The sequence below is a fragment of the Quercus robur genome, chromosome 6, assembly GCF_932294415.1.
Source record: "Quercus robur chromosome 6, dhQueRobu3.1, whole genome shotgun sequence".
Taxonomy (NCBI): Eukaryota; Viridiplantae; Streptophyta; class Magnoliopsida; order Fagales; family Fagaceae; genus Quercus; species Quercus robur.
Window position 1 is genome coordinate 3,054,881 of NC_065539.1, and position 126,478 is coordinate 3,181,358.

Genomic DNA, 126,478 nt, shown 5'->3' on the forward strand with positions numbered 1-126,478 from the left:
GCCAGAGATACAAGAATGCAAGAATACTTGGGTCAAGTTAGGCGTATACAAACGAAATTTGAATCCTTTGACTTATCACATATCCCCAGAGGTGAAAATACCCATGCAGATTCCTTGGCTACCCTTGCCACTTCCTCGGCACGGAATTTGCCCGAGTGATAATTGTCGAGGATTTATGCATCCCCACCCTAACAAGGAAAGATTTGCTCTAGATCCATCAAGTCAATTTAAGGCCAAGCTGGATGGACCCTATACTGCTATTCCTCGAAAGGGATATATTGCTTGAGGAGAAACCAGAAGCTGAGAAAATACGAAGGAAAGCTCCTCAGTTTTGGTTGTCCGAGGACAAAAAGTTGTATAAACATTCTTTTTCTGGGCTATATCTATTTTGTGTACATCCCGAGACATCAGAGTCACTCCTAGAGGAACTACATGAAGGAATTTGCGGAAGTCACACGGGGGAAAGATCCTTATCTCACCGAGCCATTACTCAAGGATATTGGTGGCCAAATATGCAGAAAGAAACGCAAGAATATATTAGAAAATGTGACCAGTGTCAGAGATTTGCTCCAAATATCCACTAGCTTGGGGGAGTTCTTAACCCTCTTTCCAGCCTTTGGCCCTTTGCTCAATGGGGTTTAGATATTGTAGGTCATTTCCCTAAAGCACTAGGAAACAAAAAGTATCTGCTGGTCGACACGGATTATTTTACTAAGTGGGTTGAAGCTGAACCTTTGGCTACTATCAGAGATGTAGATGTCAAAAGATTTATCTGGAAGAATATCGTTACTCGATTCGGGGTTCCCCATACTCTTACCTCGGATAATGGCCTTCAGTTCGATAGCAAAGCTTTCAGGCAATACTGTTCTGACCTGGGGATAAAGAATAGATATTCCACTCCGGCCTATCCTCAAGGGAATGGGCAAGCTGAAGCTGTCAACAAGGTTATAGTGAATGGACTTAAAAAGAGGTTAGACGAGGTAAAGGGAAAACGGGTGGAGGAATTACCACATGTCCTTTGGATGTATTAAACAATGCCTCGATGGTCAACAAGAAAGACCCATTTCTTAATGACATATGGAGCCGAGGCCGTAATCCCTCTGGAAACAGGTTTCCCAACGTTGAGAATTAATGCATTTACCTCGGACGGTAATGATGGGTTGTTGGAAAAAAGTCTGGACTTGATCGAAGAGCGAAGGGAGAGTGCAATGGTCCAACTAGCTTACTACCAGCATAAGCTTAAGCAAGGTTACGATACCAATGTAAAGCTGAGGCCGTTGGTTGTAGGAGATTTGGTACTGAGGAAAGTTTTGGGAACCACTAAGAATTCAGCTTGGGGAAAATTAGGGCCTAATTGGGAAGGACCGTATTGGATCACTTTAGTGGCAGGAATATGTGCATACTATTTGGAGGATCTAGATGAAAAAACTGTACTCCACCCTTGAAATATAAATAATATAAAAATGTATTATTATTAATAAAAATAGTCCTGTTTAGTTACCCTTAAATTTATTCCGATCATATATCATGTGTTTCCTCATCTATTGAAGTATTAAACAGAAACTAAGTTATGTCAGGTTCCTTGGACCATAAATTTAGTGGAAATTAATACCCTATGACATCTATTAAAGTATTAAACAGAAACTAAGTTATGTCAGGTTCCTCGGAGCACAAACTTAGTGAAAATTAATACCCTATGACATTTATTGAAATATTAAACAGAAACTAAGTTATGTCAGGTTCCTCGGACCATAAACTTAGTGGAAATTAATACCCTATGACATCTATTGAAGCGTTAAATGGGCTCAATAGAAATTAATACACCCTGGTATTATTAAAATGCTAGTTCAACATGAACTTGAGCATTTAAAGGGAGTAAACCCTTAATTCCCATTCTCGAATCACAAGGTTTGTGATAACTTAATAAAGATGTAAACCTCAGTAAGCCTATGAGTATCACTTAAAGCATTTTGAGGTGCCCTGGACTTAACTTTGTTTAATCAAACGTTAGAATGCTTTCTTGAGTTTAAACTTGTTAGAATAGATATAAATATATAAATATATATATATATATATATATTCAAAATATGTCTATGTAGTGTTATGGATTCAATGGTTATCGTCCATTTTAACTACCAATTAAAAGCATGTGTAAACTTTGTTTTTCTCTTGTACAAGCAAAGGACAATCAAGATGAAAACTACTCAAAACCGAAATAACAAAACAGATAAAATAAAAATGAAATAAATAATAACTCAAATGAATTCAAGAGGGTAAAACTGCATATTTCATTAAAATATGTCTAAAAAAAAGGGGGTACAAAATCCCTTACAAAAGTCATAATTATATTACAAAGGAAGGCTCATTTTTTCAACTTAATCTGAAGCTTGGAGGTCTTGTTGGCTGGGTTATCTGCTTCTGTGGTAATTGTTCCTTCCTTATCTTTGGAGACCCCCTCAACGAGCATGATAGTTGAAGCCAGGTCTTGCTGAAAGCCCTGGGAAGTTGCTCCTACTTCTAGAATCACTGTAGCCTTGTCCGAGGGTACTTCTTGGGAAGCACCGAGTTCTTTTGCTGGCCCCTGCTGAATGGGAAGAGGAGGATCTTGAGTCTGTGCTTCTTTAATTGGATCAGCAACTGTAGAAGCCACTTCATCTTGAGCAGAAGGAAGGTCTGAGGCTCGTATGGCGGGAGGGTAAACTACATTTTCAGGTTTCCTCAGCTCAGAAGAAGCCTCAACCCCAGCTCGGTTGAGGGCTTCATCCCAAGTCTGGGCGTAGTAAATACGACACACAGCTAGGACTTTTGCCCTAAGGGTTTCCTCGGTCTCAGCTACTCCAAGGTCGTAACCCTTTTGCTTAGTCTCGTCCCTAACCTTTTCGGCCTCAATCCTTGCCTTCTCAGTTTCAGCCTGATCTTTAAGCCTTTGGGCTTTTTGCAGTTTTTTTTTAGCGCTGCCATCTGTTCCCTAGTAGTAGTCAGTTGATCAGTAGTCTTGTGCAGGCGCTTCCTCTGGTCCTCGGCTTGCCTTTGCACACCATCCAAGGCCGAGTCAGCACTATGGCAAGCATGCTCCTCATCGGCCAGCTTTTTCTTCAGCTCAGCATTGTTATTTTCAGCAATTGTAAGTGTTTGCATAGCTGCTGTTCGTCTTTTTATTTCGTCTTCCAATTGCTAGTAACATGAATTGGTTATTTCTTCTAGCCTGAAAGTGGCTTGGACAGCCTAAAAGAAAAGGGTTAACACCATATCAAATAAAAAGTATATATCTATATATAATAATTATAAGTAAAAAAAAGAAAAGAAAGAGATTAACATTTTACCATGCCTAAATATCTTTTTCAATTGAGGAAGACCTCATTCTTCCTGATATTCTGCAGCTTGGACATATCTTTTGGAAGTAACAGGGCCTCCTCCATGGCCGAAGAAACGTGGCATCCAATGCCCTCGTTGAAGTCCCTGAGTGATGCATCATCCTTCAAGGGCTCACCGCAGAGCATAGGTGTAGGGAGCCAGGCTTGTGACTCTGGAAGCTGAGTGTCCGCCCTCTCCATACCTCATTCTAACACGTGGCTGACCTTTTGCTGCTTCGTAGCTCGCTGGGCCTCGTCCTCATGGGTAGGACGAGATCTTCCAGTTTCAACCACGCCTTTCCCTTTCTGCTCCTTTCCTCTTTGGATCAGCAGGTGTAGGTCTGATAGGCTAAGGTGGGTGAGGAGTAGGAGAAGGAGATTTGGGAAGAGGAGGGGGAATCTGGGACTGTGTGGACTTCCTTGATGCACCTCTTCCGGGTTGTTTTTCTATTAACTCCATCAAACTCTTCTGGGGTTTCCTTTGGACACCAATTTCGTCTAATATGTCCTCGACTGGTGGAGTCTGGTTGAATACTTCAAATTCGTCCGAGGAATCTAGCAAATCTACAACCTTCTCTGGGTTTTCTTCTTCTTCTTCTTCTTTTCTTTCTTCCTCTTCCTTAAGAACGAGCTGGGATGAGGATGCTCCTATTGAAGGAGTGGCCACAAAAAGTGGTTGAGTACGGGGAGTACCTTCAAGAATTGGGACACCCTCTGGAACAACGAACCCTTGGTAGGCAACACTGATATGGTGGAGTCGAGGGTCGCGGGTTTTGATCACGTACTTAGGGGCTTGGAATGCGAGCGAAAGGGGTGTGTACCTAAGAATCAAATGGGCTGCTCGGAGTTGACCGTCAGTTTCGTTCACGTACACCTCGGCTTGCAAGATCATATCTAAGCTCGCTTTGTTAACTAAGCTGAGCTTGGGTTTGGTACCACGCTTATCTGCAAAACCGTTGAATTAGAATAAAGTTTCGTTAGAGACAAGGATGTTGGGAAATAAAAGAGAAATGCAAACCAAAATTCAAAAATTTACGACTATACCCCCACTTGGTTCTCCCTCCTCAATCGGACAGGATAGGCCATCGTGCCATTCCCCAAAAAAGATTAGGAAATCCTCTTTTAAATTTTTGTTTGAAGTGGGGAGGCACTGGATTAGCCTTACTTCGGGATGCCTCGACTTGAGGTAATATCCTTGTCCCTTCAAATGGTGCAGATTGTATACCCAATTCACATCGTGGTGGGTCAAGTTTAAGTTCATTCTCTCGTTTAATTTTCTATACTCCCCAAGACCCTAAACATATTTGGGGCGCACTGTGTGGGAAATAACCTAAAAAATCTAAGGTAATTCCTAGTAATGGTACCCATGGGAATGATCATCCCTCCCTCTATGAAGGCAATCATGGGAATGACCACCTCTTTTGTTTTCCTAATACCGAACCACTCCCCCTGGGCAGCGTACCTCATGCCTACTGTTGGTGGGATCTTATACTTAGTCCTAAAACTTTCCATACCCTCCTCGAACTCAACTAAACATTTGAACTTACCCATTTTCATAAGAGGTTTCGAAGAAAAATTAACAAGTTTAAAGTGAAAGCTAAAAGGGTTTAAGAAGACTTACAGGTTTGAAAAAGGGTACTCGGACAAATTTCTAGTATTTGTAGACACACAGGGAGATGAAAGAGAGAGACAGGTTCAGTGTATGAGCTTTAGGATTGTGTGATTGCTGAAAGTAAGAAAAAGAATTGATTTGAAAAGCTATTTATAGTGGCGCAGAAAATACAAGCGAGAAAGTTCCCACTTGTAAAATGAGAAAAATCTTCCACCTTACGATTTACATCCTACCGTTGAACGTGAGGAACAAGGGTGTCGCTAAAATTTAATGATGGCACGCTCTGGACGCCGAAGCGTTAAGAGCGTGCCTTGAGCAGGTAAAAAGACATATAGGAGGTCAGGAATACAGAATAGGACCATAAACAAGATGGGCTGAGGACGTCAAATTCTTCCTTTCCCCCTGAGGAGTCGAAAAACAAGATTTTGAGGAGTTATTGTGGGGGCCAGTTAATCAGGAGGTACTGTTAAGGCTGTACTAACTAGGCCTATGGCCCAATCTGAGGACATTAGACCATTCGAGGATGTCCAGATAAGATTATATGGAGAACGGAGTAAAGAGAAGAGTAGAGATAATATGAGATAAGTTCAACGAATGTCCGAGGATAAAAGCCATCTCGACAACAAGGGTCTGAGGTCAGTAAGAGTACCATATCATCATGGACTTTCTTCAAAGTTACACCACAACTAAGAGTTGGACATTGGACAAAGGGTCAGAAAGGAGAAGGGTAACAAATATCTTTAAAAAGCTGCTACCTGCGCATTAAATGCCTCCCAATCAACTCTCTGACCACATTAATGTGGAGGTGATACCTGAGCAGTGGTTAAGCAGCCTTACAGCTACTAGTTGATAGTTCTGAGAGGTGTTGGATGTGATAGGAAGGAGTTCTCCGAATCTAACCTACACGTGTGTGGTAGGGATGATACCAAGATTGTAGTATATAGCATGGGAATATGTACTAAAAAAAGAGGATGGGAGAAGAAATCAAGCAACTTTTACGATAAGACTGAGAACTCTTGTAAAACTTTGTTGATCAACAAGACAATATAATATAAGCTCCTCAAGCCACTCCGAGGATAGACTTTCTTATCTTACTTGTATTTAGTAGCCTTAAATTAGCAAATTTTATCGTTTTTCTTATGGAGTAGATCTAGTTCTTCCATCCACGTTCTCTAAATTTATTGTTTGGGCTTCTTGGGTTAAAACCCAATTCTATATTGGGTCCAATCCAATTTCTGTCCTTACAATACTAATAAGAGAAAAATATTTATGGGAAAAGAAAAAAAAAATTTTTGACAGTAATTTTTTTTTATACAAGATATAAATTTTACTCTAACCTAATTTAAGTGTATATGTATGTGAAACTTTTTTCTAGAGACTCAAACTCCGGCCCTTAAATACTCTAAAGACATTCATTAATCGGATCCTAATAGTAATAATTTTAGCTTTTTATTTGTTAAAGCGAGTTGATACTTGTTTACAATGAGTAGAACATTTATTGATTTTTAATGTGTGAATATCGGAACTCAAGGTTACGATAAAACTAATAGATACAGCCTGTTTTATTTATTTATTTATTTATATTGACCATGCAAAGATAAAAATAAAAATAAAATGCTCATAAGGTGGCTTCAAGATAAAATGGTGAACTATCGAGGCCAGCACTCTAAGCGCCTCATAAATATAAAGAATGAAATAAATGCTCTCTTAATGAGCTTTATCTATTAGAGAGTTAGGTCAGCATCGAAGGCAAAAAATTTCTTTAGGGGGCCAAATTAAATATATATAAAAAATTAAATTCAAAAAATATGTTTGTACCATGATATAATATATATTATTTTCTTTTATATATATATATATATATATATTTAACAAAGTATTACATTAAGTATATGCATAACATCAATAAAAATTACAGAACTTTTAACACCTAACCACGAAATTCACATTTATGGTTTCTTCTAAAAGTAAAAAAAAGAAAGTTTGTATCTCTAATTCTCTAAAAAAATAAAAAAAATAAATAGAGAAGATTGATGTCTCCTAAATATTATTTAGTTCAATGAGCTTTTTTTTTTTTTTTTTTTTTTTTTTGAGATAATATATATATCTCAAAAAAAACTTTTAGGATGTCTCCTAAAAATTTATGTAAGTAAATTTTGTTTTCTTAGAGAATTTCAACCTATGGTATCCGCTCTTGATGATAGTTTTTTATCATCAGACTAAAACACCAATTGCTTTTTAGCGTAAGCAGGAATTGAATTCAAAATCTTTTATTCAACAATCAGTTGTGTAACAAACTTTACCAGTTGCGTAATTAAAGTAAACTAAGTACATTAATAGTTTATAAACATTTTTATTTTAATGAAATACATTAAATACACTTTGAATTAATGAGTTATGTATGATATTATATTAATTTTAGGATTAGCTTTTCGTTTAGCTTATTAATTTGATTTGATTAATTTGGTTAGGTACAAATTTTTAAAGACTTGTTCCTTTTTAGGTAAAATTATATATTTGTATTAAGCTTATTCATTAAAACAAAATAAACTAGAGAATATATACACGCTAACCGAAAGGGAGAGAGAAATATACTGGTTATTGACGTAATGCATTTTGCTTTCCTCATCCTTGAGGTGGCCAAGTTGACTTAGCTTCTGTAGCGTTTTCTGCGTGCACATTAATAATCTTCTTAATTAGAGAAACAAACCAAGCAAGCAAACAAAGAGATTTAATCAATGTCTAACGAGAAACTAATCCTATTTAATGTTCAATGAGTTGTACAAGTGGAAAGTCCATCTAGCCCAAAAAGGAAGTTTACCTCAATGTTTTTTTTTTTGTTTTTGTTTTTTTTGTTTTTTTGTTTATTTATTTATTTTTACAAGATAAAATTTCTACTCTAATTTAATCTAAGTGTATATGTGTGTGAAACTCCCTCCTGGAAACTTGATAGACTGTGATAGCAATAAAATTTCCATCGGACGAATTTCATGGCAAACAATTGCAATAAGAATGGGTGATTAGTAACAAAGATAATTTCAAACGAAAATATTTCAAAAATAAATAAAAAATATAAATAATAATAATAACGACAAAAGATATTTTTATTTAATATTAATATGGAGTTCGGGATTTGATCTGCTTGGATCAACCACATCAGCTCTTCTAAAAGATTTCATTTATTTTATACAAAAAAAACCTACTTTTTCTATTTTACACCATCGTTTTTACAAAACATCCACATCAGTCCATCTATTATACACTATATTTTATATAAATAATATTTTTAAGTGTTGAAGAGAGAGAGAGAGAGAGAGAGAGAGAGAGAGAGAGAGAGAGAGTCAGAGGAAGAGAAAATGTGAGGGGAGAGAAATAATACTAAAATAATGTAGCACTTGTGCATTTATGTACAATCTTACACCCACTGATGTGAGTGTTTTTTTGATCAAAATGTGCAGGGCTGGCTCAAGATAGTTTGAGGCCTAAGACGGAAATTTTAAAGGGACCTTTTACATCTAAATACCACTTAAATAATATTTGGTTTTTTTATTATATATATATTTTTTATTTCAAATCTATTATTAATATGACTAATTCACCCAAAGTGAGCTAATAATACTTATTATATAGGTTTTATAAACTAGCATATCACCAATTCAAAAAAAGTTATTCAAACATTTATTTATTATATTGTTTAAGTGACACCGATAATATTATTGTCACATCAGTTTATAAGTTTTTTGTTGTAAAATTTGTATTAACTTTAGCATTTTTTATTCACTTAATGGATGCTAGGTTGCATTTCTATTAATTCATATATATATATATATTTTGGAGAAAATGTTAAACTTACTATAAATTTTATTACAAAAGTTTACAAACTGACGTGGCAATAAGGTGACACTTCAACAAAAGAATAAATAAGTATTAAATTACTTTATGTGATTAGTGCCATATCAATTTATAAGACTTATGTAATACACTACCATAACTCTAATATTTTAGGCTTTAGGAAAAAAAGGTACACCTAACTCACATTTTTTCTTAAAAAAAAAAAAAAAAAAACTTACTGCCCCATATTTAATTTGGGGGCCTTTCCATGTTAGGGGGCCTTAGGCTATAGCCTAAATAGCCTAGGCCTAGGGGCCGGCCTTGAAAATGTGTAAAATAAGTTATTTTTTGTATTTTGCACGACTTTGCAAGAGTTGATGTAGTTGCTTATGTAAGAAATTTGACTTATCGTTAAATAAAATAATGGCCTGTGTATTGTGAAGATAACTAGCGTATAGATATTTTAGTCAAACATAAAAGAATACATTAAAAAATTTACTAGTATTTTATATAATTCTTAGCCAAATTTTGTATGCAATATGTCGGGAATGGGCTCGTGTCGACATATCCTTGATTTCCTTTGTTGATGTATCAGTGTTTGAAACTCTATTTTTGTTATGTTAATGCATCTCCAATTTCATAAATGATAAAAGAACAACCATAAGGTCCATAACAATAACTGTTGTTATTAAATATTTTTTTTCTTTCTTCAAACTATTATATAGTATTTATAACAACTAATTAAGTTGGTAGTGAAATTGCATTAAAAAAAAATTTTGGTAGTGAAATAATGAAACATACAAGTCTTTATGTCATACCGAAATCTCTTATCTTCAAATGAAATAAATAAATAAATAAATAAATAAATAAATAAATAAATAAATAAAATGGAGCATTTAAATAAAGGATTTTTAAAATGAAAGGGAGTTTGTAAAGGCAATTGGTTGAATTAAGCATATCTTTTGGCTACAAAACTTGCTAAGTTGACTAGAAGGAGAGAAGGTCATGAACGCGAGATCCACATCACATAGGACTGAGAGTTCATGAGTATTCTTGAACAGACTGCTTCTACACTTAGAGAATATCACTTGACATTTCGTAGGATTATCTATCTTTTTCATGTGTAACTTAAGGCCTATTACTTTTATGCGTGTTTGTGAGATAGAAAATAATCAAATTGGAGCTTAAAACTCAAAAGAAGATATTCACCAGATCAAGAAGGAGATTAGTAGGGTGGCGAAACAAAAGCCATTCGTTTATGCCTTGCGTGTGTAACAAAAGGAAGGGTCATTTATTTATAAGCCTTTTTGAAAGTTTTTTGTATAAAGGAGACTTGGGGTCTAGTGGAAATGGCATGGGTTGGTCATTGGTGTTGTTACAATTGCCTATGGTCAGCTAGGAAGATGTAACATGATAGCACTCTATATTGCAGATTTGGATTGGGTGTGATACCTACTCAGTGCAATTTATACCTTTCCAGTCTCCACACACAAATATTTTTACTTTTACTCTTTTTTATTATTTATTTATTTATTTAAAGATTTAGATTGAAAGTTGTTTTTTTTTTTCAACTCTCAATCTTAACCTTTGATGTTAGTAATCTCAGTCCCTATACTTCTATGCAGGTCAATTACAAATAATAATTAATGGGTAATTTAGTAATTGAATGTTTGTTCTGTGATTAACTTATTTTATGGTATATCATGATGTTTAATGGCGGCTCTAGGAATTTTATTGAGAGGATTCATTAAGAAATATAAGTTAAAACAAAATTTAATTAAAATAAAACTTGACTAGATCGAGTGACCAACAAAAAAAAAGAAAAAAGAAATGCATAAAGTTTTACAATTTTTTTACGAGTTTTCATATTTTGAATCATTACTGTGGGGCCCGGCCCAAAAATGATGGGCTATTCCAAACTCAGGCCCGTCCGAGAAGCGTTCTGTCCAAAGAGAAGCCTCATATAAAGCGTTACTCAACCCCAATAGCGCCAAGGAAACCTATCCGAGGAGTAACTCCTCCTCGGACATCACGAAGCCCAGACGAGGAACTTTCCCCAGCCATTTCAGCTCATCTTCCCAACATATAAAATGAATTAAATCCAAAATATCTCACGGAAGGCTACCACCGCATTAATTGCGCCCCAACCACCCTCTTGGCCGCATTAATGAGGAAAAGACTCCTGAACAGTACCGCCTTGGCCTCTGCAACTCACAAAGGGACTGATGAGGGCGTCTGATGGGACAGGTGCTCAAGTGGATGCTTGGATGGTCAACAGGTGTAAGGTTGAGATGAAAAGAAGAGAAATATATAATGTAGTGGAGTCCCTCAAAGAAGGGGACGGGAGAGTTGTATCAGGAACAAAAAGAAATAAAATCAGACTTGAGAAAGATCCATTCTGGTATTTTTATTTTCTTTTTGCAAACAATACTGTCCATGCATTAGACCGAACAAGTTCACTGAGGCCAAGTTCTTTGACCCATCCTCTACAAATATTTATTGTGGGTTGCGCTTTGGGCCAAGGCCTAATCAACATAAGTTGGGCCAGGAAAATCATGCAACCACAATTGGCGCCGTCTGTGGGAAGAGCTAAGGCATCAGCTAGTGCAACGGTCGAGCATGGAAGAACTAGATCCACACCAGGAGGATCCTCACCAAGCTAACTCCCAACGGACACGACCCGCCGAGTCCCAGAGGCAAAATAACCCAACCAACCCAGGCAGCAGGGGGAACCGTGAGGGAAGTGTGCATACTATCCGGACGAGCCAGAGTCACACTCAGACAGGAAGTCACGTGTCTCAGAGGCGAAATAGTCACCAGGCCATGCAGCGAGAGATAGATGACTTAAAAAGGAAGTTACGACGTGTACAGCGAAGACGATCTCCCTCTGACTCAGGCGAGTCTTCTAATGCGGAGGACATGAGTTATAGACGAAGGTTAAGGACCCCCCCAAGTGAGACCTTTTCTTACGAAAAGGAACCACGCCCAGTACGGAAGTATGAGAGCCCATCTAGCAAAGGTTCGGGGAGCGACGCCATGAAGAAGGCGTTGGATCAGGTCTCAAGGTCACCCTTCACGAATAGAATCGAAGGGGCTAAGCTGCCAAGGCGCTTCAACCAACCGGTATTCGCCATCTATACCGGCAGAACAGACCCGGTAGAGCACGTGAGTCAGTATAACCAAAAAATGGCGATCTATTCGCAAAACGAAGCCCTAATGTGCATGATCTTCCCATCCAACTTGGGATCGATGGCAATGAGGTGGTTCAACGGCCTGAAGACAAACTCCATAGGCTCCTACAAGCAGCTCACTCAAGCTTTTTGCTCCCGTTTTATTACAAACACTAGAGTCCCTCGACCTCTCAGTTCGCTACTGTCCTTATCCATGCATGAAGGAGAAACCCTGAAAGCATACTCGGATAGGTATTGGGAGGTGTATAATGATTTAGATCACAACCATGATAATGTTACTATCAGCACGTTCAAAAGCGGCCTCCCCACCGAGCATGGCTTAAGGAAATCCCTCACCGGAAAACCCGTTACTGACCTTCAACAGTTAATGGATAGGATCGACAAGTACAAAAGAATAGAGGAAGATCAGCTGCAAGGGAGGGGAAAGGAGAAGGTTATCCACCCCAAAGCAAATGATATCAGGTCGGAACGTCACAATCCTGGTCAGCCGAGGAGAGACTTTCCGCGACAGGCTGGGCAGAGCAACCTGCAAACAGTGAACGCCGTGTTCAAAGAGCCAGTACAGCAGGTACTGGAGAAAGTAAGGGATGAACCCTATTTCAGGTGGCCGGGAAAGATGGCTGGAGATCCTTCCAAGCGTAACCAGAACCTGTACTGCCACTATCATCAGGACCATGGGCATACTATTGAGGACTGCAGGAATCTGTGGAACCACCTAGATCAATTGGTCCGAGAAGGAAAGTTACGCCACCTGCTGCACCCATCAAGCGGCCATCCCGGCCAGGCAGCACAAGAGCCTCGAAGGGACGTGTCTTTAAGACCCCCCACCGGGACGATACATGTCATCCTCGCCGCACCAGGAAGAACCGGGCCACCCATCCCTAGGGTATTAGCTGTTAATCAGCTCCCCTCTGAGGGCAGGCAAAGGGAGCCCAAAAGGCCAAAAAAGGGAAGCTCCTTGATACTGGGATTCTCGGATGAGGATAAGAGAGGAACTATTCAACCTCACGATGATGCCTTGGTGGTCACGTTGCGGATTGGGGGCTTCGATGTAAAAAGGGTGTTAGTAGACTCGGGAAGTGCGGTGGAGATAATGTACCCTGACCTATACAAGGGGCTGAACTTGAAGCCGGAAGATTTGACAGCTTATGACTCCCCCCTTCTCAGCTTTGAGGGGAAGATTGTTACACCAAAGGGGCAAATCCGACTGCCCGTACAGGCTGGGGCGGAGGTGGTGGAGGTGAACTTTATCGTGGTCGACGCTTATTCACCCTACACCGCGATAGTTGCAAGGCCATGGATCCACAGCCTAGAGGCCGTGACCTCCACACTTCACCAAAAAGTAAAATACCCATCCAGAGGACGAGTGGAAGAGATCCGAGGAGATCAGGCCGTGGCCAGGAAGTGTGTGGTGGCCGCCATTTTACATCGGCCTCTGGACGAGTCCTCGGTCCCAAAGAGTTTATAGCAACCAACCTCCTCGGCAGAGCAAGACGAGGGGCTGGCCGAGGAGATAAGGTGTGAAGGTTTAGATAAGGTTGCTGTCAGCAATGACCCGGAGAAGTTCTTTCAGGTCGGCTCTGAATTGCCCTCTCAATAAAAGGAGGAACTGGTCAGATTTCTCAGAGCAAATGTCGACGTATTCGCTTGGGACGCCTACGATGCCCCGGGAGTTGATCCCAGCCTCATCTGTCACCACCTGAACGTCAACCCCTCTTCCACTCCGAGGAAGCAGCCACCCCGACGCCCTTCAAAGGAACACGCTAGTGCCGTAAGAGACGAGGTGGCAAAGTTGAAAAGAGCAGGGGCTATCAAAGAGGTCTTTTATCCCGAATGGTTGGCAAACACAGTGGTGGTAAGGAAGAAGACGGGGAAGTGGAGGGTCTGCGTGGACTTCACGGACCTGAACAAGGCGTGCCCCAAGGACCCATTCCCTCTACCCAAAATCGATCGATTGGTGGATGCAACCGTGGGGCACCCCCGAATGAGCTTCCTGGACGCCTTCCAGGGCTATCATCAGATACCCCTTGCGCTAGAGGACCAAGAGAAAACGGCTTTCATGACGCCCATCGGAAATTATCATTATAAGGTGATGCCATTCGGGCTAAAGAACGCGGGCTCGACCTACCAAAGGATGATGACTCGGATGTTCGAGCCACAACTGGGCAAGATCATTGAGGTGTATATAGACGATATGGTTGTGAAGAGTAAGAGGGTGTCCGAGCACGTGAAAGACCTTGGAACAGTCTTCACTATCTTAAGGGAGCACCGGTTGCGGCTGAATGCCTCCAAATGTTCATTCGGGGTCGGGTCTGGGAAATTCCTAGGGTACATGGTCACCCATAGGGGAATAGAAGTAAGTCCCGACCAAATCAAAGCCATTAACAGTCTACAGACTCCTCGGAACCCGAAGGAGGTGCAGAAGCTCACTGGCATGATTGCGGCATTAAACCGGTTCATATCACGATCGGCGGATCGATGTCGGCCTTTTTACCTCCTGATAAACAAGTGGAAAGAGTTCAAATGGTCGGAGGATTGCGTTCAGGCTTTCCAGCAGCTTAAGGACTACCTGTCCCAACCACCCATCATGTCCAGTCCGGAGGCAGACGAGGTGCTGTTTGCCTACATCGCCGTAGCTGCCCACGCCGAAAGCCTGGTACTGATACGGGATGATAATGGGGTGCAGCGACCGGTGTACTATGTGAGCAAGTCACTGCATGAGGCCGAGGTGCGATACCTACCTTTAGAAAAGGCAATTCTGGCGATAGTGCATGCAACCCGGAAGCTTCCTCATTACTTTCAGGCGCATACGGTCATCGTTCTGACTCAGCTTCCCCTTCGAGCCGTGCTTCGAAGCGCTGACTACACAGGAAGGATCGCCATGTGGAGTCCTCTTTTGGGGGCTTTTAATATTAAATATATGCCCAGACCCTCCGTCAAAGGACAGGTCCTCGCAGACTTGGTAGCGGAGTTTGCTGAGCCCTCTATAGAAACGATGACCGAGAAGAAAGACCTGGGTGGAAAACTGGTTGGCGCAATTTCAGCCGGGGAGACCATGCATTGGAAGGTCTACGTGGATGGCGCGGCCAACCAGAGAGGATCAGGAGTTGGGATAGTTTTAATATCGCCGGACGGCGCTATCATTGAAAAATCATTAAGACTCGGATTCTCGGCTACGAACAATGAAGCCGAATACGAAGCCTTACTTTAGGGAATGGCAATGGTTCAAAGATTGGGTGGAAGAGTAATAGAAGCCTTCTCGGACTCCAGATTAGTGGTCGGACAAGTGATGAGAGAGCTAGAAGCTCGAGATACCAGGATGCAAGAGTATCTGGGACAAGTTAAACGGCTACAGACGAGTTTTGAATCCTTCAGTCTGACGCACATCTCCAGGAGCGTAAACACCCATGCAGACTCACTGGCCACTCTTGCGACGTCCTCGGCACGTAATTTGCCACGAACGATCCTGGTTGAAGATCTAGTCAAGGCCAGTCCCATCAGCGGAAACCCGACCCAAGTCCATCAGATTAGACAGAGCCCCAGTTGGATGGACCCCATAAGGAATTTCCTCCAAGACGATATCCTACCGGAAGAAAAACTAGAAGCCGAGAAGATACGTAGAAATGCTCCTCGTTTTTGGCTATCAGAGGACCGCAAACTTTATCGGCGTTCCTACTCGGGACCGTACCTACTCTGCGTACATCCAGAAGAGTCCGAGTCTCTTCTTGAGGAGTTGCATGAGGGAGTATGTGGAAGTCACACCGGAGGAAGATCGTTGGCGCACAGGGCACTCACCCAAGGATACTGGTGGCCGAACATGCAGAGACAGGTCCAGGAATACGCTAAGAAATGCGATCAGTGCCAAAGATTCGCCCCGAATATCCACCAACCCGGAGGGGTTCTCAACCCACTCTCTAGTCCATGGCCGTTCGCGCAATGGGGTCTTGATATTGTCGGGCCTTTCCCCAAGGCTGCGGGGAACAAGCGATACATAATAGTCGGAACCAATTACTTCACTAAATGGGTGGAGGCTGAACCCTTGGCCAACATCAGGGACGTGGACGCCCAGAAATTTATCTGGAAGAACATTATCACCCGCTTCGGAACTCCGAGAACACTCATTTCCGACAATGGTCTTCAGTGTGACAGCAAGAATTTTAGGGAGTATTGCCGTGAATTCGGGATCATTAATCGATATTCCACCCCTGCATACCCCCAAGGAAATGGGCAAGTCGAGGCCGTGAACAAGGTCATAGTGAACGGATTGAAGAAAAGACTGGATGAGTCAAAGGGGAGATGGGTAGAAGAACTACCGCATGTCTTATGGACCTATCGGACAACGCCGCGGCGTTCAACCGGTGAAACCCCCTTCTCAATGACTTATGGGGCTGAGGCTGTGCTTCCGATCGAGAACAATTTCCCCACGCTGAGATCTAGCTCGTTTACCCCAAGCCATAACGATGAATTGCTCGGAAGAAATCTGGACCTAGCCGAGGAAAGAAGGGAAAAGGCCACGATTCACATGGCCTACTATCACCAGAAGCTGAGACAAGGGTACGATGCTAACGTCAAATTGCGGCCCATGGGTCCAGGTGATCTCGTGATGAGGAAGATTCTTGGCAGCGCAAAGAACCCCTCTTGGGGCAAGTTGGGGCCCAATTGGGAGGGACCATACTGTGTCACATCCGTGGCCGGAATAGGCGCCTACTACCTAGAAGATTTGGATGAAAAAGCTGTACCTCGACTATGGAATGTAAATAACCTCAGGAGGTATTATTATTAATAAGAATGGCTTAGCATACGTTTTCTTTTTTGACTATTTGCCGCTTGCTAGTCTACATTACAACTATTTACAAGTTTTAAACAGAACCTAAGTCCTGCATGGCTCCTCGGACCATAGACTTGGGGGAAATTAATACTTAAGCCAACTATTTATAAGTTTTAAACAGAACCTAAGTCCTGCATGGCTCCTCGGACCACAGACTTTTGGGGAAATTATTACTCATGACAGTTCATAGTTTTAAACAGAATCTAAGTCCTGCATGGCTCCTCGGACCACAGACTTTGGAGAAATTATTACTCATGACAATTCATAGTTTTAAGCAGAACCTAAGTCCTGCCTGGTTCCTCGGACCACAGACTTTTGGGGAAATTATTACTTGTGATAGATTGAGAGATTATTACTTAAAGGAAATCACTTTAATGCGTGCGCGTAGTTTAGTACCATCGCAATCGTAAAATGCGCAGCGCCAAAAACCCATTTTATTTTGACCGATTACCTATATCCACATCGATCGTAAATGTTTAAAGAAGAGTGCTACTAACGCACATCCGTAGTAGGCAAAACGAACATTTTATATCAATATTCCGAGTACATTAGAAAGAGAGGTCCTTACAAAAAAAGGGAAAAGTAGGATAACTCTCATTTAAGAGAAAAATAAAATAAAATAAAATAAAATAAAAAATAAAAACTATTTACAGAGATTGAAAGCCTAAAAGGCTAAGCTTGAGCAGGAGGATCTTCTTTCTGCTCGGGCTGAGGAGGAGGAACCTCGATGGTAGAGTCTGCGGCGGGATCCTCCGCCATATCAGGCACAAGGACGGCATCAGGCACCGCCAGTTCCTGCTCTGAAGCCACTTGAGCATCTTCAGGATTCGCACGGATCTCCCGAGGATAGAAGATGCTCTCGGGCAGTCTTAGTTCCGAATCCGCAGGAACTCCTGCAGCGTCGAGAGCATGCGCCCATGAAATGCCGCAGTACTCCCTGCATACCTCGGGAATCTCCTCAGACAACCTGGCCTTCGTCTCTTCAGCCCCGAGCTGGCGAGCAGCATTCTTCTCGGCCTCTGTAGCCTCTCGGATTAGCTGGGCCTCCTCCTTTACCCGCCTCAGCTCATCCTCTACTTTTTGCAGGGCAATCTTGAGATCCTGCACTGCTTGCCTCTCGGTGACGAGGTTAAGCTGCGTCGTGTACAGATCTTTGCGCTGGTCCTCCGCCTGGGCCTCAGCACTCTTTAAACCAGCCTCTGCACTTTTGCGCCGGTTCTCCAACACCTTGAACTCGTCCGTGAGTTTGAGGTGCTCGTGCTTGAGGGATCCCAAGGCTTTCTCCATCTCCGCCCGAGCCTGGGTCTCAGCCTCAACCCGACTACGGCTATCGCGGCAAAACTCATCAGCCACGAACACCTGCTGAGTAATCTGCGAACGAAACAAGAGTGTTAAAGAAATCTAGCAGGGATAAGTAAATCAATAAAACAGTAAAAGGATTACTTACCAACGCGAGATCCCTTTTTAGGGATAGGAAGAGCTCGTGCTGAGAGAACCGCCTATAGGCCTCCATGTCCCAAGGAAGGAGTAGGGGTTGCTCTAAGGCGTCAGCCACGTACCCTGCTCGGCCTCGGTTATACTCTCGGACCGAAGCGTTGGAAAGGATGGCCACCCCATCCAGTTCCAACTTGGGGTTCCATGCACGAGGGGCAGCGCGCACTTCAGCAACGTTCTCCTCGTCCCGGCTCTCCGAGGAGTTACCCCTTCTACTCCTTGGCGCCCGCGTGGTCTTTTGCTGCTTGGTCGGCTGGGCAATCACCTCACCTTCCTTAGTAGTGTCAACCGGCCTCTTCTTCTTCAGGTCCGGATTAACCTTGAGACCAGGGTCCGAGACGCCCTGAGGGACCACAGGGGGAAGGGTTTTGACCTTTGATGGACTTGGTCCCTTCGATGACTGAACCTTTGACGACTGACCTTTCCCTCGGGAGGACATCAGCTCCTTTAAAGTCTTTCCCTTTCTTGCCATGGGCTCTACCTCTTCGTCTGAAGTATCGTCCGAGCAGATAACGATTGAGGGAATACCAATTGCGGAATGTTGGTCCTGCTCTACTTCGGGATTAGAAAACTCCACCAAGGGGTTTTGCTGAATTTCCTCCTGGAAGTAAAACTTGTCTATCTCTTCCTCAAGGGAAAGACGAGATGATTCAGCCTCTTCTTCAACCAAAACAGCAGCGCCAGACTCGTTTACCGGAGGTAGCTGCTCTGCTAAGTAGGGATTTCTGACACCTGGCAACACAACTGGTGGCAAATCGTGGTCAGCTAGGAATCCGTCCTGGGACACGTCAATTCTAGCCAGCCTCGGACTGCCAGCCCTTATAGCGTGACCGACTGCCTGAAAAGCGCTGCTCAGAGGTTGGTAACCCAGAACCAGATGGGCCGCACGCAACTGTCCGTCCTGGGCGACGTAAATCTCCGATCTAAGGAGATAGTTCAACGCCGGCACGTTCACAAAGTTAATCTGAGGAGCAACGTGACTTTTGTCTGCAAACAAACCAAGAAAAGTGAGGTTAGACCATGAAATTTTCCAATTACAAAGAAAGCAAGAAAAATAACCCCTCAACACTAAATCCTTTCCCCAAAAAGGATCAATCCTAAAAGCGCCGCACCTGGGTTTCCTCCCCGAGTTGGACAATGAATACCGTCGAACCACTCCCCAGAAGCAATGAGGAAGTCATTCTTCACGGTCTTATTGGAAACTGGAAGACAAGAGATCAACCTAACGTCCTCGTTCCGGGATTTAAGATAATTCCCATCATCCCCGAGGCGGTGACATTCGTACAGATAAGCCACATCGTGCCAAGTAAGGCCTAGATTCATCCGCTCGTTTAAGACATCTACACAGCCTAGTATCTTGAACATATTCGGGGCACACTGATACGGCGTCAACCTGTGGTTGAACAGGTATTCCCTTGTGATCCTACGCATGGGAAGTGTCATCCCTCCCTCTATGAAAGCAATCATGGGGATAACGACTTCTCCCACAACTCTATCTGTCAATACTCCTTCCAGAGGACAGTACCGCAGCCTAACCCCAGGGGGAATGTGATATTTAGCCCTAAAGGCCTCCATAGCGGCTGGAGTTTTTACTAATTTTTCGAATCTACCCATCTGAACTGAAAGGGGGAAATGAAAGTAGAGACCACGAAGAAAAGTAAAGTCCGAGGAGGGAATTGAAACGGAGAGAAAAGCGAAATGTACTGGTACCTTCACAAAACGCTCAAGGGGACGCCTGGAAATCTCTCTTGAACGAAACGCTTCACAAAAACGGCTACGGCGGCGTAACGGACGCAAGTGTTCGTATATCTCTGAGATTCGATGGAGTTCTCTGGAGTCTTTTGAGGTTTGTGAAATGCAGATGAAAGAGGGAACTGAACCCCTCTGACGTCTTATATAGCCGGGAGGAGAGAGAAAAAATCATCCCTGCCTAAAAATACGGGAAAAAACGACGGCCGTTCGATCCACGCCAAGCTGTTGGATGTGATAGGAAGGAGTTCTCCGAATCTAACCTACACGTGTGTGGTAGGGATGATACCAAGATTGTAGTATATAGCATGGGAAGATGTACTAAAAAAAGAAGATGTGAGAAGAAATCAAGCAACTTTTACGATAAGACTGAGAACTCTTGTAAAACTTTGTTGATCAACAAGACAATATAATATAAGCTCCTCAAGCCACTCCGATGATAGACTTTCTTATCTTACTTGTGTTAGTAGCCTTAAATTAGCAAATTTTATCGTTTTTCTTATGGAGTAGATCTAGTTCTTCCATCCATGTTCTCTAAATTTATTGTTTGGGCTTCTTGGGCTAAAACCCAATTCTATATTGGGTCCAATCCAATTTCTGTCCTTACAATACTAATAAGAGAAAAATATTTATGGGAAAAGAAAAAAAAAAATTTTGACAGTAATTTTTTTTTATACAAGATATAAATTTTACTCTAACCTAATTTAAGTGTATATGTATGTGAAACTTTTTTCTAGAGACTCGAACTCCGGCACTTAAATACTCTAAAGACATTCATTAATCGGATCCTAATAGTAATAATTTTAGCTTTTTATTTGTTAAAGCGAGTTGATACTTGTTTACAATGAGTAGAACATTTATTGATTTTTAATGTGTGAATATCGGAACTCAAGGTTACGATAAAACTAATAGATACAGCCTGTTTTATTTATTTATTTATTTTTTTGACCATGCAAAGATAAAAATAAAAATAAAATGCTCATAAGGTGGCTTCAAGATAAAATGGTGAACTATCGAGGCCAGCACTCTAAGCGCCTCATAAATATAAAGAATGAAATAAATGCTCTCTTAATGAGCTTTATCTATTAGAGAGTTAGGTCAGCATCGAAGGCAAAAAATTTCTTTAGGGGGCCAAATTAAATATATATAAAAAATTAAATTCAAAAAATATGTTTGTACGATGATATAATATATATTATTTTCTTTTATATATATATATATTTAACAAAGTATTACATTAAGTATATGCATAACATCAATAAAAATTACAGAACTTTTAACACCTAACCACGAAATTCACATTTATGGTTTCTTCTAAAAGTAAAAAAAAGAAAGTTTGTATCTCTAATTCTCTAAAAAAATAAAAAAAATAAATAGAGAAGATTGATGTCTCCTAAATATTATTTAGTTCAATGAGCTTTTTTTTTTTTTGAGATAATATATATATCTCAAAAAAAAACTTTTAGGATGTCTCCTAAAAATTTATGTAAGTAAATTTTGTTTTCTTAGAGAATTTCAACCTATGGTGTCCGCTCTTGATGATAGTTTTTTATCATCAGACTAAGACACCAATTGCTTTTTAGCGTAAGCAGGAATTGAATTCCAAATCTCTTATTCAACAATCAGTTGTGTAACAAACTTTACCAATTGTGTAATTAAAGTAAACTAAGTACATTAATAGTTTATAAACATTTTTATTTTAATGAAATACATTAAATACACTTTGAATTAATGAGTTATGTATGATATTATATTAATTTTAGGATTAGCTTTTCGTTTAGCTTATTAATTTGATTTGATTAATTTGGTTAGGTACAAATTTTTAAAGACTTGTTCCTTTTTAGGTAAAATTATATATTTGTATTAAGCTTATTCATTAAAACAAAATAAACTAGAGAATATATACACGCTAACCGAAAGGGAGAGAGAAATATACTGGTTATTGACGTAATGCATTTTGCTTTCCTCATCCTTGAGGTGGCCAAGTTGACTTAGCTTCTGTAGCGTTTTCTGCGTGCACATTAATAATCTTCTTAATTAGAGAAACAAACCAAGCAAGCAAACAAAGAGATTTAATCAATGTCTAACGAGAAACTAATCCTATTTAATGTTCAATGAGTTGTACAAGTGGAAAGTCCATCTAGCCCAAAAAGGAAGTTTACCTCAATGGTTTTTTTTTTTTTTTTTTTTTTTTTTTTTTTTGTTTATTTATTTATTTTTACAAGATAAAGTTTATACTCTAACTTAATCTAAGTGTATATGTGTGTGAAACTCCCTTCTGGAGACTTGATAGACTGTGATAGCAATAAAATTTCCATCGGACAAATTTCATGGCAAACAATTGCAATAAGAATGGGTGATTAGTAACAAAGATAATTTCAAAAGAAAATATTTCAAAAATAAATAAAAAATATAAATAATAATAATAACGACAAAAGATATTTTTATTTAATATTAATATGGAGTTCGGGATTTGATCTGCTTGGATCAACCACATCAGCTCTTCTAAAAGATTTCATTTATTTTATACAAAAAAACCTACTTTTTCTATTTTACACCATCGTTTTTACAAAACATCCACATCAGTCCATCTATTATACACTATATTTTATATAAATAATATTTTTAAGTGTTGAAGAGAGAGAGAGAGAGAGTCAGAGGAAGAGAAAATGTGAGGGGAGACAAATAATACTAAAATAATGTAGCACTTGTGCATTTATGTACAATCTTACACCCACTGATGTGAGTGTTTTTTTGATCAAAATGTGCAGGGCTGGCTCAAGATAGTTTGAGGCCTAAGACGGAAATTTTAAAGGGGCCTTTTACATCTAAATACCACTTAAATAATATTTGGTTTTTTTTATTATATATATATATTTTATTTCAAATCTATTATTAATATGACTAATTCACCCAAAGTGAGCTAATAATACTTACTATATAGGTTTTATAAACTAGCATATCACCAATTCAAAAAAAGTTATTCAAACATTTATTTATTATATTGTTTAAGTGACACCGATAATATTATTGTCACATCAGTTTATAAGTTTTTTGTTGTAAAATTTGTATTAACTTTAGCATTTTTTATTCACTTAATGGATGTTAGGTTGCATTTCTATTAATTCATATATATATATATATATATATTTTGGAGAAAATGTTAAACTTACTATAAATTTTAGGCAAAAATACTCATACACCCCCTAAACTTTGGACTAGTGGCCAAGACACCCCCTAAACTTTTTTATTGATCAATTTACTCCCCAAACTATACACTCCTGCCAAATTAATACTTCAGTTAGCTTCCCGTTAAAAAACTCACGGAATAGCATGTGAGAATCACGTGAAATTTAAAAATTGACTAATTTACACAAAAGAAAGAAAAGAGAGAGGAGAGACCTAGTTTTGACCGGTGAAGATGAGAGAGAAAGAGGCAGTAGAACCAGAGCCACCGTAAAGCGGTTCCAAGTTCTTCATCCGACGGCTGTCTCGCCGTCCGTAGGCCGTATCTTCAAGCCCTGGTATGTGCGAGTTTCTGTCGAGGTTGGGGTTTATTTACTCTAAGATCCAAATAATCACAAATCCTTTCAAGCAATGAATAGGGTGAGTCCACTTTTTTCTTTATTTTAATCTTTGAAGATGAAATTTTAAGATGTTTTGGCCCATGGAATTTTTGGCTGTGTAAAATTCTTTCCAGTTTCCACTTTTTTTTTTTTTTGGTTTGTTTTTTAGTTTCTTTGATACTCGTGGATTTTTGTGATGATTATGGTTAGATATTGATCAAATGATGTAGATTTAATGAATTTTGTGTTGGGTCTTTAGGATTCCGTGGTCGATTGAGTTCTCAACTTAGGTTCATTATTTGTGCATTCCAATTGTTTGATAAATTGTCCTAATGATTGTGTGATATGTGCTTTCTATTCAATCTGGTGGGGTTGTTGCTAGTAGATGCCGGAGTCTATGCTAATCCTTGTCTCTGACCCAGTTTGGCTTTAAATGACTTTGTTTTGTATTATTAGTCTTGTTGTTAAGTAAGCTAGCAATCTTTGTTAGGTTGTCCTTGAAGGACTGTGAGTTTCAAAGTAGCTTTACGCTGCTAGATGTAATATGTTTGTTCATCAGTAAAATATCTGAATAACCAAAACAATTCTTGTAAACATACTCTTTTGTGCCATTTGGATGAATTATACACAAAAATTTCTAGATAGAAAGTGGTAATAGGTAGTAGAAGAACCTTGTCAAGTGAAATTTCTGATAATATGTTACCAAAAGACTTAATTTGTCCAAATGAAGAACCTTGCCTATGTGTATGGCTAAAGGAATAGAATGTTAAAACTGTGAAAACCACTTAATACACCAGCATACTGGCTTCCCATATATACGCACACACTCAGTAAAACATTAGTTATGTAAGATGGAATGAAGATATGTGAGTAGAGACTATGAAGTTAACCTTGGTATTTTTTACGCCTTTGACAAACGATCAATTGAGATTTGATTAAAAAATCTTATTTGATTATGTAAAACTTTTCAGGTTTGGCAGAAATACACTAGAGGTTTTAGCTATAATTTAAATGCACAATAGGATAATTTAGTACATCTAATACTAAGCTTGCTATATGATTTATTGATGTTTTACATTTTTTTTTCCTTGATTATTTCTTTCAAAAATATTAGAAATGATTCATTGATTATTTCTTTCAAATATTACATTTGTTTTTTTACATTTGTGTTATGTGCAATTGCTTTCTTGTAGATGTCCTGTACAAGTAATGCATTAGGTCAGGAAGGATCATTTGCAAGTGTTGCATTATCATCTCCTCAAGAGAGGAGATCAAGTATTGCAAGCTCCCGCCACAAAAATTGATGGTACAAGAGATCCTCAACTCAAAGTAGTGTTGCAAGTGGAGAGAATGGGTGGTCCACAACATCAAGCAATTTTTTTAGTTTAGAATCATGTTTTTGAAACTTTGGCTAAGTGCTCTAATGATTGTTCATATGCCAATTAGTTTGGCAATGATGTACTAGTGATTTGTGTGAGATGTATTCATGAGCAGATTATGATCCTCATTTTGTTATTAATAAAAAAAAATTTCTGCACCTATGTGCAATTTATACAAATTATAATTCTCGTTTTATCATTAAAGAAACATGTGCACCTATGTGTAATTTATTTTTGTAAATTTGTGTTTTGTTAACATCAATGAAAAAAAAAAAGAACAAAAACAAAAATTGTACATAGTAAATAGCTTCTCAAAAAAAGAAAAACGAAATAGTTTGTGGACAAATGATCACAAACAAGGTCCGCATTGCATATCCTTCAATTCATATGCAAATTTGAGTTAGTTTTATATATATATAAACATAATTATATTACAAACAACTAGTCATTACATATATGAAAACTATTACATATCCTTGCACCTCTCATAATACATTTTAACACTTAATTATCATCACATAATTGTTACATCATTGACATTGAACACTTAACTAAGCAAGATACAATTTTGAGTACACATTGGTTGGCATTTCTCCTCAAGTCCCAGGTCTTTTCCATCTTTCTTTGCAACTCCAATTATTTTAGAGTATATTGAAGTCTTACATTTCCAATCGGATGTCAAGGTTGCAACTTACAACTTGTAACACATTTTTGATCCCTTACATCTGTTTGAGAAAATTAAAAAAGAAATTAGATAAAACTAGATGTGATTCATGTGAAGGCCATAAAGTCATTAGAAATACAATGAGAGAAGTCATTAGCAAGCATTTAGATTTCACTCAATTTTTCATCAGGTCTAACATTTTGATCCTAAAAAAAGGAGAGCCCAATAATTAAACTATTTTTATTTGCCTATTCTTGTTCATAATAACAAATCTAAATATGTGTATAAAATGTTCAATCTATAAACTATGTTTTGAATATTTCCTCAGCCTAGTGAAGCTCATGGAGCCTCAAGCTGCCCTGCCATGTGATATAATCCTAGACTTAATTAAAATGAAGGTCATTAAAACAAGGTACAAGTTGAGTTTGATGTTTATGCCTTTTCTTTCTCACCTGAAACAAATATTGCTAGCTTACATAACAGCGAGACTAATAATACAAAACCAAGTCATTTAAAGCCAAATTGGATTTAAAAAAAAAGGATTAGCATAGACTCCGACATCTACCAGCAACAACCCCACCAGATTGAACAGAAAGCACATATCACATAATCATTGGGACAATTTACCAAACAATTGAAATGCACAAATAATGAACCTAAGTTGAGAACTCAATCAGCCATGGAATCCTAAAGACCCAACACAAAATTCATTAAATCTACATCATTTGATCAATATCTAACCATAATCATCACAAAAATCCACGAGTATCAAAGGAACTAAAAAAAAAAAAAAAAACCAAAAAAAAGTGGAAAGAATTTTACACAGCCAAAAATTCCATGGGCCAAAACATCTAAAAATTTCATTTTCAAAGATAAAAATAAAGAAAAACCTGGACTCACCCTATTCATTGCTTGAAAGGATTTGTGATTATTTGGATCCTGGACTCAACCCCGATAGAAACTTGCACGTACCAGGGCCTGAAGATACGGCCTACGGGGAGCGAGACAACCGCCGGATGAAGAACTCAGCGTCGCTCCACGGTGGCTCTAGTTCTACCGCCTCTTTCTCTCTCTTCTTTGCCGGTTAGACCAAGGTCTTTCCTCTCTTATTTCCATCGTGTGAATTAATTAGTTTTTAAACTTCACATCCTATTCCGTTAGTGTTTTAACGTGGAACTAACTAAAGAATTAATTTGGCAAGTGTGTATAGTTTAAGGAGTAAATTGGCTAATAAAAAAGTTTAGGGGGGTGTTTCAGCCACTGATCCAAAGTTTAGGGGATGTATGGGCATTTTTCCCTAAATTTTATTACAAAAGTTTACAAACTGACGTGGCAATAATGTGACACTTCAACAAAAGAATAAATAAGTATTAAATTACTTTATGTGATTAGTGCCATATCAATTTATAAGACTTATGTAATACACTACCATAACTCTAATATTTTAGGCTTTAGGAAAAAAAGGTACACCTAACTCACATTTTTTCTTAAAAAAAAAAAAAAAATTTACTGCCCCATATTTAATTTGGGGGCCTTTCCATGTTAGGGGCCTTAGGCTATAGCCTAAATAGCCTAGGCCTAGGGGCCGGCCCTGAAAAAGTGTAAAATAAGTCATTTTTTGTATTTTGCACGACTTTGCAAGAGTTGATGTAGTTACTTATGTGAGAAATTTGACTTATCGTTAAATAAAAAAATGGCCCGTGTATTGTGAAGATAACCAGCGTATAGATATTTTAGTCAAACATAAAAGAATACATTAAAAAATTTACTAGTATTTTATATAATTCTTAGCCAAATTTTGTATGCAATATGTTGGGAATGGCCTAGTGTCGACATATCCTTGATTTCCTTTGTTGATGTATCAGTGTTTGTAACTCTATTTTTGTTATGTTAATGCATCTCCAATTTCATAAATGATAAAAGAACAACCATAAGGTCCATAACAATAACTGTTGTTATTAAATATTTTTTTTTCTTTCTTCAAACTATTATATAGTATTTATAACAACTAAGTTGGTAGTGAAATTGCATTAAAAAAAAATTTTGGTAGTGAAATAATGAAACATACAAGTCTTTATGTCATACCGAAATCTCTTATCTTCAAATGAAATAAATAAATAAATAAATAAATAAATAAATAAAATGGAGCATTTAAATAAAGGATTTTTAAAATGAAAGGGAGTTTGTAAAGGCAATTGGTTGAATTAAGCATATCTTTTGGCTACAAAACTTGCTAAGTTGACTAGAAGGAGAGAAGGTTATGAACGCGAGATCCACATCACATAGGACTGAGAGTTCATGAGTATTCTTGAACAGACTGCTTCTACACTTAGAGAATATCACTTGACATTTCGTAGGATTATCTATCTTTTTCATGTGTAACTTAAGGCCTATTACTTTTATGCGTGTTTGTGAGATAGAAAATAATCAAATTGGAGCTTAAAACTCAAAAGAAGATATTCACCAGATCAAGAAGGAGATTAGCAGGGTGGCGAAACAAAAGCCATTGGTTTATGCCTTGCGTGTGTAACAAAAGGAAGGGTCATTTATTTATAAGCCTTTTTGAAAGTTTTTTGTATAAAGGAGACTTGGGGTCTAGTGGAAATGGCATGGGTTGGTCATTGGTGTTGTTACAATTGCCTAGGGTCAGCTAGGAAGATGTAACATGATAGCACGTACTCTATATTGCAGATTTGGATTGGGTGTGATACCTACTCAGTGCAATTTATACCTTTCCAGTCTCCACACACAAATATTTTTACTTTTACTCTTTTTTATTATTTATTTATTTATTTAAAGATTTAGATTGAAAGTTGTTTTTTTTTTCAACTCTCAATCTTAACCTTTGATGTTAGTAATCTCAGTCCCTATACTTCTATGCAGGTCAATTACAAATAATAATTAATGGGTAATTTAGTAATTGAATGTTTGTTCTGTGATTAACTTATTTTATGGTATATCATGATGTTTAATGGCGGCTCTAGGAATTTTATTGAGAGGATTCATTAAGAAATATAAGTTAAAACAAAATTTAATTAAAATAAAACTTGACTAGATCGAGTGACCAACAAAAAAAAAGAAAAAAGAAATGCATAAAGTTTTACAATTTTTTTACGAGTTTTCATATTTTGAATCATTACTGTGGGGCCCGGCCCAAAAATGATGGGCTATTCCAAACTCAGGTCCGTCCGAGAAGCGTCCTGTCCAAAGAGAAGCCTCATATAAAGCGTTACTCAACCCCAATAGCGCCAAGGAAACCTATCCGAGGAGTAACTCCTCCTCGGACATCACGAAACCCAGACGAGGAACTTTCCCCAGCCATTTCAGCTCATCTTCCCAACATATAAAATGAATTAAATCCAAAATATCTCACGGAAGGCTACCACCGCATTAATTGCGCCCCAACCACCCTCTTGGCCGCATTAATGAGGAAAAGACTCCTGAACAGTACCGCCTTGGCCTCTGCAACTCACAAAGGGACTGATAAGGGCGTCTGATGGGACAGGTACTCAAGTGGATGCTTGGATGGTCAACAGGTGTAAGGTTGAGATGAAAAGAAGAGAAATATATAATGTAGTGGAGTCCCTCAAAGAAGGGGACGGGAGAGTTGTATCAGGAACAAAAAGAAATAAAATCAGACTTGAGAAAGATCCATTCTGGTATTTTTATTTTCTTTTTGCAAACAATACTGTCCATGCATTAGACCGAACAAGTTCACTGAGGCCAAGTTCTTTGACCAATCCTCTACAAATATTTATTGTGGGTTGCGCTTTGGGCCAAGGCCTAATCAACATAAGTTGGGCCAGGAAAATCGTGCAACCACAATTATAAACCCTCTGTATTTTTTAAAAATTAAATTATATAAAGTTATATCATGTTTGTACTATATATGCACACATTCGCATACATCACTATTCACACAAAAAAAAAATTATTAAAAAAAATGTTCATAATCAATATTAAACACATTCACACATATAATAAAAATTTATAATAAAATAGACACTTGCAACTCACAAATATTCACTCTTTATTCTTAGAGTTAAAGATAGCAAGATAGTTAGAGAATTAACTGAGATAAGATGAGATTCATGAGAAAGAAATCTATATGATTTGTGCTGCTGTTTGGTTTTAAGATGGGCTGATTTGTGTTGTTTTAGTTTTAGACTAGGTTGGCCTGTGTTATTCTTTAGTTTTGAGTTGGACTTATCTGTGATTAGAGTGTGCAAAATTTAAGTTAGAGTGTTCAAAAATATTTTTTAAAGTAAAGGAAGATAATAAAAAATATTTTTTTTGTATATAATATTTTTATTTTCAAGTCAGGGGTTGAACAACCCTTAATGCCGCCCCTGATGATGTTTGACTAGTTTCAACTTTCAACATTGAGAATTTAGTCCACACTGCCTTCCTTAGTTCCTTGATCTTGTTTTTTTATTTATATTTTTTTAAGGGTAGTTCCTTGATCTTTATGGCCTGTTTGGAAGTTTAGGGAGGGAGAAGAGTAAAGGGGAGTAGAGGGGAGGAGAGTAGTGGAGAGGAGAGTAAAGTGGAATGGTTATCCTCCATCTTGTTTGGATGTTTTTAAAATTAGTAAGAGGAAATAGAGTAATTAGCTATTCCTCTTATTTGGATTTTTTAAAAATTAGGATGGAAATGAGAGGAAATGATTTAAATAGACAAATTTACCCTTATTTGAAAATGGACTTGCAACATTGGTCTATGATTAATTTGTTAGATTAAATAATTATTTAATTAACATTTTCATTCCATCAAATACCACTAATAAAAGTATAAAACTATACACCAAATATATATATATATATATATATAACTACTATTAACTATTATAAAATAATTTTTATTACCTCAAAAAAAAATTATAATAAAAATTAAATTAAATTTTCTTTATTGTATATACCTGTGTTGTGTTGAAGAAGAAAGAGTTTAACCAAAAAAAGAAAAGAAAGAAAGAAAGAAAGAGGTTTTCCCAGCGAAAGCGAACCCCAAGGAGAACTCGTCGGAGCGAGCCATCGTGATGTCAGAGCACGGTGAGTACTCGTCATTGTTGTCGCTTGTTGTGTCGACAGAGACCAGAAAGTTGGAGCAACGCGCTCTCATGGGTGCTACGGGATCGAAGCTCGAGAAAGCTCTCAAAGACCAGTTCCTTGAAGGCGAACGCTACTTCGCTCTCAAAAATTTCGGCAACACTTGCTATTGCAATAGCGTTTTGTAGGTTCAATCCGAATCGTTTTGCTTCTTTTTTAATTTTTGTTTTTTGTTTTGTTTTATTTTTTGTTTTTTGTTTTTGATTTTGTGGTTAGGGTTTCAATTTCTAATGGAATTTGTATTTCATCGTGAGCTTGAATTTTTCTTGTTGGGTTGCCTTATTTGCAAAGTCAGTAACAAAGGTAAATAGTGAGATTCAATTTTTTTTTTTTCATTCACCTCAAATTTTCTAAGGAAACAAACAAAGATTATTTATATAATCTGTTTGTAATTTTGTTAATTTAGAAAGGATAAATTAGAGAATTCATTTGGTCAATAATTTATCTACTCTACTCTCCCTCTAAATCTCTCCAATTTGGGAGAATTAAAAATGAGGGGTTAGAGGTAGTTGAATCCCTCCAAATCCCTCCACCTCATTTCTTAAAAAACTTCCAAATAAAGTAATTGAATTACTCTCCCTCCCTTTACTCTACTCTCCCTCCTTTTTTAAACTCCCAAACAGGTCATTAATCTTATACATATGATTTGGGTAATCTGAACCTCTAGAACTAAGTTGATTTTTCAATAGAAATACTCTTCAATCTCTCACGTTGTCAAGGACATTATCCACTAAGCTACTAAAATTTTTCTAATATTATTATTACTGAAACAACACTCAATACTCAAACCCAAAAAACCAAAAAAAAATTGGATCTCTTTCCCAATAGGTATGGTTAAATTCAATACAGAGAGAGTTCTCAGGAAGACTTTGACTTGTTTGGTGGAGTGGGTCTTACACTCTTACTCAAGATCACTTTGGTAATTAGTTAGTAGGATTTGCATTACTTGTATATTAGTAGTTGTTGTATTATGGGCTATTAGGGATAATTTGTCTTTAGCCTGGGATGCTATCATCGTAACATTACTCTTGAAATTGATTCCTTACTCGTTTTTACATTTCTAATTACTGATTGAAAACCCCTTTTTTGATAATTGGAACCGTAGGAATTTTTTGCTAAATTGGAAGAATTGTAGGGGGAAAAAGAAAAACCGTAGCATTGCCCAAGAATAACAGCACCCATTGGCTTGTAATAATAGCCGTTCGATGAGTCTGATTAAACCAACCCGAACCTGATTCACAAATTTAGGGATTCCCGCCAAAACTAACTGAATCAAAGGGAAAAAAAAATTCAAGAACCTTCTTAACAACCCACGCAACCGCCATGCTTCCCCAGTCCCCACACCACGCGCCTATATCACGCGCGCGTGATGCTCCTGTAACCAATTCCGGTACACTCCGTACTACTCCCCCCCAACTAAGATTCACATATAAATATCTAAATTCCTTCATTCCCTTTCATTTCACAGTTTTTCACTCATTTCTCACTCTCTTGCTTCAGTGAATACTCTCTCTCTCTCTCCCATGGCGACCTCTCTGCGATTTGCAGTGATTCTCATTGCGATCTTGATCCTCACATTCCTCACTTTTCCGAGCGCCACCGCCATTGATGGCCTAGAGCAAATCGTAACTCCTTCAATACCTTCAACTTCACCACCACCACCACCACCACAACCACAACCACAACCACAACCACTATCACCACCAACAACAAGTGGTAACCAAGAACTCCAAGACCACTCGTTTTTCTCACACACAACTCTCCTCCCTCCGATTCTATCTCACCTTGGCTTCCACGAGCTCGCTATCGCCGCGCCATCTCTCGCCGACTCAACCGCCTCCACGGCCTGGACTGGTCCTTCGACTCTCTTCGCTCCCTCCGATTCCTCTCTCCGCTCTTGCGGTTCTTGCTCCATCCCTAACCTCCTTCGCGAACACCTCGTTCCTGGTCTCTTCACCATCGACTATCTCCGAAAGCTCGCTTTCGGTACCAAGATCGAGACCTTGAGTCCCGGCCGTTGCATCACCGTCACTGCCGAGAGATCTAGCAAGATCTCGAACTTCTCCGCCTCCGGCGGAGCGGACAAGGTTTTCATCGGAGGCGTGGAGATCACTCATCCTGATCTCTTCAACAACGGCCTCGTCGTTGTTCATGGACTCCAAGGCTTCGTCTCTCCGCTCTCGCCGTACTCTTGTGACGTCGAGAGGATGACGTCATTGTCGTTCCCGTTTCATTCTGATCGTACGCACCAGAATCAGCCATTGGTTCAACCTGTGATCAGTATCATGCGCTTGATGCTGCGTGACGCTATGCTTAGGCTCCGTAACAACGGGTTTAGCATCTTGGCGCTTGCTATGAGGGTCAAGTACAATGACCTCGTCGGACTCAACAACATGACGGTGTTCGCCATTGATGACGTGTCGATCTTCTCTGGCTCGCATGCGTACACCAGTAACGTACGTTTCCACATCGTGCCGAACCATTTCTTGACGATCTCGGACCTTGAGAAGCTTCCTCTTGGAACGCCGTTGCCGACGCTCGAGCGAGGTCAGTCTCTGTTGATCACCACCGCCGGTGGAGGAGGATTTTCGGCGGCGCCGTTGAGGATCAACTATGTGAGGATTAAGGTTCCCGACGTGATGCGCAACCTCAAGATCGTGGTGCACAGCTTGTACTTGCCGTTCCCGCACCTTCATCCAATGGCTGCTGCGTATGATGAGATCCTCGGAAGAGGACATTACGGTGCGGATCAAGTGGTCTCAGATCGGACGGTGAATGGAGTTTGTGACGCCATGGATGGGCATGGAGGTTGCGCTGAAGTCCCTCTACCTCAAGTCAAGAGTACGGTCGAGATCGAAGATCACCATGGCCTGCGATAAACAGACTGTTTTCCTCAAGATGAGCTTCTTTTTCATGGATGACGTGTCTCTGTGAACTGAGATTTTTTTTTTTTTTTTCGAATGTTCTGTATGTACGTACTGGTTTTAGACGATTCTCAATTCTGCTTGATATGTGTTTTCATTGAATTGGTACGGTTGTGTACTGATAATAAGGCCTGGGAGCCTAGCTACTCTGCTAGTGTATGATTTGATATGATGATCATGTTCCTGTCACTTTTGTCACTGCTTAAAGCTATGTTTTCTTGCTTAATTGTTTGGACATGGACGCCATGTTCATGATGTTTTGGTGGTGCATGGCTTTATTCCTAATCTTGAATTGAATTGTATATCATCCAAGATATGCTTTATCCCTAAATTGAATAGTAAATCCCATGGTCTATGATTTTTTTTTTCCTGAGCAATTGTAGGAAAGGAAAGCATCATAATTTTTTTTAAAATAATTTATTAGGATGACAAGTTATAATTAGAGTAATGTGATTTTTTTCATTAGTTATATACCAATTTAATCATACACTAATCAAAACATATACAATTCCCAATTTCCAAATGAAATTTAACAGTTTTTAGAGTGCCAAAAAAGTGAGAAGCTATGCATAATCCTTCTGCTTTCGCTTTGTCTGTTTAGGGGTCTAATATACATTTAAATGACTGTGTTATATTAATCTAGTAAAAAAAAGAAGAAGAAAAAGTTAAAAACATTGGGCGGGCCGAGGTTGGACATTTTTATTGATGGGTTTAGCTGTTGAGTGTGGGATTTTTTAGTCCAGACTGAGATTGAGCTTATTGCAAAATAAGTATAATTGGTCTTCAAAATGAAGGCCCAAAAAGGTAATTGGTGAGACTCAAGCCCAAAATAAGTCTACGATTTGTAATTGTGATGGTCATTCTTTGTTTTAGTTGGACAGTAGACTATCACTTGATCCCGTAGTCAGACTATAGCTTTTGTCTTGGGCGTAATTTTAATTGTGATAATGTTTTTTGTTTTAGTTAAAAGATAATGTATTTTTTTATGTTATTGATAGTGCTTTGGAGTATTATTTTTTAAGAATCATAGGGCTAGGCTCCAAAAAGCATAGTTTTTTTCTTTTTTCTTTCAAGGAATATATATAATAGAAGAAAAATTGAGAGATAGCGAGAGATACTGCACGTATTAGATTAGGATCTACATGGTAAAACATGGTACAATGAGTGTTCCCTAAATTTGTCAATTTCATAATCCTCTGCTCTGGCCACAGCCCATGATGAATGTAGGCAATTTTCCCACCTTTTCTACCCCTGCTTCAAAGGCCACTCCCATGCCCAAGTAGAAATGAGGCTCTAAATGACAATGAAAAGCCCAAACGCCTGGGTTGTCAGCCTGGAACCTCAAAGCGGTCCATCCAAAGGGAAAAACAGGCACTGTGTTCTTCATCACTGGATTCACCAAATTGAATTTCTTTGTGTCCTCTTTGAGGTCGAACTTGCCAATTCCATTACCCAGGACCCAAAAATCGTGCCCGTGGAGATGCCATGGATGTGTCTCACTATGGCTTATCTTCATGGTGTTTGCATTTTGCATTATAACATCTACTGTTGTATTGAACTTTAGCCTATAAATAGCAGTGCTAGAAGTAGCATTTTTGTTCTTTGCGACGTTGTTAATATCATAATTCAAAGAGTCATACGTATCAGGTGGCGGGGTTTGATCCATCGCATTTGGTAAGTTATATTTGAGTGCGATGAGGAAAGGGGTGTCGGGAGTGTCGAGAGAGACATTGTTTACGGCCCAACGGGTATAGCCATTGATGGTGTTTTGTGTGGTGAGAAACACAAGCGTTCTATCTGAGGTTGGGGGAGGGGTGTGGATGTAACCTTGGCGAGCCTTAAGAGCTTGACTTTGAGCAAACTGGTCTGCCGTATCATTCCAAACAGGACCAGCTGGTGGAACTGTTGGAGGTGATTGCTGTGGTTCATTTGGCTCGTAATTGAAAATGGCTAAGCCAGGTGGGGTATTAGGGTGCCGGCTGATCACATTTGTTGTAGCCCAATAATTTCTTGATGGGTCTCGATCAGCTTTTACAATGACAGAGTATGTCTCTCCAGAGTATATATATAGTTTGTCTACTTCAAATGGCTCAACATTGTACCCGTCTGCTTCAACCACAGTCATTTTATGGCCCTATATGTAGAAAAAGACACGTTATATTAAAGCTCAATTGTTTTAAGTTAAGAAATATTTGAAGTATTACCTCATATCATATGTACTAATAACAATATAAGATCTTTTGTGGCGGTGTCCAAGAAAATTACCTCGATTTGGAAACTAAGGGCTGATAGAGCAGTCAAGCTTGCAATCCTTAGCCGATACGTTTTTCCAGGGATTACAGTTATTACATAAGGAGAGCATTCTGGATTTGTTGTATTACAAATGTTGGTTGGCAGGGTCACACTAGAGCAATTGAATTTTCCTTTTCCTTGAATCAGAAGTGACTGAAAATTGGTCAGAGGGGGTAACCATTAGACAAAGCAAGAGCAATTTTAGTTTGTAATTAATTTTGTTATGCTAGGCGTGTTTTTTCTTTAATTACCTGAGGTTCCCCAACCCACATATAGGGAATGGAGGTCAATCCAGTGGCTTGTGCAGAAGTGCTTTGATGGTACCAATCATTAAGGAGGATGCTCTGGTCAAAATCATAGGCAAAGGGTTCCTCAACTCCATCAGGAAGTGATACCTGGATTGATCCATATAACCCAGCTGTTCTTTGCATTCCATAATGTGCGTGGTACACGTAAGTCCCAGGCTACACACACACACACACACACAAGGGTTCAAGAGCAAATTGTCTAACACGAACGAGAAAGTGTAGCATTAATCAAACACACAATGGAAAAAGAGCTTGTTGCACAGATTTTAGGCCTCCAACACTTACCCTATCAGCCTTGAACTCATAAGTGACTGTGTCTCCAGGCCCTATTGGACATTGAGTCACCCATGCTGTTCCATCGCTCCAAGGTGTTCCTCTCTGTGATGAATTGCACAAATGAGAGTTTAATAATATTGATACAAAGTTTACCTAGAAAAAAAAGTTTATCATTCAAAAGATGGTTCAGTTAGGAAAATGGAAAATGTAAATCTACCTGTCGGATTCCATGCCAATGAATTGCAAAGCTTTCTGTTATTAACTTGTTCTTGACATTAACAATGACCGTATCACCTTGCTCGGCCAAAATCGTAGGTCCTGGACTTAATCCATTGATGGTTATAACCTGCTTCCTAAAGCAATCAGGGGACTTGTACTCATATTTCACCTCCCAATTGTATTCCCTAATTTTGGCCTCAGTAATTGGAACATGTATCAAAGTGGTGAAAAAATACAAGGCTAGCAACTTCAACATGATTGTTCTGTATTGCAAAAGCCCTACCAGATCTTGAAGTTTTAATTTTATGTGATAGCTCAATTAGTTGAGTGAATTTGTTTTCCAGGATTGGTTCAGAATGAAACCTAACAATTTTTTTTTTTATGTTTGCCAGCTAAATCCAATGTCTTTGTTTGCCAACAGAATGCCGCAAAATCTTCAAAAATGGGTGTTGTTGGTTTCTCCATTGGCGCTTGCTTCCAATGAGGGTGGTTGTTTATTTGGTTATCACTGTCCATAGATAGTGTCCTGAGTGAGTGGTTAATTAGCTTAATTCAGTGTTGCAGTTCAATGCCTATGGTCTTATGGGCAAAAGCTCTAAAATATCACTGGATCACCGGGCGTATGATAAAACTGTCTCGGTTCTTGTTGTTTGTTTTTGAAGCCTCACGGTTATGAGAGCTTCTTTTTCTCTTTGGTAACTCAGGAGAAATAAACTTTAATGTTAAGGATGGTAGATTTTTACAGTTTTACCATTCCTTTTTTTTTTTTTTTTGTGTGTGTATGTGTGTGTGTGTGTGAGATTATTTAGGTTTGCCAATTGTACAGCCCAAAAGTTAGACGAGAGGGTTAAAGCTTATAATTTTGTTGGGTAGTTTTGATTCTTCTGAAGAATCTTCTTGACTTGGCCTCATGGTCTCTATTTTTGTCTCTTTGTATATTGTCTAGGTAAAAGGAAAATTGAGAATACATAATTGATAATTGTAGTATTTTTGACAACAAAATATTTGAAATGTATGATATTTGTTACATGTCAATTACTTTTTAGAGTCTGAATTTGGTGTGGGTTTAAGTTGGCTCAACTAGTAAAGTCTTTAATAATTAAATAAGAGATCTGAAATTTAATTCCCGTTTACACTAAAAACTGATTGGTGTCTTGTTCTGATGTTAAAGAGTTATCATAGAGATATTGAGTTTTTGCCCTTACTTTGCAAAAATAATAGTAATATGTCACTGTTTTGAAACTATTTAGGTCTGTGTCCCTGTTTTGAAATTTGATTTTAACAAAATCGAGTTACAAATGGAACTCGACATTAGTAATGTCGAATTCTATGCATATTTTGCTACTTAAATTTTTTTAAAAAAAAAATTTAAGTGAAACTTGACTTTGTTAAAGTCGAGTTTCAATTAAAAATTTACACATAACTCGATTTTGAAGATATCGAGTTTTATACTGTTAAAATCGAGTTTCAAAAACAGGAACACGGACCTAAATAGTTTCAAAACAGGGACATATTGTTGTTATTTTTGCAAAATAAGGGAAAAACCCCAATATATCTGAAGTCGAATACCATAGGTTGAAACTCTCTCTCTCAAAAAAAAAAAGTCCAAATTTGGTAAGGATGAGGTATAAAACCCATGTTTTATATCATCCAATAAGTAATGGTCACATCAGTATTTTACTTAAGATTCAATACATTCTACCACACCTAATAACATTTCAATAAATTCTCAATTTGATTGGATTTATATATGGGTATTAGAATAAATTGGGCGTAGTTGTGCTTATTTTTAAATATATGATAAGATGATGTGATATATTGGGATTGGAAGGATAAAACATGGGTTTTACATTACATTCTATAGAATTTAATCTCTACTTTTTAACATCACGTTAGGCGTTAGGGATAACAATGGTTTTTTTTTTTTTTTTTTTGGGTGTATGTAAAATTCGATGTTATAGCAAGATACTTTTAATTGGAATTTATACTATACATAATTGTAAATGATTATTTTCATGTCTTTATTAGTTTCTTTTTTAATTTTTTTTGATCGGTTATTAGTTAATGTTGTTATTGGGTAGCTCATGTCTTTAACTTTGTCTCTTCCTCACAAAAAAAAAAAAAAGTCTCTAATTTTGTCCTTTTTACTGCATAAATGAATTTATTAATTAAAAAAGGCCTTGATCATCCCTCTTTTTTTATTTTTTATTTTTATTTTTATACAAGATAGAAATTATACTCTAAACTAATCTAAGTTTATATGTGTGTGAAATTCCCTCTTGGAAACTTGAACTCCGGTCCTTACTCCCTACACCCCATCATCCTTGTCCTGTGACAAAATGATCCAACCAGAAAGAAAGAAGATGAGATAGGCCTAGAGGAGATGGGAATATGCTCATGTCTTTGATGGGATAAAGATATTAGTTTTAGCGCTTTCTAATCAATCACAGGTTTTAACTTTGACGGTGATAAATTATGGGTCATGTTAACAGGTGCTCTTAGGGTAATTGTTAACAAACTATTTTCTGACAATTATTAATAAACCATTTTAAAAAAGTTTTGAACACCATTTTTAAGGGAAATAGAAAAAGAAGTCAAAACATTAATTGTTTTTTCTTTTTCCTATAAAATTTTTCCTAAAATGGTTTACTAATAAATGTCCTTAAAGCATCTGTTAACATTCCCCTAAATCAATTACCAAATTTTATTACAAAATGGGTTTGACTTACCTCCAATATTTTTTTAACTGGAATTTTCTTCTGTTTTAATGAGAAACTATCACATTACCCACTAACTAAATAGAAGGTGGAGATTAAAATTCATTATCACTTGCTATTGTGTATTTAAAATAAAACGATACCTTCTATTAAAAAAGTATTGAAGGTAAGCCAAACCCTAACAAAATACCTACAAATTAACGTGATGATTAATGTGGTTGATACCTCTTGAAAAACATCATTAATATATGTTAATTTTTCATTTTTTGTATGAAAAATTTAAAAAAAAAAAAACTAAAATTTTTAATATAAAATGTTTACGAATTGAGGTGATGATGAATTTGATTTGTTAATTTCAATAATATAATAAATGAATATTTGAATTAGTATTTTGTGATTGCTAGCACATTAAATTATTTTTAATAAATAAATTAATCAATATGTGCGAGTACACACTTATATTTATATATATATATATATATATAGAGAGAGAGAGAGAGAGAGAGAGAGAGAGAGAGAGAGAGAGAGAGAGAGGAAATTTTCTTTATTGAACAAACAATACATTTGTGAATTCCAAACAATTAGAAAAGCAAGAGTTTCTTTTCTATATATATGAACTATAACGAATGCAAGAGTTGTATGTAAATAAATGAAATAATAATTAAAAAAAAAACCTTCGCATTTTGAGTTACACATGTTAATAATCTATACAACCCCAAATTTTATTTTATTTTATTTCTGAACAACTGGTGAACGGCAAAAATATGATGATTCAGTATTTATAATCTTTATTTTGATTAATTATGGCTTGCCAAATCCTTTGGTCTCACCACAGCCCATAACAGAAGAAGGCAATTCCCCCACCTTGTCTATTCCTTCTTCAAACACCACTCCCATGCCCAGGTAGAAATGAGCCTCGATATGGCAATGGAAAAGCCAAGCACCTGGGTTATTAGCCTTGAACCTAATAGCAGTCCAACCATAGGGATGAAGAGGCACTGTATTCTTCATGATTGGATTCACCAAATTGTAATTCTTTGGGTCTTTGTTCATGTCAAACTTCCCATCTCCATAGCCCAGTACCCAAAAATCGTGCCCATGGAGATGCCATGGATGTGTCTCACTATTGTTAACATTCAGAGTGTTTGCATTTTGAAGTATAATATCAACCGTGGTATTGAAGCCTAGCCGGTAAATGGCATTGCTTGTAGTAGCATTTGGGTTCTTGGACACGTTGTAAATGTCATAGTTTACAAAGTCATATCCTTCAGGTGGTGGGGTTTGACTGAACACATGGTGTAACTTATTCTTTAGAGCAATAAGGTATGGTGTGTGAGGAAGGGTGAAAGAGACGTTATTTACGGACCAGTGCACATAACCATTAATGCGATTTTGTGTGTTTAGGAACACAATGGCTCTATCTGAGGTTGTGGGCGGGGTCACAATGAAATCATGGTGAGCCTTAATGGCTCGACTTTGAGCCAATCGGGGTGTTGCGTCATTCCAAATTGGTCCAGTTGGTGGAACTGTGGGAGGAGATCGCCTTGGATGGTTTGGATAGTAATTGAGAAAGCCTAAGCCTTGTGTGGTATTAGGAGGGCGACCAACCACATTTGTTGTCATCCAATAATTTGTTGAAGGGTCTTGATCGGCTTTTATAAGCACAGAGTATGTCTCTCCAGAGTATATGAACAGGTTTTTCACTACAAATGGCTCTACATAGTGTCCATCTGCTTCTACCACAGTCATATTATGACCCTGCTCAAAAACAAAATTGGACACATATCATCAGGGGGTTGCAAAACCATATATGTTAGAGATATATTAGCCCATTAGCATAGGCCCAAGCCTAATTCTACTTTGTGTGCAAGTCAAGTCTCCTACTTGTACTAGAAGTCTATTAGTCTAGGGTTTAGTCTACTATATATACACATGTTATGATTCATTGTAACACAGGATTTGTACTACACTCTAATATATTATTGATGTAGCCCTTTAGGGTTTCCTCCGTGGATGTAGGCCGTTAGGCTGAACCACGTAACTCTCATGTGTTACTGTATTCTATACTTTATGCTTTCGCTTCCGCATCCATACTAGCATATTCAACATGATGTATCAATGCTAATATTTAACAGGATGCATGTCACACTTAAACATCATGGTTTGTAGAAAAATTTGTAGTAGTTGTAATTAATTTGAAGGTGAAGGTGCTCATAAAGGTTACCTCCAATTGAAAACTAAGGGCTGATAGAGCAGTCAAGCTAGCAACCCTTAGTCTGTATGTTTTTCCTGGGATTACGGTTATTGCATAAGGAGAGCATTCTGGATTTGATGTATTACAAGTGTCGGCTGTGAGGGATGCACTAGAGCAGTTGAATCTTCCTTTTCCTTGAATCAGAAGTGACTGAAAATAGATAGAAGCAATAACTATTAGACAAAGAATAACAGCAAAATATAATACTAATTACATATGGTACATGTAGTGCCATTTACCTGAGGCTCCCCAACCCAGACGAAAGGATTGGAGGACAATCCAGTGGCTTGTTCATAAGTACTTTTGTGGTACCAATCAGTAAGGATGATGCTCCGATCATAATCATAGGCAAATGGTTCTGTAAAATTATCAGGAACTGATACACGGATTGATCCATATAACCCTGATTCTCTTTGCATTCCATAGTGTGCATGGTACAGATAAGTTCCAGCCTACGCATAAGCAAAGCATACATTATAAATTATGATACAACTGATCAAAGTACAAACATGCAACTTATAATCTGATCTTCACTAATTTTGAGACTAAGACTTGGTTATTATTGTTGTTATAAATAGGCGGGCATTAAAAAAAAACACACACACAAACTGGAAAGGGAGACCATTGCAGAGATTTTAGCCTTTCGGCTACTAAGAACTAACACATACCCTGTCAACCTTGAACTCATATTTGAAGGTGTCCCCAGGTACTACTGGACATTGAGTCACCCCTTCTGTTCCATCACTCCAAGGTGTTCCAATCTACAACAAATTAGGCAGATGAATACACGTACACAATAATAAATAAATACATCAATTTAGATATAAAGTTGGCTCAAGTAGGAAAATATGGAAACTCATAATTCTACCTGTCTGATTCCATGCCAATGGATTGCAAGGTTTTCTAGTAACAGTTTGTTTGTAACCTCAACAATGACTGTATCACCTTCCTGGGCCATGATTGTGGGTCCTGGAGATTTGCCATTGATTGTAGTGACCAGCTTCTTATAACAGTCAGGGGACTTGTACTCATACTTTACCTCCCATTTGTAATGCCGAATTCTGGCCTCAGCAATAGGAACGTATATGAGAAATGTGAACAAACACAAAGCCAGCAGCTTCAACAACATACTTCTGTGTTGTGAAATGCTCCAATGGCAGCTTTGCAAAAGTCTACGAGTTAGAAGCTCAAATGGGTACTGTTTAACGTTCCAATGAGCAATTGCTTTGATGAAAGATTTTGTTTGATTGGAATAATTAATTTCTATCAACCTATATATACATATAAAATATACTCCAAAAGCCGTCGTCAATTCCCCTTTTTATTATTTTTTATTTTTAAGAATTAGTCATCGTCAATTTTAGTAGGCAAAAAGTCAAAAAAGTACAAAATATCATTACAATTAATGAAAATCCATTAGACTTTATTTGAAGGGTATCGGCATGGCTTGCAGCTGGACACTAAAGCAAAGCCAAGTCTCGTTTGAAAAGTTTTGTATTATGCAACTTGAGAATTTTTCTTTACGTGTGTACCAACCACCCACCCGTTCAGCTATATAAAGTTTTGAACTTTATCCTCCTGATTTATTTTATTAATAGGAATATAATCAAACCGCGTTGATTACCCTTTTTTTGTCCAGGCGCTAGGAGAAAATCGCTTGGAAAGTTCTTTTATTTATTTTAATCACACTTTTTATTTATTTATTTATAATTTTTTGATTAAGAAACAGATGACAGTCGTTGTAATAAGAAGTTCTCCAACCAGCTGGCTGTGCGCTCTTTATAATATCTCAATCTTGATGAATATATGATAAAGTAACAAAATTTAATGTGAATTCATTTTAGAGTTAGTAAGTGGAGAGACAATATTTTTCAATTCACTTATGGTATGTTTGGTAGACTGTAATAGACACTGTAATGTTATAGTTATTCCTATGGTTTAGTTATTCAGTAGTTTTGTTATGTTTTTATTATAAAGAATAATTGTAAGGACTGAAATTGGGTTGGATCCAAAATAGGATTGGGTTCTGGCCCAAGCGGCACAAACAATAAATTTGTAGAGTGTGGATGAAAGAACCAGATATATTCCAGAAGGAAAAAACGATTAAATTTGGTAATTTAAGACTGTTAGACACAAATAGGATAAGAAAATCTGTCCTCGGAGTAACTCCAGGAATTTATATTAAACTATCTTGTTGAGCCATAAAATTACACAAGAGTTCGCAGTCTCATTCTCCAATTGCTTGATCTTTTTTCTCCCCCTTTTTTAATACATCTTCCCATGTTATATACTACAATCTTGGTGTCATCCTTACCACACACGTGTAGGTTAGATTTGGGGAACTCTTTCCTGTCTCATCTAGCATCTCTCAGAACCATCAACCAGTAGCTGTAAGGCTGCTTGATCACTGTTCAGGCATCAATTCCACATTAATACGGCTAGAGAGTTGGTTGAGAGGCATTTAATGCGGAGGTAGCAGCTTTTGAAGATATTTGTTTACGTTTCTTTTCTTACCCCTAGTCCAATGTCCAACCCTTAGTTGTGATGTAACTCCGAAGTAAGTCAGTGGTGATATGGCACTCAGATCTACCTCGGACACATGTTGTCGAGAAGGCTTTTGTCCTCGGACGCTTATTGGACCTATCTCATATTGTCACTACTCCTCTCTTCATTCTGTTCTTCTCATAATCTTATTTGGACCTCCTCGGATGGTTTAACGTCCTCGGATGGGACCATAGGCCCAGTTAATACTGCCTTTACAATACTTCCTAATTAATTGGCCCCCACAATAATCATTTCTTATGAATTGTTATTATTTAAAATGAAGAATAACTATTCATCTCTAAAATAGTTATAATAGTTATTCCTTAGTAGGTGTATTAATTTCTAAATAAACAAACTTTCTATATGCACATAGCAATTATGAACATAAAAAATCATAAAAAATAACTAATCTCTCTTCCAAATTTAAAAAAATATTATTTTTTAGGAAATATAATTATATGAGTAAGATATTTCATAATATATATCTTAAGTTTGATTTAAAATGTTGGGTAAATTGCAAATTATACCCTTAAAGTTTGGCGTTGACTAGATTTTACATCCTAACATTTTAGAAACTTGATTTTACACCCTGAAGTTTGGTTACGTTAGCAATTCACCCTCCACGGTTAGTTTTTGCCGTTAACTGACACATCACCATGCTGACATGTTTTATTTTTGCCAAATCAACCCCAAACTATGTTGTTTCAGTGATGACCAAATTAAAAGCTAGCACAATCAAAACTAAGTAGTTTAATGCCTAAACTTAAAACACAAACCTCTAGCCTAAACGTCACTGTTCAGGCCGAACTCTAAAACAAAAAACAAAGACCCGTGAAGAAGACCTCTGAGGATATGTCCTCCCTAACCCATACAGAGGAGGGCTACACTGCTCTACACAGAACTATAAACTAGGACAATAGAAAAACATAGAAAGATAATTAGTGAGGAAACAAACAAGAAGTAATGATATGAAATTGTAAACTTGACAAGGAGAAATAACAAATACAAGAAATCACTACAACAAAGTTAATTTTTTTGAGTGTCAAAACCCTTGAAAAAAGTATTAAAAGCCCTCAAAAAATATTATTTTGAGGGTTTAATAGACCCTTGATACCTTTGAAACAAAATCCCTTGAAACGGAAATTTCTACGGCCTTCATGATCCTCGAAACTAAAATTTCAACATCCTACATGACCCTTGAAACAAATGTTCTATCTTTATTGAGGATTGACAACCTTTGAAACATTAAAAGGGATAAAAGAATAATAACCTTTTTTTAAGGGTCCCCCAACCCTCAAAATAAGGTTTTTCTCTTTTAAAAAAAACAAATAAATAAATAAAAACCCACCGCCATGCACATAGACTTTAAAGAACCTCATATTAAAAAATCTATATTATACCAAAACACAAATATCAAAACAAAATTCAATTAGCTTTCCAAGTTATTAAATTCTTCATTTTTGAAGTTTATGTAGACATTTTCACATTAACATAAAGAAACTTAGTATTTTAACTAGATAAAGGAGAAAGAAAAAAGGAAGAAGAAGAAGAAGAGAAATGAATCAGTACAAGAACCATGCATGATCAAAATACTAATCTTAATATTATTCTATTTCAATGCAAAACAACATGATGTACTAATATTTAAAGGGTCTCACATAAAGGATTCTACCTTCTCTAGGTACCTCTCAAAGATTGATGCATAGCCACCAACTTTCCCTTGCATTAAGAATAGAAAGGAAATAGACAAACCAATTAATCATGCACTTGTGAAATGGTTGAGGTGTTTGATTGAAAAATTGTCATACAATGAAGTCTATATTGACATGTGATTTTCAAAATGTAACATATTTCTGAAAAAGCAAATTAAGTAGCAATGTAACCCCAGCATACTTGACATCCCAACTGAATTCGCCCATGCTCCATCCAATTCCCACCAAGAGAGTCACCATTTTCTATCAAGCACTAAGAGAATCACACAGCTTAATTATTTTCTATTTAACTCAGCTTTTGCTAGATAAACATAAATTTACTAATTCCTTGAATAAAAAAAAGTACTCCCATCTCACTATAGCAAATTCCAACAAACAATACTTGCCTTGTGCATCTAGATATACCCAAAGAAAAAAAGTAAGAAAGTATGAGAAAACAAACTTGAAAAGATAGCTATGATTGATCAAAGCAGAGCTTAATAACTTAGTCATGTTTATTGTGGTGTTATATAATACAATAGAACATTAAGGACTACTTCAAATATTGACTCTTAGTATCACATAAGGAATTATGCAATTCAAATCTATCCAAACACAAACTTAAGTTCAAAAATATTGATGAACTGCTGAAAGTAAAAGGAAATCACCCTTCTATTTGGTTCTAGTTCAGAACATTTAAGCTTACTCCCATGAAAAAATAGCAAGATTTGCTGAAACACAACCAGGACATCCAATATAAACAAACTTCAATTAAACAAAATAATTGCAATAAAGAAAAATAATTCAATTAGAAAATAAATGATGCATATAAATCACTATACCAATTTAAACTATAGACATAAATAGTTCATTAACACACAAGTACACACACTTACCCACTCTGTTTATTATTAATTACAACCCACCAAGAAAAAGGAAAAATACACTGGAATCAGGTCTTGCCCTGAAGTTAAAAATTGAAATTCCAATCAACTTACTAGATTGACTGCTTCTACATCACCAGTAAATGATGCCCCATCACAGTATCTAATCTTAATTCTATTCCAGTTGTAGAAGTCTGAAAATTTTAGACAGATTCTATTAATTTCATTAAAAGGCAAGACTTAGGAGAACAGAGGTGACACAAGCTAAAAAAAGCATAAAAGATTAATTAAACAATGAACAATTAAGTCATACTAGGATTATAATTTTTGACTCTACTCAGAATCCCAGTGAAATTAACTGCCTTGTCCATATGCTTAGATGAACCTAAATGAGTTTCTGAACAATTAAGACAGAGGGTGACATTGTTGCACCATCCAACTCCCTAAGAACCAAAACAAAAGCAACATACAGATAACATCAAGATATTAGAAAATTAAGTTTATTCAATTTTTTTTTTTTTTTGCAACTTAATAATTTTAATAATTAAAATTGTTAAAGCCTTCAAGAACTAGATTCGAAAGAAATGTTTAGCATTCATATGTCATAACATGTGATCAAAATTACAAACTTTAGCTATTTTTGATTCTTTTCATAAAAGCTGAAGAAAAATATTTATTGTTACTATTTGGCATTAGAAAAATTGCTTCAGTATTAATACCCATTTCTTTTCTTTTTCTTTTTCTTTTTTCCCTATAGGCAATTTGTTCAAGGATATATTATGGCATTGTTTCTTTAGTTGGTAAAGAAATGGCTAAACAGGATGTGACAAAAGGACAAACCTCAATGTGAACCAACCAATTGTTAATTCCTACACCAAATCCCTTATCCCAGTGATAAGTTGGCAGACTTCCATCTAGACAATCTGCTCCATATGTTTAATTTAAGAACATATTGAAACAAAGATTTAAAAGAATGTATTGTTTTTGAAAGGAAAAGAATATAGGTCAAATTTTGATCAGTTTATCTTGCAAGAGATTTCTTACCAGCTCCTTTTGCCACCGCATCCTCAACAATAGTAATTGATACATTAGCACCTTCTGTTTTGAGCATTACTAGTGTCCATACTAAAAGATTCAACCACTGGATTAATCTTGTCCCATCCATTCTACGCATATCAAAATTTAGTGATCAAAATGCAATAAATATTGAAGAAAACTAAGATCACATAGAGGAGAAAACAGATCAAATCATTGCTTTCAAAATTTTCTAATAAGTATAAGTAAATTTCTTCTCAAAAAGAAGAAGAAGAAGAAGAAGTAGCTTAATGACTTTGTCCCATACATAATTTCCAAATAGGTAATAGAATCAAAATAGTGAAAAAATACTTGAGTTATTTGACAAAACAAAACCCAATTGCATCAAACCTTTTATGAAAAAATATCCTTTCAAGGTTCTACTTATATTAAAAGTCAACAATAGCAAACTGCACACCTTCATAATCCTTATTACTACTGTTTTCATTAGCATTTGTGTTGGAAACCGATGTCTCAGACACTAGAGGAGGAGGAGGTCCAGCAATTACTGGCTGCTCTTGGCTCTTGGAAACATACCTCCGAGGAGCATAAGTTAGGGCAGAAAAAGCAGTTGGACTCTCCTTCATAACCTTAACTTGCAACAACAAATTGAAGTAAAAGATACCACTTCTGCCCACATCCAGGACAGAGAAATTACAAGAACTGTTACTACCAATGAAACCACACACTCAATGAATAAGCAAGTCAAAAGGATAAAATATTGATTGATGAATGCTTACGATAGAGGCATATGACTTTTTTGGAGTTTCTTCAGTTTCAGAGTTGGATTCAGCCACTATCTGCCATTCATCTGAAACTTCATTTACTACCTCACCAACTGGCATTTCCTCTTCTTTAATCGAAGCCTGTCCATTTTCAGGAGGGTTGTATACTTCTCCATCAACAACCTCTAACAATTCAGTTGCTGTTTTAGAAGCATGATTCTCCTCAACAGGAGTAGGCTCTAAAACAAATTTATCCTAAAAATCAGATAAAGAAGAACAAAAGGCTTTACTTTGAATTGTAAAATTTGTTTCACATTACCAATGTCAAGAATAAGGGGCACTCGAACATCATTCACAAAACTTTGGCTCCCGTCATCAACATATCTAAATACATCATTTAAAACAAAGTAGCCTTTGTCTTGAGGTGCTAGGAAGAAACTCTAAGTAAATTTGTGCCTCAAACTGTCCTTTCCAGTCAAATATCCAGTCACAAGAATAAGGACTCCTTCATTGAAAGAATTTTGTGCATCCACAGTTAAGATTTATGCACTAAGTTCACCATAATGAAGAGAGAGTATCTTCTCGTTGATTGCTTGATCAATGAAAATCAATCAAAATATATAAATAGATCAATCCAAGTCCTTCAATTCTATAAAAGTCCCAAGAAATTTGGAAGCATTCCAGTAAAGCCATTATCATATGGACATTTGAATAAGAAAAGATCAATCCATAAATGAATTTAAAAATAACATAATCAAACTATTTCCATGTTTCAAAACCACCGTATACTGATCTATAAAATAGAGATAAAAGTATAGAATTTGAAGGGCTTGTACCCATACCTGTGTCTATGTCCGTGCTTCCTAACTCACTCAAATGCTATCAATGTACCTGAAACAATATAGGTAAATAATGATACTGCATAGCTAATAAGAAGAGGCTTCTTCATGTTTGACAAATATACATACATACATATATATATATATATATATATTGAAATTGTTTGGGCTAAAACTTCTGTAACATTATAGAAAGTTTTACAATCAATATAAGTTCTAATAAATGGATTTGGAAAAGGGTTAACAAAAAGAAATCATAAATAAGGGAAAAGATTAAACCCACTATCTTTCAACTAAAGTATTTTATGATAAACATTTGAGTAGGGCAATCATATCATAAGAAGTTGTTGATGACTCTTTTTTTTTGCCCACATGGCATTACTTCATTGGCAATCCATGCCACATCAACATATTATTGATTTTTTGGATAAATCTCTTTAAAACCCAAAATAAGCCCATATTTCATTCAACTACATGAATTGGGCTCACATGGCCCACGCGATCCTTACTTCAAGAGGCGGATTTATGGTCCACATTTCCTCTTCATCAGTTGGGATCGTAACCCTACGACATCATCAACATCAACATATGCATCGAGCTTAAGCAATGAATCAAAGCTCATAGCCCATATTACTTCTCTTACACTCATGGCAAGTGGCTTCTTTAACAAGAGCCCATATTTATACAAAATGAAAACAAAACCCAAGATAAGTCATCTCATCTTCGGCTTATGATCCAAGCTTATAAGTCTCTTTAGGGAAACTTTGGGAGTCGTGGTTTGGAGGGTCAAGAGATATGTTCAATAACGCTCCAGCAATTTAATGTTGATAAAAGAGACATGTTGCTTGGCGTGTCTTCTCTAATTCCCTAAACTCTGATGAGTCCATGTGTAGCGGGTAACATATGGTAAGCATCTCTTATCACATAGCACTTTAGATGATAAATTCTCCATTGCTCTTTTCCTAAAACTTAATATTCATCATGTGACACATACTCAATATCTCCAGCCATCCAATTGCTGAGAAAATAACTGTTCATTCAATCCTCAGCTGTTGCTATTCAAATTTAGAAACTTTATTATTTTATTCTACATAAACTACATTACTACTTTCAACTAAAATCCAACTCAAACACATGGCCTAATCTGATTAGCTATCTTTAATCTCCAACTATATATAAAATATTCATGATATCTCTAATATCCAGTTGCTATCTGCCACGATCAGACCATATATTTTTCTACCAGCTGCCAGAGCAGAGCATTAAATGCTCTTCTTGCTCACCAAGATTATGTCACAACACAATGTGACCTTGACTAAATCTCTAAAGCTTCATTAACTTTCAACCAATCTTTCTATTACTTGCTAAAAATGTGTTGCCATGGAACCTTGGACCAAAAACACAAACAACCGAAAAAGGAAACATTTTTAGCTGAACCACAGTAGTGTATTCAGCACTTGATACCTGGCTAGAAGTGATGTCATTAGCCATTTAATGCTGAAATCCTAGCAACCAGCTGCTATTTCCAAAATAGCAAGATACCCTTGAAAGAGATCTTACTATTTTCAACCAAATCCATGAAATAAACGTTGAATGTCCTCTCTAGCAGTCTGAAATCACCTAACTGACCTCATCTGCTTCTGTTCAAAGCAAACAGCTGTCTTATGATAGCTGTGACAACTGTCTCAAGATAGCTGTCACAGCTTTTCCTTGATAGCTGGGACAGCTTCTGCTACTCTTTCCCCAGCAGCTCTTAACCAAAATAGCAAGAACACCTTAAAGCTAAAAATACCATTTTTGGCCAAATCTTAAGATGGATTTTCTGAAAATTCATTGCTAGTTGGGACAGATTTTGCGTGATATTCTATGCTAAAATACCCCTTTAAACTCAGCTCTAAAAGGGGTCCTTCATCAACACCTCAAGAGGGGACATCAATGGAGGACTTCCCTTTTCTTTCTCCCTTTAATTATCTTCCTAGGCTTTTAATGAAGTGTTGAACTTCTGATTTTTTAGTTTCCAAATTAGGAACTAAACTATTTAGCTTTTAACTCATAAATGCCCTTTATAAGCCCTTATACATTCTAGCAAAAAATCTTAGCAGCTTTGTTAAACACACTACAACACCATTACTCTCTTATGTTCATTCTCTCACTCTCCATATTTTGAAAATACATATATCTTGCTGCCCATATCTCTAAACATCTCTTTCTTCACTTCTCTTACACAATCTCATACACACTTACTACACCATTACATATAACACACCACAACTCTTCTAAGCTCCACTCTCATACTCTCTCACTCTGAAATTCTACTATTTTGTTACCCATAAGCACATTTCTATACTCTTCTCTTACAAAATCTTTACTCTTGGAATGCAATCTCTACAACTTATCCAGCAATTATAATCTCATATTTTTACTATATTTAATCTTCATATCTCTCATACTTCCATATATCACACATATTACAAATACTACATCCCACAACACATCTATATCTTTTACCATCTTCACACTTCTCAAGAGATATCAAACACTCACACTAAAAGCCCTTCTGATGGAAGGCATGAACTTCTACTACTAAAGCTCTTCTCCTAGAAGGCACCAAGATCTCATATCAAAACCCTTCTCGTAGAAGGCACCAAGATCTCATATCAAAGCCCTTCTCCTATAAGGCTCAAATCTATCTTACATAAAACCCTTCTCTTAAAAGGCACAAATACCCCATACAAAAGTCCTTCTCATGGAAGGCAACACTATTCATAACTTCACAACAACTAAAAGAGCATTGCCAAGGAGAAACTCATTTAAGTACATGATAAGAGGAGGAAGTTTAACCAGCCCTTACACACAACTGGGCATACTCTCTTTCCCTCCAGTTGCACCCAATTTCCCCCTTCAATCTTGAAGTTATCATGGCAAATTTTCTCTCTACCGCTGGAGTAATTTTGTTAGAATCCTATCAGCTCACTGATGCTGCACAGCTGGGGCTACAAACCATCAGAGATAAGTGATTTTGTTTCCATATCTTTAAATTTACATTATTGAATATATGATTACTTCATACTTAAATACATATTACTTTATTCCAACTACTATTACAACTATTAATCAAGGCTTAAACTCATTTAAATGCATGATAAGAGGGGCAAGCTTAACTAGCCTCTACCGCTAGCATTTTGCTAGAATCCTATCAGCTTACTGATGCTACATAATTGGAGTTAAAGATAAGAGACTTTGCTTCCATACCTTTAAATTTACATCATTGAGTACATGATTACTTTACCTCTAAATAAATACTACTTTATTTCAATTGTTATTACCACTACTAATCAAAGTTATCATATCAAACGCATATTATATATTTATTCAACCATTATTATGATTCTTAGACTTTGATTTTAATAGTTTTGTAGACTTAAAAATACGCCGGTAGCCATTGGATCACGTGGCCCAATGTTGAGTTCCGAATGCAACTCCCCAAAAAGAACCTGGGCCTAGTAAGGTCATCCCTCCAATGGACTACACATGGTTGGGCAACCGAAAAAGGCCCACGAATAGAAGTCAACCAGTGTAATATGAAGGAATAATATAAACCAAAAGAAACAAGTTCTTGCAGTATCCTTGGATGCTATATCTATTGAATGAATCTCAACCACTAGAGAGCCCGATTAATCACAAATCTAAAACCAAAATCAATCCTAGCTTGGCCAAGCCAATTTTATTATTTCCTTTCGCATCAGCCTGTTAAATTAATTGAATATAGAATTACAAAAAGACTTATTTATAATAAAATAAATTGCAAAAAGATTTCAAATTTTTACTAACCTCTATGAAATGATTGAAATGTTGAATTGAATAGTAACAATAACATTAGTACTCCATCTATAGCTGGTTGAAATGTTGAATTGTAAAAATACTCAGCTACTAAAGCAAAGTTTAAAATCACACACCAAAATTGAACCCTAATTTCCATAGTCAATCTATAAAAACAAAGATTGAGGCACAGAGCAATGCACAATATTCAATCTCAATGATTGTGTTATGTATGATCAAGATGCGAACTTAATTTTTACAAAAAAAAAAAAAAAAAAAAAACCATCAGAAGATTCGCCGGAGGTGGTAACGGAGAGAGTATGACAGTTCTCATTGGCGCTGTTGTCCTCGTCGAAAAATTCCTTCCTCCGATTAGAGATTCCTCATGATAGGTCAAAAACGAATTGACTCGTTGTGGTAAATTAACCAATTAATTTAGCCAAGTTAATTAACATGCAAACGCATGCTAGCACAAACAAATCACTAATAAACTAATTATACAGCAGAAAATAAATAACACAGTGATTTGTTTACCAATGAGGAAAACCTAACGACAAAAACCCCGCCAGATGATTTTCAAGTCACCACTCCTAAAACTTCACTATTATTACAACAAGCGGTTACAAGTAAAGGGATTCCAAGTACCGTACCAACCTACAGTTGAACCCTTACCCCAATACCAATTGGACTTGTTCTGTAGTGACAATTCCCCTTTTCGATGCACGGTTCCCAAGTACGTGACTAACCAATTGCATGGATCCCAGTATGCGACTTCAATCACCAACTAAGAAGGTTGTTGGCTGCAAAGTTCTTCAATTCATCCACACGATGAAGATTAAGAAGATGCTTGGTCACAAAACCCGAAGATGCATATACACAGCAACTTCTTCAAGAGATAGAGATGAACTAGGGTAAGAACTTTGTTCCGGTCACAATTTGCTTGAACAGAATTTACTCAATGCTTGTGCAACTTATGAACTGTTTAATGGCCCTAAAAACAATCCTTTTATATGTCTAGGGTTAAGAGAAAAGAAGGCCCAAAGACACATTCACGGATTCCAAGAAAATCATATCAGAATTTTGAAATTCTTAAACCTTGACAGATAGGAGGTGTTGAGCAGCTGTTGAGCACACGGGCTAAACAGCTTCCTAAAACCTCAACACATGCTAGCTGTCAAGCTTTAGTAATTCTGCACTTTCAGCTTGTTTTCTTGGACAAACTTGAAGGTTTCAATACTTGATCTTGAAACATGGTTTCTTGAAGTATTTAAACACATCTTAAATCTACCTAAATACAAGTAAAATACGTTTTGTCAAAGGATAAGCTAATTACATAAAATAGTGACATATGTTCTTAACATGTGAAACACATATGTCCTAACACCTCACATTCTAGTGATTCATCTTCGCACATAGAGAAAATGCAATCTACTTCGAGAGCGAGCGAGAGAGAGAGAAAAAGCAATCAAAGGAAAAAAAAGGAAAAATAAATGAAAGAGAATAAGACAAGGAGGACCTAAATACTCTGAAATTTTCATACAAAATTTTTCAATCTTGCTTAGAAATAAATCAATCTTTATGTTTTACAGTCTTTTTTCGAGGGGTACTGGGAAATCTACAAATTTTTTTCAGCACTTATTTCAAGGGTTGTATGTTGACTTAGAGTATTTGCAGCAGTGTAACTAAATAGCTATATAGCTATTTTAGATACACCAAAACACAAAAAAGAAGGTTGCAGCAGTGAAGCTATACTTAAAAAATTTTACCTTCTTGCTACATTGCACATCTATCTATAGATGTGCATTGTAGCTGAAAGCTAAAAAGAAAAATAATTTTTTATTCTGTGTTCACACTACTTTTTTTATTTTTTTTTATTCTTTCTTTCTTCTCCTTTCTCCGTGTCTCTCTCCTCACTACCTCTCCATCTCTTCTTTCTTCCTCCAGACCCTTCCTTCTTTCGCCACAAATCCATCGCCGATCTGCACGAGCCCAGCCGTGGCCGTGCATTAGGAGAGGCCTCTCATTCGGACGTTGTTCGAATTGTGGACTTATTTCAAGGGTTATATGTGGACTTATTTTGAAGTTTCTCAGTAAGGGTTGAAACAGGTCCACTTTTCAAGGGTTATATAGTCACCCGCGTGTTATATTTAGTGTTTATTTGGACAAATTTTAATAAACCCTCGAAAAACAAGGGTTGAAACAGGTTGACTTTTTTGTAGTGAATATAATATAATAAAATAATGGAAGAGGAGGACAAACTAGTGTTTAACGAAATACGAGGGAATTTGCAGACTAACGGAGGGAGGGGGATAGAGTATCATTAGTTAGCAAGGTTTGGAAATGATGTAGGAAACTAGTATCTCGAGTCTTTGAAACTCAAGTTCGGTGACAAAATCAACCCTCAGAGACTCGAGTTCTAGAGTTAAGATGGAGGAATTTAGCCATGTGGAACTTGAGTTTCTTAGACTCGAGAAGTATTTGAAGAACAGAGGAAACAAATCTACAGGAAGAAGAAGACACGATCTGGAAAATAAGATCTGAAATGATCTGGAGCTCCGAAGAACAGAGGACGATCTGAAACAATCTGGAGCTCCGAAGATCTGGTGGACGATCTACAGCGCCGAAGAAGAACAAAGGACCCACCATTGTGAGCAAAACCGAGTCACAGTGCTCCGTCTTCCTGGTGTGGCTCTCTCAAGCCAACTTCCCAATGGCATTTTCGGAAACCTCACTCTCAGTCTTTGTCTCAGCACTCTCACTGGTTCACTTCCTTCTGATCTCGCTGCTTGCGCAACTTGTACTTCCAAGGTAATCTCTTTACCGGTGATATTCCTGAGTGTTGGTAAAATGGTGGAACTCAAGTTCCACGTGGATATTTATTCCACATCAGACCCAATTGCTTACAAATCGAGACTTAAAAACTTGAGTTTTATATTGGAACTCGAGTTTTAGACACTCAAGATGTTAGTTTTCAACATTGTTTTGAAATGCGACAACTAACTAAATTTTTTTATATTTAATATTATTTAGAAAAAAAATTCAACGAAATACAAAAGAAGCTAGAAAACAAACAATTAAAAAAGATGCAAACCCAGAGATAAAAAACAATGAAACAGAGTGAGACATAAAGAAATAAAAAATAAAGAAAAAAAATCCTTGCTGGCTACATGAACACTATCGGTCTTTCTTTATTCTCCTCTCTCTATGCATCTTCCTTCTTCTTCTTTACAATATTTGTTGTCCCAACGTAGAGCTAGCTACCATATTTTTCAATTTGAACGTAAAAAGCTTCTAATTTCAGCTCTTATAATAAATATCTAGATCGATTTTTGGGACCAAGACGAGTTTTGATTGTGCAAGCTTTTAACTTGGTTCATGGGGTATGGGTTAAGAAGGTCAGATCCTCAGAAGTCTTCTTTGTGGTTCTTTTTTTCTTGCTTTAGAGTTTGGCCACAGTGACGTATAGGCTAGAGGTTTGTGTTTTAAGTTTAGGCATGAAACTACGTAGTTTTGATTGTGCAAGATTTTAACTTGGTCATCACTGAAACTACGTAGTTTGTCAGTTAACAGCAGAAACTAACTATGGGGAGTGAATTGCTAATGGAACCATTCAGGGTGTAAAATCAAGTTTCTGAATTATTGGGGTGTAAAATCTAGTCAACCCCAAACTTCAAAGGTGTGATTTGCAATTTACCCTAAAATGTTTTCATTCTATTGTCTTTAGGGTTTTATTATTGTATTGTTACCAAACAAATTAATAGTAATAAACATTACATTACAACATTTTGTATTCCTTGTAATATTTATTCCTATTCCTATGTAATTATCGTTACTGTTTACCAGACGTGTCCTTAGTGCATAACAAAAATGATGTAAGTAATGAATTAATATAAAAACAGTTTTTTTAAAATGACTTTTTATGTAATAATATTTTTAAATATAATTATTGAAATGACTTTTTACACATAAAATACTAAAACGTAAAAATGATTTAAATTATTATGAAAAATATAATGCAGATAAGTGCAGAATGCCGAGAGGCAAGGGGGGAAAAAAAGAGCCAAGACAAGGTTACAGAATGAAGAAAATTATGTGCCTTTTAATTTTTTCTTGTTTTCTTGTTTCAGATGTTTTTTTTTTTTTTTTTTTTTTTTTTTTTTTTTTTTTAAATAATAAATAAAGGTTCAATTTGTTGCGATTGTACTCTTTATCATCAGACTAAGGTGCCAATCGATTTTAGGTGTAGACGAAAATTAAATTTTATATCTTTTATTCAACCATTAGAAATTTTTTAAGTTGAGCTAATTAGACCTACTCTTGTTTAAATTGATGATATCAAAATTGGGTAAAGGGTCAACAAATCAAGTACTATTTATTTATTGGGCTTACTCTTGTTTAAGTTGTTGATATCAAAATTGGGTGAAAGAGTCAACAAATCAAGTACTATTTATTTATTGGGCATACTCTTGTTTAAGTTGTTGATATCAAAATTGGGTGAAAGAGTCAACAAATCAAGTCCTACTTATTTATTGCGCCGGATCAATATTCCACAATTGATCATAGGCCATATTTGATCGTGGGCCATGTGGACTAGCATCATATTAGTAAAGGAGTAATGCTAGGGACATATAAAAATGCATAATTTTGTATTATAATTCCCTACGTGATGAGTTGTGAGTGGTGAAAATGTGTCTCCATATGACCTATCATCCCACATCCACCAATCACAACTTGCCACACGGCAAGTTATGACACAAAATTGTACATTTTTATATATGCTAGCATTACTCTTCTACAAAAATGTGCATTTTTAATTTCAATGATTCTTCAGTGCAGTTAACCAAGGTAGAGAAATTCAAGAACATAACAATAGAAGGGGATGCCAAATCATGTTTTGATGTACTCAATGGAGTCCTAGATGAGATGTTATGGTCTAGCCGACTTGTTTTGTGGCATTGTTAGTCCATATGATTTTCAGTGAAATAAAATTTATAAATTAAAAAAAAAAAAAAAAAACTATACATGTCACGAATTGATATTTTCAAATTTGACAAATGACATAGTGCTTAGACACGCATTTGCATGTTGAAAAACATCACACATCACATGTATGAAATACACATTAAAAATAAATAAAGGCTCCACTTCATATGATGTACAAACACAAGTTTTTCATTGATCTGAAATTAGGTTTTGTTTATTTACACAAGGTGTCTTTTGACTATATAATATTGTAATCAAATCCTACATGAAACCATCTATAGTGTAATAAAGCCATAAGGATACCATCACTTCATTATCAACATATCTTTTGTCTTTGAATTCCCAATTTAATCTACTTATTATTCTTATATTTTTTAGAAAATTAATTTCATTGAATATAAAATTTATTAACTCTTTATTAAAATTATACATGATACCATGAATAACCCATTCCCATTAAATCTACTTTAAGGGGATTTTAAAAAAATTGTTTTTCTCTTATCAAGATTATGAATTCTTTTTTAAGGAATCGTGTTCCCCACATGTTACATGCGATTATCCAACATATTAAGGTATTGACTATACAAGATCTCACTCCAGTATACATCAAAGTAACCTATATTTGACGTTTCAGTTCATATTCCTATCAAGATTCAAAGTTAATGTGTTTAGCATTCATGAGATTGGTTGTTAAAGTAACGATAGTTCATAGAGTAATGACTCATAGTAGCCAAGTTCAATGTATTCCAAATACACCAACATATCAATAAGAAATCTCCATTTCTATGATCAAGACGAATCATCATGATTAATATGCTGTAGTCTTATCAGATGAAATACCCAATTTCATCACCGACTACAAACTAGCATCTATTAGTTTACATGGGACTTATGATTTAGATATTTTGTATATGAATTTTATTTCAATACCTAAATCACATACAATGTATCTCATATATTATTTTCTAATGTTCATACTATTTTTAGAAAATAAAATATTTTTTCAAATTAAATAATGTCATACAAATTGAATTTTAGGGCTCAAACAATACAAACATGTTTTTTTTTTTTTTTTTTTTTTGACTATTTAGGTCTGCCAACTGTGCAGCCCAAAACTTAGCCAATAGGGTTAGAGCTTATAATTCTGTTGGGCAGTGTTGAATCTCTTCGGCCTCAAGGTCCCTATTTTTGTCTCTTATATATTGTCTTCTTTTCTTTTCTTTTTCTTTTTTTTTGGATAAGTTCTCTTATATATTGTTTAGGTAAAAGGAAAATTGAGAATACATAATTGTAATCTTTTTGATAACACAGTATTTGAAACTTATGGTGTTTGTTATATGACAATTACTTTTAACATCATTTTAAGACAATAATGTTTTTTTTTTTTTTTTTGGCGGAGAATTTGATGTTACTATAAGATACTTTATCAACCAATTTAATTAGAGTTTATACTATACATAATTGCAAATGGTTATTATTATCATGTCTTTATTAATTATTATTGTTATTGGGTGTGCCATGTTCTTAATTTTGTTTTTTGAATGAATAGACGAATTTATTAATTACAAAGGCACGCAAAAGGCTTGGACCATCTCAGGTCTGTGATAAAAGGATCGAATTAGAAAGAAAAAAGATGAGATAGGCCCAAAGGAGATGTGAATAAGCCCATGTCTTTGATGGCATACAGATTTTAGTTCTTTCAAATTGATGAAAGGTTTTGTCTTTGATGATAATAAAACTATTACCAACTTTATTACAAAATACTTTGATGCGATAATAGATGTGATCGATATCTCTTAAAAAACATCATAAATAAATGTCAATTTTTTTGTTTGGTATAGAAAATGCTGAAAATGCTAAAAATACTACAAATTTTACTAAAAAATGTTTACAAACTGAAGTGGTGAATTTGATTCGATAAGTTCAACAACATAATAAATGGAAGACATGGATTGACCTTAACATGTTTAGAGTCTTGGGCTCCAACCACTAATAAGAAGATGACATTAGTCATTGTCATGTGCAATACACATGCAAAATGTATATGATTCAATTGTTTGATTGGGTTAAAAGTCTGTTTGTGATTCACTTATTTTGTTAAAACTGAAAATTTTTTGCTAAAAGTACTGTAAATAAAATTAAAAATTAGCTAAAATAGTACAATAAGACCAATGAATAGTACCAAAAAGTACAGTGGGACCCATAAATAGTAGCAAAAATAAGCTGAATAGTAAAATAAACTGGCTTTTTAATTTGGAGCCAAAGTGTGTGTTTGTATAGAGCGTTGCGCGTCTACGTTTCACGTTTTCTGCCTTTTTTTTTCTTTTTTTATTTTTTTATTTTTTATTCTCCCCAGCAGTAATTGTTGACCCGATCCTCTGTGAACAGTGCACTTGTGCATTGTTCACGGGTCCCACAAACTCCACTTTTTATCAACTTTTTCATTAAAAATGGGTCCTACAGCACTATTCACACATTTAAAAATTATTTTGCTACAGTGTTTTCAGTTTTAAGTTTTCAGTTTCAGCAAAATAAGTTCTATCCAAACAGACCCAAAGGCACACCAAGTGAGTTTTCCTATTGGTTGTTAGAGCCCAAGTCTCCAAAAATGTTGAATTAGCTTTTTGTGATTGCTCAAAGAGAGAGAGAGAGAGAGAGAGAGAGAGAGAGAGAGAGAGGAATTTTCTTTATTGAACAAACAATACATTTGTGAACCCGAACAATTAGAAAAGCAAGAGCATTTGTGAATCCCCAACAATTAGAAAAGCAAGAGCATGGCCTATATATTATAAAGAATACAAGAGTTGCATGAAAAAAAAAAAAACTCTGCATTTTGAGTTGCACATGTTAATTGTAAGAATAAAAACAGGGAGTAATAGAAAGACAAACAGAGAGCTATGGAAGTTGAGAGAGAGAGAGCTTCTGGAAAAACTTTATATTATGATTGAAAAAAATGAATTGCTTTGTATCTGTACACAGGTCCTACGTATATACTAACTGGAAGCTAACTGAAAGAAAACTAATTTCCAAACTATGCGCTAGGTAGTTACATCAGTTACAATATGGCAGTTACAATATAGCTCGTGTGACTCTCACGTGTGAACATAAATAACTAATGCAAACTAAAAATTACAGGAAGTATAACTTCTTGTGTCCTTTTGTGTATTACACTGTCACTTGCTTCACTCTGTTTTACTCCTCAAGCACTTCACTCCACAATCACTTCATTTCACTGCTGCAGCATTTGCTTCTTGCCTCACTGCTGCTCTAACCTTGATCTTAGTATCTTTAAATTAATAATCTATACCTACCCCAATATATATATATATATTTTTTTTTTTCCTGAACAACTGGTGAACGGCAAAAATATGATGATTCAGTAATTATAATCTTTATTTTGATTAATTATGGCTTGCCAAATCCTTTGGTCTCACCACAGCCCATAATAGATGAAGGCAATTTCCCCACCTTGTCTATTCCTTCTTCAAACACCACTCCCATGCCCATGTAGAAATGAGACTCAATATGGCAATGGAAAAGCCAAGCACCTGGGTTATCAGCCTTGAACCTAATAGCAGTCCAACCATAGGGATGAAGAGGCACTGTGTTCTTCATGATTGGATTCACCAAATTGTAATTCTTTGGGTCTTTGTTCTTGTCAAATTTGCCTTCTCCATAGCCCAGTACCCAAAAATCGTGCCCGTGGAGATGCCATGGATGTGTCTCACTATTGTTAATAGTCATAGTGTTTGCATTTTGTAGTATAATATCAACCGTGATATTGAAACCTAGCCGGTAAATGGCATTGCTTGTTGTAGCATTTGGGTTCTTGGACACGTTGTAAATGTCATAGTTTACAAAGTCATATCCTTCAGGTGGTGGGGTTTGACTGAACACATGGTGTAACTTTTTCTTTAGAGCAATAAGGTATGGTGTGTGAGAAAGGGTGAAAGAGACATTATTTACGGACCAGTGCACATAACCATTAATGCGATTTTGTGTGTTTAGGAACACAACGGCTCTATCTGAGGTTGTGGGCGGGGTCACAATGAAATCATGGTGAGCCTTAATGGCTAGACTTTGAGCCAATCGGGGTGCTGTGTCATTCCAAATAGGACCAGTTGGTGGAACTGTGGGAGGAGATCGCCTTGGATGGTTTGGATAGTAATTGAGAAAGCCTAAGCCTTGTGTGGTATTAGGAGGCCGACTAACCACATTTGTTGTCATCCAATAATTTCTTGAAGGGTCTTGATCTGCCTTTATAAGCACAGAGTATGTCTCTCCAGAGTATATGAACAAGTTTTTCACTACAAATGGCTCTACATAGTGCCCATCTGCTTCAACCACAGTCATATTATGACCCTGCTTAGAAAGAAAATTGGATGCACATCATCAGGGGGTTGCAAAACCTTATGTATGCATAATGCATGTCACACTAAAACATCATGGTTTTTACTTTTTAGAAAAATCTGTAGTATTTGTAAGTGATTTGAAGGTGAAGGTGTTCATAGAGGTTACCTCTATTTGAAAACTAAGGGCTGATAGAGCAGTCAAGCTAGCAACCCTTAGTCTGTATGTTTTTCCGGGAATTACGATTATTGCATAAGGAGAGCATTCTGGATTTGATGTATTACAAGTATCGGCTGTGAGGGATGCACTAGAGCAGTTGAATTTTCCTTTTCCTTGAATCAAAAGTGACTGAAAATTGATAGAAGCAATAAATATTAGACAAAGAATAACAGCAAAAAATAATACTAATTCGATTTGTTACACATGGTACATGGAGTGCCACTTATAATTTACCTGAGGCTCCCCAACCCAGACAAAGGGAATGGAGGACAATCCTGTGGCTTGTTCATAAGTGCTTTTGTGGTACCAATCAGAAAGGATGATGCTTCGATCATAATCATAGGCAAATGGTTCTGTAAAATTATCAGGAACTGATACACGGATTGATCCATATAGCCCTGATTCTCTTTGCATCCCATAGTGTGCATGATACAGATAAGTTCCAGCCTGCATATAAGCAAAACATACATTATAAATTATGATACAACTGATCAAAGTACAAACATGCAACTTATAATCTGATCTTCACTAATTTTGGGACTAAGACTTGATTATTATTGTTGTTATAACAAGGCAGACATTAAAAAAACACAAACTGGAAATAGAGACCATTGCAGATATTTTAGCCTTTAAGGCTTCTAAGTAGTAACACATACCCTATCAACCTTGAACTCATATTTGAAGGTGTCCCCAGGTACTACTGGACATTGAGTTACCCCTTCTGTTCCATCACTCCATGGTGTTCCAATCTAAAGCAAATTAAACAGATGAATACACGTACACTAATCAATAAATACATTGATTTAGATATAAAGTTGTTGGTTCAAGTAGGAAAATGGAAACTTATAATTCTACCTGTCTGATTCCATGCCAATGGATTGCGAGGTTTTCTAATAACAGTTTGTTTGTAACCTCAACAATGACTGTATCACCTTCCTGGGCCAAGATTGTGGGTCCTGGAGATTTGCCATTGATTGTAAGGACCAGCTTCTTATAACAGTCAGGGGACTTGTACTCATACTTTACCTCCCATTTGTAATGCCGAATTCTGGCCTCACCAATAGGAACGTATATGAGAAATGTGAACAAACACAAAGCCAGCAGCTTCAACAACATACTTCTGTGTTGTTTAATGCTTCAATGGAAGTTTAGCAAAAGTCTACGCGAATTTAAAGCTCAAATGGGTACTGTTTGGCTTTCCAATTAGCAATTGCTTTGATGAAATATTTTGTTTGGTTGGAACGATTAATTTCTATCAGCCTACATATACTCCAAGCGTTGGTCAATAGTCCTTTTTATTTATTATTACTATTATTTTTTTTTTTGTGGAACTATTATTATTAGGGTCCGTTTGGATTGAACTTATTGTTGCTGAAATTGGAAACTGAAAATTGAAAACATTGTAGCAAAATAATTTTTAAATATGTAAATAGTATCGTGGGACCCATTTTTAATATTTTTTAATGTATAAACAGTACCAATACAGTGATGAACAGTGACAAAACAGTACATAAACAGTAAAATCTGTCTCTCGTGAAAGCAAAAAAAAAAAAAAAGGAAAATGGGAAAACGTGGACGCGGATTCAGCAAACGCTGAATCCAAACCCACGCTTAATATTTAAGAATCAGTCTTTGTGTGCGTTTAGAAAGCGCTTTTTTTTTTTTTCACGCGTTTTTGGCCAATTTTTTACTGTTCAGTCACTATTGTAGTTACTGTTTATGAACAGTAGCCGCAATATTTGACTTTTTCCGTGAACAGTATACGGTGTGCACTATTTACGGACCCACAAATTACACTTTCTAGCAAATTTTTCATTAAAAATGGGGTTCACGGTACTATTCACACATTTAAAAATTATTTTGCTACAGTGTTTTTTGGTTTTCAGTTTCAGTTTTCAGTTTCCAGCTATATCTAAACAGATCTTTAGTCAAATTTTAACTGGGCAAAAAGTCAAACTTCAACAATGAAATTTAAAATGGGTATTGGTTCTAGTGCCCCAGCCAAGTCCCCTTTGAAAAGTTTGTGTTATGCACTGTTTATGTGGTATGTCCTATACGGGTTCATCCGCTCTGCGAGAGTCGAAAGATTTGCTCCGGGAGTATGTAAATTTTTTCCCCAACGGGGCTTTGAGCAATGTCTTAAGAAGTGCCAATTAATTCAGCGACGCTAGTCTTAAGCCGCTTGACAATTCACTCCTAGTTTTTTAATCTTTTAAAAGGCTGTTTTTTTAGTTAACTTGTCCTCTTGATTTATTCTATTCAAAGAAACAGAAACCTAACATGGTTAGGCGTTATTTTATTGCAGTCTTTTTTTTTTTTTTTGAGAAAGATATTTTAGTCCTATTTATTTCATAAAATCGGTCTATAATTAAACCGTGTTTCTTTTTTAAAATAGGAAATGACTAAACCGCGTTAATTACTTTTTTGGTCAAAGTCGCAAGAAGGAAATAGATTGGAAAGTGCATTTATTATTTTAATCACATTTTTTGTCTAATAAACAGATGGCAGTCGTTCTCCATCCAGGCTGTGCTATTTTGTAATTGCAACCCAGTTGTTCAAAAAGTGGCAAAAGAGTCTCTTTCTGGATAAATCTCAGTCTTAGAAAGCTATCATATAATGTGCCCGTTTGTTTCGGCTTTTTAGTCCAAAAAGCGCGTTTTGAAAAAAGCTGAACCAAACTCACCCAATAATAGGAGTATAGGACAATAATCAAACCGTGTTGATTACCTTTTTTTTTTTTTTTTTGTCAAGGTGCCATAAGGAAATTGCTTGGAAAGTTCTTTTACTTACTTTAATCACACTTTTTTTATAACTGTTTTTTATTAAGAAACAAATTGCAGATGTTGAAAGTTCTCCAGCCAGGCTTTGTGCTCTCAATAATATTTCAAGGCCTCTATGGTAGAGGAGCTTGAGTAATATTGTTTAAAATGATATGAAAATATGGTTTAAAAAGTATTGTCAAAATATGTATTTATAATATTTATAAAGAGAAAAATGTATTTGGTAATGTGTTTCAGATAGATATTTTGGTGTTTAGAAATATAAAGTTGTGTGTTTTGTACATGTGTTTTTTTTTTTTTTTTAAAAAGCTGCCACTGGTACTGTTTTGGTTTGATTGCACATAAGAGGAAGACAACACACAGAGTGGGACAGCACAGTAAATTTGCATCAGGTGGGCCCAAAGTGTTGGACTCTCATGTGAAACACAACTCAAACAATGCTTGAACACTAAACTCAAACAACAATAGTTAAGAATCACTTAACAAACACATATTTCAATATAGACTCACCTATTTGGGTGTTTAAATAGCAAACAATATTGTTGAAGATGGGCTACCAAACAGGCCTTTGAGTCTTGAGGAATATAAGACATGGAACAAAATTTAAAGTGAATTCTTTTTATACACAATATAATTTTCAAAATTCACTTATAATTGTATGTGTATAATAAAAGTGACGTTAATAATGAATTCATATAAACAACAAATCATTTCAATAATTATGAAAAATGTAATTTAGATTACTTTTTAAAGTTTTTGTAAGTGAAGAATGCCAAGACAATGTTCCAGAATGATGAAAAGCATGTGCCCTTAATATTTCTTCTTCTTTTTTTTCTTGACCGAGTTGACCTTGTCCTCCATGCTAATGGACAGTCGGTATTTTTCTTTTCTTTTTTGTGGAAAAATCTCAGTCTTATAATTTTTTTTTGTCAAACACCTACAAAATAATGCTAAAATTATAGTCTTTCTTAAAGTTTGTGGTGCACCATCAACATCACCATGTAAGTTATTAATTGGAAGAAACAGTGGAAATTTTGACATTCCTAATCCCAAATTCATGTTGATTTTGACACTGATTGCCAAATTCGGGCCAGAATTTTCGTTTGCATTTTTTTTTTTTTTTTTTTTTTTGCTGAATGGATAATATTATTCAAGGAAAAAGAAGACTACAACACAGGAAATCACCCAGCCTCCTCCCTGATAACTTTAGCAAAACAGGGAGGGCTGTTACAAAAGCTAAAAGAACCACAAACACTATACAACAGACATCATTTAGCAAGAGAGTGGGCAGCCTCATTGGCTTCTCTAGGGACCCACGTAAAAGACAAACAAGGGAGATTGGAAGCTAGAAACTTTACACTGTGGATGACATTCTCAATAGCCCATGGGATGTCCCTGCCATGCTCTGTGATTGACTTGAAGCACACCTGAGAATCACCTTCAACCAAAATTGGAGCTGAATTTAAAGGCTCAGCAAGTTGCAATGCCCATAAAATAGCCTCTGCTTCTGCCTGGAGAGGGAGGGTGGTGTTCACTTTTTTGGAGCAAGCAAATACCAACTCCCCTCTCCAGTCCTTAGCTATGACTGCAACAACAGAATGATGGGCACCAACAGCAGCATCAACATTTAATTTAATAGAACCTAGCTCAGGTTTCACCCATTTAGCTTGAAAACAAATGCCTCTGATCTGAGGAGAGGATCTGACTTTACGATGCTCAGCAAATAATCTAACAATTTTGGCTTTTAAATCTTCATAGCTGGCTGCTCTACCCTCAAAAAAGAGCCTCATTCCTTAGTCTCCAAATCAAATCACAAAGTAAGGCCCCAAAAAGAAGCAAGTCCTCCCTAGCCTCATGGAAAGGAGGCTCAAGCAGAAAATGGATGAATTTGGCCGGGGTGGACAGCTCGCAATTATCAATTCTTAATCCCCAATGACTACTAAACCACAAAGCTCTAGCTAGAGGGCAATCAATAAAAAGATGAATGGTTGACTCTTGCCCAGAATTACATAGGTGGCAAATGGTGTCTGCATTGGCATCATACCTCAGCCTTTTGTCCTTCGTGGGGAGACAGTTTGCAGCAACTCTCCATAAAACCATCTTCAGCCTTTCATGGATTCTGGTCTTCCATATTTGGCCTCTCAACATGTCTTGGTTTGGAGGAGGGTTAGAGCTTCTGCCAAGCCAATAAGCTGACTTTACCGACAGCTCTCCATGCACAGATTTGGTCCAAATCCATTTATCGGAACGGACGTTAAGAGGTAGAGGGATTTGGCAAATTGAAGCTACCGTTGTATCATCGAACAAAGCCCTCAATTTGGAAAAATCCCACCAACTCCTGCTGTGATCCAGCAGCTGTGAAACAACCAAAGCTCCATCCATAGATGCATTCTCACGCAAATTTGGCCGGAAGATAGGGAGATTTGGTATCCAAGGATGTTCCCATATACGAATAGACTCCCCGCTTCCGATCAACATACAAGCACCTTGAGCGATGAGTTGTTTTATACCCTCTAAGCTTTTCCAAATCGGAGAGATGTTGCAAGAGGCTGTATGATTAAGCCAATTGTTTCTAACTTTATATTTTGCTCGGAGCAGATTTATACAAAGACAATCTCTACCTTCAAGGAGCCACCATGCAAGTTTAGCAAGCAACGCTTGATTAAATTCTCAAAACTTTCTAAATCCCAAACCACCCTCTTTGAGAGGCCAACACAACGAATCCCAAGCAATAGGAGAGGAATAAGATCCCTTATCAGATTTTGGATTCCACCAAAAACGCCTCACAATAGCATCCAATTGATCACAAAGCCCCTTGGGGAATTGGAGGACAGCCATGGAGTAGGAGGGGATGGCAAATGCCACAGATTTGATAAGAGTAGCACGACCCGCCCAAGATAGATTCTTGCTTTTCCAACTACTGAGCTTGTTCTCGACTCGCTCCTTAATGTCATTAAGATCCATTTTCCTGTGGGGGGTGAGGAATAATGGGATACCCAAATATTTTGCTGAAGTAGGGAGTTTGCTTAGGCCCCAATGAGCTCTAATTTGATTGAGGAAATGAGGACTAACCCCTTTGGAAGGGAAAACCCGAGACTTTTCCACACTGATTTTTTGACCCGACCAATGGCAATATTTCTCCAAGCACTCCTTTAAGGAGGATAACTCAGCCCTAGTTGCTTTGCAGAAGAGAATTATGTCATCTGCATAACAAAGTTTAGATATGGGAGGGGCTGTCCTTTCAAGCTTTACTCCTGACAAATTGTGCTGAATTATTTCTCTATTGATTAAGCGCATCAACACTTCACTGCCCAGAATAAAAAGGTAAGGGGATAGAGGATCCCCTTGTCGCAAACCTCGTTCCGAATGGAAAGTAGGGCGAATTCCTCCATTTAAGAGCAAAGAGTAATGAACCGTAGATAGACATTGGTGGATTAGATTTATAAACTGCTCATTGAAGCCAAAAGCCTTCAAGACCCTAAGGATAAATCTCCATTCCATCCTATCATAAGCTTTTTGAAAATCTATTTTCACTCCTAGGAATCCTTTCTTCCTTTTCATGTGTCTGAAACTGTGAACTATCTCTTGAGCCAGCACAATATTTTCCAATATGCATCTACTTGGGACAAAAGCAACTTGAGCTGAATCCACCATTTTCTCCAGCAGAGGTCTCAGTCTGTCAACTAGAATTTTAGAAATTGCTTTGTATACCAAGTTGCACAAACTAATAGGACGGAATTGATTAAAATTACATGCTCCATTTTTCTTTGGAATTAACACAATGAAGGTGCTGTTGAATTCTTGGAAAAGTTTCCTATACTTGAAAAAATCATGAACAGCCAAAGTAACTTGATCTCCAACAGTTTCCCAGTAGTGCTTATAAAAGAGGGCTGGAAGACCATCTGGACCAGGAGATTTAAGAGATTTAATCCCAAATATCGCCTTCTTAACTTCTTCTCTAGAAGGGATTCTACACAACTCAACATTCTCTTCAGCTGAGACACAAGCCTCGATAAGATTTTCCAAGTTTTCTGGGATTTGGGGACTACTTGACTGGTATAAGGATTGAAAGTTGGTGATAAAATACTCTTGGATAGCCTCTCTACCCGAAATCCAGGAACCGTCCTCCTGCTTAATATTAAAAATAAAGTTTCTTCTCCTTCTTACCAAAGTGGTAAGATGAAAAAATCTTGAATTCCTATCCCCGTCTTTAAGCCAAATCTCCCTAGATTTTTGCTGCCATTTGAGACTCTCTTTGGCCAGCCAATCATCTAACTCAAGGCTAAGGGCAGCCTCTAATTCCAGATTCTCTTTGGTCAGTTCTGCACCTTGGACTTCTTCAATCTTTTTCTCCAACACTTTGATTCTTTCTCTAACATTACCAAAATGCTCCTTGTTCCATTTTTTTAACTCATTCTTAGTGTTCGATTGCTTCCTTGCCAGCTTAAGACCTTGTGAACCCCCCACTTGTAATTGCCAAGCTTTGTCCACAACTTCTCTGCATTTTAATTTGTATTGCAAAGATGCATTGCATGACACTGACATTGCATCTTCGACAATAAATAGGCACATTTCGGCACTTTGACATACATTTTACTAGAGAAGAAAAGATGAAAATACCATATTCTAACGTTACAAAGAAAGATAATTTATTTATTTATTTATTTTTTAAATCTGTTAATCAGCATGTAGTTTCGTAGGCATTTTTTCACATTATTATTAATTGCTACATCAGGAAAGCAACAAAATGCATACAAAGAAGTTTATTTTAAAAGCTTTGGGAATTACCCCCACTAGATACAATCAAACTAAAGTAGATGGGCTGGTATGTCTGTGAATGCTTTAATTCGGGAAGGGTTTATCTTGACAGCTTTTTCAAAGAAAGTTAATTCCAATGATCTTTTATGGTTCGTTTGGATTGAGAGTGAAGGAGGGGGAGTAGAGTAGAGTAGATTTAATCCAAAATTAGCTTATTTTCAGCTAACTCTACTCTACTAGTATAATCATAGAAACCGTACCTGTAATCTCTACTCACAGCCACAGTGAAGAGAAGCGAAGTTCAGTAGTGTGATGCGGCTGAAGCAAAAGGAATCCTCATAAGTAATGCACGTGTAGCTTAAGAGGTAAAAGACTAGGGTTTTCAAGGCCCATATATTTACTTATGTCACCTCACTTGGGTTTCATATCCCATAGTATTTTTTTTTAATATCTTAGGCCCAAATCAATTTAATCCATTTAATTGTAGGCCTCCTTTATAATTAACGTATAATAATTGAATTGGTATCAAAATTATGGGGTGTTACAGGAACTGTTGGAGGGGGGTCATCTTGGATAGTTTGGATAGTAATTGAGAAAGCCCAAGTCTTGTGGGGTAGTTGAGTTCCAACTAACCACACTTCTTGTCATCCAATAATTTCTTGAAGGGTTTTGATTAGATTTTACAAGCACAGAGTACGTCTCTCCTGAGTATATGAATAGGTTTTTCACTACAATTGGCTCTAGATAGTGTCCATCTCTGCTCAACCACAATCATATTATGACCCTGCTTAAAAAAAGTGATGGCAAAATTAGACACGACTCGTAAATCCGACATGATACGACATGAAATTAGTAGGCTATAAGTTGAGGTTTAATGAGTTCGTGTTATATTCGGATTGACACAACTGACTCGGTTAATAAACAGGTTGAGTTAGTGTTCATTACATGGAATTCGTTTGACCTATCTGACCCATTTAATTAAATGAAATTTTACCAATATGTCCTTCAAACCCAAGGTATATAAACTTATTAGTTGTTGTAGCTTATTTTTTTTATTATTTTTGGACATATTATGACTGATTATTTGTGATATTGAGATATGTTTTAGTTTTGAATGATTATTTGTGATGCAGTTACTCGTTAGTTCTAAAATTATATTAAAAATATTTATTTGTTTGGTTTTTCATAATTTATATCAATTTGGTTAATACTAAAATTATTATTATTATTATTTTGGTTTTGATAAATTCTAATAAATAAGTCAACACAATTGACCTGTTTAATAAATAGGTTGTGTTAGGATTGAAGAATCCTAACTTGTTTAATAAACATATCGGGTTAGGGTTGACCCATATAGTCGAATACTAATAAGTCGCCATGACACGAACCCGAAAGTGAACACGATTTGCCACCCCTACTTAAAAAGAAAATTGAATGCATAATTTTATCATAAACTTATATAATATATATTTTATCTGATAAACAATAACGATACATAATTATGATAATAATAAATTGAATAAATTGTATTGGCATAATAACTATCAATTATAAAATGATAACACCTAAATAAAAAATTATTACTATTTTATTGTGTAATGTAACAATGATAATATTATAACTTCATTAATAAAGTATAGGTGAAGCATTGTTACCTGTACTTGTCTGTTTCCTTCAATTTCAATAATATTGTCACCATCTTCATCCTATTATTAAAAAAAAAAAAAAAGATTTCAATTAGTGTAGCATAATACAATTAATATAACTAGCATGTAACCCATGTATCTTCTAAAAAAATAAGCATTTAACCTATGTAAACGCATGGATGCATTTAAAATTAAACCCAATTATTATTATTATTATTATTATTATATATAATTAGTCAAATTATTAAAAATCTAGCATGTAACATGCATACATATGGATACATTTAAAATTAAATACAATTTCTATCATAAAAATATAAATAATTATTCAAATTATTTTTTTTAAAAAGTATACGTAATTAGTCATATATTAAAATTCTTACCTAAATTTAATACTACTTTTGCAGGATGTAAAAAACGTTTTTGATGATTAGGGTTTTGTTGTTGTTGTTGTTGTCTTGAGAAAGTGTGAAAAACTGTATGCATACCTTGTATTTTTTTCCTTAATAATAGTGAAATCCCTGCAACTCCGTGGACGTAGGCAAATTGCCGAACCACGTAAATATTATCTTGTGTGTGTGATTGTTTTTCTTTGACGTGTGTTTTCTCTATTTCTTGTTTCTCACAGGTTGGGAATTTTGGGTTAATTCCCTACAAGACACCACTTCTGTTCCATCACTCCAAGGTGTTCCAATCTACAACAAATTAAACAGATGAATACACGCACACAATAATAAATATAAAAAACATCAATTTAGATATTATAATGTTGGTTCAAGTAGGAAAATATAGAAACTATAATTCTACCTGTCTGATTCCATGCCAATGGATTGCAAGGTTTTCTAATAATAGTTTGTTTGTAACCTCAACAATGACTGTATCACCTTCCTGGGCCAAGATTGTGGGTCCTGGAGATTTCCCATTGATCTATACCATGCACACTATGGAATGCAAAGAGAAGTAATCAGTGGACTTTTACTCATACTTTACCTCCCATTTGTAATGCCGAATTCTGGCCTCAGCAATTGGAACATATATGAGAAATGTGAACAAACACAAAGCCAGCAGCTTGAACAACATACTTCTGTATTGTTAAATGCTCCAATGGGAGCTTAGCAAAACTCTACTAGTTTGAACTTAGAAGCTCAAAAATGGGTACTGTTAAATGTTCCAATTTGCAACTGCTTTGATGAAAGATTGGAACGATTAATTTCTATCAACCTATATATACATATAAATTATACTCCAGGCCATCGTCAGTTTCCCTTTTTATTTATTATTATTTATTTAAGAATCTGCCTTCGTCAAATTTAGTGGGCAAAAAGACAAAAAAAGTGCACTTACAATGAAATTACATCATCGAACTTTCAGTTGAATGGGTAAGGCTTGGTTCAAGTACTCAAGTCAAGTCCCATTTGAAAAGTTTTGTGTTATGCAACTGTTTATGTAATATGTCCTGCGAGGTCTTTGAACAGTGTCTTGAAAATTTTAGGAGCTGCTAATTAGTTCAGCTACAGTCTTGAGTCTTACGGGCTGTTTGGTATGTGATTTTAAGCAACAATTTTCAGTTTTTAAACAACATTACACGTATTTTTACACATTTTTTCATCCATACAAACAACGTTACTAGAACAACATTATCAAACGGAGTTTGTAATGAGTCATTTAGTAATGTTGTTCTAGTAACGTTATTTGTATTTTTAGAAATACGTGTGAATGAAAAAGTATGTGAAAATGAGTGTAATATTGTATAAAAACTGAAAACACGTTGTTAAACTACTATATCAAACATGATCTTCTAAAAAGATGTTTTGTTTTTACTTAACTTATCCACTTGATGTATTCTATTAAAAGAAACAGAATCCTAACATGGTTAGGTGTTATTTTATTAATTAAACTGCGTTGATTACCTTTTTTATTTTTTATTTTTTGGTCAAGTCGCAAAAAGGAAATAGCTTAGAAAGTTCATTTAGTTAATTAATCACACTTTTTTTTTTAATTATGATTTCTTGACTTAGAAACAAATGGCAGTCGTTCTCCAACCAGGCTGTGTGCTCTTTATAATATATGAGTCTTGATGAATATATGATAAGGAACAAAATTTAATGTGAATTCATTTTAGAGCCACTAAGTGCAAATAATACACATCAACTCATTTCAATAATTATGAAAAATATAATGCAGATTAGTCTTTAGAATTTTGCAAGTGAAGAATGCCAAGGCAAGAAAAAAAAAACAAAACAAAAAAAGGTTACAGAATGAAGAACAATATATGTGCCTTTAATTTCTTCTTATTTTTCTTGTTTCAGACGTTGATATCAGAATTGGGCGAAAGAGTCAACAAATCAAAGTAGTACTTATTGGCCTGAATTTGGCCATTCAATTGGGAATAAGCCAGCTGGAAATAGAACTTGATGCCAAGGTGATTGTGGAAATGCTTCAAAATACAGACTGTCCTAATAGAAATTATACTACTTTACTGTGTGATTGCAGGTGTCTCATGGCCAGGTTCAGGTAGGTTCAGGTGGGACATGTGTTTAGAGAGGCGAATAAATGCACCGATCTTTTGGCTAAGAGGGTTTGTTCCTTGATGGAGAATTTTGTTGTGTTTGATACTTCTCCCTCTGATGACTTAAATGTATAGCTTGAAGCTAATAGAAATGGTCTGTATTATTATAGGCATGTTGCCAACACTTTGGCCTCTGTGGCCTTTTTGTAGTTGCTTTTCTATTTAATCAAGTACCTGTTTAACCAAAAAAGAAAAAAAAAAAAAAAAAAAAAAGAAGTAGTACTTATATTACAGAGCCAAATGACGTGGGGCATGTGAACTAGCATCGTGTTCGTAACTCGTAAGCCGTTGACCATTGACCTTGTCCGCAAAGCCGGCTACACTGTCGGTATAAATTTCTGAATGTCTTATTACATTAACATAATTACATTACATACAAAAAAGGACAAGATTCCCCCAAGAAAAAAAAGAACAAAGGACAAGGGGTTTCTTAATTATTTTGGTCGGAACTCAGAAGTCGCAAAAGACTGTTCTTTTGGATAAATCTCAGTCTTATCATTTTTTGTCAAACACCTACATAGAAAATGATGCTGGAATTTGTGTTGCACCATGGACCATTTAAGTTATTCGGAAGAAACAGTGGAAATTTCGATATTCTTAATTCCAAATTCATGTTGATTTCGACAGTAATGCCAAATTAAAAGCCGAAAATTTCATTTGCATTTTTATTTGTGTTGTAAAGATACATTGCATGATGATGACATCACGGGTGAAACTATTCATTGACTTGTGGGGACCATGACCCCCCAAAACTATTCAATAACTAAAAAATTTACCTTTAAATTTAGTTAAAATCTTCGAAAATTATGAATGCCCACCTCCCCCCTCCCCCCAAAATTTTCACATGTAGCTCTTTTATATTGGATAAATTTTATATTTGTTATTACTTTGACCCCCTCATTCTTAAAATTCTAGTTCCGCTCTTGTATGGGATCGCATTTTTGACAATCAAATAGCTGAAATTATTACCAGAAGGCACATTTAGGCACTTTGACTTACATTTTACTAGAGAAGAAAAGATGAAAATGTCATATTCTATTAATCAGCTTGTAGTTTCATAGGCATATGAACACATTATTCATTAACTACAACGTCAGGAAAGCGACAATATGCATACAAAGAAGTTTATTTAATTTGAAAGCATGGAAAATACCCCCACTAGATACAATCAAACTAAATGTAGATGCTGGTATGTAAGTGAATGCTTTAATTCTGGTAGGGTTTATCTTGACAGCTTTTTCAAAGAAGTTTAATTCCAATGATCCTTTAGTTGAGAGGAAGAAGAATAGGCAGTGCAGTTAGCCAAGGTAGAGAAATTCAAGAACATCACAGTGGAAGGGGATGCTGAATCATGCATTGATGTATTCAATGGAGCTCTAGATGAGATGTTATGGTCTAGCTGACTTGTTATGTGGCGTTGTTAGTCCATATGATTGTGAGAACTTAAAAAAAAACAACTACATGTCATGAATTGAAAATTTCAAATTTGACAAATGGCAGAGTGCTTAGACACGCACGCTCATGTTGAAAAACATCACCCATCACATGTGTGAAATACACATTGAAAATAAATAAAGGTTCTACTTCATATGATATACAAACGCATGTTTTTCATTGATTTGAAATTAGGGTTTTTGAAAGAAAACATACAACCTGTAAGTGCCAAAAAATGATTCTTACCAAGAGCTCTTGAATTTTTAGCCAAATCTTTGATCCAACCTGTAAGTGCCAAAAAATGAGTTGACATAATAAAATGAATTTGTAGAGGCGGGAACTTGAATCAAATAACCTAGCACAGTTGAAGAAGAAGAAGAAGAAGAAGACAAGGAATAATGAAGAGTATTAGTCCTCGGCAAAGATCCAAGGACATATATTTGTATTAGTTTGATCACAAGAGCGATTTTCTACAATATTTCTCTTTCTCAGATCATCATGCCCCCCTCTTTCAGGAGGATCTCTTCCATTATATAGCCTCTTTCAGCTGATCTTGGCCCTCCATTTGTTGACCTTGCAAGCCACTACTCAAGTGCTTGTCCCATCAAACGTCCTCCCAAATCTTCTATAAGTTGCGGCAATCAAGACAGTACTGTTCAGAGGTTTTCTCCACATAAGTGCGGCTAGAGAGTTTGGTGGGAGGTATTAAATGTGGTGGCAAATACGATCTCTCTAGTCACGTTAGGGCTAACCCCCTCTCTGAAGTCCTTTCTCTACAGTGTGACCTCCTCTGGTAACGTGCCATTAACGTGGCCATGACTCGGGTATGTTCTCCTTGGAACTGTATTAGCCTCCTCGGCATCGGGTATGACACTTGGCATTATTACCTTATCAAATTTATGTACCCCACACAATCGTTTTTATTTTTTTAAATATTTTTTCTCCTATCAAGATTATGAATTTCTTCTTGAGGAATAGTGCTCCCAATATGTTACATGTGATTACCTAACATACTAAGGTATTGACCATACAATATCACTATGGTATACATCAAAGTAACCTACATTTGACATTTCAGTTCACATTCCTATCAAGATTGAAAGTTAATGTGTTTAGCGTTCGTGAGATTGGTTGTTAAAATAAAAATATATAGTTCATAGAATAATGACTCATACCAGCCCAATTCAATGTATTCTAAATACACCAACATATCAATCAAAAATCTCCACTTCTATGATCAAGATAGATTATCATGATTGTTATGTTGTAGTCTTACCAGATGAAATGCCCAACTTCATTACCAACTATAGACTAACATTTATTAGTTTACATGGAACTTATGATTTATATATTCTATATGTGAATTTTATTTCGATACTTAAATGACATACAATGTATCTCAAAGACTATTGCCTAATGTTCATAAAATTTTCAGAAAATAGATACTTCTACAAATTAAATAATGTCACACAAATTAAAATTTAGGGCTCAAATCCCAACAACACAAACATTTTTCTTTTGATTATTTAGGTCTGCCAACTGTGCAGCCCAAAACTTGGCCAATAGGGTTAGAGCTTATAATTCTGTTGGGCAGTTTTGAATCTCCTTGGCCTCAAAGGTCCCTATTTTTGTCTCTTATATATTGTTTAAGTAAAAGGAAAATTGAGAATACATAATTGTAATTTTTTTGATAACATAGTATTTGAAACTTATGGTCTTTGTTATATATGACAATTACTTTTTAACATCACGTTAGGACAACAATTTTATTTTATTTTATTTTTGCGTAGAAATTGATGTTACGGTAAGATACTTTATCAACCAAGTAAATTGAATTGCAAATGATTATTATCATGTCTTTATTAATTACAGAAGGCACACAAAAGGCTTGCCCCATTTCTCCGGGACAAAAGGATCCAATTAGAAAGAAAAAAGATGAGATAGGCCCAAAGGAGGTGGGAATAGGCTCATGTCTTTGATAGGATAAATAAATGTATTTATTAATTTTTTTTTTTTTTTTGGTGTGGAAAATGCTAAAAATACTATAAATTTTAATATATAAAAATGTTTACAACTGAAATGATAATGAATTTGATTTGATAAGTTCAACAATATAATAATAAATGGAATATAGAGTTTGACTCTTAACATGTTTGGAGCATTGGGCTCCAAACATAAGGGGACATTAATCATTGTGATGTGTAATACACATGCATAATGCACTCACTTGGTGGGTTGGTTAAGTGGGTTGGTTAAGTGAGTCTTCTTATTGGTTGTTGGATAATGCACATTCCTTCTTATTGGTTGTTGGTTAAGTGAGTCTCCAAAAATGTTGAATTAGTTTTTCATGATTGCTGACACATGAGAGAGAGAGAGAGAGCTGAATTTTCTTTATTGAACAAAACAATACATTTGTGAATCCCAAAAAAATTAGAAAAGCAAAGAATATGGCCTATATTGACATATGAACTATAAAGAATGCAAGAGTCGTAATTAAATAAATAAATAAATAAACCTTTGCATTTTTAGTTACACATGTTAATAATCTATACCTACCCCCTTTTTTTTTTTTTTGAGAACAAATCCTTTGGTTAATGATGATTCAGTATTTATAATCTTTATTTTGATTAATTATGGCTTGCCAAATCCTTTGGTCCCACCACAGCCCATAATAGATGAAGGCAATTCCCCTACCTTGTTTATTCCTTCTTCAAACACCACTCCCATGCCCATGTAGAAATGAGACTCGATATGGCAATGGAAAAGCCAAGCACCTGGGTTATCAGCCTTGAACCTAAGAGCAGTCCAACCGTAGGGATGAAGAGGCACTGTATTCTTCATGATTGGATTCACCAAATTGTAATTCTTTGGGTCTTTGTTCTTGTCAAACTTGCCTTCGCCATAGCCTAGTACCCAAAAATCGTGCCCATGGAGATGCCATGGATGTGTCTCACTATTGCTAGCTATCATAGTGTTTGCATTTTGTAGTATAACATCAACCGTGGTATTGAAGCCTAGCCGGTAAACGGCATTGCTTGTAGTAGTAGCATTAATTGGGTTCTGCACGTAAATGTCATAGTTTACAAAGTCATATCCTTCAGGTGGTGGGGTTTGACTGAACACATGGTGTAGCTTTTTCTTTAGTGCAATAAGGTAAGGAGTGTGAGGAAGGGTGAAGGAGACATTATTAACTGACCAGCGGCGATATCCATTAATCTCATTTTGTGTGTTTAGGAACACAATGACTCTATCTGAGGTTGTGGGCGGGGTCACAATGAAATCATGGTGAGCCTTAATGGCTAGACTTTGAGCCAATCGGGGCGCTGTGTCATTCCAAAAAGGACCAGTTGGTGGAACTGTGGGAGGAGATCGCCTTGGATGGTTTGGATAGTAATTGAGAAAGCCTAAGCCTTGTGTGGTATTAGGAGGCCGACTAACCACATCTGTTGTCATCCAATAATTTCTTGAAGGGTCTTGATCGGCTTTTATAAGCACAGAGTATGTCTCTCCAGAATATATGAACAGGTTTTTCACTACAAATGGCTCTACATAGTGTCCATCTGCTTCTACCACAGTCATATTATGACCCTGCTCAAAATCAAAATTGGATGCACATCATCAGTGCGTTGCAAAACCATATGTACGCATGTCACACTAAAACATCACATGGTTTGTAAGGAAAATGCAAAAATTACAGTAAATTTTACTGCAAAAGTCTTACAAATTGAAATACTCCAATTAATATGATTGGTGCCGGCATACCGCATCAACAGCATACTAAATAAATTTCTAAAAAAATGTTTAAACTAAAACCAATTTTACTATAAAAACTTACAAACTGACTAGACAATGAATGTGATTATTTCCACTTTCATATTATATAAAATGAATGCTAAATTGCATTTTAACGATTGATAAAAAGTCAATGTATAACATTTATGTAGTAAAATTTGTAGTATCTTAGCATCATTCAAATTTCTATATTACTTTTCTGCTTTGCATTTAAAAGTTGATGCATCATTTTATAAGATTTATGTGGAAAAATATGAAGTAGTTGTAAGTTGTGACATCATTTTTTTGTTTATAATTGAGGAACCTTCGTAGTATTATCCAAATAAACTAAGAATGGCATAAAATGATTTGAAGGTGAAGGCGTTCATAAAGGTTACCTCTATTTGAAAACTAAGGGCTGATAGAGCAGTCAAGCTAGCAACCCTTAGTCTGTATGTTTTTCCTGGGATTACGGTTATTGCATAAGGAGAGCATTCTGGATTTGATGTATTACAAGTGTCGGCTGTGAGGGATGAACTAGAGCAGTTGAATTTTCCTTTTCCTTGAATCAGAAGTGACTGAAAATTGATAGAAGCAATAACTATTAGACAAAGAATAACGGGAACATATAACACCAATTCAATTTTTTACACATGGTACAGTTAGTGCCATTTACCTGAGGCTCGTTAACCCAGACAAAGGGTTTGGAGGACAATCCAGTGGCTTGTTCATAAGTGCTTTTGTGGTACCAATCAGTAAGGATGATACTCCGATCATAATCATATGCAAATGGTTCTGTAAAATTATCAGGAACTGATACACGGATTGATCCATATAGCCCTGATTCTCTTTGCATTCCATAGTGTGCGTGGTACAGATAAGTTCCAGCCTACACATAAGCAAAACATAGATTATAAATGATGACCTTTCACTAATCTGTTGAATGACAACAGCTTAGACTTGGTTATTATTATTGTTACAACAGGGTGAACATTAAAAAAGGAACAAAATTGCAGAGATTTTAGCCTTTAGGCTACTAAGAAGTAACACATACCCTATCAACCTTGAACTCATATTTGAAGGTGTCCCCGGGTAGTACTGGACATTGAGTCACCCCTTCTGTTCCATCACTCCAAGGTGTTCGAATCTACAACAAATTAAGCAGATGAATACACGTACACAATAATAAATGAATACATCAGTTTAGATATAAAGTTGGTTCAAGTAGGAAAATATGGAAACTTAAAATTCTACCTGTCTGATTCCATGCCAATGAATTGCAAGGTTTTCTAATAATAGTTTGTTTGTAACCTCAACAATGACTGTATCACCTTTCTGGGCCAAGATTGTGGGTCCTGGAGATTTCCCATTGATTGTAATGACCAGCTTCTTATAACAGTCAGGGGACTTGTACTCATACTTTACCTCCCATTTGTAACGTCGAATTCTGGCCTCAGCAATGGGAGCATATATGAGAAATGCGAACAAACACAAAGCCAGCAGCTTCAAAAACATACTTCTGTATTGTTAAATGCTCCAATGGGAGCTTAGCCAAAGTGTACGAGTTTAGAAGCTCAAATCGGTAGGGTTAAATGCGCCAATTAGCAATTGCTTTGCTGAATGATTTTGTTTGATTGGAATTATTAATTTCTGTCAATATATATATACATACATACTATAATATTATATATAATACATTTTCCAAGCTTTGACAATTATTTCGTTTAGAATCAGTACTCTTTGTCAATTGAGAGTTTGAGACCAGGAAAATTTCAAAGCCGTGGGGCTAAAAGTACACTTCTGCCAATTGAGACCGTGGAAATTTCAAAACAGTGAAATTCCCTCGTACATTCATATGAAAATCATTGTATTATGAACTCCGTTAGTGTGCAACTCCGGAACATCTGTTGATGTGATATTTTCTCGGGGTTGTTGAGCAATCAACGCCAATCTTTCAAAACTTTCCAAAGATTTTTTTTTTTTTTTTTTGAAAAGAAACCATTTAAATTTTTTTATTATTATATGTGAATTTTAAAAATCTATCAGTTAGATAACATGTTTTTAGTATATCCTCTATGTTTGTAAAATTTCATGAGAGTCAAAGATTAATAGCTATTATAATCAATCAAATGTTTAAATTTCAAGTTTTGTAATATAAATTTATGCATAAAAAATAAATTTATTAATCAAATAAAAATTAACATTCAATTACAAAATTTAACATATGTATTAAGAACATAAAGAAAATGTAATCTAAGAATTAGATTTAAAAAATCCACACCTACTATTTAAAAGATATAAGAGGAGTTTGTTTGAAAAGAAACTTTGTCGTGTATATATATATAGAGAGAGAGAGTAAAGAAGTGGCATCAATTTTTAATTAGACTATTCTAATTTAAAAAAAAAAAAAAAAACAAAAAACAATGGACTGATAGTGATAGTGTTGTGGGTGAACTAATTGAAGACTTTCAAGTGTAGATCACATTCCAAGTATCCCTTAAAAAAAAAAAAATTAACGAATTAAAAAACTTTTAAATCTACCTTACAAACACCTGTTTATTTATTTATTTTCTCTAGTTTATTTAAAGTTTTGAATTTATCCTCTTGATTTATTTAAGAGAAAATTTAACAGATGCACTAAGAGTATTTGTTAATAAATTATTTTTAGAAACTTTTTATGTGAAAAGAAAAAAATAACTAACTTTATGAAAAAATTTATATTTTTCATGAAAATAATATTAAAATTTTCTCAAAATGATGTATTTATATTTTCTATGAAAGTGATACTAAAATTTTCTTAAAATAGTTTATTAACAAATATTCTAAAATGCCATTAAGCAGACAGACATGAGATGAGACAACATGGTTTCTTAGAATTTGGAATTCTGACCAAGAAAAGCTAACTTCGTATAATAATAGGACTATAATGATAATCAAACCGCGTTGATTACCTTTTTTATTTTTTTTTTGTCAACGCGCTAGAAGGAAATAGCTTGGAAAGTTCTTTTACGTACTTAATCACGTACACTTTTTTATATATTTTTTTATTAAGAAACAAATTGCAGATGTTGAAAGTTCTCCAACCAGGCTTACATGTGCTCTTTATAATATTTCAGACTTGATGAATATATGATATGGAACAAAGTTTAATGTGAATTCTTTTTAGAGTCAGTAATTGTAGAGACAGAATATAATTTTCAAAATTCACCTATGACAGTATTACTATTAGTGCATGATAAAAATAATGTTAATAATGAATTTATATAATAATAATACACAACAAATTATTTCAATAATTATGAAAAATGTAACGTAAATTAATCTTTAGAGTTAATATTGTAAGTGAAGAATGCCAAGACAAGCTTAAGGTTCCAGAATGAAGAAAAGTATGTGCCCTTAAAATTTCTTCTTCCTTTTTCTTGACCGTTGAGCTGGTCCGCAATGCTAATGGTTAGTCGGTATAAATTTCTGAAAATTACACACAAACAAGGACAAGAGGTTTCTTAATTATTTTGGTCAGAAGTCGTAAAAGACTCTTGTCGTTTTGGATAAATCTATCTCAGTCTTATAATTTTTTGTCAAGCACCATTAGGGCCTATATACATACAAATTATGCTAAAATTATAGTAGTATCTTTTAAAGTTTGTGGTGCACCATGTACCATTATTTGGAAGAAACAATGGAAATTTCGACTTCATGTTGATTTTGACATTACTAATGCCAAATTAATGCCGAAAAATTTGTTTGCATTTTTATTTGCAGAGATGCATTGCATGGCCATGACATAGCATCCTCGACAATCAAATAGCTGAATTTAATACCAGAATGATGTGTATTATTCAAAGTTTTTGGTGCACCATGCACCATTTAAGTTATTTGGAACAAATAGTGGAAATTTCGACATTCTTAATCTCAAATTCATGTTGATTTTGACACTAATGTCAAATTAATGCCGAAAAATTCGTTTGCATTTTTGTTTGTTTGGCAGAGATGCATTGCTTGATGATGACATCGCATCTTCGACAATCAAATAGCTGAAATTACTACCAAAAGGCACATTTAGGCACTTTAACTTACATTTTACTAGAGAAGAAAACATGAAAATGCCATATTCTAATGTTACAAAGAAATATAATTCCTCTTTATCTATTAATCAGCATGGAGTTTCATAGGCATATATAAACACATTATTATTATTATTATTGGAACATCATCATAAAAGCGACAAAAAACATACAAAGAAGGTTTTTATTTTTTTATTTTTTTTATTTATTCCATTAAAAAAAAATTATTTTGTAAGCTTGGGAGGTACCCACTAGATATAATCAAATAATTGTAGATGCTGGTATTTCAGTGAATGCTTTAATTTTAATAGTAGAAGCCCGAGATGAAATAGCTAGGGTTTATTTTGACAACTTAATTTGACAAATAAATTTAATTCCAATGATCCTTTAGTGGAGAAGCAGAATAGAATATTGGGCAGTGCCATTAGTCAAGGTAGAGGAATTCAAGAACATTCTCTCTTCCCCCTTTTGTTTGGGAGGCTTGGTTAAGAAAGTCTAACAAAGAAATTATTGGGTCATGCTAACGAGTACCCTTAGGGTAATGGTTAACAATTTATTTTAAGAAAGTTTTGACACCACTTTTATGGGAAATGAAAAAACTGTCAAAACATTAATTACTTTTTTTTTTCTTTTCCTATCAAAACTTTTTTTTAAATAGATTGTTAATTGTTGCCCTAAAGGCATCCGTTAGCATTTCTCATAAACAAAAAGCATTCTAGTTTTCTATTCTCTAAATAAGATCAAAAAAGCATTTACGTACACATTGGTGACTAAGGCTGCAAGTTATTCCCATCATGATTAGAAATTAGAATATTAAAATAATGTGTTCTATTAATATTGATAACCTACATTTTGACGTTTGAGTTCATATTCCTCTAAATATTGGGAGTTAATGTGTTTAGCATTCATGAGATCAATTGTTTAAGTGACAATAGTTTTTAGAACAATAACTCACATCGGTCCAATTTAATGTATTTCAAATAAACTAACTTATCAATCAGAAGTATCCACTGCCATAAAGAAGAAAAGCAAAACAACTAGCTAACAATATAAATGTTGTCAACGCATTGGCAGGGGAAAAATTAAAGAATTGCAGGAAACATGAAAAGAAGAAGAAGCAGAAACAAAGATTCAGGTAAGGTGGCTGCCCCCACCCCTCAATTGGTTTAAGTTAAACTCTGACGGTTCATCCATGGGTAATCTTGGCTTGGCTGGAGGAGGTGGATTAATTCGAAATGAAGATGGCGAATGGGTGAAAGGTTATGCAAGAGCTATAGGTAGTGCCACTAGTGTTGCAGCTGAACTATGGGCATTAAGAGATGGAATTCACTTATGTATCTCCCTTAAAATCCCAGCGGTGATATTTGAGCTTGATGCAAAGTTGGTAGTTGATCTCTTGAAGAAAGACTTGGAGAAAGCAAATGGCATTGATGTTTTCGCTGCTGATTGCAGAGAAGGACTTAACTAGATCCCTTTGGTGCGAATCCAACATTGCTATAGGGAGGCAAATAAATGTGCCGATGCACTAGCGCGAAGGGGAGCTATTATGGATCAGGATTTTACTATTTTTATGGATCCCCCTTTTGATGTTGTATTTTTGCTTAGATTAGATTCTGCTGGAACTTTGTTTGATCGGTTTGTTGCCTCTGGTTCAGAGGTCTTTTAGTTGTTAATGCATTATCCTCCTTACCAAAAAAAAAAAAGAAAAAAAAAAGAAGAAGAAGCAAAAGCGTTATCATTGGGGTGTGCATTTTAGTCAAAAAAATGTGCACCCCATATTCGCTCCTATTTTCTCCCAATTTTGGAGAGATTGAGTTTTGGTGCACTCAACCAAAAAAAAAAAAAACAGCTGGGCCTCACCATTTTCTCTTCCCCTCCCTTTCCCCTTCGAACCAAACATCCCTTCCACTTATTTTCTTTCATATTTTTTCTCATTTATTTTCTTTCCTCCCTATTCCACCTCCAACCAAACATAACCTTACAGTGCTCACTTGAACATGGTTTAAGAGATAAACTCTTAAAGTCTCACATAAGAAAGAAATTGAACATTTTATAAGTGTATATAATCGTGGGTGTGGATCTGTTTGGGTCATTCAATATTATTAAATATTTTGTATTTCTCTATTTTTGTGTCAATTTACTATGCAATACTTTTTATTCTAGAACAATGTGTCTATTCAAGTTGCACATTTTTTGAATGGTGCAAGTGTGTTTGTAAATAATGAGCCCTTCATTTTATTCGATTAGCTTTTTTTCTCATTTATATATACAATCATAAAGCCAAAGAGAGAAAGAGACAAAGCTTTTTTGAGGAGTATTTAGATTACTATGTTTCTTCTGTTTGTTGTTGTGAGGACAACAGACCAAGCACATTTATTTGATTATGGGCCATACTCGAGGATGAGCAGACATCCGAAGATGGTTAAAGGGTTCGTATAAACCTAAGTCAATAGGTTGAGGAGAAAAGAGGAGAGTAACAAGGCAACTGAGGTTCCTAAGGAGCCGAGCCACCTTAGGAGAGCTTTAGGGAGTAAACCATTTTGAAAATATAAGTTTCAGGGAAGTAGTAGAACTGAGCTACTAACAAAAGAATAAATATTTGAGAAGGAGATTGTCACCACCACATTAAATGTACTGCACCAAATGAACTGGTATTTATAAAGAAATGACACCTAAACAGTGACATCCCAGCTCACAATTCCTCACAAAGCTTCCAGAAGGTCCTGATGGAACAAGTATTCAAGGGATTTCTTAGAGAACCAACAGGTGGAGGGCTGAGATATAGAAGGGAGGGACTATATAAGGAAATGACCACCATAAAAATGGGGCATGTAATCTGAGAAAGGGGAGAACTACTTATATTCTAGAAAAAAACTTTATTAATATAAGAACATCCCATCCTTAGACTTGACCGAGGAGTGATATTTCCACCAATTTGCACGTTTATTCATGTTAGTTTGGATCCTATTCATTGAGGCCCACGTTAAATTTGCAAAGTAACTTCTTGGTAAAACCCACTTTCTATCAAATTTATTATTTTGGGCTTATTAGGCTGACATCCACTATTCTTGCTGGGTTGAGGTTCTAATTCTAATCCTTACAGTTGTGATCATTGTATTTTAGGAGACAAATATCTATGAGTCTCAAAGCACCACTAAAGAAATAGTGTGAGAGACGAAATTTGTCATAAGCATAAGGAGATAGTGTCAAAGACTATCTTTTATCAAATTTGCATTCATTGTTATGTATTAATTTGGTTTGTATTTATATTTAATTGTTCTTGATTATTTATGCATTATACATATTTGTTCAATTTGTTATTCTTGTTTATAGAAACACAAAAGTAAAGTTTGTGCAATATTTCTAACAATCTTAAGACATATTTCTACTTTCTTTGAATTTATATTTGTGATTTTCTTTAAAAGGATCTTTGCTTATTTTAAATTCTTTCTTGATGAGAAAAACTTACCAAGAAGAAAGTCAGTGGCATATTTCCTTTGCTTTCATGTAAATTGTTTAAACCATATTTTGTCTACCTTCATTTTATAAGTAATAATTCCAATTTTTTTTTAGAGAGTTTCAACCTATGACATCCGCTTCTTATAATAGCCTTTTATCATTAGACCAAGACATCAATTGGTTTTTAGTGTAAGCGGGGATTGAACTCCAGATCTCTTATTTAACTATCAGAGACTTTATTAGTTGAGCTAATTGAAATACACAAGTAAAAATCCCAATTTAAATTCAAAAAATTATATTTTTTACATTAAGAAAATAGGAATGTCAATATTAACCTAATTTGTCTTGATTGGATGTCAAACTAACCAATTTTGTGGTTCAATAATCAAAATGCTCCAAATGCCATTTGTTGATCAAAAGCTTTCTCCAAATTTGACTGTGCTTAACCTGGGTTTTACATTGATTTGACATAAAAAAATCTGACTGTTTGATTGGGATGGGTTTATGCTCATATCAATAATAACTGACTTCTCTTTAAAATGACTACTCATAGGCCCAAATCAGACTCAAAGAGTAAGATATCGCAAAAACAATGAAAAAAATGCTAAAGGCCAAATTTAAAAACAAAAAAGTGTCAAAAGTTTGAGTATAGTTTAATCCCTATTGAATCATAATAATAAATAATAATAAAAGTGTCCACAGATTGGCATAAATAAGGATTTGTTGGAAAGGTTGCATGAAAAACTTCAATTTGGTATGCTTGGATCACAAAACTTTCCCATTAAAAAGTTCTTTTTATTTTTCCCCCAAATACTTAAGTAAACCTTTTAATAGAAAGGTATTTTCATTACATTTGCTTTAATGCTACATTTGTTTGGGCATTTTCTGAGTTTGGTAGTATTGAAAAATGCAAATGAAGAGAAACCTCAACTTTGGTTAATAGAAAGATTAACCTTTTTTTCCTCCTCCTTGGAAAATAAGTTGTCCTTTCTATTACAACTCCATGCCTTGGTAAGCTATCTCTCTAGTTGTCACGAGGCTTAGGTATCCTCTCTCTCTCATTGCCCCTTATCTCTTTCTCCACTTTCACTCTCTCTCATTTAGAGATGGTAATGGGGTGGGGGTTAGATCATAGGTGCTTCACCTTTACCCCACATTGTTGTTGTCCTACCCTGTCTCTGCCTTGCATGTTGGGACAAACTACTTTCCCCCATTCTCGCCCTGCCTTGCCCCCACATTAGATTGCCCTAAAGACAAATATATTGACGTTTTTGGTAATTTTTTAAAATATTTCTTTGTTTCTGTTGATGTTAGTGTACACTGTTTTGCTAATTCAAAAATCTAAAAAATACTCAATATTTTCCCCAATTACCCAAATCAAAACAGTTGGTGTTATATAATTTTCTCAAATTTTTATTGTACCCAAAAAAAAACTTTGTTGCTTTGTTGTTTTGATTTTTTTCAAATGAGATATCATTTGTACACAAGGACTTTTGATAATGTGTGCAGCAAACACTAGAAAACGAATTCTACCCCATTTTTTCATGATCACAAACAAACATAAAAAAATGAGTTTTGTTCTCTTACAATATAATTATCAAAAAACAAGTTATTTTTCCTAAAACATCATCTATCCAAACAAATTATACTTAACAAAACGGTTTCAACTTTCATGCCCAAAATTTAAGAAATTTGAAAAATAAACTTTAGTTGTGGATTCCACTTGCCTTAATTACTTACAAGTTTTTCCTATCATCAACTATGAAATTATGAGCCATTAAATTGATTAAAAAAAAAAAAAAAAAAAAACTTTGAATCAGTAAATTCCAATTTCAGAAGCCTGGCCCAAACAAATATATTTGGGCTTTCTTTCAAACTCCTCAGCTGGGCTACCCGCTTGGCCCATAACTCTTACACGGTTACACATCTTTCTCCACTCTCTTCTCAGTCTTCCCCGTCGTTACAGTCTCAAAAGTCTCCACCAAAAGCAAATATCAAAAACCATGGCTTCGGACCCTGACCCGGAGCCCCAATCGGATCCCCAAACCCCGACGATAACCGATCCACTAACCAACGAGTTCGCCACCCTCAACGACCTGACCCACGACCTCGACTCTCTCAACGAGCTCGCTTCCCGCGGCTCGTGGCGCACGATCCTCGACAAGGTCGCACATGCGCGAGCCCTCTCTTTCCTCCGCAAGCCGCACGAGCACCTCACGTACCTCGCCTTCCACGTCATCGCCCTCTCCAAACTACGCCGTTTCGCCGACGCCTCCGCCGAGCTCGACACCCTCGACGACCTCGACGCCGCTCACTACCTCTACCAAACCTACCCGAATATCTACCCGACCCGATCCGGATCCATGGTCCCCTTCTCGCTCCGGTGGCTCCACGCTCTCCTCCCTATCAAGCTCGGCAAGCGCCAACTCGGCCTCGACCGATTCTACGCCCTCCTCGATTTCGTTCGCTCGAAACTCGAACTCAAGGATGGCATTTCCGGAAATATCTGGAAAAAGCGGGAGGGTTTTGTAATCAACTCCATCATCGGCCACCACTTGACGAACAAGGAATTCTCAGTGTGTTTGAATTTGATTCACTTTTTGCTCAGCTCCGATCCTTCGAACCCTGTCTTGATCTCGAAGCTCGGTTACATCCAAATGCAAATCGGCGATTTGGAAAGCGCGAAGAGCTCGTTCAATCGCGTGGAGTCGATGGTGGAGACGGAGAGCGCGGTGGAGTTGAAGAACCTTGTGAATAGGAACAAGGCGATGGTGTATATGGTCGGAAAGGACTACGTGTCGGCGGTGAGGGAATACGAAGAGTGCATCGAGAGGGACCCTATGGACGTGGTGGCGATCAACAACAAAGCCATTTGCTTGATGTACTTGCGGGACTTGCCGGATTCGATCAAGGTTTTGGAGAGTGCGCTCGAGAGAGTTCCCACTGTGGCGCTCAACGAAACGCTTGTGGTGAATCTGTGTAGCATGTATGAATTGGCTTATGTGAATCACTCCGATATCAAGCGCACGCTCAGTAATTGGATTGCTCGTGTTGCTCCTGATGACTTCGATTCTTCGTGTACTCGGATTTGAGGTAGTTTATAAGCATTGTTGTTATTCATTTTATTTAAATATACATGTGGAATTGTAGGAGTAGAATTATTGTTAATGTGATTTCGATTTTCATATGGTACATTGTATCTTTTACTTTGTGTTGTTGTTTTGTCGTATCACAATTTAGCATTAAGAGTAATGAATTTATTGCAATTTGCTAGTTATGGATTGTAAAATTTATTCTTGTGAGTACTATTTTGGCCAAAAACTTGGAAGTTGTGTCTTGGGAAATAGAAATGGAAGCTCTGCTGCTTATATACGAAAACAGGAGACCTGAAACTAGTAAAACTAGCTAAAAGTAAAACTAACTTAGATGGCTGTTGCTGTAGTGATTACAGATTTTCAATTACACTAACTAACTCCAGTAATGATTCTACCCTATCATAAGTTGACGAGTGCGAATTTTTATGAATGAGGATGCTAAAGGAGTTGCAGCTACTGCATGTATATCAAATCACAACATGCCGTATGTAGAGGACTCAGGGCTTGCTATACGACCTGTTGGTGTTATGGTTTAACTGGGATTTTAGCACCCTCAAGATGGGAGGTTCAAATTCTGTAACCCCATCTTGCTGATAAGATTCTTAGAAATTTGGAAGGCCTTGGTTAGCACATCGGTTACTTGGTGGGTAATTGAAACATGCAAAGTTTGAATCACTCCTTGTATCTTATCACGATCAAGGTGACTGTCAATGTCAGTTTCTATATGTTTCGTGCACTCATGAAACACAGGCTTGGCTGCAATGTGTACAACAGTTTGTTTGTCGTAGATTATTAGTGTAGATAGTGAATGGTGGATATGCAAGTCTTGAAGTAAGGATATTAGGATATACCAAAACTGGGGACTTGAAACTAATAAAACTGCCTAAAACTAACTTAGATGGCTGAAACTGTAGTGATTACAGATTTTTAATTACACTTACTAACTCCACTAATGATTCTACCCTATCGTAAGTCGACGTGTGTGAGAGATTAAGCAGTCACGCAAGCGCGTGACCTTTTAATGTACTTAGGCTGCTATGGCTCCCAGCTTTATGAGCGAGGATGCTAAATGATTCCCAGCTGCTGAATTCACACCAAATCACGTCATGCTGTATGCAAGTGTAGTTAGTGGATGGTGAATATGTAAGTATTGAAGTAAGGATATAGAATATACCAAAACAGGGGACTTGAAACTAATAAATTACCTAAAAATAACTAAAACTAATTTAGATGACCGTTGCACAGTGAAAATGGATTTTAATTCCACTTACAAACTCCACTAATGATTCTACCCAATCGTAAGTCGACGTGTGTGAGAGATTAAGCAGTCATGCGAGCAACAAATGTCCTTTTAATGTGCATAGGCTGCTACTACTCCCAGTTTTATGAGTGAGGAGGCTAAATGGTTCGCAGCTGCTGAATTCACACCAAATCACATTATGCTGTATGTGGAGGACTTGCTATTCTCCCTGTTGTTTCACACCTGTTACAGCTTAACTCAGATTTTGACACTAATTATTTTTCGAAAGGTTAGCTTCCTTGGGAGGGAATGAGCCACGATAAAATTAGCAGAATCTACAAGGTTGTTGCCTTATATTTGTGAAAGCTTGATTTGTGCCAGAATGTCTCTCTCTGCTAGCTTTAGGGCACTAGTGTAAACCATGCTAGGTTGGGGCATGTTTTCTATGAATTACATGATTTTAGTCCTTGTTTTCTCCCTTATTGCAGTTACTGGATGTCACATACATTTCAGACTATAATTTTGTCATGACCATGGGTGTTGATGTTAAATGGATATATTTATCCTATTTGCATCAGGAAAAGACCCTTTAAGGTGACTTTGTAGTGCTTGGTAACTCAAAGGATGAAGTTTTCTGATGCATGAGGTTTAGGTTCTTTTTCACATATGTAGGGGGAGAGATATATCCAAGTAACTCGCAATGGCTATAGTATTTTAGATGCCTTTTCCCAAAATGAAAATCCAAAGAAAAAATCTTCAATTTTTCTCTGTTGTTGTATTTGGCATCAAATGCAGTTGACAAGATGTTTTAGTAAACAAGGGCAGTGACCTTGCAGTTATGTAGTTAATGTATCTGTCATAGCAATGTTTACAGGTCGAATCTATTGTAATTTTAGAAAGGTTGTTTGCTTTGCATTAGGCATCTGCTTCTGTGGGTCTGTTGCCATGCCAAAGTGTCAAATTTCATAACAATGACCCAGGATTTTAATTATTATTATTGTTATTATATTATATTAGAATTGCATGTTAGAAGTCAGAATTTGTGTCTATCTGTATTTTTCTGCGTATATTTCATGATCAATATGATCCAGGAAAGATGCTGCATGTGATGAATTTGATGGAACATTTTGATAAAGAACCTGTTAATAACAATGAAAAGCCATATATCTCACAGTGACATAGACTCTTGTTTTATTTTATTTTTATTATTATATTACTATTATTAAAGAATTTAATGTCAGAACTGGGCATCATGTTCATGAATCATGACATGTCTATAGGTGTTCAGGTATTCTTCAGTCCTGCACAAACACCTCAACCTATTTTATTTTATTTTATTATTTTTTTTTATGAATAAGGATAGATATACAGACAAAAACTAGAGAATGATCCCAACCCATCTCCATCTTCAGGGGAAAAGACCCATGGAGGAAGAGGAGAGATGGAAATGGGCCCATCACAATCTATTAACGCTCTTAAATGGAGTGGAATCACTAACATTTCATATATAATAATAAAGCTTATGTGAATGGTTCTTGTAATATTCAGAATGCAAGGTTAGCCTCCATTTAGAATGATTCAAACTCATACGGCATCCCTATTATTTTGATTTGGCATCCATTACTGATGCCAAGATGCTTTAGGCAACTTTTGCCAATGACTCTACTGGTTGTGATGGGACTTGAATAGATGTTTAGGATCAGTCTATGAACGTCCTAATCTTTTTGCATCATTATGTTGAATTCATTTCTGTTATACTATTTTGCTTTAGTTAGTTTTTTAAAAGTTAAATTCAATATGTTTGCTTAATGATTGGTATAATAAATACAAGAAAGTAGTTGCGTATGATATGAGGGTTGAGATACTATTTGATTTCTCAAGACAAATGAATAACTAAACTCGATAAAACATATGAGGAAAATGCTGAAAGGATTACAAATTTGCACAAGCTCTCAAACATATGAGATACTATTTCATTTTTTTGGGTTTCTATATCTAACACTAGGCAACCCAGTGGCCCAGTTGACCAAATTGCACAAGCTCTTAAACTAGAAGTTACTGCCCTCTGCTGATGACAAATAATGTCTTCACAAAATTGTTTGTATCATCTTGGTAAACCAGGTCTATCAGGCTAGCACAGATGACCAGGGCTCAATTTTGGGATTAAAATGATGGGTTATATTATTTTACAGTACCCATGTGGACATGGGCTCAATTTTATTGATTCAAACCCACCCCTTTAGCACCCGCTTTGAACGCCCTAAGCCCAGAGACCACGGACAAGTCCAACTACCCCGCCAAGGTTTTTTTTTTTTTTTTTCATGGCAACAAGAAGGTTGGTAACCGTATTGGTACATAAGCAACTGTGAGCTAAGCTCACACCAACTAACCTCATGCACCTTAAATTTTTTTTTTTTTTTTTTTTTTAGATCAAATGCACATTTTTTTCTTTTTAATTTAGAAAGAAAAAAAAAATATTCTTAAAAAATATCAAAAAAAAAAAAAAAATTTTTATGTAAGTGTTAGCTTCAAAGCAGTATTGATTTCAGTGGATGAGTGCATGAGAAAAGAGAGACGTCGAACTTGAATGGATATCAGAAGTAGAACTCAGAAGAAACTGAATATGACACCGTTTTAGCAAAAAACAATGTATTTTCCAACAGAAATATCAAGAATTAAAATTTTGTTCTCCCAATTATCAAATTAAAAAAAAAAAAAAAAAGAAGAAGAAGGGAAAATGTCACCAACTTCAGTTGAATTCCCCTTTCCTTAACAATCAAATAAAAATAATAAAAAAAGTCACCAACCATCTTAAATTAGGTATACGCATGACATTCCTTTCATTTTCACCTGACTCAAAACAAATATTTTTAGAACAAATAAACCAAACAAGGAGTACTAGTAGTAGGTCCGCTGTGCTTGCCTTGTCACAGTCAGACACTCTTTGTAAAACCAAAGTCCAACTTGTTCCCGATTTTTAAAACAAATATATGAAATATAAATTAAAAAAAACATTCACTACCGTCCGATTCTCCATTCTTCTATTAACACCGGTGGCATGGACATTGCCAAGCCCACCTTCCACCTTGAAAAAAGCCTTCAAGTTCACCAACCCCGCCAACCACCTCCTATAACGTTATATATAGTCACTAGTAAAAAAACTCCCTCTACTTTTCAAAAAAAAAAAAAAAGGCCAACATATTTTTGTATCTTTTCGGTGTTCAGCACTTTGAATCAAATCATATGGCTAATTCACTCCACACTTGTTCATCTTCATCCACCACTACTGCTCGTCTAAACCTCAGAGCTCCATCTCTCGCATTATCCGATTCTCCGGGTTCGGATTCCGGTCTCAGATCCATATCATTTCCTCTCAAGTACGTTATTACTTCTTAACTTTTTTTCAACCAAATTCAACTCATTTTTCCTTTCTTCTCTGATCTTCTTCTTCTTTTTTGCCTTTTCGTTTTGAATAGGTCTTTGAAATTCTCGACAAGACAAGTAATAAAACCACCGCATAGAACAACAACAAAGTTGGTAGTAAAAGCAACGGAAGTAGATATCTCTCTAAGCCCAAAAGTCAATTCCATTAAGCCTTCCAAAACGATAGCCATAACTGACCAGGCCACAGCTCTCGTTCAAGCTGGTGTCCCCGTTATTCGCTTAGCTGCTGGTGAACCTAATTTCGATACTCCTGCTCCTATAGCTGAGGTATACTCTTATTATTATTATTATTATTATTCTTTTTTAATTTTGGATTTTATACATGAATTATATGAATGAGTGTTGTGTAGGCCGGGAAGAATGCGATTCGTGAAGGATACACAAGGTACACACCGAATGCCGGGACTGTAGAAATCCGGCAAGCCATTTGTCACAAGCTGAAGGGTTAGTGTTACTAATTTTGTATTCTATGTATTGTCGTAGGTGAGGGAGATTGATAAGGGGCTGTTTGGTAGGGATATTTAAACAACAATTTTTGTTATTTAAAAAACACAACACGTATTTTCACAATACTTTACTAGAACAACATTACTAAACGGGTCCTAAATTACCGATTCTCCCAAAAGCTGGGACTTTAAATGAGAGGTAGAGTCGAACTTAAGACATCTTTCTTTGATACCATGTTAAAATTACCGATCCTCTCAAAGGTTTAAGCTGTTGCGATATGGTAAATTTAATTATTTAACCACATATTTCTAACAGAGATCATGTGAATTAATTGTGAGGGTTGGTTGGTTTAATAATTGAATTGAATTTTGTGTTTTTTGCAGAGGAAAATGGGATCTCATACACGCCTGATCAGATTTTGGTTAGCAATGGAGCCAAGCAGAGTACCGTGCAAGCCGTCATGGCAGTTTGTTCGCCTGGAGATGAGGTGGATCTTAACTTACTTTTTATGCTTTTCATTGTTAGTTTTGTGTAAATATTTTTAGCTGTTTTTGATTGTTATTGGTTTTACTATATAATATAATTCTATTGAAGGTTCTTTGTTATATTCGCCTTTAGAGAGGAATAGAGGGCGGATTATGATTGTTTAGTATGTAGAATTGTGTGTTCCAGAGGTAGGATTATGATTGTTTCGCTTGCTATTCAAGTAGATGGGTCTACAATGAGTTTGAGCCTTTTGGGGCCATAATATATCTAAAGCTTATTAGCTAATACTTGAATTAGATCAAATTACTAGTTTAAAAGATACTTCATCCTTTGTAGTTGATGGATACGCATACACTATGTTCATCTAATCAAAGAAAAATGATAAATGCAAATTCTTTTCCCTCTACTAAGCAACCATTTCAACTTCCAGCTCGGCCTTTTTCTCATTTAAAAACAAAAAAAAGAAGAAGAAGAAAGGATGAGGGGTAAGTGAACTTCCTTTACTTTATAATGAACTGAACTCACTAGACTGCTTTTTGCCAGAGATTTTAAGTATTTTGTTGTGGGAACCAAAATTTTGGTCTTATGCATGTGCGGAAAAACAGGGGTTGGGGGGGGTGAGAGTCATTGGTTTTTTTCATTTATAAGTTTAAAATGGACTTGGTGGTTATGAACCTACAACCTCACGCTTCAGTCATCTTGTGAGGATGAACTGCTGTTTTAGCTAAACCTCTTTGGAGGGCCATTGATCATATAAAGAATCTGTTCTGAAGGAAAATGCCATAGGTATAGGTGAAGTTGGTATACTGATTATGCCAATAAAGGTAATGATACTGGTTAGTTGCAATGAGGATGAGGAGGTATAAGGAATGAGTTGGTCATAGAGGAGGAGTGAAAAAGGAATAAAAGCAAAAGGAATGCTAAATGAGAGGAGAGTAATGTTAGAAGAGTAACTGCTGAGCAAGAACACAATGACTAAAAAATTTGAGTTTAGAAGATGACGATCTAGTTTCACCAAGCATATCAAAAGCTAAGAAATTTATTGGAATTGTAGCTAGAAAATGAAAAAGAAAAAAAAAAAGGACCATGTTTCTCTTGTATTGTAGATCTATCAAATTCTTAATTCTCTTAAATGAACATATCTCTATCCTCATGTATGCTATGTTAAATATTTTAAAGTAGGAAATAGCTTGTTTAGGCTGTTCTGTAACATATTTCATGGATTGGTTGCTGAACAATGTCCTTTTTTTCATCATGCCTAGCTGTTTAGGGTTTTTTGTTACAGTTTCTGTGGGTGATTACTTGGTTTTTTTATCCTCTTCCACATCCTTTGGAAGCTATGTGGTTGTTGGAGTTCTCTTGTGTCTATACATGTTGAAAATCCACAGTTCTAATGTAAAGGGCTGGTGATTATTGGAACAGTAAATACCTTTTACATCTGAAGATTGTATGCATTTACCAAATGGCATTAATTTGGCAGGTTATAATTCCAGGTCCATTTTATGTAAGTTACCCAGAAATGGCAAGGATGGCTGATGCAAAACCTGTGATTCTTCCAACAAAAATCTCTGAAAATTTTCTTTTGGATCCAAAGGCCCTTGAATCCAAACTCACAGAAAAGTCAAGACTGCTTATTCTTTGTTCTCCATCCAACCCAACAGGATCTGTTTACCCCAAGAGATTGCTGGAAGAGATTGCTCAAATCGTAGCAAAGCATCCCCGGCTTCTGGTACAATACTTGACCTGAACCTAATGACCTGCACGTGAATATGTTCAGTATTGCTAATATGTCAATCTTTAATTTTCTGTTGCTTTCTCTGTTCAGGTGCTGTCTGATGAAATTTATGAACACATAATTTATGCTCCAGCAACTCATACGAGCTTTGCTTCTTTGCCAGGCATGTGGGAGAGGACTTTGACAGTCAATGGATTTTCGAAGGCAAGTCAATACCACTGAATTTTTATACTGATCTCTGCTCATTAATTTCATATTTCATGTATTCTTTCTCTTCTATCAAATAGTTCCTCCATATTTGTAAGTTTTTAAAACTTCATATTAAAGGGCTAGCCAGATCATTATCTATATACATAAAGTAATAGGCCTCACTCTGAGAATTAACTTTTAGCTTGTGGGACTGTATAGACCTTTGCGATGACTGGTTGGAGACTTGGTTATCTTGCTGGTCCAAAACACTTTGTGTCGGCATGTGGAAAGATCCAGAGTCAGGTATTTTTTAATATTATGTATCTGCCTACTGAAGCTCTATGTATGATGCATTCTTTTGATCTCTATTCTACTTCCTCCTAATGAATTACTTTAGACAAATCACTTTACTTGTAGTGATTGTGGCAACAAGATATGAGAAATGTTTTGATTCTATACCTGAATTTGGACTTTCAGAAATTCTTTTATCCCGTTCTCTACCGATGTCTCTTAACTTTCCACTGAATATTCTAGGTCAGATAGGATCCCAATGTTCTCATGTTGACTAGTTGGATTATGTTGATAGTTTGATCAATGTTACTATCATAAATTATGGCAATATTTTTAACAGTTACTGTAGATTATTAAGGACTGCTTGGTGCAGTCTTATTGATCTCATGCTGGCCAGAAAAACACTTTCAATGTATGTCACATCATAGTTTTTGTGACTAGTTTCATGATATGAACAGGTAAATTATTGAAAGAGATCTGATTTGAGTCTACTCTAGTTTGTTAATTCAAAGTCTGTTGCCAGTCCATTACTTGTGGATGTGTAATATTGACGGGATTTTAAGTTAGGAATTGTGAAGATTTTCTGGCAATATAAGCATCCCAATGCTGGGTAGGAGGTTGAAAATGTGCTAACAAGTGTTAGATATAAAATTCTTAAAAATATTTCCTGATTAATTTGGCATGCAGTGTGATAAATTGTAGTTGTCTTAAATGCAGATATATTTTAGTATTTAAATACAACAAATTTCGAGAGGAGCTTGTAATGTGGCATTTATAAGAGAAGTGACAAGGACCTCAAAATTTGTATTATGAATGTAAATTGAAGTTACTTCTAGCATTTAAAAATCTGATGATATCTTTGACCCAGAGTTGTTAAATATAATGTTGAGAGAGAACATGGGAATCTTCCTCATTTTACTTGGTGGAATCCACTAACGAACACTTGCCCTTGAACCATTGGCTTTGATACCACTTGTGAGGAGACTAAACACCTTGGGAAGACTCCTTGAGTAGTTAATATAACATATAAAGACACAATTAACCCAAGAGGCCTAAGCCCAATGGGTATGAGCTCAATTATGTTATATTAACATTCATCAAAAAAAAATTATGTTATATTAATCACTCATTCTTCTCATCATAATTCAATGTGGGATTTCACTACTTAACCAACCACACTACTCACATGTGAATATTCCAACATATAACCTATCTCTCCTCTTTTTTTCCCATATGCCACTGCAAGTGGGGTAAATTTGAGAATGCTATGCTTACAATTTGAATGCCAAGGCTGAATTGGAAGTAATTTTGGAGGGGTATAATCTGATATGCCTGTGCTGGGGAGAAACACATTACAAGAACCGTGTAACAGAATGAGGAACGTATAGGAAGATCATATAAACTTGTTCAAAAGAAGAAAAGATACTCTTAAGAGGTATTTAGTTGGATTTGAAACTGCTAAAAAGATGCAAGCAGAAATGAGGGACCAGGGTTGCCAACTTCATATAGTTCAAATAATGATTGTTAATTAGTTGGTTAATTTTTATGAAAATTTCAAAAGCAAATAGGAAAAATAACTGGATTTGATCTGTTAGGTAATTCAACATTTCAACATGCCCTTTCCCTTGGTTGGGAATTTCAATCTGTGTTTCTTGTAAAATAAATTTTAAGCTCCAGCTCTGAGTCTAGTTTCCTTTCTTTCAGTTCACTTCAGGAGCTAGTAGTGTATCACAGAAAGCAGGAGTTGCCGCACTAGGACTGGGTTATGCTGGTGGGGAAGCTGTTTCTATTATGGTAAAAGCATTCAGGGAGCGTCGGGATTTCTTGGTTAAAAGCTTTGGAGAATTGGAAGGTGTCAAGATATCAGAACCCAAGGTACAAACTTTGATTATCAATTGGTCGTCTTTTTGGACAACTAATGCACTTTTCTGTCAGATAATCGGTCTTGCCCCTTTTTGAATGCTCTTTTTTCCCCATCTGATTATCACATTTTTCACTTGTAGGGAGCTTTCTATCTCTTCATTGATTTCAGCTCTTACTATGGAACTGAGGCTGAAGGATTTGGTAAAATTGATAATTCAGAGTCCCTCTGCCGATATTTGCTGGACGAGGGTCAGGTATGCTTAATTGAATGCCATTTTAGAAATTTTCTTTTCTCAAAAATTTAATTTTAGTGCCTCTCTTAGAAGTAATTGAGAAGGGATGGATGATTTTGTCATGCCAATAAATAAAAAATCTCTGGCTGATTTCATTAATGCCAATTTGGTATGAAACTACATTTTCACTCTATCTGAAGTCTATGGGGATCGAAAAGTATGTGGAGCAGTTCATTCTTCCTAATTGGTTAATGACTCTTACTGACAGGTTGCACTAGTCCCAGGAGATGCATTCGGGGATGACAGCTGCATCCGTATTTCTTATGCAGCATCCCTCACAACCATTAAGGCAGCCGTAGAGAGAATTAAGAAAGCACTTCTCCCTCTGAGGCGGGCCGTCCCTGTTTGATGTAGATAATTACTCTACTACTAGTTGTTCCTTTCTTAGCTTCCAAAATGTTTATTGCAATAATTAGTTTGGGGAAAAAGGATGACACGTCGGTCATCTTGATTCAATTGCCTTTTTTTTTTTTTTTTTTTTGGCTCCAGCTGGAGTTTGTATTTGATGGTAAAAGTGCAAAAGTGGATAAACTTGGACATTGGCTTTGTATGACGTTTTCAGTGATGTATCAAAAATGTTTATAATGATGTAATTGAAAAGTAATTGAATAAAATTCAGGTTGTGTGTGACACTGCCATGCCATCGTTGGCAATTGGCGTTTTCTTGTTTCGTTTACTTCCGTAATGACTAAGAGAAAGCCAACACCTGTAATGTCGGGTTATAGCATATACAACATTTATTTTTTTAATGCTAAAACCAACAAACTAAACTTTCAAACTGGGTAAAGCTGGACACGTTTCAAGTGTAGCTGTCTTTTCCATGAAGGATTATTGGGTTCGACTGTCTATTCAAGTTTGTTGTATAAACTGTTGCTATCTATCAAGGATTTCACTTTTGTTTAGGATTATGATTAGATTAAATCTTTGTTTAAACGATAGCCAATATGCAGAATTTATTAGAAGATAAAACACTTACGTGTTGACAATTTCTTTCGGTCTGATTGTGACAAAAACATTCACGTCACTGCAAGAAAAAAAGCCCATGGTTTTGATTATTTACGATACTATCACTTGCTTGTGTAAAAAGTTATATATGTTACTAGGATCAGAAATTACGTGGGGAAAATATGTTTTACAGTTCCGTGGTAGTAATCCCAAATATTCCTTGGCTGTGCCTTCTTTTGGTGGTAAACATATTCAGGTTAAGATGGTAGGGAATATTCTTGCCTATAGAAGACTTTGCTTAAACTGTCACAACATCTTCATTAATAACTTAATGGATTTAGAAAGATGAACTTTTCCCAAAGGTTTCGTCCAAGAGTATCTTCTTTCAAAGTTCAAACTCAAAAGCAATAGAAGAGCAAGAGAACGAGGAAAGGTAGTCCGTGTTCTTTATAACAGTATTCCTATATACCTGGAATACAATTAAATATAACATCCTCAAGAAGCTAAGGACACCTTCATCCAAAGCTAAAACTTACATTTGACTTGAACTACAAGAAAATCAATCTCAGCAAGAATTCTCTTCTTATACCTGCACTTTTCTCTTTTCTTCTTCTTACTTCATCCATTTAAGACATCATGGTAATGTCATTGAACCTGCACAAAAGCCTGAAACGGAAGAGACAGGTATTACCAATAAGAGACTTTGAAATGGAGGCTCATAATTCTGGGAAAGAAGGCATGGCAGAGATTGTGTTCTTTGACTTGGAAACAAATGTGCCCAATAGAGCTGGGCAACGTTTCTGGATATTGGAGTTTGGTGCAATTGTGGTTTGTCCCCAGAAACTTATTGAACTAGAGAGCTATAGCACGCTGATAAGGCCCAAAGATTTGTCTGTGGCCTCATTGAAGCCAAGTCGATGTGATGGGATAACAAGGGCAGCTGTTGCAAATGCACCAAGCTTTGAACAAGTTGCTGACAAGATATTCACCATTTTGAATGGTAGGGTGTGGGCAGGCCACAACATTCAAAGATTCGATTGCATTCGTATTAAAGAGGCCTTTGCTGAGATTGGTAGGCCTGCACCAGAACCTGTTGGAATGATTGATTCTTTAGGGGTCTTAACTGAAAAGTTTGGCAGAAGAGCAGGCAATATGAAGGTATGTACATAGCATATTTTTTTGATGAAGTATGTACGAATATAGCATATGACTGTACATTGATAAGGTATATATCTAACACATCTTCTCTCTCATAGTATGTATCTCTCATATCCACACGCTGTGAGAGGGAAGATGCATATATTTAAGTATGAGATAATGATTGAAGTAGATAAGGCCTTGCAACAGGTTTTTGGGGCTTTTAATGAATTTAATGCAACTATATAATGTAAAATTAATGGTGTTCTTAGGTCTTTATGCAACTATGTGCTTTCTTTATTGAATCTAGATTGCATGGGGGTTTTTAATACTTATTGTTCCTGTAATTTCGAATACAATCAGAACAATCTTGATCACTCATCTCTTTTTGTTAGATGGCATCGTTAGCTACATACTTTGGGCTTGGGCAGCAAAAGCACAGGTATGAAAATAATTTGTCTTGTTTGTATACTTAAAATAATGCAGAGTCCATTTTTTTCCTTGATAGGAATAATGCTTAGTCCTTGATTTAAATGAACTCATAATAATGGTTTTAATATTAACTATGTTAAACAGGAGCCTTGATGATGTTCGAATGAACTTGGAGGTCCTCAAGCATTGTGCAACAGTGCTATTCTTGGTATGCACTAGATTTCCAAACTGGTCTCTCAAAATCTTTCAATTCATGCAACAATATACACCAAGATCACATATAAATATATTGAAGTTGTTATTAATTTTACCATTAAATGCTTACAAATTGACTTGTTAATAATTGTGATTGATATCACATATACAACATAATAAATAAGATTTTTGAATTACTTTTCTATTTTGTGTTTATATATAAGTTAATACATTAATGAGTTAGTTATTAGTCGTAGGAATAATGAAATTTATAGTAATTGTACCACATTAATGATCATATTTATACAACATTATTTTGTGGTTAAAACTTAAAAATTTGATAGTTTGAGGTGTTATGGTATTAGGAATCAAGTCTCCCAAACTTATCGAATGCAAAGTGGCAAGGCTCTCCCACAATTATGACAAGAAGTAGAACAAATGGAAAATTTCCAAGCAAAGAAGAAGCTAGCCGGAAATCTCCCCCAATTACTTCTATTGCATATCAGAGAAAATCTCCCCCAATTACTTCTATTGGGTATCAGAGAACAGTTCCCAACACAAGGGGAAGTTTGGGAAAGGTTTGAACTACACTTTTCTCTTGTTATATTGTGTATGCATGCATGGTTAATCATATATATAAAATGAGTTACTCACAATGACAAAAATGAATGTCACAATATTTGAAAACCAGGTGACAGAGAGTGTACGTAATCTATTGTGTAAAGCTCAAGGAAAACAACCTCTTAATAGCCTACTCAAGCATTCTCACACGTTGCTACGTTGAACCAGATGATGATCAAGGCATGCATGTCTATCCGACTTTGTTTCTTATTTGAAACAACGGAGTTCACGTAACTTCCAATGGTGGAGGAAAAAGCTAGCTCATGCTCAATGGTGTTCATTCTTTCAATTGAAATGGAGACTCTACAAGTTTCATGCAATAGAAGATGACGAAGTACATTAGAGAGAGCTCGTCCCTGTTGGAATGCACATGTGAGGACGCTGAAATCATCAAAAAGATGCACTCTACGCTGAAATCATCAAAAAGATGCACTACAAGAACACCAATCAATTTGTTTATACTCAAATTAATTGATTAATTAGTTCATTCTTTTATTTTTTTTTAAGGCAGCTCTTATCTGGAAGCCACTTGTATATATGTATTTTTTTTAATCATTTGAAATTCATTGTATATATGTTACTACCTATTCATTGTAATTAGACCTTAATCCAAAATAATATTTTTTTTTACCAATTTAACTCATTTCTTGATCCAATTGATATTATTTTCCCAATACCTTTTACGGTGGAAGCATAACAAAACATACAATTTACACTGAATTGGATTCTTTTCATTTTACTTTAAGAGTTACACACTCGAGACATTTAGACCCCATATTTTACGGCTAATGTCAAATTTATGCTAATTATGAAATTTAAGTCCAATGGTTAGCCAACTACTATTATAAGCATGCATGGATAAACATAAAATCAATCCTAATCATAGAAAATTAATTATCCACAAGAACACCAAATTGTTTAAGAGGAGGAAAGTGAGAGAATAGGACTGAAAATGATGTGACATCCTTTTCAGGGTGTCATATCATTAAACAATCCACTAATAAAAATAGTTGTAGTACATATTATTTATAAAACCCTCCAAGTACGCAAGCCTCCAACTCTTGCTAGCAACTGATTCCTCGAATCATTTCTTCTCTTGTCTCTTGATTCATAATTGAGCCTTCAATTGCAATCTTCCAATCTTCTTGGCAATACCAGAATTTCTAAAATGGTTCTCAAGTTCCAATCAACACAAAAACTCTAAAGGTTGCTTTGTGTGTGATGGTCTTAATTTCCTCATGGAGGATTTGGGCAATTTAAGAGGGAGAAGGTAGAGAGAAAACAATGGATTTGCTCTAGGGTTTAAGGGTTCTCTCTAGCCAAATGAGATTTGGGTGTTGAAATTTGTGGGAAATGGGATCTTATAGTAAGTGTTGGAATATCAGAGAAAATAAAAAACAAAATTGTTTTTGTTCTTACAATTTAGTATGTGCAAGAAAGAGGGGCAAACTCTCTGTCTAATTACATGAACACACATAAAGTTAAGAATAAAGAATTACATTGAAATTTCTCATGAAATTAGCCAACTAAGAGTCCAAACATATTTGAAGTGGAGAGGGATTCCATTTTATGGTTAAAATTTTATTGATTGAACAATGAATTGAGTGTTTTGTCATTTAAAATTTCAAAATGCGGTGGCACTCGATACATATTTTAGATTAATAATATTTTTAATAAAAACTATAAAATGGATCTATTTCAAATGGAGAAAATCCTAATATCAAGTTATAGAAACATTTTGTATATCCTTATTACATTATCCAAAATAAATTCACACAATTATGGTATGCCAAAGGTGGTGAGACCATTGTATTTTTATCACAAAGCTAAATTCCAATAAAAATAATATAATAACAGGCATGTCCTCTATATATTAACTTGGCAAAAATATATTTGAGGTTCTTAATTAACTTTTATTAAAATGAAATAAATCAAATTTCAAGGAATAAAATATAAGTTAGACCAAATCTCGTGGATAGGGCCGCTTCTACTATAGAAGCAAATGATGAGGTCGCTTAAGGCACCTAGTAGAAAAAATAGGCCCTCAAATTTTAGCATAGAGTAATTATTATTATTATTATTGTAAAAGTATTAATTAAGCTCAAATATTAGCCAATAAATAAAATATATTTTTTTTATCAATGAAAAACAAGAAAAAGATAGAGAAAAATGTTATGTCCACAACGTCTTTCACAACAAATCCTAAGTGGCAGGTTGTTATTGGTTGACAAAAAAGTAATTTCAGTAGTAAGTTAAAATTAGAACCAGTAACAGCTTAATACTTAGGAGTTGTTGTGAAAATATTGTGAAAAAAAATGTAATACACAAAAAATTCTACATTTTTCATAATAGTTGAGTTGACAATTTTTTACTAGTTTTTATCTAGGTTTGACTTACCACAAATATCACATTTTTACTTACCACTACCAATCTGTCACATTGATAGCTGTGAAAAGTTTTGTCAATTTTTTTTTTTGTCTATAGATTTTCTGAAGAAAAAAAAATCTATGTGGTTAATTAGTAGTTTTGCATCTAAAACAAAATAATAGAATTTAAGTAATATTAAATTTTTTTTCTCAAAAAAATTCATATTTGAATAATAATAAAAAAAAAAGTTTCAAATCAATTTTCGCCTAAGGCCCCAAATACATCAAGCCGTCCCGGCTCAAGGACTAAATAAGTAAATATATATTTTTGCTTATTAATTTTACTTCCTTTTTTTTTAGTTGGTGAAGAAATTAGGATCTAAGATGTATTCAAATCCCATCCACGATTCCACCTATTTACCACCCAAACCAAGCTCCATCGTTGTAACTGCATTTGCATGTGCTAATAGTTGAATTTTAAACAAAGTGGAAAAGGCTTTCGGCAGAAAGAAACAAAATTGAAAAAAGCCTTTACTCAGAAGGCTCGTTTATGGCCTTCACTCACCCACCAAGCATTAAAAAGTAAGGCTTCAGATACATTGTATTTAGACGCATTCTTAGCTCTTCCAACTTTTCATGACACAGTATAACTTCTGTCGAGTGAAGAAGACGCTTGTTTAATGGATTATACCTAAATAGGGGAGACTTTTAAAAACCATCCAACTTTACAGCTTGTCCTAATGGTTGTTTCTGTACGAGGATCTATGACAACACATCTTGGAGAGGAAAATTTAATGTTAAAACTAAGTTCAAAATTTGGCTAACCTATAGGAGATTAAAGGTCAATTTATGAGCACATAATAATGCATCAAGAACAGAGAAGGTAGATGTGGCGGTAGATATGATCCTTATCTAACCAATAATGCTAGTACCACACACAAATGCACATATTTTACTACAACTGTCTTACGTGACAAACTGTGATTGATTGTCTATCACTATACTACTAATCGTTGAAGACGAGCTATTATTAGCGTGAACACAAGGGGTATATGAAGCTAGATTGTGTATTATTGGGTTTAAGTTAAATATGTGATAACTTTAAACAATATCACACCATCTAATAATTCTTATTGTATTAATATTTTAAAAATCTCATTTGTTGGATTAATGTTGTCTATGTTCTTAACATACTCCAAGTTTCGTATCAATTGGGTACTATTTACTTTTCGATTTAGAAACCTACATTTTATGCATAATTTTAGGTACAAAAATTTAAACATTTGAATGTTAACATAGTTATTGATCTTAGATTATCTTGAAAATTTTCAAGTATGTAAAATATAAAAAGAAAATTTATTCCAACAGTGGATTTGTTAACATTCACATCCAATAAAAAATTATTAAGTGGATTTTTTTTACAATAATTTTCATAAAAAGTCATAAAAATTAAATATTTGTGAATTCACTAAAATTATTCTTAACCATTTAGATTTCCTAAGTCCTTTATATATTAGAATTAACATTTGTAATAATTATTCTCTATAATTAAAAAGATTAGTAATAGAATAAATACATTTATTTCACTAGTTTAATTATTTCAAATAGTGGATTAATTATTTAGGTATAATAAAATTGTGATGCCATTTTTCTAAGATTTATATGAGAAACAATTAATTTATAATATGGTGTTCCTCAAATTTAGTTGTTTTTGCAACAGTTGAAATGAAGTCCAATAAAATAAAATATAAATTTTATAACACACAATCAAGAATGTTAAAATATAATTGAATGATATTTGCAGTTTTATTTTATAATTGAAGGATATTTATATTTATATTTTATCAAAACGATATTTGCATTCTTAATTATGCTTGAAACATGTCTATCTATATTAGTCACTACATCATGTAATTTCCAAATTTGTAAACACATTTAGTATGATTAAATTGCAATACCACTCTTATTGTCTTTTTATTTTTTATTTTATTTGATAAAATAGAACACTAAAAAATACAAGTTTACACAAGAAAAATGATAAATTATTAAAGTATTGGAGGAAACTAATAATAAATTAGTGATGTTTGTGTCAATACCACCTAACCGTTATAACACATATCCATACACACACTTGGCTGATTCCTTATCACATATTGGATTTGCTGATTCAAATTCGCCAGCATGCCTATGTTGTACCCAAATTTCGACCGTGTTTGACATTATCCACCAAAATCATTGATGGTTTTTCACTTGGCAACGCATGTTTGGTGCAAAATTGCAAAAAGTGTGTATACTAGGGTGGGGTGTTGTTAGAGAATGGAAACATGAGGTGGGGGATGCTACGGTCTAGCCGTAGGGACAGGGAAAGTTTATTTGGGGAGGCTAAGCTAGAAAAATAATGAAATATTTGTCAATTTACATAAAAAAATATTACAATATGTTCATATTCTAAATTATATCAATCTTAAAATTTTACATTTTCATTTTTTCTAATAACATGTAAATAAATGAAACTTATTCCTCAAATATTATAATACTTAATGAGTATTATAAATTGGTCATAAAAATAAATTCTTATCAAATATTTCAAAATAAAACTTATAACATACATGCGCATCGTGTGAGATATTGACTAGTTAAATTTAATTGAGAGACCTAATGAAGTATTGCCCTTATGGAATTGTTACAAATATGTTTAATAGATTCATTGCTATGTGGTAGCTCTCCTCTTAACCTTTAAAAAAAATAAAAATTTAATATTAAGTTTACATTCTATAAGTTAATTAGATTTATTGTTATTTGTTTTTATTAGACTGTTTATTTTTTTGGATATGCTGGATTTTACTGCATCTAGAGTTTGTAATTAAGTTATGGGCCTTAACCATGTGAACTTTATATATGCTACTTCACTCTTTCTTCTTAATGATATCCTCTCTTATGCCTTAAAAACAATCATTTAACATATCACCGCACACCCTTAGTACGATGGTCACTCCACAAGTATAAGTACTTGTGAGGTGTGGGGGATAAGGATCGAGGTTCAAGTCTCCATAAAGGAGCTTCACACCCATATACACTTAGATTAGGCTAGAGTAGAATTCTATCTTGTATAAAAAAAAAAAATCATTTAATTTCAGCAAGAAAATGCTTGAAAACAAGTCATTTGCTTGACACGCAATCTAGGAGACTAATTTGTAAATTAGAAATACGGATTAAAACGAGAAAAAAATTTCTTTGGATGTGAATAATAGAACCTTAGGTCAATACGTGCTTTCTAAGTATTTGAAAACTCAAAGGCACCACTCTTTTTTCCTCTTTTGCCCATACCCTGCAATGCCAATAAATTTGATATTGCAATTTTTTTCCTGATAAACACTTTATTTGATATATTACATATACTTATTCCTTCCCATCACCAATGAAATGATTTGAAGTGCCGGCTTTTAAAGAAAAATTGAAGTACTTGTTGAGTCAACTAAAGAGTTGAAATCTTGGCAGTGGAGGTAATGATCCATTAGCCAGTTTGGTAAATGATGACCCACTCCCACTTTGTTTTAGATTAATGAAAAAAACCTTATACAATTTTGTATTTTTATTGGGTATTCCGGGAGTATACTCCCTCTTTAAAGCTCATCTCTATGTGAGAGGGAGGGAGCGAGTCCCGAAATACCTAATAATTTTCCTAAAATTACATACACTTTTTTGCTGATTATAAAATTACACATACAATACAACACAAGGAGAAGATTTATATCACATAACTCCAGTACAAGACACACGTACATATATGGTACATATCTCTAATACAAAACACTCACCACACCACAAACAAAGCTGTTTGAATATCTTATTTTGTACTCCACTCCTGTTTGTCTACTAGGAGTGAGGAGATTAAAACCATCTTCACCTTATTATTAATTTCTGAGTCCCATTTATATGTACATAAGTAGTACGGGACTCGGTCACACACGAGAGATAAGCAAGCTTCAGTCTTCTTGATAGAGGCATTCACACCTAAATGCAACCAGCCCTTTTTGTATCGAGATTTGCATTCACAGCTTCTCCAACAGTCAAGAAGACCCTTCCTCCAATTTGACTCACAAAGTTGGCTAGCTTTAGCTTGTGAATGACTTGCCACCTAGGATTAGCAATGGCTAACTGAGAGAGAGAGAGAGAGAGAGAGAGAGAGAGAATTGGTTAAAAGAACAAAACGAAATTCAACGTGTCAATCTCCCCATATTAACAAAGAAGAGAAAAAAAATAAGAAAGAAGAAAATCACTGCCTTACCTCCATTCCATGTGAGGTGATATTCTTCTGCAATTCTTGCAGGGTAGCAATTCCTGATGTGTCAATGTCCATTAAACCTACCATGGTAAAACACAAGAAATCAAAATTAACCAACTCCTGAAAGCAGTTACCTCTTGAAATTTTACGGATTATATTGCTAAATTAAGAGTCCAACAAATGTGGTGGACTGACAATAATTATTTCATGCAATTGGCATATGCAACATCTCTTTCACAAAATATGAATTTTATACGGTTATAGAATCAACATATGTTGTGAGAAAGATGATACATTTGTTAGATGTAGACAAACATCAATAAAAAATTAACATTTCGAAACTTCTAACTTTGACTTGTTTCGTCAAGGACATCATCAATACCAAATTAACATCCCTGCTTTCTCTCTATGTAGTAAAACTACACTTACTGGACATGTCAAGAACTACGAGTTGATTATTAGTCCTTCTAACATTTCCTTTTGTGTCCTCCGCTTCTTCAGTAACCCATTGCATAATCCTAGAACAAACAACAGTCAAGTAGTTATTCATCATAATTTTGATTTTGAATGTTTCTAGTGAGTATGTTATGTATCTGTCACCTATATACCTTTCTTTAATGATACTGGCATTTGCAAAACATAGCAAGGCTGACTTGATACGGATTATCACAACCCCAGGAGTCTTTGCAGCCATGGGATACTGATTGATATCGCAGAACATATCAGTTCCAGGAAGCTGTCCTAGAGCTTCTGTCCCCGGTCGAATTGAGATGAGAATAATCTTTGCAAATGATATTCCTATCTGCAACACACTTGTAGTTTACTTAAGTACACCATGTATAGAAACAACAACAATCAAGTCTTAGTCCTAAAATTTTAGGATTGGTTATGGATCCTTAACAATCTTGTCAGGATGGACTATACTTAATACACCACATTTATAGTTCTTTAACCAATCCTATTATCATCCAGGCTCGGCAACAAATGAGTTTGAATTGCAAGCTCGTACCCTTCTTTGAGGAAATTGATTTGCATATAGACTTTCCTTGACTTTTTTTTTCTTCAACTAGCCATTGTTATTAAGAAAGAAAACTAAGTTCATGTACAGTAAATGGAGTGTATAAAATATCTGGTGTCGTTATTTTCAACATCATTTTCATGACACACTTCACTACTATAATACAAGACAATTCTTAAGTACAATTCATTAGATGTTATCCTTTAAATTCTCCAATAAAATTTAACCATATGTTCCTATTGACTAATAGATTACATGATTGAATTTAATTATTCTTTAAAAAAAAAAATGACACAGAACAACCATGCAGTGTAGTGTGGAATACAATTAAGAAACTGTACCTGTTTAACCAAATAATAATATTAAAAAAACACTAGCATAAATATATTTTAATATATACTATGTTGAAGCCTAATAGATTAATGGACTGCAATGGAACTGGGGATCACTATTTGGGTGTCAAATCCCATTTCAAAGGTACTCGGTGTTTTTAAAAAACGAGGGCCAACCCACCAGCTGAAAATAATAGTGGTCTCACACAATGCACTCATTACATCACCCATTTTATCATGCTTGTTGTCTCTAGAACTGGGATCACTGGAGAAAACTTTGATTGTAATAAGTCGCGTATGGCATTAGAACAATGGTGGGGTACACTAACATTAAAATTGATAAGTCCTAAAACACGTTTTGGGGGATCCATCATGAGGAGTTGAACCACACATTCACTGGTTTTGTGAATAAAATGACTTCCCACCATTCATAATATAAAAGGTAGTTGGTATTAGTATATAATATTGATACCCTTTCTGTAAGATATATTACTGCCTTCTTTTGTTTTTTTGTGAAATGCTTTTGTTAAGTGGGGGTGCGAAAAGGAAATACCGAAGGCGATTTGTCCAAGAATTCAGATTAGTTTAGAACTTATATTGGGAGGAGTTAAAGATGGATTGCCTTCCTATTCTTTTGTGAAATAAAGTATCTTTTTTCATAAACACACACACACCAAAAAAAAAAAAAAAAAAAAGAGAGAGAGAGAGAGGAAGTTGACAAACAGCCTAACTTGCTAGGAGTTTTATTTTTATTTTTATTTATTTTATATCTCTCTCTCTCTCTCTCTCTCTCTCTCTCTGTGTGGAAGAAACAAACACACAAGAAAAAGGAAACTTGCTTGGAGTTGAAACTGGAAGCTGAAACTTTAAACCATTGCCTTTATTCTTCTACGAGTTGTGGGATATGATTCTTTCTTTTCTTCTTTCCTTATTTAATATTTGTTTCAACAGTCTTTTTAAGGCTTGTCATTGTTTATTGACATTGAGGGTCTGTTTGGATATCGCTTATTATTGGAAACTGAAAATACTGTAGCAAAATAATTTTTAAATGTGTGAATAGTGTCATAGGATCTAATTTTAAAGAAAAATTTGCTGAAATCCATACTTGCGGGTCTCGTGAACAGTGCATGAGACCCACACAAAAAAACGCAGATGCACACGCCTGCTGTTTTCAATGCAATCCAAACATACACTGAATCACCTCTATGTTCTCCTAATATTAGCTGGTATGTTTCACCAAATTTAATCTTTCTAATTAAATTTAACCATATGATTATTGCCCAATAAATCGCATGATTAATTTAATTATACTTGGTAAGACAAGACTATTTATGTAGCACTTGTTAATATGTATGTGCCAATGTAATTAAATTTAATTATATAACATAAACAAATTTATGTCCTAACATGATAACACACATGTTTGCACCAAATTAAAAAGCAAAAATGTCTTACTGCAACTAGAAGGCCAATCTCCACAGATACAAACAACACACCAAAGAACGCAGCGATGCAGGTGAGGAAGTCTAGCTTATCAACCTTCCAAATATTGTACGCTTCATGGAGGTCAATGAGTCCCGGAAGAGCAGAAAGAATTATTGAAGCGAGGATTGCTATAGGAGTGTAATACAATAGCTTTGTGAATAATTGCAGCGATACGAGCACTGTAATTGCCATCACAATATTGGAGACTAAAGTTTCAACACCAGCACTGAAATTTACGGCAGTGCGTGAAAAAGAACCTGCATAATTTTATTGTTTATTTAATTAGTAAAAGTCAAGGTGCTTGATCATCACGTACTGTTCTTTATGCAAGACGAAATGAGATTATGATAATAAGTACATGGACACAATATTTTTCACAACTGTACATATGGTTTATTGTGATTAGTACATAACTAACAGACTTAGGTGAAAATATTGGCGTTGCTCAAACCATAATAATCCATATTAACAATTATGAAAATGTTGTGTTAGTAGCATTACTTATTGTAATTAGTAAGTTCAAACATAAATGTGGATAAGGTGAAATTTTTGACATTAAAAATAAAAGGAGAATGCTATATTAATTTGGTTATGTTGGCAAAGTCCATAGTGAGGTAATTTAGAAAAGAAAGTAAAAAGAATCTTACCGGTTGCAACATAGCAAGAAGTGAATGACCCAATGATGTTCATGAAGCCCATGGAAAACATTTCTTTGTTTCCATCAAGGTGGTATCCTCTTAATGATGAGAAAGATCTTCCAACTGCAATCGCTTCCTACAGTTAACATTTGGAACATTATTGTTTGCTAGGAAGTTTTAAGGTATATCATTTTGTACATTTGCAAAATTGATTAATTGGTCACCCACCGTGAGGGCAACAACACCAACAATGAGTCCAATTTTTGCCACTTCTCCAACATATGGGCCATTGAGCTGTAACTGATGAACTGAGCTTGGATTAAAGCCTCCTTGGATGTGTTTCACAATCTTAATTCCATGTTTATCGGCTCTTGTCAGAAAAACAATAAGAGTAGATAGTATAACAGAAAGGAGAGGAGCAATGGCTGATAACCAAAAGAGTCTCTTTTTCCTTTTACCCTGGGGAATTCAGTGAGGGTGTTAGAATTTCCAAATAAAGCAAAAGGTAAAAAGTTATCACTGCATGCCACTCACCACAATTCTTGTGATTAGGATGAAACTTAGGAATGAGCACCCAAGTATAAAATTAAGAGGACTCCACTGTAAATAAAGAAACAAAGAGAATAAATGAAGTGTTCAAATGAGAATAGATTCTCTCATATTTCTTAATCTTTCACTCTTTGTGCTTTGTGAATATATGCTTTTCAAAAACCTCAACCAAAAAAAAAAAAAAAAAAAAAAAAAAAAAAAAAAAAAGGAAAAGGAAAAGATAGAAAAAGAACATACATGATGATGAACTGATCTCCAAACTGCTTCCACTACAGATATTACATCAGTCTTGTTTGTGAAGTGATTAATCCCAAGCAGTCCCTTTAGTTGTTGAAGACCAATCACTATGGCTGCTCCAGCCACAAACCCCACAATAGCCGCATGGGATAGGAAATCTACAAGAAATCCTAGCCTGTATATTTGAAAGGAAAATAAATAATGATTAGAAAAGTACTAGTTGGTCATGTACTCTAGGCCAACATGAATAAGGAGAAGAGAATCACTCACCTGAACAGTCCAAAGGTAGCTTGAAAGATTCCTGCAAAGAAAGTTGCTGTCAAAACAAGCTTTCTGTAGGCAATTGGATCAGCCCCAGGATCTTGTATTTTCTGAATCATTGATGGCAAAAGCAGTGAAACAACTGCAACAGGTCCAATTGCTATCTCTCTTGATGTCCCCATTACAGCATAGATAAGAGGTGGTACCACACTTGTGTCTATGAGTAGTACACAATCAAATCATATAAGCTTCACAATTGTTAATGAATATATATGATTGACATTCAATAATCATATTCAAGTCACTTACAGAGGCCATATTGAGGATCAAGTTTTGCTAAAGTTGCATATCCAATACTCTGCATTGAAACTACACATTAAGGCAATATGGAAAAAAGAAAACTTAAAAAGTCTTATTGTATTAATTATAGTAATCTACATGTTAAACTTTTTGTTTACCTGGGGAATGCATAGGCTAGCAATAGTTAGACCCGCAAGTAGATCATTCCTAAATTTTCTTACAGTGTAACTTTGACACCAAACAAGGATAGGAAATACACCTTGTAAGAAAGACACAAGGTGTTTTCTTCCGGACTGGTTTTTGAGGGACATGAAATTGTTTCCACAAGGTAAAATCTTGTCCCTCACAGAATCAAGGAGCTCACTCCATAAACCTGGGGGCTCGGGTGCATTAAGCACCCATTGAGCCCTTTCAGCATGACCATTCTTTTCAAGGTCTGGGCTTTCCTCCTGTGCGGAGGTTTGTTGCATGGCTGGAGCAGCCATAGTTGAAGTGTTTGGGGGAACGTGAAAAAAGCTGACTCTCTCTCAGGCAAAGTGAGCAACAATGTTACAAGACTATTTTTTGGTGTAAAATGCAAGGACCATTGCATAACCTTATATATACACACACAGCAAAAGGCAAAATGCAATAGTGGGTCTTTCTTTATTAAAAATAAATAAAAAATAAAAAATAAAAAATAAAAAAAAAACTATTGTATACAGGCCCAGATATGCAAAATAATTTATTAGGTCGGTATAAAGTGCACCCCAGTTGTAAAATTAAACTCATTTCATGTAAAATATCAGATCCATTGGAGGTGCCAAGGGGTGAATCTTAATTTATACTGATATTAGAGTGGATCTTAATTATTTTTTAAGATTAGTGCATTGATATTTATGAATTTTTTGATATGATTTACCTCGGCTCCTCTACTGTGCTTGTCCTAGGAATACACAGCTTTCGTGCTACGAATTACAAGTGTTGAATGCCTAACAACTTAGTTATTGCTAAGCTTAAAAATTCGAAATTGGCTGGCTAGCTACTAATAATCAAGGATTTCCTACTTTGATCATGATCCTCTTAAAGTTATTATATAAGAAAATGATCATCCAACTAGCTAATAGATAAATTAAACACTTAAAGGTTGTGATTGTGGAGTTTGCAGCTTTTTATATATTGGTCCCTCAAATATAAATGCGCCAATAGGAAACTAATTTACTTGGAAGTTGAAGTACAATCTTCGTCTGGTAAGATGGTAAGTTGATGTACAATCTGATATTGTAAAATGGCATAGTGGAGAACAGAGAGAGTTTATTTATACTTTGTCCAAATCTCTTGTGCATGTCTCTTATCTATATCGTTAAAAACACATGTAATTGGTACCATTATTAACTTTAATTCAAAATCAATGGTACAAATAAATTAGTAATACATTAGAGTGGATCTTAATTTTTTTTAAGATTAGTGCATTGATATTTATGAATTTTTTGATATGATTTACCTCGGCTCCTCTACTGTGCTTGTCCTAGGAATACACAGCTTTCGTGCTACGAATTACAAGTGTTGAATGCCTAACAACTTAGTTATTGCTAAGCTTAAAAATTCGAAATTGGCTGGCTAGCTACTAATAATCAAGGATATCCTACTTTGATCATGATCCTCTTAAAGTTATTATATAAGAAAATGATCATCCAACTAGCTAATAGATAAATTAAACACTTAAAGGTTGTGATTGTGGAGTTTGCAGCTTTTTATATATTGGTCCCTCAAATATAAATGCGCCAATAGGAAACTAATTTACTTGAAAGTTGAAGTACAATCTTCGTCTGGTAAGATGGTAAGTTGATGTACAATCTGATATTGTAAAATGGCATAGTGGAGAACAGAGAGAGTTTATTTATACTTTGTCCACATCTCTTGTGCATGTCTCTTATCTATATCGTTAAAAACACATGTAATTGGTACCATTATTAACTTTAATTCAAAATCAATGGTACAAATAAATTAGTAAGATTTTATTTTCACACATCTTGTCTATATTTCTTGTGTATACATTAATTGTAACTCTGTCATTGAATTTGAATTTGAATTAAGGTTAATATATTGGAAAAAGGGAAGGTGATACTAATCATGTAATTGAAATTTGTCCACATATCTGCATATAATACTTTCCTATAGTTAATGGTCTTTCGACTTGATGACAACTCCACCATGTGGTAGAGAAAGTATCTCTTGTGCTTGTTGTATGAAGCGAGCTTCTTACAAACATGAATGTTAGGAAATATGTGATTCACTTGTTAGGAACATATGTCACTATTTTATGTAATTGGCTAATCCTTTGACAAAACGCACTTTACTTGTATTTGAGTAGATCTAGGATGTGTTTAATACTTCAAGAAACCTTGTTTCAAGTTCAAGTGTTAAAGCCATGCAAGTCTGTCCAAGAATCAAGTGAGAAAGTGCTGAATTTTAAAGCTCGATAGCTGCTTGACACCTTTCGACACTTGGCTTATCTATCGAGCTCTTTAGTTGCTTCTTATCGCAATCTCGACACCTCTCGATAGCTAAGTTGATCGATCAAGCAAATTTCTGTCCCTTCGACACCTACTCGACACCTCCTTGATAGCTGTATCTGTCGAAGTTTAAAGCTCGACACCTTCTCGACACCTCTTGATCAATCAAGGTTACGAGAATTCAGATTTTCAGATTTGATTTTTGGCCCATGTTGACATGTATGTGTAGGATTTTTTTTCTTACAACCCTAGACCTATATAAGGCTTATTTTAGAGACCGTCACATAAGAGAATACAAGGAGAACATATGCAAAAGGTGATCGATGCCTTATTCTCTCTAAAAGAAGCTACTACATCTTTACGCTTTAAGATTTTGTAATCAAGTGCTTCTTGATCTTCATTGTTGATGAAGTGAAGAATTTTGCAGCCAACATCTTCTTCTAGTTGGTGTGTTAGTCACGTACTGGGAGTTGTGCATCATTGGTTAGTCACGTATTAGGATCCGTGCAACAAAAAGGGTGGCGTTCATATATTGAAGAGTTCAGAGGTTCTAAAGCGGTAGAAAGTTTCTGCTGTGAGTTCATCTACGGGGATTGTAGAGTCTAGGGATAAAGGTTTTGTACTAGATCTGAAACTTCTCTTTACTATAGTGAATTGCTTTTCGAGAAGGTTTCCCCCCAAGTTTTTTACTGTGAAACTAATTTGTTTCATTGGTTTTCCTAGGTCATCATATCTTGTCTTATTTTTTTTTTTTTCGCTGCATGATTTTGACATGATATTGATGTTTATTTGTTTTAACAAGTTTTATTTATAATAAATCTAATTAATAATTTGGGTTTAAAACTTGTTAATTTTTTCAACTGGGGTCTAAATTTCCCAACAATGAAGATCGCATGTTTATGGGGTTCACAAATTTGTGAGAGATCTCTTTATATTGCGGCCTATAAGATATTGCATGTATATGAGTATATATCTTAGGTTTGATCTCCGTTGGATTCATGTAGGGCACCCAAAAAAAAAAAAAAAAAAAAAAAAACCTCTATGGTAATCAGTAATCCTATACCAAACAAACATTCATACTCATGAGCTTTACCGTTTTAAGTTTTAACCTCATAAAAGAATGACATGTTGCAATGTGGACAGTGGACATTATGGATGGGCTATTAAGATTTAAGGGATACGCTTACTCGTTACACTTTATTGCTTATACATAATATGTTCAACATGGCCAGTGTTTCCCTCAAGCTTAGCACGGTGTTTCTCTATAGTGTCAATATAGAGAAACACCGTGCTAAGCTTGAGGGAAACACTGGCCATGTTGAACATATTATGTATAAGCAATAAATTCAGATGTTCATGTCCTAAGAGAAAAATTATTTCGTACACTCGGACGGCGTAACCAGGATTTGACTTGGAGGGAGGATTTGTATATGACATGCTCATTTAATTACGTGCATGTAAATAAATATTTAAAGTATTTGAGACCAATTTAACAAATAAAGTCATTTGAATATATATATATATATATATATGCTTGTTGGTCCCTTATAGAATTTAGTCTCCAAATTTTAAAGTGATCGTTTTTAGTCTCTTAAATAACATGACCAAATTAAAAACTGACACATTATCATCACTCCATAGGAACACACACAAAAAAAAAAGAAAAAGAAAAAAAAGGGCATTAACCACTAATGAATTAAAGTTTAGGAACCAACATTATATTTTTACCATAGTACTTAGATAAATACCAAGTGTAGCTTAAGTAAATTTCTGTAATTTTGGTTGAGATAGACTCATGAAATGTTCAATTTATAGTAATTTAATTAAAACTATGGTGCGGACATTTATGAGCTTGAAACTTCTGAATTTAACTTGAAAATAATATTAGACTCTAGAGTTTATTATTATTTAATTATCTCCATACTTTTGTTTTATAACTATAAAAAGTTTATGAAGGATACTAAATTATTACAAAAATAATTGAGACCCTATTACAATTTTTTTCATAACTTCTAAAATTAGCTTTTTGTGCTTAAAAGTTAACCAATCAATTTCTATGGTTTATTTAATAAAATTTATAATAACTTTGACATTACTCTTTTTTTTTATTATATATATATATATATATATATATATTAAAAATGATAGGGTAAAATCCAATATATTTATTTCACAATTTATTAATAGGATTTTAAAACTTTACCAAATAGTTATCGTGAAAATTCTAGAAAATTTAATTCGGGTTAATTGAACTTTCTCCCCCCTTAACTATTTGCTTCACTTCAATTTCCCCTCTAAAATTTGAAATCGAACAGTGTCTCATTTGAATAATTTGTGTATTTAATATAGGAGTATATTACAAGATACATGAGTGCAGTATAAATATGTTCATGTGTTGTATAAGACGGAGAAAGTGGGCTTAAAGCCCAAAAGGCCTATACATGTTAATTTTAGGCAAATCGCTCTATAACATTATTCAATTCTATTAAATTAATTTTAGTGTAATTTTTTTCTTTTGGAAAAATTGTGCACATTTTATACTCAAGTGCCCATTATGCTCTTCATAAACACTAATATATCAACTTTTCATTCATAAACACTAGTAGACATAGTTGTCAGTATCGTACGATACGCAATAAGTATCGTACGATACGTATCATATCGTGTGTAAAAAGTTTTGTATCATATCGGCGTATCGTAAGTGCTCATGAATCGTACGATACAGTGTGCGTATCGTATAAATCGTATCGTATCGTAAAATCATACGTATCGTACGATACATAGAAAAATGCTTTAAAATGATATTTTTTGTTAAAATTTGTACTTTTATTTGAATCTAACAAATTGTTAAACTTGTTTTTAACACAAAATTATTAGTTTACTTAATTTGGCCTAATAAAATAACATATTCATAAGTTTTTTTTCCCCTCTCTTTTTCCTATAAAATTTAGACTACATAGTATCCACTTATACTCCACTTTAATATTTGCAAATTTATTTTCTATACTATGAATAAGATATTAATTGACAATATAAGTTTTTTTTTTTTTGTCATTATTGTTATAAGTCCAAGAAACTAGAATGCCAAGAAGATTTTTTTTTTTTTTAATTATTAAAATAAAAAGAACAAGGAGAGATAGTAAATGTTAATGACGATGAAGAAAATTTTAATAAAGAGATAAGTTTACAAAATGATAAACATGATGACAGTATTGACTTAGATGGGGTTTATTAGGCAATGTGATGAAAATAAATTATTATTTTTTGATCATTTGTAATATATTATCACTTTTAAATTTAAACCATTTGAATGTGTATGTTATAAACACATGCTAGGTTGATTTATTTAATTAGCTTGTTAAATATTATTACATAAGTGATGAATAAATTAGTCATTAGTTGAATATATTTAAAATTTATATTCTATAATTTATAAATTAGTCATTATTACATAACTTTGTATATCTATAATTTTTTATAAATTTTATTAAGTGTTTGTGTATCTTACGATACATGATACGATACGATACACGATACGGAAAAATCAAAAATCGATTCACGATACGATTCACGTTTTAACAACTATGCTAGTAGAAACCCATTCCTTGACAACAATCAAAATTCTTTCAAAATTTTTTGAAATTCTAGTTGAGATAAGTAAGATTCCTTCAAGACATGGTTCTCTTTTCTCCTCAATTGCTCCAACTTTACAACTTCATTTTAGCTTTCTCCAACTTTAGGGGATAGCAACACTGTCATTCACTTTGATATCTCTTTAGGAAGCACCGACACAGACACAAGTACAATACGGTGACATGAGTAATTTTTTTAAAAATTATACCATAAAACAGCCAGTATGCCACCGATATAACATTGGTATAACACAAGTACGACACTTTAAATAAAGTGTCCGTACTTCCTAAATTTCTCCTTTACTTGGTTCATTCTCTCGTCAAGCTGCAAGTATTTTCCATCTCACTTAGCTGACTAGACGTCTTGAAATATTACTATAAACCTAACCCAAAAATGATGGCACTCTGCTTGCCATTTCTGTAACATTCTTAGGTGGATCGAAACTCCCTTTTAAAAAGTGCATTTAAGTTCATATCTATGCTTCGATTCCAATGAATTGCTGCTTATCTTCAAGAAAAAAAAAACACTCAAATCTTCTCAAAGAAGAAGAAAAGAAATGCATTTGTAATGTCTTGTCTAGTTTGCAGACAATTTATTGAGGTGACGTTGACTTTCCAATTTCAGTCACTACAAATAATAGTTTTTGGTTGAAATTGATCCAACACTTATTCGAATTAACCTTTAACTGTACCTAATCTAAAACTCTTTCTTTTGTCAATTTGGACCTGCTCTGGGGGAGGTGGTATCTGTTATAACAGTACTATATAATGGGTCTCTCACATAGAGGTGGATATTGCACATTTTTTGTAGGGTTTAACTACATGTCAAATCTGATATAATATTTGCAGTAATAGTAGAGGAAGAGGACGATGATGTTAAGAATGTACCATCATCACCATCATTGTTGTTGTTATTAATACTGCAATATATGATTATTATGGTAAAAATTGTCATAATTGTTTTATATATATACATATATATATATATATATATATTAATATTGGTGGTGATGGTATGTTAGCTTTAGTACAAGACCAAGGTGAAGAAGTTCCAAAATTTTTCATTATTGGTTATTGGTTTGTCATGGATTTTTTTTTTTTTTTTGTTTTTTTTTTTTTAGTAATTATAGTTATAGCAATGAGTGATGAGAGCTTATTATTTATTTATTTATTTTTTGTAATTGTCATAATTGTTTTATTTTTATTTTTATTCACTTAACTGACCGTCTAATAAAGGAGAGTTGAGTAGCTTATTATGTCACTAAGATACAAGATTTTTTACTCTTTATCCTATTTTACTTGTTTAATTACTTACGCTTTAAAATAGGAACTCATTTTTTTCTTTTTTCCTTTTTAGTAAAATTGTACTTTAAAAAAAATAATGCTCCAATATGTAAGTAAAGAACGAGGGAATGAATTCTCTGAAGAAATGTAATTGTGATGTGTCCTTGACTAATGATGTTTTCATGAGAAGAAGAAATGATAATGTGCACATTCTCGGCATCCATATACAATATAAAATTTATAAATATCAAACATGAATTCACGGCCAAGAATGTCTAGCAAGGTGAAATGTATGTGGCTGGAAGAGTGTGACAACTCAAATTGTCTGGATTGCTGTTAGATTGATTAAGTGTGGATTATGCAGATGTGTCTTGAGTTCCACATCAAATGTGTACTAGTCTACTAGATTGTTATAGGGTTATATAGCAATTACAGGACACCTTAATTATATACAACTTGAAAAGTACTTCTATAATATATATAAATATATATCTATATATATATATATATATATGTGTGTGTGTGTTTCTAACCCTTTCTTATGTCAGAAAAAGAGTCCAAACCAAGCCTAATTTACAAAAGGTTAAGAATTCTCTAAGAAAGTTACACCCATAGTGCTGCTATAAATAGGCCACACAAAATCAAAATTTCTAGTATGGTATATGCAATAGTGCACACTAATGCGCTAAGCACACGAACCTTCGCACTAATGTTTGAGTTTATTAATTATATATCTGCTTCTCCCAAAAAAAAAAAAAAAAAAAGGTTTGAGTTTATCTGATTCGACATGAAAAAACGAATTAGGATAAAGAGCCTCAAGTGTGAAATAATTGCCATGTAATTGTGGACAAGAATTTAACATAAAGCTTAATAGCAAAGAGTCTTATAACTTAGAAGTATAGTTGTTTCTTTTAAATTTATTTTTGAGAATTGGAATTCAAATCTCCCTTCTCATTATTGAATTTGGAAAAATGAAATTCCAATGAGTGCTTATTGGATTTCAAAGAATAAGGATCCATTTGGTATAGGAGTTTAAACACATGTTTTTAGTTTTTAAACAATATTACATACATTTCTACACACTTTTTTACCCACATATATTTCCAAAAAATACAAACAATGTTACTAAAACAACGTTACCAAACGGCCCCTAATTTTTCATATGTACATGGAAGTTTGGGAAAGGTTTTGGTTACATCATAAATACTTTCATACTTTTTTATTTTTTTATTTTTTTTACAAGATAGAAATTCTCTCCTTTTTTTTTTCTTTTTTCTTTTTTTTTTTTTTTTTGGATAGGAAACTTAGAAATTTATTCAAAAAAATCAAGAGGGAACATCATGTGAAAGAGCTTGCTCAAGAAATTCTCTCTTTTATTTTTGTATAAATATGAAATTTGATAATTATGGTAACCATTAATAGGGATTTTTAATGATTGAATTTGTATATAGAAACAGATATTCAATTATTTAAAGAAAATAAGATTTGGCAAGATTCTAATAGATGTTCAACTAAAAATTAAACTTCTTTAATTAGTATTATACATATATTATATAATTTACGATTTCCCTCTTATTTGGATGAGTACATGCGCATGCAAAAAAGAATTTTCTCAATTTGAAATTCATCTATTTCAATTTTTAGATTGAATATTATAAATTTAAAGGAGTATAATCTCTCATGTCATTTAAAATTACAAATGACGTGGTATTCCATATACTATTAGATTTAAGAAATAAAATCATTAATCATAAAATGACTCGCCTAATTCTAATTTTAATTTTAATGAAATGAAGAGGATCCTGTTTTATACGGATGCACCCTTCATCATGAATATGATAATATATAAGTCACTAATAATATTGTGATATTATTAGCTACAGTGTGGATTCGAATGAAGTGGGAAGAGGTATGGCCTATGCCTAATGGCATCTCTGCCACTACGCACCAAAGGGACTTAGGGCTCCAAATACATTGAACCTAGACGCTTTCTAGTTTCCTATTAGTGGAAACTTTTACTTTCGTTTGAATGAGAAGCCATTAAAACTAATTGATGGGTTCCAAAAAGGGTCTTCAAAAGTATAAGAACATTTGGTCAGCTAAAAATAACGTTACTTGGACCACAAAGAGAAGTGAAAAAAAAAGTCAGCAGAGATTCATCATGGCATGTACCAGAAAAGAATTTTTTTTTTTTTTTTTTTTTTTTTTTTTTTGAGAAGATCTAGAAGACAATAAGTTCAAGAACACTACAAATTTTACAAAAATTTTCACAACTTTTAAGATAATAATTTGTAATTGGTGTACAATAAAAATGATGTTAATAAGAGTTATACTAATTATAATTATTATATGTCATTTTAACCATTGTGAAAAAAAGAAAAAGAAATTTATTGCGCAGTATTGGTAAAAAAAAAAAAAAAAATCTAAGGTTTCTCTATGAAAATTGGGTTCTTCAACTAGACCACTCAGCTTACGTGCAAAGTGGAAAGTGGAAAGTGGAAAGTGCAAAGGTGGAGGAATTTAATTAGCACAAGAAATACTATAATCGAATGTGTTGTAAATATGGTTGAATAATCTTTGCCCTCGAGTTGGGGTATGCATTCTCTCTTCTATCATCTATAGATTCCACGTTTTGTTCGTGAATGACTGACCCCAGCATTTTGAGGACCTTCTATTGGCTTGTGTTGTGATTTGAACTTTGAAGTACTAGTAGATAGACTCCCTCTTCAATGTTGCTAGTCACAATATGCATGTCAACCTGTTCATAGTATGAGCTTTTGAGCTGCAAATGGCTTTGTTAATTCATATTGTTGAGGACCAGGGGCGGAGCCACATAGTGGCTTGGGGGGCCCCGGCCCTTGCAAAAAAAAAAAAAATTTCTATTAGAGTAGGTAGAAAAAAAAATTGGGCCCCCCAATATTGGACAGCCGGCCCCCCATGGCCCACTCTCAACTATTCTCCCAAGACCAGCTCAAATACTCTCCCAAGCCCGGCTTTAGTTTTAGGTCTTATCACCTTATGTATTCCAAATAAAACAAGCTGGCCCGTTCAAATCCAAACACAAAAAACAAAACTTCACTTTTTCTTCATCTCAAAAAATCCACCCACTGACCCACGGAATCCCTTTCTTTACTTCTTATTCTTTTGTTTTGTCTTCTTTGATACACTTTCATTTCCACTAGTACCGTTGCCTACCTACCAGCCCCCAAAACTCCAGTCCTCTATATTCATAGTTCGAAAAAAAAAAAAAAAAAAAAAAAATCATGACCAATTTTTTCTTTTTTCATCAGCTTTAGTTTTGGAACTTGGTGACTGGTGAGTTTTCTTCTCTTTCTTAAGCATTAGACATTCATCTCTTTTTATTGTCTTTTTTTTTTATTTTCTCAACTATCTACACCTAAATATTTACATGCTCTTTATATTTTCATAGATTTTTAGAGAAATACATAATTGAAGGCATGGGGAGATTGTTTGTGATGAGCCTTGAAGGGAAGATCTAAAGTTGGAGGCAGTTAGGCAGAGGCAGTAGGCATTGCCACACGAGTGACCCATCTTTGCACTTTGTGAAGACAAAATTTCTAAGGTAAAATTGTTTTGATTTATTACCTATTTTTGATTAGTTAGATATCATATGGCTGTGGATGTGGCTGTGGGTGTTGTTAAATTGTTTGGTTTATGTTGTGTACCAATACTTGTGTGTTTAATTTTTGTTTTTGTTTGAGGGCTTATTATTAATTAAAGTCGTATTAAAAATGGATTGTATGTTTAAATTATAGTGGAAATTTTGTTTTTTCTTGAGTATGAATAACATC

General features: G+C 35.2%; 7 protein-coding genes and 3 long non-coding RNA genes across 19 annotated transcripts; 6 read left to right on the forward strand and 4 right to left on the reverse strand.

The window, feature by feature from the left end:
* Positions 1 to 23,251: 23,251 nt before the first annotated feature.
* On the forward strand, positions 23,252 to 25,182 carry LOC126690607 (uncharacterized). The gene is made up of 2 exons (XR_007644676.1): positions 23,252 to 23,664; positions 24,818 to 25,182. It is a non-coding gene; the product is annotated as an uncharacterized LOC126690607 (long non-coding RNA).
* A 155-nt stretch (positions 25,183 to 25,337) lies between these two features.
* Positions 25,338 to 26,938, reverse strand: LOC126690608 (uncharacterized). Its single transcript, XR_007644677.1, has 2 exons — positions 26,568 to 26,938; positions 25,338 to 25,728 (listed from the first exon to the last, which is right to left on the reverse strand). It is a non-coding gene; the product is annotated as an uncharacterized LOC126690608 (long non-coding RNA).
* Positions 26,939 to 32,243: 5,305 nt separating this feature from the next.
* LOC126690609 (fasciclin-like arabinogalactan protein 21) lies at positions 32,244 to 33,894 on the forward strand. The gene has a single exon (XM_050385833.1). It carries the CDS (start codon positions 32,296 to 32,298, stop codon positions 33,649 to 33,651), a length of 1,356 nt encoding a protein of 451 aa, XP_050241790.1. The 5' UTR covers positions 32,244 to 32,295; the 3' UTR covers positions 33,652 to 33,894.
* A 988-nt stretch (positions 33,895 to 34,882) lies between these two features.
* On the reverse strand, positions 34,883 to 37,256 carry LOC126689596 (L-ascorbate oxidase-like). The gene is made up of 6 exons (XM_050384831.1): positions 37,181 to 37,256; positions 36,790 to 37,070; positions 36,582 to 36,674; positions 36,240 to 36,452; positions 35,962 to 36,141; positions 34,883 to 35,830 (listed from the first exon to the last, which is right to left on the reverse strand). Exons 1-6 carry the CDS (start codon positions 37,254 to 37,256, stop codon positions 34,883 to 34,885), a joined length of 1,791 nt encoding a protein of 596 aa, XP_050240788.1.
* A 2,777-nt stretch (positions 37,257 to 40,033) lies between these two features.
* On the reverse strand, positions 40,034 to 81,498 carry LOC126690610 (L-ascorbate oxidase-like). Of its 6 annotated transcripts, none has more exons than XM_050385839.1 (6): positions 81,274 to 81,498; positions 42,631 to 42,801; positions 42,431 to 42,523; positions 42,002 to 42,214; positions 41,733 to 41,912; positions 40,034 to 41,266 (listed from the first exon to the last, which is right to left on the reverse strand). In XM_050385839.1, exons 1-6 carry the CDS (start codon positions 81,361 to 81,363, stop codon positions 40,310 to 40,312), a joined length of 1,704 nt encoding a protein of 567 aa, XP_050241796.1. In that variant the 5' UTR covers positions 81,364 to 81,498; the 3' UTR covers positions 40,034 to 40,309. The 6 variants fall into 6 exon arrangements, with proteins under 6 accessions (XP_050241796.1, XP_050241795.1, XP_050241797.1 ...); XM_050385838.1 differs by lacking the exons at positions 41,733 to 41,912; positions 42,002 to 42,214; positions 42,431 to 42,523; positions 42,631 to 42,801 and adding exons at positions 78,852 to 79,665; positions 80,247 to 80,426; positions 80,525 to 80,737; positions 80,903 to 80,995 and having other exon boundaries at positions 40,034 to 40,452; positions 81,103 to 81,496; XM_050385840.1 differs by lacking the exon at positions 81,274 to 81,498 and adding an exon at positions 63,776 to 64,148 and having other exon boundaries at positions 42,631 to 42,660.
* LOC126690611 (uncharacterized) lies at positions 40,846 to 79,400 on the forward strand. The gene is made up of 2 exons (XR_007644678.1): positions 40,846 to 40,934; positions 79,334 to 79,400. It is a non-coding gene; the product is annotated as an uncharacterized LOC126690611 (long non-coding RNA).
* A 7,802-nt stretch (positions 81,499 to 89,300) lies between the features above and the next one.
* Positions 89,301 to 94,945, forward strand: LOC126690613 (uncharacterized). Of its 5 annotated transcripts, none has more exons than XM_050385842.1 (2): positions 89,301 to 90,464; positions 93,119 to 94,945. In XM_050385842.1, the coding sequence occupies exon 1, from the start codon at positions 89,375 to 89,377 to the stop codon at positions 90,461 to 90,463; it is 1,089 nt and encodes a 362-aa protein (XP_050241799.1). In that variant the 5' UTR covers positions 89,301 to 89,374; the 3' UTR covers position 90,464; positions 93,119 to 94,945. The 5 variants fall into 5 exon arrangements, with proteins under 5 accessions (XP_050241799.1, XP_050241801.1, XP_050241804.1 ...); XM_050385844.1 differs by lacking the exon at positions 93,119 to 94,945 and adding an exon at positions 92,195 to 92,883; XM_050385847.1 differs by lacking the exon at positions 93,119 to 94,945 and adding an exon at positions 91,831 to 91,848.
* Positions 94,908 to 101,124, forward strand: LOC126690612 (bifunctional aspartate aminotransferase and glutamate/aspartate-prephenate aminotransferase-like). The gene is made up of 10 exons (XM_050385841.1): positions 94,908 to 95,083; positions 95,183 to 95,417; positions 95,501 to 95,594; positions 95,981 to 96,084; positions 97,564 to 97,812; positions 97,909 to 98,022; positions 98,227 to 98,310; positions 100,003 to 100,173; positions 100,302 to 100,415; positions 100,663 to 101,124. The coding sequence occupies exons 1-10, from the start codon at positions 94,950 to 94,952 to the stop codon at positions 100,801 to 100,803; spliced, it is 1,440 nt and encodes a 479-aa protein (XP_050241798.1). The 5' UTR covers positions 94,908 to 94,949; the 3' UTR covers positions 100,804 to 101,124.
* A 757-nt stretch (positions 101,125 to 101,881) lies between these two features.
* Positions 101,882 to 104,427, forward strand: LOC126690614 (protein NEN4-like). Its single transcript, XM_050385848.1, has 5 exons — positions 101,882 to 102,557; positions 102,932 to 102,978; positions 103,113 to 103,176; positions 103,529 to 103,741; positions 103,855 to 104,427. Exons 1-5 carry the CDS (start codon positions 102,036 to 102,038, stop codon positions 103,945 to 103,947), a joined length of 939 nt encoding a protein of 312 aa, XP_050241805.1. The 5' UTR covers positions 101,882 to 102,035; the 3' UTR covers positions 103,948 to 104,427.
* A 5,452-nt stretch (positions 104,428 to 109,879) lies between these two features.
* LOC126690615 (sulfate transporter 2.1-like) lies at positions 109,880 to 115,824 on the reverse strand. The gene is made up of 12 exons (XM_050385849.1): positions 115,414 to 115,824; positions 115,265 to 115,313; positions 114,965 to 115,172; positions 114,695 to 114,869; positions 114,443 to 114,508; positions 114,137 to 114,367; positions 113,918 to 114,044; positions 113,241 to 113,527; positions 111,044 to 111,237; positions 110,865 to 110,953; positions 110,439 to 110,515; positions 109,880 to 110,308 (listed from the first exon to the last, which is right to left on the reverse strand). The coding sequence occupies exons 1-12, from the start codon at positions 115,738 to 115,740 to the stop codon at positions 110,165 to 110,167; spliced, it is 1,974 nt and encodes a 657-aa protein (XP_050241806.1). The 5' UTR covers positions 115,741 to 115,824; the 3' UTR covers positions 109,880 to 110,164.
* Between the last annotated feature and the right edge of the window lie 10,654 nt (positions 115,825 to 126,478).

Bases quoted from the DNA above. Each gene is read 5' to 3' on its own strand.
- LOC126690613 (XM_050385842.1), top strand. From the start codon at position 89,375: ATGGCTTCGGACCCTGACCCGGAGCCCCAATCGGATCCCCAAACCCCG.
- LOC126690614 (XM_050385848.1), top strand. From the start codon at position 102,036: ATGGTAATGTCATTGAACCTGCACAAAAGCCTGAAACGGAAGAGACAG. The intron at 102,558-102,931 runs GTATGTACATAG...TCTTTTTGTTAG, and splicing joins GAAGAGCAGGCAATATGAAG to ATGGCATCGTTAGCTACATA. The intron at 103,742-103,854 runs GTTTGAACTACA...TTTGAAAACCAG, and splicing joins CAAGGGGAAGTTTGGGAAAG to GTGACAGAGAGTGTACGTAA.
- LOC126690615 (XM_050385849.1), bottom strand. From the start codon at position 115,740: ATGGCTGCTCCAGCCATGCAACAAACCTCCGCACAGGAGGAAAGCCCA. The intron at 114,870-114,964 runs GTGAGTGATTCT...TCAAATATACAG, and splicing joins GCTACCTTTGGACTGTTCAG to GCTAGGATTTCTTGTAGATT. The intron at 114,045-114,136 runs GTGGGTGACCAA...TGTTAACTGTAG, and splicing joins TTGGTGTTGTTGCCCTCACG to GAAGCGATTGCAGTTGGAAG.
- LOC126690609 (XM_050385833.1), top strand. From the start codon at position 32,296: ATGGCGACCTCTCTGCGATTTGCAGTGATTCTCATTGCGATCTTGATC.
- LOC126690612 (XM_050385841.1), top strand. From the start codon at position 94,950: ATGGCTAATTCACTCCACACTTGTTCATCTTCATCCACCACTACTGCT. The intron at 95,084-95,182 runs GTACGTTATTAC...CGTTTTGAATAG, and splicing joins TCCATATCATTTCCTCTCAA to GTCTTTGAAATTCTCGACAA. The intron at 95,418-95,500 runs GTATACTCTTAT...AGTGTTGTGTAG, and splicing joins CTCCTGCTCCTATAGCTGAG to GCCGGGAAGAATGCGATTCG.
- LOC126690610 (XM_050385839.1), bottom strand. From the start codon at position 81,363: ATGTTTTTGAAGCTGCTGGCTTTGTGTTTGTTCGCATTTCTCATATAT. The intron at 42,802-81,273 runs GTAAAGTATGAG...TACAAATGGGAG, and splicing joins TTCGACGTTACAAATGGGAG to GTAAAGTATGAGTACAAGTC. The intron at 42,215-42,430 runs GTATGTGTTAGT...GCTTATGCGTAG, and splicing joins ATGAGTTCAAGGTTGACAGG to GCTGGAACTTATCTGTACCA.
- LOC126689596 (XM_050384831.1), bottom strand. From the start codon at position 37,256: ATGGAGAAACCAACAACACCCATTTTTGAAGATTTTGCGGCATTCTGT. The intron at 36,675-36,789 runs GTAGATTTACAT...AATTCATCACAG, and splicing joins ATTGGCATGGAATCCGACAG to AGAGGAACACCTTGGAGCGA. The intron at 36,142-36,239 runs GTAATTAAAGAA...ACCAATTTTCAG, and splicing joins TGTGGGTTGGGGAACCTCAG to TCACTTCTGATTCAAGGAAA.